Raw genomic sequence first — 135,047 nt, 5'->3', positions numbered from 1 at the left:
CACTTTTTTAATGTCTGATGCCGATACCGATATCATAAATTTGGATATCTGCCGATACTGATATGAATCCGATATAGTGTGTTTTTTAATCAATAAAACAGTTTTTTAATATCTTGCAGCATTTTGTATAAGTTCATACTCAAGTTTAAATAAACAACAACACTAAAGCTATTCTGTTATACCTGTGTGTAAAAAGTACACTGCACCCAAAATACTTCATAGTTCAGCAATACTGATCAATCTAATAAACTTAAACCTACACCATCCTTCCTATTCTGGTATTTTAAAAAGTACTTAGCAGAAATATTAAGCAACCTAACTAATAGGGTTGCAAACTCCCAGCAAAGAAAAATAGGGAACCACCCCCCACCCTCCACCTCATGATGCTTAATCGACATAGTCAACTTTAATTTGATGCAGTGTGGGAAAAAAATGCACAGAATTAAATTATTTTTCAAGAATAATTTAATAGATTCAACATCTTTCTTCAACAGAATTGCAGACTGCACAGATGGTACCTTCCCAAAGGAAAAAGTACTATAGCTTATTAGGGTATATTAGACTTAACCCTTTAAGACCTACCATAGAACCGTCCGCCAGAGCTTACTTTATATTTTTACATGCTGTAGTGCCATTTTTGGGAGCATTTCAAGTTGCTATACATCAATACAACTGTTATAGCCCATATTTTAATAATATGTATACATTAAGTCCATTGTAAATACATTAATTGCAAAACAGTGCAATAAACTACAAAAAAAAAATCGTTTTTGTTTTTTTTTGCATATATTTCTACTTGGAGAAATTTAAGAGGTTTATCCCTCAAAACTTAAAATACAAAAAAGTTGCAAAAAATAGTTTACAACAACAGGAAATTTATTTTGAGTGTCTTCATAGTTTTATTTTTGAGATACACCAATTTTTTATATACTGCAGGAAAAACAAAAAACAATCCTATGATTGAAAACAGCATGTGCATCAAAATAAACCATTTTAAGCAGTGCAATTTGAGTTCTAAGCATCCCAGCAACTATTCAGAAAAACATAAAGTCAAACATATAACTTATAAAAACACCAGTATAGGCTTTTAAGGCCTACAAATAAAAAACTACATTTTCCGCGAAAATGACGTCACTTCCGGTTTCGGGCAGGAAATGGCGGACATGCTATCGTTCATGCTGATGTCTGTTTCAATGTGAGAAGTGTTACGAACAGTTGATCGGATCGGCAAAGCCTGTTTCTGGAATATTATGTTTTTGTTCCTGCAAGCGCTTTTTATGCAATTTTTGCAAAGCTTTATATGGAAGGAAACCGTGACATAGGACAAGCTGATGGCATAAGATGTAAGTACAACTCCTCCGGTTTCATATGCAAAAAAAAATATTGCGCTAGCTTATGTGGTTCCGGTTCTACAGGGATTTAAAAATAGTTACGCAAAACAGAGCGTGCCCAGTCTGACCGGCTTTAAAGGGTTAACAGTTACTATATACAGTAATGGACTTCTATACATTTTACATCAGATTAAAACTTTGTAAGATTCAGATAATTATTTATTAAAAGCTAGACATTTTAAATGAGAATAAGAAAGAAAAGTATGTCTTTGTGCCCCCTTTGCCCTATCTAATTAATTAATTAAGTTAATGCCCTGGCTAAACTTTGCTAGATCCGCCCCTGCACAGTTACCAGCCGTCAGCTACGTAGAAAAAGATCCTGGTGTAGAGAGTAATATTAATATAAATTCTAACAACAGCTTATCAAGCTTAAACGTGCTGCTGTTATTCAGCAGTTGGTTTCCTCTTTCTGAGGTGCTTTTTTGATATTTAATGGATCGGATTACATGTTTTATTTCTCTCCGATATCCGATCCAGTAATTTACGTCAGTATCAGACCGATACCAATACGTAATATCGGATCGGTCCATTTCTACTTTGGACACTGGAATAGGCACACATCTCTTTCTCTAGGTAGAGGCTGGACTCCTTCTGCATGTTGTAGTCAGAAAGGGTTCAGGAATGCAAAGATGATGCTGTGCTGGTCAGGATCTTAGCCTTCAAGTTCTCAACATTCCAGGGTGACTGTTTTGCCAGTCTTTACAAAGATCTGCATCTTTTTCACTGATAACACTCAAACTTTCTCTCAGTCTGTCCTTTCTACACTGATTATTTTACATTTTATCAAAATCACTTTAACCAAAACCATTAAAACCACAAAACTGCAATTTTGAGTGCATTTACACGGTTTGCAGTTTTTAATGCAGTTTTGGAAAAAGAAATACAGTTTCGTGAAAGTAGTTTAGTCGGTGAGGAAACTGCCAGACAGTTTTCAGGAAAGATTAAAAAAAATATTATCAAGAATGTAGTCAATGATGAAACCGAAATCTGCATTATTAATTTGAAATGCAAGCTTGTCTTGACCCGTAAAAAACAAATACACATTTCTACTCAGAAATTATTTTACTAGCATTTTATAATGTGACTGCAAGAGGCCCTGCAAAAAGTAAGACCTGCATTAACTTCAGTCACATTGCCTACCTGCCTTGCATTATTTGGTAAAGTGGTTTAGTAGAAGTTAAGGGCATGACTAAAGTAATGTTCAATTACTGTATATTTGAACATTAGATGGGTTTAGCTCTGGTGAATAAAAAGTTTTGCTGTTTACTCTTGCAGGGTCATGTCCTATGTTCCCAGCCGTCTTTAGCGGCACATATAGTCATTTTTTTTATTCATTTTCAACAAGTTAGGTAGAAATCGACCTGATTTGTTACCATGTTCAAAATATTGCAAGCAGGTCTTTGTAATAAGAATTGAAGATTTTTTATTAATAATTTCATTTATTTCTAGTTTTGCTTTACATATTTTGTTCAGCATTTTCTGTTCCAGGGAGGACACATTCATCTAAAGATTTGATTGATTGATTGATTTCTTCTAACTCCTGAATATATTTATTTTCTCTTTTGTTTTTATGTGATGAGAATTAATTTTTTTTTTTACCTCTTATCACAGCTTTCCCTGCTTCTCAAAGAACAGATGCTAATGTTCCAGACAGGTCATTGTAGTCTAAATATAAAACTCACTCTTTTTTAAATTTTTAATAAATATCTTTAAGCAATGGTGTATTAAATCTCCAATTTTTACTTGGCAGAATGTTCTTCTTACATATTAGAATTAAAGATACAGGAGCATGATCGCTGACAGCTGTAGGGTGTATCTCAGTGTATAAAATATCTCTCAACAGTGAGCTGCTGACTAGGAAATAATCCAGATGAGAGTAAGAGTGATGCACATGTGAGTAGAAAGTATATTCCCTACGAATGGGGTGAAGAGAGCGCCATGCATTGCAAAGTCCGAAATGGCTCATGTACTGTTTAACTATATTTGTGTACTGCCAATTGCGCTGTACTAAGCCTGTCTATTTCTTCATTTATTCCAAAGAGTGTAGGTCACCCCCAGGAACAAGTGAGCAATGTAGGTGTTAACAGAGTGCAGTAACAAAAAAAAAGTGTGGAACATTGAGGGGTTATGTTTTTGATAACAATTTATGGGTGCTGAAATATGAAAACTCTGCTACACAAGTAGGTATTTGTAATTTAAATTCACTGAGATAAAATTTCTTGTGTGTTATGGATTATAGCTGTTGATATTCCAGACACCTATTGCTGTTGATTCCATATTTTTGATATGAGTTCCTGAAATGAAATAAAGTTTCCATCTTGAATAACATTTTCATGATTTTTTCATTCCCTTTTGTTGCCATGATGGAAAATATAGTAATTGTTTTTTTCTTGGCAGATATCTGGATTGTTCCAAATATGCATTAGTTTACACTGAGCAAATTGAGATTTAGTTATTTGAGTCTCCCACAAGACTGTCAGGAAAGTATTTATGTTAAGGTTTTTAAAGCAGTTATGATGCTGAACATTGAAGCTTATGAAAGGCAGATTCAAGATTTTTACTTTATCACAGAATGCTTGGTCTACCCTTGGGCTCTATAGTGAGCTTGGTTTGATGCATTTTGAAACATATAGCAATCTATTGGAGAAGAAATAATAATAACATTTTGGTAGTTCTAGACCACCATTGTGTTCATGATGATTTGTTTTTCCATAAAAAAAATTCAAGATGCATGAGACTTTTTAGTTTATTTTAGATGGAAACATCATTTTAATTGTGGTGACTCAACCCTTGAGTGATACAGGTAAAGTATTCCAATGTGTGAGATCATCTTCTACCATTGATAGTAGAGGAATATGATTGAATTGAGCCAAGTCTGAGAGCTTGGTGGAAAAATGTATACCCTAAGCTATCTAGCTAATGCTACCAGACTGCAGTGGAGTGGTGGAAGTTTTTTGAAATTTACAATTCAGGGCCAGAGCTGTTGATTTACTCCAGTTCGCAGAGTAGTTCGGATGGATGAGAACTTATCTATATATCTACGTAAGAGAGGTTTATGTGTTCCAAAAGAAAAGTAATACATTGTCAGCATATAGTCTTATCTTACAACCTTTTGTCGGAATTCTGTTGCTAGTGGCTCAATAAAAATAACAAAAAGCAAAAGGGAAAGCAGGTAGCCGTGTCTGGTTCCCTCTTTAGATTTAAGCCTTGGGGAGTAAGGTCATTTGTCCTAAGACATGTATTTGGAAAGATGTATAGTGTTTTGATCCAATTTATGAGGAATACCCCAAATCCAATTTTGTGCAGAACTGCTAATAAGAATTTCCAGTTTACCAGGTCAAATGCTTTTTCTGTATCTAAAGAGACAACTGTGGTTTCAAAATTTTTGATGGAGCAATAATATATTACATTAATTAGTCTGCACATTTTATTATTTGAGTGTCTGCCTTTGATAAAACCTGTCTGATCAGGATGTATCTTGAATGAGTGATTTTTTTTTCTAAACTTCTGGTAAGGGCTTTGCAGGTCTACGTTTAAGAGTGTGATTGGGTAGTAAGTGGATTGGAGTGTGGGATCTTTGGCTGGTATAAGAAGTAGGTTAATGATAGCAGAGTTCATGTTTGGAGGTAAGGACATAATGAATTAATAGTTAGCAAACTCCCCCGAGTTATTAGTCATGCCCTGACTCAGTGTTTATGCATTTTGTTCCCTACAGGAGGGACACTTTTTATTTTAGGTTACTCTTCATTACTACTCAGCTATTAGGGAATATAGCACCTTTTGAAAGACTACTGACTAACTACATATGATTAGGCTCTGGGAGAAGGGTACATTGTATTACATGCACAATGGCTTCTAATTACATTCTGATTTCAGACAATCACTAACACAAGATTTTGTCTCAAGTTCATCTTGTCATGCAGGCCGGCAGGATGAGGACCCAAACGCAAGCTCGCAGAGGCAGGATTGAACTCAAAACACAGCTTTATTGCTGGACAGAAAAACCATACAAACTAAACTGGAAACTATAACATATTGCACGGAGAAACACACAGCCATGAATGAGGGAGAACGCGACACAGAACTGAGGGAGACGCAGACATAAATACACAGAGAGTTAATGAGGGAAGTGGGAGCACACGGGGAACACATGTGACACTGATAATCATGACAAGACACGGCAGGAGTAACACAACACTGACGAGAGACTGTCAAAGTAAAACAGGAAGTACACAGAGGTTCAGACAGGAGGAGAGAGCGCACGGAGAGAACACAGACATAACGGACTGGGGAAAACATGGAATAAAACACAAGGAGGGGAAACGAGGGCTCACAGATACACAGAGGGTAATCAAATAAGGAACATCTTAACAGAACCTAGGAACCACGGCATAATTAAAGAACAAAATACAAAACACACGAAAACTAAGAATACTGGGCCAACATGGCCCAGGACCATGACACATCTACTGCCTCGAGCTCAGGATTTGTGAAAATAAGCTGCCAAAGAAAAAAACCTAATTGCGAGCTTTAAGTTGAGCCCTAAAGAGTCACATTTTGTATTCATATTATACACAACAACAGATACACATCGAAAACTTCATGGTAAATGGACAGGCTCTTATATAGCTCTTTTCTACTCTATCTGAGCACTCAAAGCGCTTTATACAACTAATTCATTCACCCAATCACACAAGCACATTTTTTTTCTTACTATCTAACATTCATACACATTCACACTCCGATGGATGCATCGGAGAGCAACATGGGTTTAGTATCGTGCCCAAGGATATTTGGATCGAACCACCAACATTCCGGTTAGTAGCTGACCTGCTTTACTACCTGAGCTACAGCCACCCCATTCATAAGAGTAGTTAAACAATGGGACTACATGGGAGACAGGGGGTCATTTGGAAATGACCCTCTGCATTTGGAACCTTCTTATCTAGAGCTTCAGTTTGACATAACTGTTTTCTAACTGCTTGCTTATTGGAAAGTCAAGCAAACAGTAACAAAACAGTGACTAAAAAATGGATGGAACACAACCACATAAATGAATGTAACACCAAGCATGTGGCAAAATTACTCCAAAGACATTTAAATAGGATTGTAAAGAGAATAAAAAGAAATGCTACTAGATTTAATATGGTGCAGAGAGAAACAACACTAATGGTAATCAAAAGAGATGCAAATTATTCAGTTCAATTTTATTTATTTATTTATTTTTTCCCTTCTTTCACCCCCAACCAGTTTCCTCCCTGGTTCTTCCAGAGGTTTCTTTCTGTTAAAAGGGAAGCTTTTTTCTAACTGTCACCAAGCGTTTGATCAAAGAGATTTGTTTGATTATTGGGGTTTTTTATATACTATTGTAGGGTCTACCCTACAATATAAAGCACCTTGGGGCAACTGTTTGAGTTATATAAATGAAACTGAATTGGATTAAACTGAATTAGATTTCTATAGTCAGTTCACAACAACAGCTGACTTTCACCACTTCTTCCAGTTGGTCAGGAAGGGCTGGTCATCTGCCATAACCAGGTTGGTGAGGAGGGGGAAGAGGAACATAGAAAGACCAAAAATAACAAGCAGGACAAAAAACTAACTATAGAAAAAGGTTAAGGACTTGCAATTCTCACATATAAACACACATATATTTAAATGTATCTCAAGTATTCTATATATTTGATGGAATTCACAAGTTTTACTTGAACACAGTGTTTGTTCCATTTTCTGCCTCGGTGAACTGACCCATGCTGTTAGCTGGTTGTAATAATAATCATTTCATTCTATTACTGGTCTCATTATGAGTTTCTCTGCATAATGAGGCCAACTAAATCCCTTAAAATTGCACATTAAAGTAATTTACTTCACTCTCTGTGAATGTCTTTTGCATCATTAAACTTGTGTTCCTAGCACTTGGTTTATTCAGAGCATCTGCAGTTGTCAAGCATCTGGTTAAAACCTTCTCATCAGTAGAATTACACTCAGCAGGAAGGCCTGTGGAAATTGTTATTATGCCAAGAATTATCCTCTTATTTTACCATTCATAGATAAAATCGATGAAATAATTGAGACATAAAACTGTGTTGGAGGCTGGGAAAATGTTGCAAGGCAGGATTTGTCTCCAACCCTTTGGTGTATATTTGCAGGACAACAGCTATCTGTTCAAAGAAATGTTCCTTGTCAAATAGAAAGCTAGTCAAAACTGTATGGAGTAGGGGAAGTGAGTTTATATCTCACTTTCCCACCAGGTTATAACATCCACCAGGTTACTACTGTGTGTTAGCAGATGTGTAAGAGTTAGGTTCACGTCCACACTTTTTATGGATTTGTTTTCTGTTTCTGACACCCAAATAGAAATCTTAGAAGAACTGTGATGCCAACATGCATGTAATGAGATTGCATTTTCATTTCATTCTTCTGAAGCTATTTTTTTAAGCAAATCTGACCTAACCCTCATCATACTTCTCAGAAGTGACCTGTTACATGCAAATGGTTAAGTTCGCAAGGTTAGAATTTCGCTTTGCTCTAAAACAGTCTGTGTCTTTGGGAATTTCGTTCCAAATTCAGTTCAGTTCAGTTCAGCTGTATTTATATAGCACCAATTCACAACAACAGTTGCCTCAAGGTTAACCTTAAAAGAGATGGCTGTCTCCCAAATTCAAACTGGAAGCTGGTTCCACAGAAGAGGGGTTTGAAAGCTGAAGGTGTCGTGAGCGGTGCAAGAATAGACCCAAAAGCAGACACAAAAGTCAAATTTTCAAAGTCCTTAACTGATTTTTTTGTCAGACAGGCAAAACCAGACACTAGGAGAGTTTGCCAGGGGAAGGTTATTCTGTAACGGAAGAGAACAGAGATAGTCGCTGTACTTATCTTATGATAAGGTATGTGTATTCGTAGATAGAGGTTTGTGTTACTTGAGTTCCAGGTGTGTGAAGCAGTGGAGGTGAGGGAAAGCTCTGTGGGAGTCGGTGGGCAGGCAGTCAGCGGAGAGGAGTAATCTGGTGAGTCTTCCAGAGGTGCAGCAGACAGCAGCAGTCAACTGGAGGGCAGGCAGGTGAGTTCCATTCTTTTCCTTAGAAAGAGTCACGGGTGTGAAGTCCAAGAGTTAGGGCAGCAGCACATGAAAAGGGGCCGGTAACAGAGATGGTCCAGGTAGGTATGGAGATGGAGTGAAGAGTGACCCAAAGGTGCTGATCACTGAATAGATGAGATTACAAGATTACACAAAGAAATCACTGGAGAAAATAAAGTTAGGAAGTTATGAAGCCAATTTACCGGGGTTGATCAGCAGACGATCTGGCGAAGAATGATGATCCGCTGCTGCACTTGATTAACAGATATAAACTTGCAGGCTGACAGAAGGCTCTGCCCCCCGTTCTACTTTCAAATGACCTAGGAACCACAAGTAACCCAACAGTCTGTGAGTGGTGTGCTCTACTGGGGTGATATGGTACTGTGAGGTCTGTAAAATAACATGGGTCTGAATATTCAAGAATTTGTATGGGTGGGAGAAGGACTTTGAATTCAAGGGTTCAATGAAGAGTAGTCATTAAAGTATGGACAAAATGCTCTCTCTTTCTAGTCCCTTTGAGTACTTTTGCTTCAGCCTTTTGGATGAACTGAAGGTTTTTCAGGGGGGTTTCAGAATATCCTGATATAATGAATTCTAGCAGTCCAGTCTAGAAGAGATAAATGCATGAACTAGTATTTCAGCATCACTGTGGGACAGGATATTTGTAATTTTAAGCTATTGCACAAATTGTAGAAATATCTTAAAATTACAAACAGCCAAGTGCAAAAACCTCAGCAGGAAATTAGAGGTCATTCGGTCCTGTAGTTAAACTACTTGGTGTGTGCTACCTGGCTTCATGGATAGATAAAGTTATCTATCCATGATATCATCTGCATAGCAATAAAATTGCCTGCTATGCCTTCATACTGCCTTGGTGAAACAAGACCATACAATAATACAAAGAAAACAGAGAAACCCCCAACAATCATATGACACACTCTGAGCAAGTACTTTGGTGAGAGTGAGAAGGAAAAACTTCCTTTTAACAGGAGGGTGTCTTTCTCAAGCTTAGAGCACGTGGTATTCCCAGGCAGTCTCCAATCCAAGTGCTAATCAGGCCAGTGTTGCCAACTCCTCAGTAAGGAAAATCGCTATTGGCTGTCCTAAAAGTCGCTAGAAGTCGCTAAATGACGTCATCGCCTAATTTGCATAATTGGTCATGCTAATCTAATTGTAACCTACGTTGTTGGAGAGAGAAATAACATCGTGGAAGAGACATAAAGTGAGTAAAAAACGTCCTAAATGCATGTAGAGTTCATTTAGAACTACAAATTAAATTTCTTTTAGCAATTATTGTTTTTTTTAATGTCACAATTCCAACCCTGCTCCTTTTGCTTGGACTGGCAAAAGTGACCCGAAATAAGCACTCTGGTGGAGTTACTTTGTGTGTGTGTTTATAAGTAGTTTTAAACCTTGTGATCCACAAAACAGCATAAGAGTAAAAGAAGAACTGACTGCGTTACAGCACCCGCTGCTTGTTGAGAGTAAAAGCGATACGCGCTTTCACGTCTTTTTTTAGCGACTTTTTTTAGGAAAAAAAGTCGCTAAGGGGTCTGAAAACTCGCTAAATATAGCGACAAAGTCGTTAAGTTGGCAACACTGAATCAGGCCGACGATGCTTAGCTTCCCCATTTTCATGAATAAATGAGAGTTTATTAGATAGACATGATGCAATCTATTGTAGCGCAGTACCTTTAAGACCTACAAGATGCTCTAGTCATTGTAATAAAATATTATGGTTAGCAGTATTGAATGCTGCTCTAAGGTCCAGCAAGACAAGCTGACAAGATGACAGTCCACCGTCAGACGCCATAAGAAGATCATTTTAAACCCTCACTGAAGGAGTTTCTGTACTGTGAACAGCTCTGAAACCTGACTGAAACTCTTCAAATAATAACAATTGCTTGTTACAATTGTTACAAAATAAATGAGAAGTAGGCTAATTAATGGAAAACTCTTGTGTGGTGTGTGTTTTATAATATATTAAGCATAATTTACCTACATTTAATTGAGGTTGTTAATGTTAATACACTTAGAGCAGGGTTAGGGAACTCCAGGCCTCGAGAGCCGGTGTCCTGCAGGTTTTAGATCTCACCCTGGATCAACACACCTGAATCAAATGATTAGTTCATTACCAGGCCTCTAGGGAACTTTAAATCAGAACCATATAAATCAGCTGTGTTGGATCAAGGACACCTCTAAAACCTGCAGGACACCGGCTCTCGAGGCCTGGAGTTCCTTACCCCTGACTTAGAGGTAGGTAGTCATACCTCACCTCTAATGGGTGCCCTGGGGGACACCCATTAGAGGTGGGACATCATAAGGTGTATACCGTATACCGCTGCTTCGTTTATGGGTGTCAGGCATATTTATGTGTTTTTGCGATGCACTCGCACAGTCCTCCTCAATGCTGTCTACTGTCTCACTCACTTACAGAGAGGACAGACGCACGCTCCACTTGACTGTCGCGTCTCTCACCCTCTCTGTTTTTTACATAATGATATTATCCTATATCCTCGCATGTGATTGACCACAATATGGAGCGATTGGAGCATAGCTGAGCCACTGTGTGAGAGCTGAGCAGCAAAAGGAAATTAAGTGAGGAGCCGGCTCTCGCTCAATGGGAGTCGACTCTTCTGATTCACTACAAAGCACTCTCTAAGCACGGCTCTTAGAGCTGATGCTTTTGCGCATGACACATCATCGAACGTTACGTTGTGTGTCATGGATACTGTTGACTCCAGAGGCGGAGCTAGACATTTTATACACCCAGGGCTTAGCCCTAAAGGGTAGTATGCATGTACTACCCAGGGGGGCTGAAAGATTTATTAGGCTGTGTTTTGAGTTTTGTAAAAAAAAAAAGAATGACTTCATATAGGAAAAAAATATATATCACATATGCAGAATACCTTAAACTAGTTTTTTAAGGCAGAACAAAATGAGGGCTGTATCAAGACACAGGGACTAAACCCCAATTCAACCAGACCCAGAACTGATCCAAAATTAAAACAGGACTACAACAGTTCAAAATCAGGACTACTTGGGATTTAACCAAGAGAGAACCAGAATCAGAACTAGATGATAGTAGCACTAAAAATCATCATAGACCTGCACTACACTTATTTTTTAATTCTACCAAAGTAGACTATTTAGATTCAGAAAAGTTTATATAATTATTTAGCCTTGTTGTGCAAACAAGCCTGCATAACTTAACAAATATAGAATTTGAAAAGTAACAAATGGTATCTAAAAAGATACACTAGGTACTAGATACATGTTCTGATGAGTTTTGGCAAACAACCATTTGACTAACATGTCTATCTCACCTGGCTCCTGTTCCATCTCTGTTCTGTCCTCATTCTCCATCTCCCTCTCTGTGCTGACAATCAATCCAAACACCAACATCATCATATATACAGTTGAAACCAGATATTTACATACTCTTCAGATAAAAACACTTTTTTAATTGTAACATCAAATCAGACTAAATGTTTATTTTTTTAGATTGCTAAATATTAAAAACGTATTTGTTAAATTTAAGAGTAAAGAGAGAAATTTTATGTATTTCTTAATTGCAAATGGCACCAAATTGTATTCAAAATTGAGCCACAATTATGGAGGTCCACAATTCTTTTCCTGGTGTTTTGGTTGATATCTCTTGATTTTCCCATTTCAAAGAAACAGGCTCTGTGTTTTGCCTTATATGCATCCACAGCTGTGCCACCAGTTTACTCAAATGGACTCTACTAACCTATCAGAAGCTTCTTCAGCTGGAATGGAATCGTCTGGAGTTTCTTATTAATTAACAGTAAACTTAGTGTATATGTACTCCTAAATTTGATGAAAGTGATAAAAAAATAGACAGCTCTGTCTCTCTTTATTCTGACATTTAACTAATTCAAAAGATATTTGAATATTTATTTATCTAAAACAAAAAAAAAATTACTCTAAATTGATGTTTAACAGTAAAAAAATATTTTTTTTATGTTTTTTCCCTAAAGTGTATGTAAATATCTGGTTTCAACTGTACTGCTGTGTATTGAAATTCCTGTTGTTTTGCATAGAAATATACTGAACAACATACAAAGCATAATATATAAAATAACATCTACCTGAGTTATTTCTTTGAAAGAAGCCCCTTATGTCCATTGTTGTGTTCATCACTACATAACTGAAACTGATTTAGAGTGCTTTATTTAGCCGTGGAGGGTAACAACTGAAAATATGAAATAAACACACATGTAAGTCCGTCGACACCAAGACAAGACCAAGATCACGTAAAAGTGGCCTCGAGAAGACCGGTCTCGAGACATCCAACTCTAAAAGAGGCTAGAACACCATTCCCACAGAAACAGCTGCCAGGGAAGCAGAAGAACATCACATCAAGAAGGCCCTAAGTGAATATGGTTATCCAAGCCGGACATTTGTCAAACCTGCACCTAAAGAATGCCCCAGACAATCCAGGAGAGAAGAAGGACAACTGCTGCCTAAGCAAAAACCCTCAGTGATCCCTTATGTGTCAGGATTATTGGAACAGCTGAGATACATTTTCTCCCAAAATGGTAAATGGACTGGTTCTTGTATAGCACTTTTCTACTCTGAGCATTCAAAGGGCTTCACACAACTTGTGCATTCACAAAGCATTTTTTAATGCTGTTTCTAAGTGCTTCCTATCTAACATTCACACTCTGATGGATGCATCAGAGAGTAACATGGGGTTAGTATCTTGCCCAAGGATACTTGACATGCAGACTGGAGCACACTGAGACCGCACCACCAACCTTCCGGGTTAGTAGGTGACCTGCGGTACCACCTGAGCAACAGCCAGCCGACTGTGTCTCTGTGGCTTTCAAGCTCTAAAATACACTGCGCCAAAAATTGGTCCACTCCAAGGATCCATTCCCTGGCACAAACAGAGTAAGAGTCAATACTTATACAATGAGAGTCAATACGTATGTGTTGATTTACAGTATACCTCTTAAATGTCCCCCCTAACTGGCACAAACTGAGTAATGGTAAATGGTCTGTATTTGTATAGCGCTTTACTTGGTCGTAAGGACCCTAAAGCGCTTTACACTATACACAATCATCCACACATTCACACACTGGTGATGGCAAGCTACATTGTAGCCACAGCCGCCCTGGGGCGCACTGACAGAGGCGAGGCTGCCTGACACTGGCGCCACTGGGCCCTCTGACCACCACCAGTAGGCAACGGGTGAAGTGTCTTGCCCAAGGACACAACGACTGAGACTGTCGGAGCCGGGGCTTGAACCGGCAACCTTCCGATTACAAGAGGAATGCCCAACTCTTGAGCCACGATTGCCCACACTAATGTGGTGTATGCTGTTAAGTGCCAGGAGGATAGCCATGATTTATACATCAGGAAAACCAAGCAACCTCCGGCTAAGTGGATAGCACAAAAGAGCTAACTCGTCAGGCCAGGACTCCGCAGTCTATTCACACCTACAGGCCAGTAACCACTCTTTCAATGATAAGGAAGTCACATCCTGTACAAGGAGGGACGCTGACTTATGAAGTAACTTGGATGAGTGATGAAATGTTTCTTCCACTGAAATCGCTACGTCCAGATGAACAAAATCAACTTTTTGGGAGTATCAGATGTCTTGTCTGGCTAGACATTGGATTAAAAAAAAAGGTGTAATCATTTTTCCATTGGTTTCCTTTAGCAAAATAAGACAAAACAAAATACCTCAGTGTTTGAAAAGAATCCTTTGAAGTTTTTAAGGTTTTACCATTTATTTAGGGAAACTGTTAACATTTGTATTCTCATAATGAAAATGTACATTTATCCATCCGCATAAAACATCACATGTACAGTACATCAAAATAAATACATCATCTGGTTGGTTTGCTGAGCTTGTACCAGAAGACCAATAAGTTAACTACAGCTACACTATTTACGCTGCTAGTCCAGACCCAGCAATACTGAGGCCAGTCTGTTACAGTCCATCAATTGAACTACATGTGAGAGAAATATAACAACAGTACTGCAAATCCTGTGTCAGACTGGGTAACAAATAAAAGAAAGCACTGACCTTTACTTTTTTCTAAATATTGATTTCCAGTTTACGAAAAGACAGGACTTTTCATGACTCATGAATGTGAATATGAAATGGATATGTGAAATAAACCCACCTTTAGCATTCTATATGACATTTTAGAAGTTGTAATCCTTAAGATTTCAGTCCTGGGTAAGAACACTTGTGTTTACCATAGTAATAACAAATGGCGCTTTTACCAGACCATAGATGTATTAAGTAAGATCAGTGTTGCCATAAAATAATTTTTAATGCTAGTGAGCATCCTTAGCATGTTGTTTTCCTAAAGTGTATATGTACAACACAAAGACACAAATATCAGCTAACTAGCGTTAAGTAATAGACTGATTATATAGTATAACCTTACTGAAAATATCCACACTTATCAGATGAGCTGTACCATACAGCTCCATTGGGCACTGGGCACCAACATCTGAGGTACATCTGAAACAGGTTGTCACTATAAATTCTGTTTGAAAATGTTCATATTATTGTTTCTTATTCTGCAGAAGTTCTGTATCCATTAAGCTGGTGTGCTAGCATGATGTGATAAAAATGGATGCTAAAGTAAAGTGAAATTTTACCGTACTGTTAGCATACTTTTGGAGACCACTGTATACGAAGTCCTGAATCATAAACATACAAAGATGAAAAGAAAAAAGCAGAGAGACTTTATGGAAATAACATAAAAAATGCTTCTTGGAGTTTCTGCAGAATTCAGTCAAAGGCTGAATTTAACAGGAACTTACTAGAAAGCTAGCTTACAACTACACAACAGGTAAAAAAAAAAAAATTTTTGAAATGCTGTTTTTATCCAGTTTCTGAAACGGCCCGTGTCTATACAAACAAACCTGCATATCACAATGACCATTCATGTACACTGATCATACGTGCGCTGAGGTAAATTTTTACTGAAAATAGCACACAAGTGCTAATCAGTCAAAGTTGCTTAAACACAGATAGGAATTAATCGTAAAGTAAATGCAATGGTAATGTTAGAATTATCCATATCCTGAGGAAGCATGGCAATGGGAAAAGAGTACCAACAGAAGAAGAATGAAAGACATACTTGTGTGATTTCAAATATATAAGTAGTCTCTAGGTGGCAGCCATATGTGCTTCATTGTTTCAGTCACAAGTCTCAGTTTTTAAAACTGGAGTCTTCAAACTGAAACTAGCTCAACAGTGTTTCAGAGTATAAACATTAAGCTTAATCTGGTACAGAAAAGGAACTTATAAATACATTAGAGATGTTTTTCACATTAACTGTTCTTCTGCAGTGAGAGGAACACAGAACAAAACTGCTAACCTCTATAAACCAGCTCTTTATATTTACATAACAAGGTGGATCCTTTGCAGATTTTCTGGAAATTTCTCAACATTTAAGTGGATATTTGATTAATGATACAGCACTCTGCTGTGCATACTTGTGAATCTTGATTTCTGTGAATATCTTCTTTGTGTAAAGACAATTTGAGTGCTGCCTGGAACTGGTAATTAATTTATAGAGATTACAGAATTTGAGACTATTCAAAGACTACTGCAGAAAAGAAAATCATGATAAATAGTTTCAAAAATCTGTTAAATCTTAAGGATTATAACTTCACCTCTTAAGACTTTTACAGTCAAGAAAAATATACTAAAAAGTGCTTTGATACCCACATTTCTCTCATTTCCTATCCCTCCCTCCTTCATTTCCCACAATAGCCATTTTCTCACATGAACGTCAGACAATTTCACAAGAACCTAACTGGAATATTTTCCATATTTTCCTTATATGTAATACACAACAAGAAATACTTCAGAGGAATTTGTTTTTCTGGAAAATGATTCATGTGTTTTAGGTGAGAAAGTTGCTTGTATAGAGTGTGCATTAGGCAGCACATATGACACACACTCATGCAATTACTTGCACTAGTGGGTGCACTAGCCCTGCTATCACACAGACTAGGCAGCTGGCAAGTTAATGGCTGCCTAATGTTCAATCCAATTCTCGGACCTCAGTTAGATATTATCTAGAAAAGTTAGGAACTGCAGTACATGTGTGAAAATGACCCATGTTTGATGTTCTCAGATGTTATTTGGGCCTTTTCCCCATTTCCTCTATCATTCAACCTCTCCCAGACTGGTAGACTGGTCAGTTGCTGACTATCAATTGTCTTTCTTCTTTTTGTTTCAAGTAACCTCTCATAATTCCCATAATGTCTACAAAAGCTGTCACATCAGAGAAGGAGAGAACAGGATCCATCAATGCAGAAGGGGCTGGACATCATTATTTGTATTTACATCGCCTCCTCCTGGGTGGAGAAGCGAGAGAGGAGAGTGTGAAGAGTTAGGTCAGGGCGGTCAGTCTTGTCACGCTTCACAAATATCTTTTGAGAAGATTCTCATATCGATACTTCATACTCTCGAGTGTCCTGCTGTAATTGAAATGAGAATTATTAAATCAAAGGAATGGACACATTGAATGTACTCCTGCAGCTTTTACCCCACACTTGAGGTATTTGTTGTTGCAATTTTGGCAGTATCTAAATAAAATTCAATTCAATTCATTTGAACTTAACTGAATAGAACTTACTCCTCCTGTTTCATAGAGCGGGTTGTCAAACTCTGTCTCCACAGTGATTTGTCGGTAAGGGTGAGGGTAGATAAGAGGCAGCCTTAAGTTGGAGTTATATCTGCACCTAATATACATAATGAGGAAAAAACAGACACAAAAAAACACAAATTCAGAGTTTTAGTACCTGTTCCTTCACAATGGCTCAGCGCCAGTGTGCGACTGCCAAAGACTTTGCTTCTAGTTTTCTAAGAAACAAATATGTTGCATTACTTTTGAGGTCTAGATTATGTGAAAGACCCCTAACTTTTTGCTACAGTTATAGCAGTAAGTGAGTTAAAAGGTGACACCAATGGGGTTCTGACCAAGAGCCTGCATAGTATGAGCTGTGGCCCAGACTGTGCTAATCAAACAAATGTTATCAAGACAATAACAGTCAGAAACAATTAAGGTCTCACCCTTGTATATAAATCTCATGGTCTAGGATCTTACCGAGTGACATAGACGTACACTCCTCCCAGCAGCACAGACAGCAACAGAATGAGGATGAAAATGGCCAGTGCTATGTTTCCTCCATCCAAAGGGGAACCTGCAGTCGCTTCTGCAACTGACAGACAAAACATGAATAAAACAAGGTTTATTTAACCGCAGATCATTATCCAGAGAATACATAAATCTTCTAAAGGTTTCATTAGAGGTGGTTTAGCAAACATAGGTGGATGCTCTGTGAAATCACATGGATAAACACAGCTGGAGGTAGAAACAAAACATGGGAATGAAGTTGATGCAAATGCAGGGAGAGCACACAGCCTGTGAGGTGGTTTGTTTTAGGGTTTTTTTTGTAATTCTATAAAACAGACTGTGTAGGGTTTTAGCCCACAGCACATACTGTACACAGACACTCACCTTCCAAAGCATGGTTGCCAAAGCAGTCTTGGTTGGCTGCAAGACATCATTCTGTCAGTCAGTGCATATGAAAATTGACATAACTTTTTATGTTGAATTTGTTTACATAACGTTCTCTTGAATTGTATGTTTGCTAATGCCCACTCTTCCTATTGTTAAAATCGGTCAAGCTTTCTTTTCTTATGTATTCCAATTCAACCCTGTCTCACAGCAATTTGTGAAATAGGAGACTATGTAATATTTAATTGATCAGTTTTATTTAATCCATCAAAATTAATTCCATGGGATTATTTTTGTTTCAGTTTAGCAAAAGATTGAGGTTTGGGTTAAACAGAGCTATTAAGCAAGTAAGAGATGCTTGTTGTTTTTTTTTTCAGAAAAGGTGACTCATGGAGCCTCAGTAATTTCCAGAATTTAGCAATACGCCCCAGCCAAACCATAATGCTGGTCCATTGTGAATATGGTATAACAAAATGATACTTGCACAATATTCAGTGACACAGCCAGCTATTTTTGTCATAAATGTCTATAAATAAAAATTCACAGAGCATATTAAAGATTTGTTTTTAGGCTTTGCAATTTTATGGAATGTTACCATTTATATTATGTGGCAGCTCAGGTGATGGTAAAAGCAGAGGGAAGGTGAAAGACCCAAAAGACGTTTTAAATATGCCTCCAGCTTTGAAAAATTGACCATATACAGTAAAAGAATCAAAAATAAATTATGAATTAAACTAAATATCACACTAATCAAATTAATCACTGTATTAGTACATATTAACTGCACAAATTCATAGTGACTAGTGACACTTTGTTTAACATGGACAACTAATTCATTACTCTAAAATAATCTGGGTAATAAAAAAAACACACACACACATTATCTCCTGCATTTACCTGTCCAAGCCTTTTTCTCTCTCCTAACTCTCTCTCTGAGCTTGGGAACCTTCAGGAGGATTCAGCCTGAAAATTCCCTGCAGTGAGACAGCACCCTGACCCTGACACTCATCTCCTTGAGTTTTCAGCACAACAGCAAAAACTATACAAGGATAACAGCATGGAAAAGACACGCAAAAACTTTGACATGGCCTTCATTTTCCTAGATTATTGGAGATTTACATAATGAATTAATAATAGTATATAGGCTATACACATAGATACCCTAAGAGTCTTCATCAAGAACGGGGATGGGAATGTGGGGTACAACACTAGATGCCAACTTCAAGCCCATAGCACAAGTCACCATCAAGTGCAGGATCTACCAAGGACATACTGGCCCCACTGCTGTTCTGCATAGGCCTGAACCCCCTCAGTGAGATCTTTAACAAGACTGGCTATGAATACTGACTACAGAATGGAGCAATTGTCAGCCGCCTCCTCCACATGGATGACATCAAGCTGTATGCCAAGAGTGAAGAAGACATAAATTCACTGATCCATACCACCAGGAAATAAAGCAATGACATCGGAATGACGTCCGGACTGGAGAAGTGTAGTCGGATGATAACAAAGAGAAGGAAGGTAGTCAGAACTGAGGGGATCGAACTACCAGAAGGCAACATTGCAGACATAGAGGACAGCTACAAGTACCTTGGGATCCCACAGGCAAATGGGAACCATGAAGAGGCCGCTAGGAAAGCTGCAACCACCAAGTACCTGCAGAGGATCAGGGAAGTCCTGAGGAGTCAGCTGAAAGGTAAGAACAAGATCTGGGCTATCAACACCTACGCCCTGCCCATGATCAGGTACTCTGTTGGGATAATAAGCTGGCCAGAGGAGGAGATAGAAGCCACTGACATCAAGACCAGGAAGCTCCTGACCATGGATTGAGGGTTTCACCCCAAGTCCAGCACCCTTAACCTGTATGCTAAGCGGAAGGAAGGAGCCAGGGGAAATCAGGAATACATCAGGAAGATAGCCCCAATCGACCACGTGCTGAGTGAATACCTCAGGCAGCAATAAACCCGAGGAAGTGGAGGAACCATCATGGCAGGACAGGCCCCTGTATGGTATGTACCACCAGCAGATAGAGGAGGTAGCTGACAGAAATCCTACCAGTGGCTGAACAAAGCCGGACTGAAAGACAGCACAGAGGCACTACTCATGGTAGCACAGGAACAAGCTTTGAGTACAAGATCCATAGAGGCTGCAGTCTATCATACCAGACAACACCCCATGTGCAGGCTGTGTAAAGATGCCCTTGAGACAATCCAGATCATAACAGTAGGCTGCAAGATGCTAGCTGGCAGGGCATACGTGGAATGCTATGCAGGACAACACCATAACCAAGTGGCCAGCATAATATACAGAAACAGGTTCCGACGTTAAAATAGGAGACTTCCAGAAACAGACGGATAAAATGGTGATGGCTAACCAACCAGACATACTGGTGGTAGACAAGCAGAGAAAGATGGCCGCAGTGATAGATGTAGCGATTCTGAATGACATGAGAAGCTGGAGAAGTACCAAGGGCTCAGAGAAGAGCTCAAGAAGATGTGGAGGGTGAAGGTGAAGGTGGTCCCAGTGGTAATCGGAACACTAGGTGTGGTGACTCCCAAGCTAGGCGAGTGGCTCCATCAGAACCCAGGAACAACATCAGAGATCTCGGTCCAGAAGAGCGCAGTCCTTGGAACAGCTAAGATACTGCGCAGGACCCTCAAGCTCCCAGGCCTCTGGTAAAGGACCCGAACTTGAAGGATAGACCGCCCACAGGGGCGAGAGGGGAATTATTTATTATATATATCCAGAGTGGATGTGTATATACATATATATATATATATATTTATTTTATTTTATTTAAGCTTGTATGTATACTTCTGACTTCTGACAGTTCAAAGACATCATTAGAAACCCCATATTTCCATTACATTCATGTGCATGATGGGTGGATATAAACGTCTGATTGCAACTTTACAGGAGTTAGTGTTCTTGTGAATCAGAATAATCCAAAGCCTCTAAAAAATTTCTATAATAACGTATATTAAAATAAAATGTCCTTCAAAAATCTCACCCCTGCAGAGTGGAAGTGGGCCGCTCCAAAAAGAAGGATTTCCAAGGATGCATTTAATTGCAACCTCTCCTATGAGCTCGTAACCTTGGTAACAGACAAAGGTTAGGGACTCGCCAGGCAGGTAAAGTCTCTTGGACAGGATCTGGTAGCCGTTGTCAGGGAGACCGGGGTTTTCACAGGAAACAGAATCCTCAGCTAGATAAAAAGAAGAAAGAAAAAGAAACTGCATGGAACTCATTGAGTTTCTCAGCACAAATCAGAGGTTTCTGCGTCATAGCTCGACTGACAGGTTTTGACAAACCCTGGCTGAGGTGACATGACTCACGGATAATCTCCGCCTCCACCTCCAGGTGGCTGAGGGTTGATTGCTATGGTGCATTAGCATCACATTTACATATCAAACACTTCACCCAAACATTAATAACCCTGAAAACACACACACACACACACACGCAAATATCATGACTGCTGAGATAAAATGTGAGTGATGAAGCATCGTCTCTGGCATGCAGAGACGCTGTGATCTTTGTCAGCAGAGAAAAGAGAGAGCCAGGCCTTTTTTGCAAGAAATCACACAAACCCACTCATTTTGGACCAAAAAAAAAAAAGGAAAAGAGCCTCTTATCTTCAGTTAAGTGTCATATGTGACTCCCTATCCAGATGATAGGCTTGTGAAATTCTGATGCTAACATACTACTAGTAAACTACGGGACCCTTCAGCTCACCAGTTTGCTAAAATACATATCAGCAATTGCCAGTTGAGAACTGACTAACCTCCCATGTCTTCTTTTATGTCTGGAAACATTCTTTCAAATACCCACAGACACAGTGAGGCAGATGAGACGTCCACACAGGCGTTCCTGGCTCACGTCCATAGCATGTGATAGTGGCGCCGCCCTGTAGGATGAAGCCTGTGTTGCAGCTATACTGAATGGTTGTCCCCACTAGGAGTTTCGGGTCAGACAGGGTTCTGGTAGCATGCTCAACATGGCCAGGATCTGAACAGTACATGACTGAGAAAAAAGACAGCAGAGACTGTGATGAATGATAAGAGATATAATTTTATAAAAACAATAATACATTTTGATAAAAAATAAAATAAGCCCAGAGATGGACACTATTATATGCCCAAGAGCAGGTACAATCTACATGAATGTACTTGCTTTTTTTAATTCAAGGTAACTTGTTTGAGATCCAAAATGCACAAATATAGTTCCAAGCAGTAAAAGTTACATATTTAAAGTGGGGTTTTATCACTCTTAGGGTGTATATGTTCAAGCCTGAATCAAAAACAAATTCGTAAAGAATGGAAAATATTAATTTTACTCTTAAAATCTCAGGTTTTGCTGAAAGGATGGCAAAAATTCTGATAAGTCTATCCGTCTTGTATATCAGCACAGCAATGCAGAGGTCACCATAGTTGCAGCACAACAAGAAGTGTGTGAAGCTTGTTCTTACTGTGTGAGCTACATAAAGCTTTGATGGTCAGTAAAATTAAAAAGGTCCTTTACAAATACCAGCTCATTTGTAAGATTAAGAATGAACTAAGGGTATCCAGTAAATGTCCCCCCCCCCCCCCCCCCCAAATTCCATACTGTGTCACTGAATTCCAAATTCCCCAAATTTTATACTGTTTAAAATGTCCTGTTAGAGCTAGAGCTCCTGGTATAGGCAAAAGCTGAAAAACAGAAGGGCCAGTGTCATAGATGTTTGACACTACTGGGCCCTTTATTTGTATGGTCAGTTGATTCAAACACAGGACGTTCTTGCTGTGAGGCAGCAGTGCCAAGAAACGCATCACATTGTGCTAGTGCATCAGGTCCTGTGTCGCAATTGCAGAGCCTTCCACTATAGATGTTGCGGAGAGGGTGAATCATGTTGATTAAACCTTGGGTTCTTTGCAGAAATTAGTACTATAACAACTTCTGGTCCCATCCCACCACAAGACAATTTGACTTATAAAATCAGTCTGGCAAATTCCATCCATCCATCCATCTTCATCCGCTTTATCCGAGGCCGGGTCGCGGGGGCAGCAGCCTAAGCAAAGAGGCCCAGACCTCCCTCTCCCCAGCCACCTCCTCCAGCTTATCCGGGGGAATACCAAGGCGTTCCCAGGCCAGCCAAAAGATATAATCTCTCCAGCGTGTCCTGGGTCTGCCCCGGGGCCTCCTCCCGGTGGGACATGCCTGGAACACCTCACCCAGGAGGCGCCCAGGGGGCATCCTTGTCAGATGCCCGAACCACCACAGCTGGCTCCTTTCGATGTGGAGCAGCAGCTGCTCTACTCTGAGCCCCTCCCGGATGGCCGAACTTCTCACCCTATCTCTAAGGGAGAGGCCAGCCACCCTTCGGAGGAAGCTCATTTCTGCCGCTTGTATCCGCGATCTCGTTCTTTCGGTCACTACCCACAGCTCGTGGCCATAGGTGAGGGTAGGGACGTAGATCGACCGGTAAATTGAGAGCTTCGCTTTTACACTCAGCTCCCTCTTCACCACGACGGACCGGTGCAGCGTCCGCATTACTGCAGCTGCAGCCCCAATCCGTCTGTCGATCTCCGGCTCCCTTCTCCGATCACTCGCGAACAAGACCCCAAGATACTTGAACTCCTCCACTTGGGGCAGGAACTCATCCCCGACCCGGAGTGGGCACTCCACCCTTTTCCGGCTGAGAACCATGGCCTCAGATTTGGAGGTGCTGATCCTCATTCCCGCTGCTTCACACTCGGCTGCGAACCGTTCCAGTGCGAGCTGGAGGCCCGTCTGGCAAATTATAGTACAAATTTATTTGTACTATAATACACACTATGTTACCAAATGTATTCACTCAGCCCTCCAAATCATTGAACACAGGTCTTCCAGTAACTTCCATTGCCACAGGTGTATAAAATGAGGCATCTAGACAAACAGACTGCTTCGACAAACATTTGTGAAAGACTGGGTCCCTCTCATGAGCTCAGTGAATTCCAGTGTGGTACCATGACAGGATTTCAGCTGTGAAATGAGTGCGGTCGTGAAATTTAATGCTACTAAATATTCCACAGTCAATTGTACCCATTCACAGAAGCACTTTTTCTAACTGTTAAGTGCTTACTGTCTAACATTCAAGCACATTCACACTCCGATGGATGCAACAGAGAGCAACAAGGTTAGTTAGTAGCTGACCTGCTCTACCACCTGAGCTACAGCCACCCCAATGGTGTTGGCGGTATTATAGCAAAGTGTAAGCAGTTAGGAATTACAACAACTCAACCATGAAGTGGTAGGTCACATAAAATTACAGTGCGGTAAGTGGATGCTGAAGTGCATAGTGTGCAGAGGTAACCAATTTTCTGCAGATTCAACATCTACAGACCTCCAAACTTCATGTGGTCTTCAGATAAGGTCAAGAACAGTGCTCAGAGAGCTTCACTGAATGGTCATGGTCAAGCAGCTGCATCCAAGCCTTACATCAAGTGGATTCAAGATTCAAGATTCTTTATTTGTCACATGCATAGTCATATGAGTACAACACACAGTGAAATGTGTCCTGAACTCCTCATTTGACTGTGCAAGACATTATAGACAATAAGTAAATTAAATAAATAAAAATATCTGGAAATTTTAAATTAAAAATCTTAAAATGTACATGCAACGGAATGTGCATGTACAAAGTGTTTTGCGCCATATTAGCACAGCAATGTATTGATAGCACGTAGAGTAAACAAGTGGCCGAAGTAATATAAACAGAGTAATTCAACAGAGTGACGAGCATGATCAGTGTAGAAGCCTGTGATGTAATAATGAATCAGATGTGATATGAAATATGACCGTGAAAATTCTGGCATGGGACAAGAACATGATGTATGGTCCTGTTTCATTCACTTAGGGATGCCATAAGGGTAGTGGGGGCATGTTCAGATTTAGGACTTGGACGACCTGAGGATAGAAGCTCCTCTTGAGTCTCTCTGTTGCCCCGATTGTGCGGAAACTTCTGCCTGATTGCAGAAGTTGAAACAGTTTGTTACTGGGATGGGACGAGTCCTTTAATATCTGCTGCTCTGGACCAACATCTCCTGGTGTAAATGTCCTGTAGGGAGGGAGAATAGACCTGCAGCAGTGTTCTGCTGCACCAATCACTCTCTGAAGAGCTTTTCAGTCCTGAACACAGCTATTCCTATACCAGGATGTGATGTTCTATGTGACGATGCTCTCCACAGTGCCTGAATAGAAAGTCCTGAGGATCACTGGAGAGACCCCGACTTCCTCAGTTGTTGGAAATGGTACAGGCGCTGCCTAGCCTTTTTGGACTGGACCTTAACGTGAGCAGACCATGTCGGGTCTGAGGAGATGTGGACATTGAGATACTTGAAGGACAACACCCTCTCCACTAGAGCACCGTTAATGATAAGGGGCCTGTAGACTCGGTGTTTACTCCTTCCTAAGTCCACCACCAGCTCCTTGGTTTGCAAGACAAAAATGTGGCTGTCCTGACACCACAATGCCAGGTTCGTCACCTTGTCCATGTAGGCCACCTCATCGTTGTTGGAGATGAGGCACAACACCACTGCGTCATCAGCGAACTTCACAATGGTATTGGAGCCATGAGTGGCCACACAGTCAGAAGTATAGAGGGAATACAGCAGCGGCGAGATGGTGGTGATGCTGTCAGAGACACACCTACCCTGTCTCACCGCATGAGATCTGATTGAGGAAGTCCAACACCCATGCAGATAGACGATTGTTGAGTTCTACATGCAAATGGAATGCAAAGTGTCAGTTGCAGTGGTGTAAGGCACACCGCTACTGGACCCTAGAGCAGTGGAAAGGCCTTCTCTGGAGCAACAACTTACACTTCTTCATCTGGCAATCTGATGGATGAGTATGGGTTTGGCAGTTGCCGGGAGAGGGGTACTTCTCTGGCTACACTGTGCAAAGTGTATAGTTTGGTAGAGGGGGACCATAGTGTGGAGTTGTTTTTAAGTAGTTGGGCTCAGCCCTTTAGTTCCAGCTTACCAAGACATTTTGGACAATTTCATGCGCATGCACATGATAATATTGATGAATCACACTGATAAATGAGGCCCATGGCAGTAGATGAATGGCCAATTTGTCAACAACTATATTAAAAATTCCTCCTGTAGGGACCAAGGAAATACCTAAAATTAATTAATTCCATGAAGAACAGATAAAGGTTATTGTACAAACAAATAAAACAAGCAGAACTCACTTTTTTCACAGAATGGGGGTTGTGAGCTCCAGGAAAGATCCAGAAGACAGGTGAGAGTCTCTCGCCCCACCAGGTCATAACCAGGATCGCACTGGTAGGTTATACAAGCCCCTCGCACAAGTGCAACATGGGATGTTGTCTTCCAGCCATTATGGATCTCAGGCAGATCTGGACAAGAGTCGTTTCGAGACACCTCTGACAAGAGTATGAAAGAAAAGACATTCTGATTAATGGCTTCATTATTACGATGCCAATATATATTGTTCAGGCTTAGTTCAGGTAGCTGCAAGTCAAAAAAAACAAGTCAAGACAACAGCACAGCTGATTTCCATGTAAATAGTGAATATTTTTGTATTACTATCTAAAATAACACACATTCGTACTCTGATTCGTACACCAGCACACCGCAGACCACGGCCTCTCTGTGTGAGGATCTAAACGTATTCTACGCTAGATTCGACACAGCGAACACCATGAGACCGGACAGTGTGCGCACCGCGGATGACGTCAGTGCGCACACTGTGTCTGAGGAGGATGTGCGGAAGTGCTTCAGGAAGGTGAACGCACGCAAAGCTACTGGTCCGGACGGGATTCCCGGCCGCGTCCTCAGGTCATGCGCGGCTCAGCTGGCTGGAGTGTTCACGCACATCTTCAACCTTTCCCTCTCTCTGTCTGTACTCCCAGCCTGCTTCAAAATGGCCACCATCGTCCCTGTACCCAAATCCTCCACCATCTCCTCATTGAACGACTGGCGACCTGTAGCCCTGACCCCCATCGTAAGCAAATGCTTCGAGAAGCTGGTCAGGGACTTCATCTGCTCTGCACTACCCGACTCACTGGACCCTCTACAGTTTGCATACCGCCACAACAGGTCCACTGATGATGCCATAGCCCTGACACTACACACTGCCCTGTCACACCTGGAGAAGAGAGACACGTATGTGAGGATGCTGTTTGTAGATTACAGCTCAGCATTCAATACCATCGTTCCCTCGAAGCTGGACAGGAAACTGCAGGATCTAGGACTGAGCAGCTCCCTCTGCAGCTGGATCCTTAGCTTCCTGTCTGACAGACGCCAGGTGGTCAGACTGGGCAGCATCACCTCATCCCCCATCACACTGAACACTGGTGCTCCACAGGGGTGTGTACTGAGCCCTCTCCTGTACTCACTCTACACCTACGACTGCACAGCCACTAACAGCTCCAACATCATTGTGAAGTTTGCGGACGACACTACAGTGGTGGGTCTTATCACCAACGGTGATGAGACGGCTTACAGGGAGGAGGTCAGCGCCCTGACCCACTGGTGTCAAGACAACCATCTCACCCTCAACGTCGCAAAGACAAAGGAGTTGATAGTGGACTTCCGGAGGTGCAGAGAAGTACACACCCCCATCACCATCAACGGCGCTGCTGTGGAGAGAGTGAGCAGCTTCCGGTTCCTTGGTGTACATCTGGCTGAGGATCTTACATGGTCAGTACACACAAACAAAACAGTGAAGAAGGCGCAGCAGCGCCTCTTCTTTCTCAGGAGACTGAAAAGATTCGGCATGAGCCCCCGCATCCTCAGGACCTTCTATCACTGTGCCATTGAGAGCATCCTCACTGGATGCATCACCACCTGGTATGGCAACAGCACCGCCTACAACTGCAAAGCTCTCCAGCGAGTAGTGCGGTGCTCTGAACGGATAATTGGAGGTGAGCTTCCCTCCCTCCAAGACATCTACAGGAAGCGGTGCCTGAGGAAAGCGGGGAGGATCATCAAGGACTCCAGTCACCCCAGCCATAAACTGTTCAGACTACTTCCATCAGGAAGGAGGTTCTGCAGCATCCGGTCCCGTACCAGCAGACTGAGAGACAGCTTTTTCCATCAGGCCATCAGACTGCTGAACACGTCATAGACACCTCAGCTTCACTACTGGGACTTCAACATTATGCACTCCACACTGTATATAAATGCCACTTGTTTTGCACATATTCAACTCTGTATATTTTATATATTTTATTATTATTATTATTATTATTATTTTATTTTATTTTTTTACTATTTAATTTGTAAAAATGTGTATACACACACACACACACACACACACACACACACACACACGTAGGAAAATATTTAGTATACACATCCAGAAATGCATACACTATTATATATTGTACATATATTTATTAGTTTCAGGTTGGCCATTCTTGTATTTTGCTCGTTTGTGTTGTTGTGTTTGCACATCTCTGTTGCTTGTGGGGCTCGCACACAAGAATTTCACTCGCATGTGCTGTGCCAGTGTGCCTGCACATGTGATGTGACAATAAAAAGTGATTTGATTTGATTTGATTTGATTTGATTTGATGGATGCATTGGAGAGCGACTAATATCTTGCCCAAGGATATTTGGCATGCAGACTAGAGGGAGCCAGAGATCAAACCACCAACCTTCCGATCAGTAGATGATCTGCTCTACCTCCTGAGCTACAGCCACCCCAATATGATAGAATGTGATGGAAGTATGGATTTCCTCAGTGATGGACTGTCTTCAAATATCAACTCTCCAGTACATTCACTCTGGCACAGACACCTTGCTACTAAAGCTGCTGATGAAAAGACAGAGTTTAAATTCAGATTTCCACTGAAGGGGTCCTCAACAAAATTATTAAAAGCTCTCAGGTAATTGTCTTGGCTGTGTTGATGTACCATCAGTCATAATTTTGGGGGGCTGCTTCAAAGTAACAGAATGCATTTAAATTAACACATTCTCATGTGAATCTCTGCTGCTGGCTTACTCCAGCAGATTCTGGACACTTAAAGTCATACCTTTGAGTTAAAACAATACAAATGGCTGACTTTCTCAGAGCTCAGCACAGCACAGAAACAGCTTTAGTGAAGGTTACAAATGATCTTCTTATGGCCTCTGACAGTGGACTCATCTCTGTGCTTGTCCTGCTAGACCTCAGTGCAGCGTTCGATACTGTTGATCATAATATCCTATTAGAGCGATTAGAACATGCTGTAGGTATTACAAGTACTGCGCTGCAGTGGTTTGTATCATATCTATCTAATAGACTCCAATTCGTGCATGTAAATGGAGAGTCCTCTTCACACACTGAGGTTAATTATGGAGTTCCACAGGGTTCAGTGCTAGGACCAATTCTGTTTACATTATACATGCTTCCCTTAGGCAGTATCATTAGAAGACATAGCATACATTTTCACTGCTATGCAGATGACACCCAGCTCTATCTGTCCATGAAGCCAGATAACACACACCAATTAGTTAAACTGCAGGAATGTCTTAAAGACATAAAGACCTGGATGGCCGCTAACTTTCTGCTTCTTAATTCAGATAAAACTGAGGTTATTGTACTCGGCCCTGAAAATCTTAGAAATATGGTATCTAATCAGATTCTTACTCTGGATGGCATTACCTTGGCCTCCAGTAACGCGGTGAGGAACCTTGGAGTCATTTTTGACCAGGACATGTCCTTCAACGCACATATTAAACAAATATGTAAGACTGCTTTCTTCCATTTGCGCAACATCTCTAAAATTAGAAATATCCTGTCTCAGAGTGACGCTGAAAAACTAGTTCATGCATTTATTACTTCCAGGCTGGACTACTGTAATTCATTATTATCAGGATGTCCAAAAAACTCACTGAAAAGCCTTCAGCTAATCCAAAATGCTGCAGCAAGAGTCCTGACAGGGACTAGAAAGAGAGAGCATATTTCTCCTGTTTTGGCTTCCCTTCATTGGCTTCCTGTTAAATCCAGAATTGAATTCAAAATCCTGCTCCTCACATACAAGGTCTTAAATAATCAGGCCCCATCTTATCTTAATGACCTTGTAGTACCATATCACCCTATTAGAGCGCTCCGCTCTCGCTCTGCAGGCCTACTTGTTGTTCCTAGAGTATTTAAAAGTAGAATGGGAGGGAGAGCCTTCAGTTTTCAGGCCCCTCTTCTGTGGAACCAGCTTCCAGTTTGGATTCGGGAGACAGACACTATCTCTACTTTTAAGATTAGGCTTAAAACTTTCCTTTTTTCTAAAGCATATAGTTAGGGCTGGACCAGGTGACCCTGAATCCTTCCTTTGTTATGCTGCAATAGATGTAGGCTGCCGGGGGATTCCCATGATGCATTGAGTTTTTCCTTTCCAGTCACCTTTCTCACTCACTATGTATTAATAGACCTCTCTGCATTGAATCATATCTGTTATTAACCTCTGTCTCTCTTCCACAGCATGTCTTTATCCTGTCTTCCTTCTCTCACCCCAACCGGTCGCAGCAGATGGCCGCCCCTCCCTGAGCCTGGTTCTGCCGGAGGTTTCTTCCTGTTAAAAGGGAGTTTTTCCTTCCCACTGTCGCCAAAGTGCTTGCTCATAGGGGGTCATATGATTGTTGGGTTTTTCTCTGTATCTATGAAGCGCCTTGAGGCGACTTTTGTTGTGATTTGGCGCTATATAAATAAAATTGAATTGAATTGAATTGAACTTTGTGCTCCCTCAAAGAGCTCTAATGAAACAAAAAACAAATACAACACTGTGCATAAAAGACGAACATAGCCAGCTTAGACAACACATCGTGAAGCCTCAATGTTAGCACTTTGCATTAGCATCCGCGCTTACTCGCTAATGGAGATTTGCTGCATTAATGCAGCTATTGTGTTAACATCATTTTAACGAGATTAACACTGACAGCACAAAGTTTAAGTAAAGTTTATTCCCGGACCACTTTGCCTGCCCCCCCCAAAAAAAAAGCTGTTCAAACTATTTTGCAATGACTCTCACTTTTGTTTTTTTTGGTGAAGAAGCAAACACATTTAGGGTATTTAGGTATTTGTTATGTTGTTATCTGATGCTAGCAAGATTGATTACCAAGTTGCGTTCAAAAACAGTGCAGATACAACATATCATCAAAGTAATAAAATGCAAGAACTTCTATCAATTGGCACTTCTCATTGATGTTGTTTTTTTGGTCTCAGGGTATGCCACTGTTTTGCTGTCTCACAATATTTCACTGCTTTCAAATTCATACATTACAGTAACTAATTTTCTCCTAATATTTTTACTTTCCTATATAAGATTTTTACTTTAATCAATCAAAAAATACTAAAATTCTTAACAAAATTGTTAATAATTAAATACTATCACACTATGTTAAGAAAATCCAAACATATGTGTTACGTATAGACATCTAATGAAGTTACTCAGGTGGGCCTTCACCCTTTTTTTCCACCTGAAGGTAGGGTAATGAGCCAAAGTAGTACTTAGTCTTCCCTCATTGAAGGACATGAAGAAGAAGAAGAAGAAGAAGAAGAAGAAGAAGAAGAAGAAGAAGAAAAATCCATAGAAATATCATATTTTTGATTTATTAGGTCAGTGAGCTTGTGACAGCGGTGTTAAAGGATAGTTGCTGACCAAGTGCAAACCATGAAGCCCTTGGGAAGTATTGAGTGTGTGTAGGATTAACACTAGAACAAGGGTTTAGTTTTAGCCTAGCACCTCTTCCTGCTTATAAAAATTAAATTCCTTTATTATAATAATAATGATAATAATGGATTGGATTTATATAGCGCTTTTCAAGGCACCCAAAGCACTTTACAATGCCGCTATTCATTCACTCTCGCATTCACACACATATTATCACTATATTAGGCATTGTACAGCGAAATTGGAGCAGAGCTAGCATGCATACATTCTTACATGCTTTCACTCAGCATTCCACAGAATAAAATAACAATATAATAAAATTGAGAGTATAATAAAATAAAATAGTAAATGTAAAAGTATAAATACACACAAATACAGTTCTACGAAACACAATGAAAGGATATTGCACTTGTCAAAGAAGGATATTGCACTTATGTCTTTTTACGCATTGCATGTTCCCTATGACAACACCACCAAACACTTTTTTTGAAGTACTTTTTCAACACTATACTGAAAATTAAATATATTTATTAATATCTGTTAATATAATCTTATATGTGGAAAAGAAATGAATATACCTTAAACTTGGATTATGTCTAGACTATGTCTATGACTGATTCTATAGAAGTCTATGATCTGACTGACGATCTGTGTTTTGTGAGTTCACGTTCTTAGCCGATGTTTCACATCATCCCATAAAGAATGTGATGTTCATTTAATAAATTTTACCTTCATTTGGAATAAGAAAGACAATACACTAGAACCTTTTCTAGGCATTTTTTTTAAATGTTTACAATTTTTTAAAATTATTTTAGTATTAGAGTATTTTCCAGGTCATTGCTGATTGTTGACAGTATATAGCACTGATACCAACTGTTACTCCTACTTATTACCACTTAATATACTATCATTGTTCTGGATCGTCATACCAGTATTTTGAGTTTCCTGTGTTTTGGTGATTGTTTTTATTTTGACGATGATATTCAAGTCTCACTAGTCAATCTTGAGTTTATTCTTTCCAAGTTCTTGAGTTCCCTTGTATTCACAGTTTAGTTTCTTGTTAGGTTACTCTTGTGTCTTGGTCTCTCCCCTGTGTTGCCTGTATGTGACTGTCAAGTCATTGGTGTTTAAATCTTTTTCCGTCCATGTCCCTCGCACTCCTCCATGTTTCTCGTTCCCTCCTTCTGTGTTTCTCTCTTTCCCTGAGTCCCTCGCCCTCTCAATCCATGCCTTAGTCGTGTCTGCTTTCATCTCCCTTACTTGTTCCATGTTCCCCTCCTCGTGGTTCATCCATTGTCTCTCCAGTGTGTCATATGTTTTCCTGTCTGTCTTTCCTCTGTTCTTTTGTCAACTGTAAGTGTCCTTGTCTGGATCTCAGTCTGTGTGCCAGTTCCTGTTTTATTTTGATGGTCACTTGTATCATGTCCTTTGTGCTCAGTTTGCTTTCCCTGTTTTGTTATTTTTAATTTGTTCCTGCTGTGCTCCCATTTTCCTTGTCACCACTCTTTGTATATATTGTCTCAGTCATCCCTTGCCCCATTTGCAAGTCTCTGCTCAACTCAATAAATCAAAAACAATCAATAAAACATAATTGATTTGAATTGTTTAAGTCATTTGAAAAACTGCTCATATAAAAAATAGTGATTAGTGTAGCTTTAAAGAGGCTGCATTGAAAATTTGGCTATGGCACATCTGTAACATGGTGAGAAGCCCTCAGACATCATGAATTAATTACACAGAATGAGATTCAGCAAGATCAATGCATTCATCATCATTGAGTATTTTTTTTTTTTTAAACAAATTGATTTGATCTTGGATTGGATCATCTGATCTTTCCAGCATTAAAGTGTGCAGTTCAAACCTTCCTGCTATGTTAAGTCTTGGGCAGATCTGCCTTAAGTAAAAAAAAAACAAGTAAAGATGAGAGGACAGAAAATAGAAGATGAAAAATAAAGTGGGCAGCTTGAGAATGGACAGAACGGAAATTAATTAGAAAAGTAAATTAAAGTTAAAAACTATTTAAATGATAATTCCAGTGTCTTTTTATTTTGTGTTCTGATTGTCAGTGATAACCAAAATTTAAAACAAGTATGCCTTAGCGCTTAATGCTTCTGACTTCCCTTCTGTGGGCTTAAGCTGACAACCCAGTGTTTTCTGCCACAACCTTTAAACTTTTAAAAGAATAACAGACAATAAATTATGCACAGTGTAAACTCTACAAATTCAATCCCTGCAGATCAGAAAACCAGTCCATATCAGCTGTTCCGTCAACTGATACCCTTCAGTGCACCTTGTTGACAGATATAATATCGGATACATGTTTGTTATCATTCATGCCTAGTTTATTCTCTGCCCAGAGCCATAATAACAAACCCTGACAAATAAAATTATCAATATCTTTATAATCTCCAAGCGGCAAATTGTTGGTGATTGATAGAGATATCTTGATGTATCCTCGATCATCCAGGTGAGGAAATCCAAAAAAGTTGATTCCATTCATCTGGACGTAGCATTTTCAGTGGGAGAAACGTTTCATCACTCATCCAAGTGACTTCTTCCGTCTCAGCTAACTGCAGGTTTCCCTGACCTTTTAAACAGTAAATTTGCACAATGACTGAAAGTAGCACTGCTGGCGAATAATGGGCTGTGAGGTCAGTTTCTTCATTAATATGCAAATTGTCATGAACAATGATCAACACCCAGTGATCAGAGATCATTGATCAATGACCATTGATCGGGCCTCTGGGCAGCAAAAATTCTCCAGAAGGCACAGAACCAGATCCTCAATGAATAGCTGAGACAAATACATTTTTACCATCGATGTGAAATCTAAAGAGAAGCAGATCTGATAGTGTCTTACAATGCTTCTAGAGAGTATTCTTCGAAAGGTGTTTAAATTAACTGAAAAGGCTCGTCTAGCACAGCATGAAAAGTCTAAGACCATGAAAAAAAACTGAGTTTGACTTATTTTTTGTGCGTCAGAAACCAAACAAAAACATGGAGAGTGCCCTCAGTAGCTAGAAGAAATGCCACTCCGAGGATGAGGACAAGTGGGTGTAAAATTTGTCTGACAGGCAATTCACCCAAACAGAGAAAAAGAAAAACATTATCATCCTTCCAGCAGACAAGGGTAGTTGTTTTGCTAAACCAGAAAGACTATCGTGAGACAATTTCACACAGCTCTGTGACAAAAATACTTAAAATGAAACCCAGGGGAAGCTACACCAAGTCTGTATGGTTTACCTAAGATACATAAACAGGGTGTACATTTAAGACCAATTGTCTGTATGATCAGCTCAGTCACCTATAATATCTCAAAGTTTCTGGCTTTGATCCTCAACCCATTGATAGGCAGCTCTGAACACCACATCCAGAACACCTTGGATTTTGTTGAGAAGGTGAGAGATGTCATTATGGAGGCAGATGAAAGTTCGTAAGAGATTGCAGGATGAACCCCAATCTCAGCAACACAACAAAACTTCCATACTTCCAAACTTCCATGTGTGTGTATATATACATATATACATATGTATATATATATAATTATATATATATATATATATATATATATATATATATATATAATTAGACTCTTGGGAATATACTTCCACCCCTCTTGTAAAGGGGGTATAATTTAGAATTTAAAATTAATATTAGCATTGTATTGTCTTGTTTATTTTTCTAACATGCTCACTATGACTAAGAGACCTCTGCACAAGAATTCCAATCTGCCTTGACTGCTGGTTTTATGGACAAATGGCAAATAAAGAACCTTGAACTCTCAGCACTGACCAAAGGTGTTTGCTCTTTAAACTGTTTTCATTCCCCATATTTCACATCCAAGAGTCAGTACTACAGGCAAAAACATAGGTGTGCCATGCGTTTCCCAGTTTTACCCATTGTGGCCAACTTGTACATGGAAGAAGTGGAAAAGAAGGCTCTGTTATCCTTGCCGTGGAACACCACCAAGTCATTGGCTCAGGTATGTGGATGACACATGGGTAAGAATCAACTCTCCGGACATACCACAATTCACTGATCACATTAACTGAGTGGACCAACACATCAAGTTCACCAGGGAGGATATGAAAAACGACAACACATATGAATCACTATTTAAGGTTTAACTCTCATCATCCAGTGGAACACAAACTGGGTGTCATCAGGACACTACAACAGAGAGCGAACACGATCCCCACAGATACAGCGGCCAGGGAAGCAGAAGAACATCATATTAAGAAGGCCCTGAGTAAATGTGGTTATTCAAACTGGGCATTAATCAAAGCTGAGAAGGTGCCTAAAGAAAGCTCCAGGCAATCCAGCAGAGAAGAAGGACAATTGCTACCTATGTGGTGAACTGTGTGGTAAGCTGTGTGGCAGGCTAAGTTAGGACCCAAACGCAGGACTCTCAGATGGAAAACTTAACTCAAAGCAGCAGCTTTATTTGCTAGGAAAAATTAACTAAAAAACAAAAAACATGAATACTAAAGAAAAAAAACAAACATAAACTAGAACTAAGACACTCCTGACTGGCCACTAATGACTGGACATACCACTAACGTGGAAAATGCGACAACAAATAGAGGTAGACTGAGGGATTAAATACACAGACAATGGGGAAGCAAAACTGAATACGTTTTACGCAGAACAAGGACCGTCAAAATAAAACTGGAAGCACGACAAATATGAAAAAGCAGACAAAGACACACAAGCTTAACTCCAAGAATGGGGTGTTGTGGAAGTTTTCCATTAAATAGAGCATGCAGACAAGTGGTGAGCGGTAGCTAACATTCTTTAATCACAAACAAAGAACAGAAAACCAAGCTTGGTGGAGAGCCTGCATGATCATGGGGCAGACGGTCAACAGAGTCTCACCCTGAGCCTAGCATGGCTCTCAGTTAAATATCTTCTTCAGGAACAAAAGGCAGTACACAGCTGTTTCACACCTTAAGGTTCACGCTCCCTTGCTACCTCCCAGAGTCCTCAAAGAGACAAAAGATTCTTCCTGTGGAGTTGTCTGCATCCCCCAACTTCCTTACCAGACCTCCACCATCTGTCTAACTGTATGAGTGTGAGACATGCTAAAATCCAGTGGCACCAAGGCATTATACAATAAAATAATGTCATTAATACATAAATAAAAGAAATTCCTATACAGGGGAGAGAAACAAACAGGGGGACATTCTAACTGGAGAGACGAGAGGGAACATGAAACACGGAGACACAGGGAAGACATCGAGACAGAACCCTAAAGACTATAAACTATAGATAAGCACAAAACCCATAAAGAGAACAAAAACCATGAATGACATTGAATATTAACAAAAACTCAAATACACATGAACTCTGGGTCACCAGACCCAGGACCATGACAGCCTAAGCGAAAACCCTTACTGATCCTGGTCCTCTGGTATTCATGGCCATTGATCATTGTCATTGATTAATGATATTTGAGTACTGGTTGTTGATCAGTGGCCATAACAATTTGCATATTAATGAAGGAACTGACCTCACAGCCCATTGTTCACCGGAAGTACTAGTTCAAGTCATTGTGCAAATGTACTGTTTTAAAGGTTGGAGAAACCTGCAGTCAGCTGAGACTGAACCCACATAGCAAAATTGGTATGGCCCAGATCTGGCCCACACAGTGTGCTTACACATGGCCCACATACCAGAAAGAATGACGGCCCCTTGGTGGCCCAGATCTGGTTTGCCAAAGGTGGCCCACACATTGGCCAGCACAAGGCCAGTTGCAGACACACTGGTGGTCCTTTGCTGGCCCATGTGTGGATTACCTCTGGCAAACCTGGTCTGGGCCATCAAAGGGCCGTCATTCTTTCCGGTATGTGGGCCATGTATAAGTCGTGTGCAGCCACGGGCCAGTTGCAGACACAATGCTGGCCCAGAACAGTTTCAGCTCTGGCCCCAGATGTCAGCCTAATGTGTACCTTAATTAAACCATGTAATAATAACATGTGCATAGTAGTACAAAAGGAACATGACCAAACTCTGTTCAGCCAGTGAATGGACTGATTCTTACTGTATATAGCGTTTTTCAACTCTCCCAGATTACTCAAAGTGCTTCATACCAGCGGTCCCCAACCTTTTTTGTGCCACGGACCGGTTTATGCCCGACAATATTTTCACGGACCGGCCTTTAAGGTGTTGCGGATAAATACAACAAAATAAAACTCGTACCGGTACCGAAAAAAGGAAGATGTATTCATAACGCACGTGAAAAGACACAGGAAAACAGAGTTAACGATCAAACTATAACAAAATAACACTGAAAACCAATAAAAACCATACATTTTACACCTGAACCTCAACTCGTGCGGCCCAGTACTGGTCCGAGGCCCGGGGGACCGCTGCTTTATACATCATGCCACATTCAACAAATCACACACTTTCTCTTAGCTGAGTGCTTCCTAACTACATTCATACACATTCTGCTCTACCGCCTGAGCTACAGCCACCCACTGGCAAAGGTGAGTAAACCCTCACTAGATTTGGATAAAGTGTACACTCACAAACCTGTCAAAATCTGCATTTGAAACGTTGGCTACCATAGCAGTATAGTATTGCAACATGGCATTTGGGTCTTCTAACTAAAATAGAAGACCCAAATGCAGAAGAGAATGGATGGATGGATGGATGGATGGATAAGTAGATTTTAAGATTCTTTTTCACAGCTTATACTCTTTTTTTAACACTTAAAGCAAAAATAGACCTTTAACGGTTATTGTCACCTATATAGTTGATAATAAAGCCTTCCCCCTTGCCGAAGACAAGCCCCGCCGGGTCAGAATGGAAGGTCACAGTCAGATCAGGGGTCGTTGAGGAAAGCTTGAAGGGGCTGCTGCCTCCAACATAGCGTCCCAGAATACGAGTTGTGACCTCATCTCCATCGGTGATCGTCAGCATGTCACTGTCACTGATGTTGAGTCTGAAGACAAGGAGGAAGGGAAAGAAATACTGCAGTACAGCTAATGATATCAGTTCAAGATGAGTTATAATGTTTCAGAACACATTTGTATAAACAGCTGACTGTGTGGGAGACAAAATGACATCAAAGTCTAAATGCTGCATTCATTCACAGGAGTATGTAAGCATGACTGCAATGTTTTTGCCCAAGACACGTTTGATTGATCACATCACAGTGGCTTTGAAAAGATGTAGTTTGCAAGATTTTGAATACTGAAATATCTGAAAATATTATATGGCATACCAAAACAAGTGTAGCTGGAACAAAGCTGCCAGAGAGTTTAATTAAACTTGTCCATTCCCTTTTTATATAATTGAAAATTGTATAATAACTTAATTTAAATAAAACAATAGTAAAGCCTTACTTAAGGTGAGTTATTTACTTTAAAATTAATTTCACAATAGTGCTTTTGGACTGTTGGTGAGTTACAGATATTCCTTTTATTCGAGCAGGTATCAACTCATTGTTAATATCAATACTTATATACAAATTAAAAGGAGTAGTTTCTGGTTTTTGAGTGGATGTTTTTTTGTCAACAGTTACATGACCAAACTGAAACCGCTCACATTTCTGTGTGTTAGAACATGAAGTGAAAACTAAACATTGATTATCTTAAGCTGCATCCACCCTGGAAACAGTTCACTCACTGCACAGCACTTTGATGTTGATGGCTGCTCACTTGCATCCAGGCTTTAGTTGCCTAGGTGATTCACTAGTGTATTTACTACCAGGTCATATGTCAATCAACATTATTCTTCCCTCTCATAGAGGGAATCTTCGAAGTTGAGAAAAGTTAGCTTGGGTCTCTCCCACCTCATGTTGCCAGCAGTTATTTTGCCTGTAGTCGCTTGAAATCACTGAATGCTACTTTGTGCGGCCTGTGGTTAACACATCGCTGCAAATCACTTCCAATGTGCACACAGTTTCACCTTACACTGTAAAATCATGTACAATATATACTTTTTTACTTGTTTTTCCCAAGTTATTGTTAGCTGTAGGAAAAATCTTAATTTGGCCAAGCTTGTGCACACAAACAACGAATTTGTTTTGGTTCACTTTGCTGACTTCATGAAAAAAAAAAGAAATGCTTTGTTGAATAGGCAGTATAAATAACAGTTTACTCTCTGTTTTAAGTGAAGTTAACTTAAAGCAATCAAGTAACAACAAAGAAAACATTTACATTAATTCACGAGTAGGAGGAAGCAGTACACTAAACTGTGATTGGTCTGCCAAAAAGAAGAGTTTCCACTTGGGTACAAGTATGCCCAGTAGCTCACTTCAAATCTAAACCACTGGCTTAACAGCATCAGAGAGCAGGATTATTACCATTTTGGAGGATCATGTTCTCTTTTGAAACAGTTAAAAAAAAACTTGTAATCAGTGTGTTTAAATTTGTTTCTCAGTGAAGCTGACAGCATTTAATGTTTGTTAAAGTTAACTTGCTGTTACTAAATTACTTAGTTAACAGTTGCTGCACAGTTAGACTGTTAACAGATTACTTTTCTGGGTAGATGTCATGGGGCTGGATTTGGCAGAAAAGACTAGCTGTTCTTACCACTGTCCATATTTGACCTATTTTTGCAGAAAATAGAAAGTCAGAAAGTTTAAAGCTTGCTTTCTGCTTCCCTGAAGTTGACAGAATTCGGTGTGGCAGAGGGTCTATACTACGAAGCAGGATTTTGGATTTAAAATGTTTTTTCTTTATTTTCATGACTAGTTACATTGTAGATTCTTACTGAAGGCATTGAAACTTTAATGAACATATGAAACTTTGTAGTGAACAAAAAACTGTGAAATAGTTCCGCCTCCCTGGGAAGTCTATGCCAGGGTGCTGGAAAAAAGAGTTCGTCCGCTAGCCGAACCTCGGATACAGGAGGAACAATGCGGTTTTCGTCCTGGTCGCGGAACACTGGACCAGCTCTTTATCCTCTCCAGGATACTTGAGGGTGCATGGGAGTTTGCCCAACCAGTCTACATGTGTTTTGTGGACTTGGAGAAGGCATTCGACCGTGTCCCTCGGGGTGTCCTGTGGGAGGTGCTGCGGGAGTATGGGGTGTCTGGCCCATTTCTACAGGCCATTCGATCCCTATACAACCGTTGCAAGAGCTTGGTTCGCATTGCGGGAATAAGTCGGACTCGTTCCCGGTGGGTGATGGGCTCCGCCAGGGCTGCCCTTTGCCACCGATTCTGTTCATAAGGGCTTTCACTTCAGTGGCCTCAGAATCTCATCTCTGATTTTTGCGGATGATGTGGTTCTGTTGGCTTCATCCAGCTCGCACTGGAACAGTTCGCAGCCGAGTGTGAAGCAGCGGGAATGAGGATCAGCACCTCCAAATCTGAGGCCATGGTTCTCAGCCGGAAAAGGGTGGAGTGCCCACTCCGGGTCGGGGATGAGTTCCTGCCCCAAGTGGAGGAGTTCAAGTACCTTGGGGTTTTGTTAGTGAGTGATGGGAGAAGGGAGCCGGAGATCGACAGACAGATTGGTGCTGCGGCCGCAGTGATGCGGACGCTGCACTGGTCCGTCGTGGTGAAGAGGGAGCTGAGTGTAAAAGCGAAGCTCTCAATTTACCGATCGATCTACGTCCCTACCCTCACCTATGGCCACGAGCTGTGGGTAGTGACCGAAAGAACGAGATCGCGGATACAAGCGGCAGAAATGAGCTTCCTCCGAAGGGTGGCTGGCCTCTCCCTTAGAGATAGGCTAAGGGCTCAGAGTAGAGCCGCTGCTCCTCCACATCGAAAGGAGCCAGCTGAGGTGGTTCGGGCATCTGACAAGGATGCCTCCTGGGCGCCTCCTGGGGTTGGTGTTCCAGGCATGTCCCACCGGGAGGAGGCCCCGGGGCAGACCCAGGACACGCTGGAGAGATTATATCTCTCGGCTGGCCTGGGAATGCCTTGGTGTTCCCCCGGATAAGCTGGTGGCTGGGGAGAGGGAGGCCTGGGCTTCTCTGCTTAGGCTGCTGCCCCCGCGACCAGGCCCCGGATAAAGCGGATGAAGATGGATGGATAATTCAAAACCTGTTTTATATTTTAGATTCTTCAAAATAGCCACCCTTTGCTTTGATTGCTGCTTTGTACACTCTTGGCATTCTCTCGATGGCCCGCATGAGGTATTCACCTGAAATCATTTTTCAAAAGTCAACAGTCTTGAAATAGTGCTGAGCACTTACTGGCCCCTTTGCCTTCACTCTGTGGTCCATCTCGTCCTAAACCATCTCGATTGGGTTTAGGTCAGGTGACTGTGGAGGCCAGGCCATCTGACGCAATCACTGTCCTTCTTGGTCAGTTAGCCCTTACACTGCCTGGAGGTGTATTTTGGGTCACTGTCTTGTTAAAATTAAATGACGTTCCAACTAAATGCAAACCAGATGGGATGGCATGTTGCTGCAGGATGCTGTGGTAGACATCCTGTTTCAGTGTGCCTTCAATTTTGAATAAATCCTTCTCCATGCTTCACAGTGGGAACCATGCACATAGAGACAATCCATTCACCTTTTCTGCACTGCACAAAGACATCACGGGTGGAACCAAAGATCTCAAATCTGGACTCATTAGACTCTTCTAATGTCCATTCTTTGTGTTTCTATGAGCACATATATCTCTTCTGCTTTTTGCTTTTCCTTAGTAGTAGTTTCTTAGCAGCTGTTTGACCAAAAAGGCTGTTTTACACAGTCTCCTCTGAACAGTTGATGTAGAGATCTGTCTGCTGCTGGAACTCCCTGTTGCATTTATCTGGGCTCTAATCTGAGGTGCTGTTAACTTGCCTTTTCTGGGGTGATGACGCAGATAAATTTATGCTCAGCAGCAGAGGTGACCTCTCTTCACCATACCGTACCTGGCTTCCCACTGTGACAATTTCCTACTGATGTATACAGCTGGACAGTTGACACCCCTTTACCTGCTGGGACAAAATGGCCCCCGGCCCTCTGTTCAAAGTGTCCGTCTGCAGAATAAAAGGTAGGGAGAAGTTAGGAGTGTAGAGCAGGGGTTCCCCACAGACAGCTTTCTTTACCTGCACCCTTTCAGGTGAGATCAGTCAAGGGTTGGTCAGGCCCGCCAAGCCTGGCATGAACTGGAGGTAGTAACCAGCCAGCCCCAAGGACCCCCTCACCCCTTTTATGGTCTTGGGACAGAAATCGACAGCTGCTGTTTCATCCATCTGTGGATGCACCTGCCTTCATCCAAAGAAAACCTCAAATACTGTACCTCCCTTTGTCCAACCACACACTTCTTCGTGTTGGCCATGAGCCCTGCCCTGGAATGTGGCTGGGAACAAGCCAAACAGAAGTGGTAAAAACCGTACAGAGTGGAGAAGGCCATTTTTTCTTTGAACTCTGCAGACAAGGGTATCTGCCAGAAGCCCTTGGTTAAACCTAGTGCTCACTCCACTGTTCATGGTCGAGGAGCTCATCGACCTGGGGCATTGGTTAGGCATCATCCTGTGACACCTCATTTACCTTTCAGTAGTCGGCACAGAACTGTACAGAGTAGTCCTGTATTGATTGTCTGTTATATGTAGCACCATGGTCTTGGAGGAACGCTGTCTTGTTTCACTGTGTACTGTACCACTGCACATGTTTAAAATGACAATAAAGCCACTTGACTTGACTTGAGAACCAATTTTTCTTCTCCACAAGAAGTAATTAACTTTGATATAGAAGAAGGGAGCAATACAAGTACTTTATCTCCTGGTGAAAGATGCCTGAGTTTGTCCCCTCTGTTGTACAGATGCTCCTAACATTCCTGGGCCTGGAGAAAATTTCCCCTGTATTTAATTTGCAACAGATATTCGTGGATGTCCCCATGCACACACCTAACCTCCACCCTCTCTGCCTCCAAAAAAGTTAAAGACAAAAGTTAGGTTTGGTTGCGTCAAACTTTGGAAGAGAGCAGAACTCCAAAAGTTGATTCTGTTCATCTGGACGTAGCGTTTTGTGGGAGTAACATTTCGTCACTCATCCAAGTGACTTCTTCAGTCTCAGCTGACTGCAGGTTTCCCCATCCTTATAAACAGTACATTTGCATTATTAAGATTAAGGAACTGACCTCCCAGCCCATTGTTCCTTCAGTGGGCTGGTTTCAGTCATTATGCACATGTACTGTATGCACAAAACGCTACGTCCAGATGAACAGAATCAACTTTTGGGGATTTACTTACCTGGATGATTGAGCATGTATCAAGACGAAGAGAGCAGAAGTTGTAATGTGCATGAGTGTGTATGTATGTGTGTTGGTGTTTTTCCTCACAGTTGTACATCAAGCAACACCCGCTTGTCCTCGCCAACATGTATCCTCCAGCTGCAGTCCTCTCCTTCTCCATACCATTCTGGCCAGTTTGGAGACAAAATTAACCCTCCTGGACCCGACAAATCACCTCCACACTGTGCTGCAGAGGATAGGTGGAGGACATATGGCAGAAGAAAATGTGAGAGTTCCTGTTTTGAGAACTAGAATTACTAAACAACTGTCTTTTCTGTCTATGTATTTTTTAGTCATATATAATTCACGTCCAGGAATGAACACACACACACACACACACACACACACACACACACACACACACACACACACACACAATTAAAATTGCTTAAAATCTAAAGATTACATTTTATAAGTTTTTCATGATCTGCTCCGAGACTAAGCTCATTATTTTAATGTTTTCTTTTGTAATTAGGTTCAGTGCAGTAAGTGGTCAAAGCAGATTTTGATTCAAGAATTGAAATCATATGTGGCAGAAAACAAAGTGTGTTAGCCTGGGTTACAAGTCAAATGGATAAAAAATACCACCTCTAGTTATTGTAATAATATCCGAATAACAAATTTATTATTTTTACACCTACTCATGAATAGGTGGATAAAACAGGTCGAAATAAGGTTATGTAGTTAAGGAATTCTGTTGAATCTGACGTGAAAGGTATTTTGACAGAACCCTCAAAAATAGAACATTTATGGTCTTATCCTAATCTGTCATGAAGCCTCCTCTCTTCACTTTCTGCCTTCATTTTTACCTTTGCACAGAGGCTCAGTGTCATTCCAGTATGGATCTCTGGCACTGATGCATTCAATCACAGGGGGACCTTGCTCTAAGGAGTGGCCTGGATCACAAGTAAACTGAACCACTGTTCCAACTCCATACAGAGGGTCGGAGGTGGTGAAGTTTCCATTCTGAAGATATGGCTCGTAACAGTGGCCGCGTTCAAAAGCTGAAAGAGAAAATAGAAAGCTCTGTAAAATGAATACCAAAATGTTTATGCTTTTTTGAATGTGATTTTTCCTAACACATCGCCTCCAATTTACAATAACTAAATGTCAAATGATGTATAGTTTTTGCATTTATTATCTGTTAAACCACACATTTATAATAAATTGTATAGAGATTATTCTTTGGTTGTTTTCTTCTCTTCATTGATACTGACAAACATTTTGAAGGGTATTTTTCCATCCTCTGGCTATTTGAGACTGCCAAAAACAACTAACATGCTGGCTAATATAATGATTAAGAACCTGCTTGCTTCCTGGCAATCTATTAAAAATCTGATTAACAGTCCATCTGCAAAAATAAACACTGGTCTTTTTACCAGTGGTCTTCTGTTTGCTTACATAATTATGCATTAATTACAAATATAATTGTTTGAACTGCTCTCCAAGAATGTAGTTCATGTTTAATTTTTGTGCCCAACTAGATCTACAGTGGCTTCTGCACCTTCATAGCGGATATTGAATCCTGTGTTGTGGTTGGGCTGATCCGTGATGAATTGGATTCTTACAGCTGGACCTTCGCTGATCACTCCTTCAAAGGGTATCTGACCCCCCCGACCTGAATCAAACAGCACCACAGAGCCAGCGTCCAGCCCACTCCACAACACCAACCTAAGGCGACACAGAGATGGTGTTAATGAATGGATTAGTGGTGTGTGATAATACAAAATTTAGTACCAATTGAATACAGTGCCAGTACTGCTGATATCAAGAACAGGTATCTGATCATTTTTATTGTTGTACATCTCTTTAAAGTAATTCCCTGTGTGTCTCTTTGTATCTTTTGTGGTAATTACTGATAATTACCAGCGGTAATTGTTTAGTTTGAGATCTTTCTGCAACTCTGTGCGGTCTTTTCTGGTTTTAGTCATTTTGCATCTGACCCTTAGGGCCTTTGGAGCTGTACCTGATATGCCTATTCAGATATTCATCCATACAATGTGGTTGCTTTTACCTGTCAGTTGGTCCCAAGGCCAGTCTCTCCAGGTGGAGATGCAGCCTCTGGTCTTTGGGTGCTTCAAGGGACCAGGAGCAGGAGCGATCCAAGGTGGCATTAGGGCCATGGTGGGGAGATGGGGAGAGCACTCGTCCCACTGTAGCATTCTTCACTGTTCCCCCACAAAGAGCTGAAGAGCAGAACACTCAATTTGAATTTGTTAGTGGAGTATCTTTCACAAAAAGTGAAATGAAGTATCCTTTTTGCTACAGAATTTTAAGAAAAACTGTAAAGAAACCGTTCTATACACACTCACCCCTGCACACAGGTTCCTTATCACTCCAAACTGGCAAGGAGGCATTAAGGCAGGTAAGCACTGGTTCCCCACGCAAGTGGTAACCCATGTGGCAGTGAAAGCGCGCATTCCCTCCAGGGAGCAGGTCCAGTACAGATACATCTCCGAAATGAGGTCTCTTTGGCAGGGAGCAACTCAGCCTGAAGACTACACAAGGATAGAGGAATGTGAAGTAAGTGAGTAATATTACAATAACATTAGGTTAGTTTAGACCAGTACACAGCAAAATCTCCAGTGTTAAATTAACACTAGAGTGTCTATATGGGTCCACTCCTCTGAGTGTTAAATACAACACTGTTGAGTGTTAAATTAACACTTTTGACAGTGTTATATGTTTAAAAGTAACCTAGTCAGTTTTGAAGATTAACAATGGCTAACACTGAGCAGTGCTGATTTTGTAACGCTGGAAAATAACTCAAAATGTTAGAAATATTCCAGTGTTAGAAAATCAGCACTGCTCAGTGTTAGTCTTTGTTAGCGAGTCACAGCTTGAGGGCAGCAAAAAATAATTTGTTTTGTACCTGCGGGCCGTGGGACATCATAAGTTATTAATTGAAGACACCAGGGACTACTGTTATCCATGAAAATCTCAGTTACAATACAGCTTCCCATCGCTTGATGGGAGTTGTTTAATCAGCCTAAATAAGCAAGCAGAAGAAGACCCCGTTTGCAGTTAGCAAAAGATATGGAGAAGCTCTTAAAATGCAAAAATGAAGATGAAAGTGGCAAGCCCACCTCCCAAAAGGCAAAATGTTTGTACAAGTATAACTCTGACTTCCTGAAGTATGGGTTTGTGAATGGAGGAAACGAGGCAGACCCAATGTGTGGAGTGTGGACTAATGCTATCCAACGAAGCACTGAAGCCTTTGAAATTAAAATGCCATCTCGAAACCAAACATCCCACACTCGCAAGAAATATTAAAAGGAGCTGCTAATGCAGAAACGGTGTGTTGTGTCACTGACTGGTAACTCTAATTGTGTTTTAAAAGCTACCTCGTATCCAGACTTGTGGCACAGAGTAAAAATTCTTTCACTATAACGGAGGAGTTGATTTTGCCTGCCGCTGTACATATGTGCCATGACATGATCAGAGAGGCTGCTGCAAAGAAGCTACTGACCCTCCTACTCTCAAACGACACTATGAGCCACCGTATCACAGACATAGACTTAGATACGGCATCAGCTTCTGGAAAGAATAAAAAGTAGTCCATTTTTCTCTTTGCAACTAGACGAGTCCACTGATGTCACGAATGGTGCATTGCTGCAGATTTTTGTTCGTTATCGCTGGGACAGCAGTTTGCATGAAGACATGCGGTTTTGTGGAGAGCTACCAGCACGAGCCATGGCTCAGGAATGTTTCCACTGCATTGACAACTATTTCACTGAGAACGACCTGGACTGGCAGAAATGTGTTGGGGTGTGCATTGATGGTGCAGCTTCAATGACTGGCAGGCATCATTAGGCAGATCTTTGATAGTGCACCAGAAGCTAAATGGACCCACTGTTTTCTCCACAGTGAAAGCCTTGCAGCAAAAAAGATGTCACCAGAGTTCCACGAGGTGATGGATGTAAGTCTAAAAACTATCGATTTCATTAAAAATAACTCCAGATGTTTTGCCAAGCTTTGTGAGGACATGGAAGCAGATCATGTCCATCTGCTGCTACCACAGTGAGGAGAGATGGCTTTCAAGAGGAAGTGTTTGTTTGAACTGAGGAATAAGGTCTCTTCTTTTCTCACGGGGAAAAAAATCTCCTCTTGCACATCATTAAGCTAAACTTGCTTATCTCTGTCACATTTTTTTCACTGCTGAACGAGTTGAACATCTCACTTGAAGAGAGAAACAGCAACATGTTTTTTGTTGCAGACAAAGTTGAAGCTTTACAAGAGGAAACAGGAAAAGAGAAGGACATGTTTCCACTTTTGTGACCCTGTCTGTCAGCACCTTTCACAACTGACAGAGATATTCGATGAATATTTCCCTGAGGATCCCAGAGAAGGACACATGTGGATTTTGGACCCATTTTCTGCGGATCCCGCTGAAAATGATGTTGCATTGCCCTCACATCTGCAGTCCCAGCTTCTGGAAGTTTCCACCGACAGCACTTTAAAGTTGGGGCAAACTGGACCTGGGCTTCTTCTGAATTGCTGTCTCAAAAGGAGTACCCATGTCTGGCACTGAGAGCTCTGAAACTCTTTCTCCCATTCACAACAACATATCTGTGTGAATCAGGATTTTCCATCGTGGCCTCAACCAAGACCATAGCCCGACTCTGAGAATGAGCCTTTCCCCCATTCCACCCAGACTGGACCTGGATTTGTGTCTCAGAGGCTCAAGTGTCTCATTAAGAGGTGAACATAAAAGGGGAGTTGCAGTTTACCAAAAAAATGTTGTGACTGTTGTTGTTCATTTGTCTCAAATATAAAGACTAACTTCTGGTTCTGCCAATGAAAAAAAGTTTACTGCTGAAGCAACTTTCATATTCACTCACAGATTATAAGGCTATATTTTCATTTGTAGTTTATTTAAATTTTATAAGCTTATTCATTTATTATTTAGAAAATATTTTGAGTATATTTATTTTATCACCACATTATTTATCCAATTTTTCCCTTTTTTCTTGTCTCTTTTGCTGTAGTAAAATTGAATTATTAATCATTTTTGTGTTATTAAGCCTGACTTGAGCCTTTCAATTTCTACTTGCAGTTTGATTTGTTCCATGAATAGTTAACCTTTTTGGCATTTTGTTGTATCTGCAGGTTCAGATTTGATTTAGTTATTAAATATAAATCAAACAAAAAGAAACTTTAATCTTTTCAATACATTGTTAATATCTGAATGGGCCCTGGGTTTTTTTTGTAGCGGAAAAGTTGGGCCCAGAGGTAAAAAAGGTTAAGAACCCCTGGACTACACTATGCAATCACTTAAACACTGGAATCCAAAGTATAATCAAATAAACATAATATAGATATATAAATAATATATAAATATCTTATTTGAATTATTAATGGAGAAAAAGCAAGAAACAGAGACTGGTGGGTGAGCTCCAATCACTCCTATCAGCAGAGAGAGAGCAGGTCACTGTGCTGTAAAATCATTTAAATATCTCAATAAAACACCACCTCTGCTTTCAAGGAGAAAATAAAACAAGCAGGAGTTTTCAGTTCTGACATCGTCTGTTTTTAAAAAAATTTTTTTTTACTTTCAACAGAGAATGTAATTTGCAGCATTTCGTGACTTAATCCTCAATTCAATCCATTACTCGCATACTGGGTTGCCATAAAGAATACATTAATACCATGAAAACACATTCATTAATCACAGGCAATCTATTTCTTAACAATTTTAATGACAGATGTATTTTTCCTTTCCTATTTTTATTCCCACTGACACTCCTCTTGTGAATATCTAAACAACAACAGGAGTTATGCAGGTTCACTATGACCACATCACCACAGTAAAACGCCATGCCAGTGTTACAAGATAAAAATTCAGGAAAGTTTTGCCATAGTTCAGAGGCTCCTCAGCAGAGGATGATTTAAAGATGTGCACGTCAGGTCATCTACTGATTGGAAGGTTAGTGGTTCAATTCCTGGCTCCCCTAGTCTGCATGCCAAGTATCCTTGGGCAAGATACTAACCCCAAGTTGCTCTCTGATGCAGCCACCAGAGTGTGAATGTTAACTAGGAAGCAGTGAAAAGCATAGAACAAAGTGCTTGTGTGAATAGCCACATGTGGCATGCTGTATAAAGCGCTTTGAGTGCTCTGGGGGAGTAGAAAAGTGTTATATAAGAATCTATTTAAATATATGTTTTTCAGTCAATTTAAAATCAAACCTAATACTATGCCAGCTTTTAGTATTTTCATGACATGAATGCCCAAAAAATTTAAAAGCCATCCAAACACATCCAGAGTTTCAAGGCTGCGAGCAAAAACAGCCAGAAAAACCCCAGCTGCAAATCAGTGTGGTTATTATAGTAAACCCTGCAATCTTTTCTTTGCATATATTTTACTTTAGAAATTGATTGATTGTGACCAACACAAATATTACCAGATGTAGAATTTTGTTGAAGCACACTCACTGATCACTACTGTCTTTTACAGTCTCATTATTTTTCTTTCCTTGTTTGTGAGAGGATTTCTTCAAAACATCTGCTGATTACAATTACTGACAGTCCGGTATAATAACTAGCTTTGTTTGGAACTGTGCATGGCTCTTCTGGATCATTGTTTCACAGAAGAGCATTATCAAGATGTGGTGATAGCCAAATTGGCCAGAAGATGTCACTGTGGAGATGGATGTTAGATTGTTTCGAAGCCTTGAAAAGAAAACATTGCTAGAGAGGAAACAATGACGACATTAAAGAGAACACAGGGAGACACAGATAAGATATACACAGGAGATTAGGGTTGCTTAGAAACACTTCGGTGACACAGCTGAACACAGTCTGACTGAGGAGACAGTGGAAGCAAAATCAAACATAATACACATAACACAGGAGCCTATCAAAATAAAACGCTTGACACTTGTACTGGGGAGAAACAGACATAGAGACATGACAGACAAGGAAGACAAAGGAGATAGGAGATGAACATAGGAACATGAAGGGAGAAAACACAGGGACAGGACTACAAGCACAGACAGCCATGAAGACGGAACACAGAGAGAAAAGACAGGCATGGGAGTGAACAAACGTAACAAAGCAAGAACCAGAAACTAGGACAAGGAAGCTCAGATGCACTAGAAAATACAAAACGTAAGACTAATGAATACAGAGAACAAATCCAGTATATGAAAATCTCTTAAATTCAAAAGACACAGCAAGCAAACTCGTTGACTAGCTTAAGTGAACATTACTGTTTGCTAAAGGTACGCAGCCCATGGCCACAGTATTTTTTCAGCCTCTCATACATCCCAGACTGATAACATCTCAATTTTTACCAGGAAAAAGTAAAACGAATAAAATTAAATAAATATTTTCTTCATACATGCTGTCCTACACGGCTACTATCATGGTTGCTAGGCTACAGAAGCAGCGCTACAGACTCCACCATCCAATTTACCAGGTCCTCACTTCCAGTCATCGCAGCCTTCGACGGTCAATGCAATCCCATCAAATCAGCTGACCTCAATGCCAGCTTGAATCAGCATATGATCGGCTGATATCCTTCTAAACATCACATTGTCAAATCTCATACAAGAAGTGCCATTTAGGTGCCTTTATGCTCCTCCCAGTAGCTGCACATCTACAAAATACTTTGAAACCCACCTGACCCACAGCTCCTCCTTTTATGATGTTTCTGACTTCATCTGAACCAATCTGTTGTCACTTGTTCTATGCTGGGGTCTTGCTGGTGGTTTCCACCTCTAGCTTTCAATGAATGAACCTTAAAGATTAGGAAGGTCACAGAAGCCGGCAGTCTATGCCATAGAGAACATAGAGAAAGGGGCCCGTCAGCTTGAACAGTGGGAGGGATCGCTGAAGTCCCAGTGGTAGAGTATAGTCCACTTCAAGGTGACCAGCCACTAATACACTACATGTAGACTGGGAGTCCCGCCTGAAGGCCCACCACCCAGAGGAGGCACCCTAGGGATCAGGTGTATTATGTTTCTTGTGGCATATTATGGTGATCCAGGGTACGGGCCCTGGCAGTCAAATCCCCGGCTACTGAGGCTGACTTATTAGGATATAGACATCGCCTCTGGTGTGGAAGGAGCCTGAGGTAGTGTGTGAGGTTGAAAGACACTGACTTGATAACTGGGGGAATAAACAGCTGTTCTCTATAATTGAGGGACTGGTGAAAACATTTAAAACAATTTCTAGATATTTGTTTCCTGTATTTGCAGAGGTATCTCCAACATATACTACAAAACAGCTGCATACAGGGAACCACTCACTGATGTTCTGCAGGACACGACCTAACGGGTAAAGGCAGAAAAATAAATGGAACCATGGACAACTTTAATAATGCAGCTTATTTAAATAAAAGGTTTGAGGAACTAAGAAAAGTTATATATTCATAACGTGTGTAAAGTATTTTATAAGGATGTCATGTTTCTGTATCATTTCTTTCCTGTTAGACTCACTTAACCTAACATCAGCCCGTTTAGTCCTCTGATATCTTCAACATGTTAAGTAAATTATACTGCACAGTTTTCTCATTCAATAAAGGAATATTTACTGCATCAGTAAAATTTTTCCATTTTATCTGAAACATCCATCCATCCATTCGCTTCCGCTTATCCTTTTCAGGGTCGCGGAGCAGACCACAGCTGGGATAGGCTCCAGCGGGGCGCTGGAGTCATAGGGCGAAAGGCGGGGTACACCCTGGACAGGTCGCCAGTCTGTCGCAGGGCTAACACACAGGGACAGACAATCATTCACACTCACATTCACACCTAGTGGCAATTTGGAATATCCAATTAACCTATCCCCACAAGCTGCATGTCTTTGGACGGTGGGAGGAAGCCGGAGTACCCGGAGAGAACCCACGCAAACACGGGGAGAACATGCAAACTCCACACAGAAAGACCCCGGCCTGATGGTGGAATTGAACTCAGGACCTTCTTGCTGTGAGGCAACAGTGCTAACCACCGTGCCACCGTGTTGGTGGAAAGCATATATAGTAAAATATCAACTATGTAAATCCTGCTACGTTTGTGCCATCAAAATGAAATGAGATTAGTCTCATGAGCTACAGTAGCAAATTAGCTAGCAAAACTTAGCATCATTGTTGGCTAAAGGGACTCATGGCTGTGGTGTTTTCACAAATACATTGCACCCAAATGAAACAACGCATTTTTCTCTGATAAAAGTTAAATAACATTAAATACAAATTTTCTGTATTTCTGTCAAACATGCTGTCAAATCATAGCCGTAGCTGCTCATGGTGTGATTGCTAGGCAACAGAAACCGCATGTCTTTAAGATACCAGCTGGCTAGCACCTCACGTAATACATGGGCTATATTTTCACTAGTGTGAAAATACAGTCTCTAGACTGAAGACTTTCAGTTCAAAGTCTTCGGTGAGGAAGTGCAATGTGAAACTCATATATGGTTCCATTGTACGACTTGACCATAGGTCTGTAGTGCTTGCGTAGTTTTCAGCTTGGCTCAGTTCAAACATGACGGTCTTGCGCCATGTTTCGTACATTTGTAGAATGGCGACATGGGAAAAGTAGTTTCGTGAGGGGATCTCCGGTCTGTCATGGTCCTGGGCCATGTGGGCCCAGTATTCTCAGTTCCTTGTATTTTTGTATTTCGTTCCTTATTTAGGTCATGTTTCCTGAGTTGTCCTGTTATGTTGTTCCTTATTTGACTTCCCCTTGTGACTCTTATCCCCTGTGTGCCCCTCTATGTATCTGTGAGCCCTCATCTCCCCTCGTGTTTCATTTCCATGTTTCCCCAGCCCACTATGCCCGTGCTCTCTCTCTCCTCCTGTTTGCACCTCTGTGTACTTCCTGTTTTACTTTGACAGTCTCCCGTCAGTGTTGTTTACTCCTGCCATGTCTTGTTATGTTTATCTGTGTCAGCTGTGTTCCCATGTGTGGCCACTTCCCCTGATCATCCCTCTTGTGTATTTAGTCTCTGTGTTTCATGTAGTCTGTGTCGCGTCGTCTGTGTTTCCACCCTCTATGTTTCCATGCCCGGTCTATTGCATTCTTAGTCATAGCTTTACCTTAGTTATTCCCAGTTTAGGTTTCTGTTTAGCCACGCTATCCCTGCTGTATTTGTATACCTTGTCATCAGCCACAATAAAAGGCTCGCTTTTGTTTAAAGTTCACTCCCGTCTGCTCACCTGTGTTCGCACCTGGGTCCACCATACACACCACCGCACGGTCTGTCACAGCGGACCGTGACACGGTCCACTTTATGTATCAAACTGGTGAAGCCCTCTCTGCTAACCGTATTTACAGGCATCATGTCTTTAGCCAAAAAATGTGTAATGGCCTCTGTTATTTCCTTGTACCGCTTCGACGTTTTCTCATAAGCAGTTCCACTTCAAAAACTCTGATACAGAGACAGCTATTGGACTGCTGTGCTCTTTGTCTTAACATTAGAAACCTTTGTTTGGCTAGCCCTATCTTTCTGAAACTCTTCAAACAGTTCTCTGTGGTTGTATTGAAGATGATGGTGGAGATTAGTCGTGTTTCCTCTGGTGGTTGCCACGAGTGTTCGGCAAGTTTTGCAGAGTACCTGTGTTTGGAGAACGTCGTCTTTATCAAATCCAAAGTACCTCCAAACAAGCGAGGTACTATTTTTTTTTTTTTTTTAGCCACAAGTTCATAGTAGCATTCTCGTCATGCGTCTCGCTCTCAGCCGTTACAACTCTGACTCGTTGCTGCAGCGTTGTTCGCTCACCACCTACGTAGGAGGCGGGCCTCTAATCCATTTGATTGGTTAATGCCGTGAAGGGCTCTATTCGACTGGTCAAACGTGTAAAGGGGTTTCTTTGATTGGTAAATTCTTTAAAGCGCGTGTGTAAACATTTTAAGGTACCCAATTATCGCAGTTTACACCATCTTTTGCGATGGGCCCATCGCACAGGCTGATATCGTGATGACAATAAATTTTAGGTCAGATCTTGTTCTAATGGTCTTGCCTTAATCATTCATAACTCTGGTTTTGCGCATTATAGTAACATGACTGTCTAACTGATACTTGAAAACTATTACTGAACATCACTAACAGTTGCTATTGCAGTCTTGCTGAGAGAAAATTTAATGTTTAAAGAATCAAAAGGTACACTGTATGATTACTTTGCATATGACTATTTCCACAGGCACTATTCACTTCAAGGATTTTCATGTTAATTCTGAGAATAATTTTTCCCCTCTGCTCCTGCCAAAGGAGGGTAATTGCACATGTCTAATTCATATAATTAAATTAGAAATGTGCATTAGACGATAGTTTCTGGTGTCTTTAGCTTCATGTCTCAGAACAGAATCACTAGTAACCAGAGTTTGATCCCTGGTGGGTGTGTTGCAGAGTGGGGAAAAACTGCACCGGTTACAGTGGGCTGGCAAGCTACGAGTATTTATGAATGCAAAGCCGGGTCTCCAATTTAGTGATCCTAGCCTCCAAAGCTGCCAATAGGCTACATTTATTACCAGTAACATTATTGCTAAAGAAGGCTGAGGATTAATTAAACATCTGACACAATGAGCAGGAAAGTTCAGGAGGGACAGGTGAAGAATCCATGCTGGTAGCAAGTCAGCTATAAGCTAAGCTAGCGAATCCCTAAAGACACAGTGACGGAATACTGTAAATATAATTAGAGAGCGAATCAACAGAGTGTGCTTTTGATGAAGCACATATACATTAGGTTATAAAATAAGAGGTTATATATACGTTTTTAATTAAAGTGGCTATACCGACAAGCTACACATAAAAACCACTGTGTGCTGGAACAGAAACAGGAAATAATACTCTACTGCAGCGACAGCAAACACCAAATAACAGCACCACCCATGAATCTCAGGTTGTAGTTTATAATATAACTCATATCCCAGTGTTTCTCTACTGAATGAAGAGAAGGATTCTGCTGATGCAGAAAAATATCAGTGAGCAACATGATCTGGACTATAAACAAGGTAACAAACAACCTCAAACCTTAAGGTAACAAACACAGTGTGTGACACACTGAAAGGAACAGCTCAGCTGCATCTGTAAAAAGCAGCTGCATCAGTCAACTGGAACTGAAAACATTTAACTATGTGGATCAAAATACACAGGACTTGGAATATTAAATAAATCCAGACAACATCCTCTTCTCGTCTATCAATAACAACTGCTGCTACTATACAAATGAAGAGTATAATCCGAGGATTAAAACTGAGAATAAATTAACAATTATCCACATTAACTGTAGAAGTCTATATGCTAATTTTAATCATATCAAAGAATATCTTAACCAGTTTGCCCATGTCATTGCCTGATCGGAAACTTGGATTAACATGGAAAACGGAAAAGACTTTGAACTGGAAGGTTATGAAGTCACATTTATAACTCTGTGAAACAAAGGTGGGGGAGAAGTGGCCTTGTATGTGGGAAAATCCTTGAAATTTAATGTGGTGGATTGTATAACAGTTGAAATTTTTAAAGAAAAAAGAAAAAATGTAATCATTAGCTGTATATACAGAGCTCCAGGTAGTAGTATTGAGACCTTTAAAGACTTGATAGAAGAAACATTTACCGAAATAGCTCACAATAAACTTTTCATTTGTGGAGATCTCAATATTGATTTGCTAAACCCAAATAAACAAAATCACAGAGGAATTTATTAACACGATGTCCTATATGAACCTATTCCCCAAAATTACTAGACCTACCAGGATCACATCACATTATGCAACTCTGATAGGAAACATTTTAACAAATGACATTGAAAATAAGACGGTGACCATCTTCCAATTTTTACAGTCCACGATAGGAATTACAAGATTCATAAAGTGGACAGATAAAAAGAGTACAGACGAGTAAGAACAGAAGAAAGAATAAATGCATTTAAAAAAGCTTTAATGAAACAGGGTTAAAATATAACAGAAACAAGACGTTAATGGTGCGTATGATGAATTCCTTAGAATATTTACATTATTGTATAATAATTGTTATTGTATAAAACTGTCCAATAAAGCAATATGGTAGGAAACATAAATTATATACTGTCCATGGATAACAAAAGGTCTGCAACATGCATGGAGAAAGAAGAATGCACTATACAGAGATTTCTTAAAAAAAGAGAAATGAAGATGCTGAAATTAGAAAGATAAGATAAAAGATATTAAAATAAGTTAATCAATATACTAAGATATAGTAAAAAGAAATACTATAAGAGGCAATTAGATGGATAATATTAAAAGATTATGGGAAATACTGAACAGTGTTATAAAATGTAGGGCTAGACTACAGTACATAGTGTAACTTATCAGTACAGATGTATGTAAATGGTGCATGACATTCACATATCTAGCTGCAGAGCCATAACAGATGGTGCCAAGAACCAGCTAATTAAAACATCCAAGGGTGCAACATAGTTTCTCATACTGAGAACCCAATGACTTAAGAAATCAAGTAGTCATGGGCATTTGAAAAATCCTAATTATAACAAGCCATGTAAGCTGTGTGAGACAATATTCCTTGTCTCTTTATGTTGTGTGTGTGTTTTTTTAACCTTGATAACACTTCAGCACTATTCTTCTGTCTAGCGGTAATATAAAAAGAGTAAATGGCTGTAATTAATGGAGAAAGTGGATCGTAGTACTTGGATGCTTCTTCCTTTGGAATAATTACCATATTTATTAATGGATGACACAGCACACATATACACACAGAAACATACACAACAAGGGGACTCTTTATACAAACTCCCATATCCCATATAGTGTCATAACGAGATGAGAGCCAATTAATCAGGGCTCTAATCAGCGAATTAACATGACAGATTCAATCACCATGCAAACTGATTAGGTGAGATGGTTTATGATTCTGTAATTAGCATGTGTATAAAGTGTAAACAGCCCCTTAGGCCCTAATGAAAGTACTATTTATTGAATTTCTATAACCTGTTAATATAAATGAATATTCATGTTTTAGTCATGGCATAAACTGAGTTTTGTACACTCTTTTCAGTAAGTGTGTAAATGAGTGGTGTGTAGACTTACTTTGATAGTGCAGCTGGAAGATACCCATGCTTCCCTCCAGTCCAGAGCAGTAGTAGACAGAGAGAGTGTTAGTGGGACTGCGGATCACCTGACCTTCAACAAGCAGTGTATGGTTGGCCAAGACCAGCAAAGAACCGTGTTCATCAACACCTGTGATAGACAGTTGTTCTCCATCTGAAAGGTTCACGCTCTTCACCTGGAAACAAACACATTAAAAAAATGCATGTTTAACACATCTTGTAGGAAAACTTGAATACATACAGTATTAATGTTTAGATTGCACTCCATCAGGAAGTACTTGGTCATCTGAAGTAAAACAGAGCTCCCTTCAAGTCTCTCACAGTCTGAGGAAACTGTTTTTTCTAACACCAGCAGTGAAGGAGTGCATCAAGATAGACAGCAGTCCCACAGCAAGAGAAAGAGGAATGTGTAATTAATGTGATAATAAAGAGAGATGGCGGGATGTTATTAGGAAGGGAGAGAATTAAGGATTCAAATGACTACTTGTATCTGACTACTTCTATCCTTCAAGCTCAGGTCCTCTACCAGAGGCCTGGGAGCTTGAGGAGAAGATACTGCACAGAGATGTCAGATGTTGTTCCTGCTGGAGCCACTTGCCTAGCTTGGGACTCACTGCACCAAGTGCACCACTGGGACCATCGTTACCTTCACCCTCCACATCTTCTCAAGGTCTTCTCTGAGCCCTTGGTACTTCTCTAGCTTCTCCTGTTCCTTCTTCTAGATGTTGCTGTGGTTCAGTATTGCTACGTCTACCACAGTCATCTTCCTCTGCTTGTCTACCACTACTATGTCCGGTTTGTTAGCCACCTCCATTTTGTCAGTCTGAATCTGGAAATCCCACAGGATCTTACCTCAGTCATTCTCGACCACCCTGGGGACATCTCCCATTTTGACCTTAGGACTTCCAGTCCATACTCAGCACAGATGTTTCTGTATACTATGCCAGACACTTTGTTGTAGCGTTCCATGTGTGCCTTGCCTGCTAGCATCTAGTCTTGCAGTCTGAGACAGAGCAGTCAGCCGAGTAGCTGGTGTTTTGCACCTCTGGTATTCTTGCCTATTCCGTTATGTGCCCTGCTCATGTATTGAGCCATGTGCCTGTTCATCTTGGCCACTATGATGGCTGAGAGGAGCTTCCATGTGGTACTGAGGCAGGTGTTTGGCCGGTAGTTGGATGGGACTGGTCCCTTATGGGGGTCCTTGGGGATTAGGACACTCCAGCCATTCTGGGTGTCTCTCATCAACTAGCAGCGGGTTTGTTTGTGCTGCCAGATGCTCGTGGAATACATTCAGCTTCTTCAGCCAGTAGGCATGAATCATGTCGGGGCCTGGTGCTCTCCAACTCTTCATACTGGAGACCCTTTCTTGGATGTCTCCCACTGCTATTTAAAATGGACCTGTTCAGGGAGGTTGCTGTGGTCTGTTCTTAGACCCAGCATTGCTGTTATGGATTGCGTCCTTCTGCCACACGCTCTTCCAGTATTGCTCCGTCTCCAACCTTGGTGGTGTTGTGCTCATATTGTTCCCCTGCCACTGAGAGTACACGTTTGCTGGTTCTTTGGAGAACAGCTGGCTTATTTCCTGCCTTTTATCTCTCTGGTGTATCTCTTCAAGCGGCTGTCCAAGGCTGTGAGTGTTTGCTTGGCAGTTTCCAAGACCTCAGGTATGGACAGCTTGTTATACTTCTTAGGCACCTTCATCACTGAACCTTTCTGTACTGATCACTGAGGGTACTTCACGTAGTCTTGGTATCCGGCTATATATCTTTCAGGTCAGTTCTTCTCGCACTCATCGACCCTTCTTTCATCACACTTGGGGCTTGGTAACCTATCTCAGGTGGGGGTGTTATATCTTCAACCAGGATGACAGGTCAGAGTGGTTGGATATGTGTTGTACCTCGTCAATCTCTACACATGAGTGGAATCCCTTCTTCCGAATGTTGAAACACTGAGCTACTAGTTGTTTAACTAACTTTGAACATAGCAATAAATTCGAAAATTCCTTGCTAACCACAGTTAAAACTAAATAAAGAAAAAACAACAATTTATTCTATAAAGGATTCAACTGGGAACATTATTCATGATCCACAACAAATAAATAAATCTTTTAAATACTTTTACAAAGCTTTATACTCGTCACAGATTAATCCATATTGAAGACATTGAAGAGTTGATCTAAATCTAAATGTATCTAAATCTAAATCTATCAAAACTAAAGGACAAACAGATTGTCTCTTGATTCATCTCTTTCAATATCTGAATTTCACAAAACCCTACAACATCTCTCAAACAATAAAGCCCTAGGGCTAGATGGTGGTCTATGCTAGCAACCACTTTTTTCAGAATGGTAACTCAAATCCAGAATGTTTACAGATCATCTCCAAACAATAACACTGCCATCATTAGTCCATTTCTTAAACCAAGGATCCCATACTCCCATCCAGATACCACCCAATCGCAGTCATAAATGTAGGGATTAGAAAAAAATCACCCTATTCATAATACATCCTGATCAAACAGGTTTAATCAAGAGTAGATGCATATACTTAGGCAAGATATTAACCCCATTCGCTCTCCGATGCATCCATCTGAGTATTAATGTGTTTGAATGTTAGTTAGGAAGCACTAAAAAGCTTAGCAGAAAGTTTTTGTGTGAATGGGTGTGATTGGGTGAATGTGGCATGTTGTATAGCGCACTTTGAGTAGTCCGGAAGAGTAGAAAAAGACTATATAAGAATCAGTCCATTTACCATTTAGACCACAGGTGTCGAACTCCAGGCCTCGAGGGCCGGTGTCCTGCAGGTTTTAGATGTGTCCTTGATCCAACACAGCTGATTTAAATGGTTAAAAACCTCCTCAACATTGTTTTGAAGTTCTCCAGAGGCCTGGTAATGAACTAATCATTTGATTCAGGTGTGTTGACCCAGGGTGATATCGAAAACCTGAAGGACACTGGCCCTTGAGGCCTGGAGTTCAACACCCCTGATTTAACCTTTGTTCCTACGGTCTACCATGATTTGGCAAAAATTTTTAGCAAGGATTTAGCTCTCTTTATCCCACCTCATCATCCTTACAACTGCGGGATAGATTTGCTCCCAGGTGTTCCACTTCCCACTAGTCCGTTATACAGTCTCTCTCCAGCCTTCAGCCTTTGGTTCAGCCTAATCTCTCAAAGTCTTTCATGGTAGGAGTGGATGCTTTGGATTCAGGGGTTGGGGCTGTTATTCCAGACCTCTGAGGGTAAGCTTCGTCCCTGTGCATTCTTTTCTCAGTGCCTCTTTCAGATTGAAAGAAACTCTGAGTGACCGTGAACTGCTAGTCAACAAACGCATTACACTGGCTGGATGGAACATCCATTGGTCGTTTGGACCGACCACAAGAACCTGACGTACCTGCACGCAGCCAAGAGCCTAAACTCTTGCGAGGTCAGGTGGGTTCTGTTTTTCATACGATTTAATCCGACTATCACATAAAAGCCCGGGTCCTGAAAAGTGACTCCATTAACTCTAGCTCACCAGGTGAATCCGTCTTTGTCAGTCATTGTATACGATAAGTGTACTTACCTTTGTGTCATGTTTTGTTAGGAAACCCAAGAGAGCTGAGCTCTTTTTGTAAATTGAACTGAGATGAGTTTGTGTTTGTTGCCACCGACCACAGGAAGGATTCAGTACATGGGAACTGGGAGGTCATCACGGAAGAAATCACACACTATGGATTGTTTGCAATACATGGTTTTTATTTGTTTATTTGTTTTGTAAATGTAAATAAACACACTGTCGCCAACTCTAAAGTTCCTGTGTTTGGGTCCTGCTTTCTGAAACCCAACATTTTACTTCCTACAAACCATCAATGTGTCTTTTAGACCCCATCCCTATAAGACTCCTCAAAGAAGTCAACGTTAAATATGATCAACCAATCTCTAATAATTGGCTGCGTATCTGACTTCAACCTGGCAGTAGTTAAACTGTTACTTACCATCTCTTGCCCAATTGTCCTAGCTAATTATAGGCCAATCTCCAACCTTCCTTTCATCTCAAAAAAAGTTGAAAGCATTGTCAAACAGCTAACCGATTATCTGCAGAGGAAGGGCTTATTTGAAGAGTATCAGTCAGGTTTTAGAGTTCATCACAGTACAGAAGCAGCTTTGGTGAAGGTTACAAATGATCTTATGGCCTCTGACATTAGACCAGCGGTCGGCAACCCTGGGCACTCGTGCCAGCTGTGGCATGTGAAGGGTTAACTGATGGCACGCCCATAGCTGGACTGGCTATGGTTGTCCAGCTATGGTGATTTTTTGTTTTTACCGGCCAATGGTTTTTGTTGCTGTTGTTGTTGTTTTTGTAATGGTATAAACAATGAGAGGTGGTGGATTGGCCAGATGCTGGCCGATGTGTAAAAATAACTCAGTTGTTTGGTGGTGGCTATTGCGGAGCTTCCACAGAGGCCAGCAGGTGGATGAGGCGTACTAGCTAGCATGACGGAGTTTCTAAACAGCTGGGTGGGTGCTATGATGTTACTGATAATGAACTTTATTTTATTCATAAGGTTAGTTAGTAAGCTTAGTTGCCAACCGTCCCGTAAAAAACGTAATCGTCTCGTATTCAGAGAAAATATTACGCGTTTCATATTAATAATAATAATGATAATGGATTGCATTTATATAGCGCTTTTCGAGACCCTCAAAGAGCTTTACAATTCCACTATTCATTCACTCTCACATTTACACACTGGTGGAGGCAAGCTACAGTTGTAGCCACAGCTGTCCTGGGGCAGACTGATAGCAGACTGATATTGAGCTGAAAAGGAACGCAGTTTGTCCCGGACTTCATCTACAATGGAAAAAGACACAAGCTGGATTTATTCTGTGTCTTTACGCTGTCAGCTGCCTCTTCTCTCATTCTCTCTCCCGCTCCCTCTCCTGTTGCTACTTTAATCATGAAACTGATCAATGATCAGCTGATCGGCTTTTCTCTCTTGCTTGTTTATTGCTCACTTTCCGCCAGAAAGAGGAAACCAGTGGATGTCACGCTAAACAACAGCAATATATTTAAGACTGATCAGCTGTTGTTAGAATTTATTTAATATTAAGTTCTAGTATCAGCTGATGTTTGCTGGAGCCACAGTCGTAAAAGCTGCTGGTCATGATATCGGTTTGGTTATGTGATGAGAGGGAAACATGAAGATGAGACCAGGAGATGTCCTTACTGAATCATCAGAGCTGAACAGGTGATGGAGAAACAGGTTTACCTTTTAGGTGACATGAATGAGTTGAAGGGAAGTTATGAACTGTTTCTGAGAGACAAATAACACCAGGATCCTTTGTAGCTGACAGCTGGTAACTGTGCAGGGGCGGGTCTGGCAAAGTTTTGCCAGGGGGCCAGGTAGGGCATTAACAGGGAAAGGGGGACACAAAGATATACTTTTCTTTCTTATTCTCATTTAAAATGTCTAGCTTTTAATAAATATCTGAATCGTACAACCAAAGTTTTCATCTGATGTAAAATGTATAGAAATCATACATATACCAACAAGACAGTGTACATCACTGTCACAACAGCGTTTGTTTTCATTGTTGTGAGGAGACCATAAATAGCATTTGCATTTTTGTTGTACAGTTCATTTGCTGTTATGGATAAAAAGTGTCTTTTTTTGTTTCAAAATAGCTGATAACTATTCGCTGATAGCTGCCAACATCTGCGAACAAATATAATTCTGTAAAGTTCTTCTATATAGTGTGTAACTGTTCATATAGAGCGTTATTAAATTTATTGCTAATGCAATCATATGGCACATTGACTTCTGAGGAAATTTTAGACGGCACTCATCATCAAAAAGGTTGCCGACCCCTGCATTAGACTCATCTCTGTGCTTGTCCTGCGAGACGTCAGTGCAGAGTTCAATACTGTTGGCCATAATATTCTATTAGAGCAATTACAGCATGCTGTAGGTATTACAGGTACTGCACTGCAGTGCTTTGAATCATATCTATCTAATAGACTCATGTAAATGCAGAGTCCTCTTCACACACTAAGGTTAATTATGGAGTTCTACAGGGTTCCATGTTTGGACCAGTTATGTTTACATTATACTTGCTTCCGTTAGGCAGTCTCAACAGAAGGCATAGCATACATTTTCAGTGTTATGCAGATGACACCCAACTTTATCCATCCTTGAAGATAAAGTTGGAAAAGTGTCAGAGTGACACTGAAAAACTAGTTCATGCATTTATTACTTTTAGGCTGGACTACTGTAATTCGATATTATCAGGATGTCCTAAAAACTCCTGAAAAGGCGTTTCCCTAAAAACCGTGTGACAAATAGCCAGCCAGTCCAAAATGCTGCAGCAAGAGTACTGACATAGACTATAAAGAGAACATATTTCTTCTATATTGGGTTTCCTTCATTGGCTCCCCGTTAAATCCAAAATTGAATTCAAAATCCTGCTCCTCACATACAAGGTCTTGAACAATCAGGCCCCATCTTATATTAAGATGAGAGGCTGGATCCAGGGGTGGATTTGGGAGACAGATCTCTACAGGTATCTACTTTTAACTTTAGGCTTAAAACTGTCCTTCTTGCAAAGCATATAGTTAGCAGTGAATCCTCCCTTAGTTATGTTGCAATAGGTCTAGGCTGCTGGGGGATTCCCATGATGTACTTCTTCTTCAGTCACCTTTCTCACTCAGTATGTGTTTTTACACCTCTCTGCCTTGAATCATTATTTATTATTAATCTGTGACTCTCTCCCACAGCATGTCTTTTGTCCTGTCTTCCTCCCCTCACCACATTGGGATATCTGGTTTGAGCCTCTGGGGCTTTCCAAGCTCCCCTCACCCCAGCCCCAACCCCCTCAGCGCCTGGTCTTTCTGGAGTGCCTGAGTGGGCATTTTTTGTGTGCTTGCTGGCCTGCTCTCTTGGGAGTTGCGGTCTGGGCTGGCTTGGGCTTCTACATCATGTCGTGGGGGTTCCGCCAGGGTACGGGTGGTTCTCAGGGTCTGTGGTCTGTCACCGGCAGGGTCGGTTGGCCACTGCCTCTGGTCCCTCGACTCCCCCACCATTGGCTGTTGGAGCTCCGTCCAGGGCCTCCCTCGTCCCCCAGGGCATGGTTGCCATTGGGACATATGGCCTCAGATTTTCAGCTCTTTTGGATGCAGTGTTTGGTTGGGGTCCCCTGGGTCTTTGCCTATCTGCCTCTGACACTAACTTTTGTGCATACTAACATAAAGCATCTTTGAGTTCTGGACTAAAGAAGTGACATAATATATAAAGAAAACATTTAACACATTTAAAAGCATAAAAATATTTGAGGATCATACAGAAATGAACAGCATTACCATTAGCTGTTACAAGGAGGCAGAGTTTAACTTGGGTTAAGCCACAACTACAAAACACAGCAGCATGCCTTTACAAAATACTGTTCAGTAAGATAACCAGCAACCCAGCAAAGAGTCATTATGCTATAAATGCAGTTGGGCTGTGTGTGATGTCATTGACATGTTGCTGATGTGTACCTGCAGCTCGACTCCATAGCCAGTGTACACAGTCACAGTGTAGGTACAGCGTAGGAAGGTACCGTCTGGAAGAGGAGGGTCATCAGAGGAGTCAATGTATCCTTCTGGATCAGTAAAAATCACCATGCAGCTGGATGCAGCTGGAGGGAAAACACAGGAATTTATATTGCATTGGCCTTTATTTATTTTTTGTTCTATCCTGCCCTGTAATCCGTTTATTGTGAGCCTGATTGGAAAGTCACTGGAAGCCCTACTGCATATAATTAATGATGGAAGTTACAAGGATCTAAACTGCTACACTGAAGAAAAAGTGGGCAGTGAAGACTCTTAAGCTGTGACTTGATATAAATAATCATGTTCTCTATTCCTCTAAAGATTTTAAAAGGCCTGTGGTGTTACTGATTAAATATCCTGGTTTAAAAGGCATAATGTGACTAATTAACTGATTAACTACAATTTTGTTATTTTGCAGAATAATATTTACAGAAAAACATCGACAGTTATTAAAATACCAACAATATAAATTGTATGAAGCTGAATTAACATCAAAATAAAAGCTTATAATAGTCTTTGTACATTCACTTTAGAAACAAGCGCATATGCGCAGAAATCTCAGTTGAGTTTATCAGTACCCTGCTACTTGTTAGCAGGGTACGGAAGCTGATTGGAATACAAATGGTGATTTTTTTCACAAACTCATTTTTTAAATTTCACAGGTGAATTAATTCTGATCTGATGACAGGCCCAATTCAGAAGTTGTTATATTTCATCGCATGAAAAATATGAATGGTTATGAAAAGGTAGTTTTAGCAAAACATTCTTGAGGTATTAAAATACAAGTTCTTTATTTAAAATTTTGATATGGCAGCTATAATTAAAAGAAATGAAACTGGTTAAACCAACAATATGTGAGGTAGAAATTTTTTGCAGAGTGGAGATGAACAGTAGCTGCTGACAGACTAAAGCGTGTTGTTCCTAGAGTATTTAAAAGTAGAATGGGAGACAGAGCCTTCAGCTTCAAGCCCCTCTTCTGTATAACCAGCTTCTAATTTGGATTCGCCAGACAGATACTGTCTCTACTTTAAAGTTTAGGCTTAAAACTTTCCTTCTTGCTAAAGCATATAGTTAGTGCTGGATCAGGTGAGCTTGAAGTTATTGATTTTGAAGCAGGAGCTTCATTCCTGGTCATCACACTCTTAGTGTGTGGCAATTTAAAACTCATTTCACTCTCTACATTGACATTGGTATTCCAGCAGTTTCCAGTTCATGGCAGGCTTGAGCCTTGGTGGTTCCTGGGTTGTTCCTTAATATCCTAACCAGTTTCTTCCAGACCTTGGCAAAAGGGGTAATAGTCCTGGCTTTGTCAAGGTGAAATACATTTTAGACCCCAACTCAATGATTTAAGTCAATGTATTTATATATTTGAACCTGTATGTATAAACTTTTGACCCTGTGTAGATTAGAGAAAATAAAAACTAAATTCAAACTTGTGTAGCGGAATCTTGTTTTTTAAGTAATTTAATGTGTATGTTGAACAATTATTCTGGTATAGAGAAAGAATCTTTCAAACAACTTATTAAATGCCCCAAATTATCATGGTATTCATGATATGATTAGTAGATATAAACCTCTGACCATTGCTGTATGCTGCTTTTTGAGCTAATACTAGGCTGGATTAGTCCAAAGTAGAGAACCACGAAAAGATACTTCCTGGGGGAACATAAAAAAAAAGAAATTTTACATGAAAACATTTGATTGCTATTTGTTTGACTTAATTATGGCAGCATACTAAAGCCTTTGATAAAGTTGTCATGTACACTGTGTTGCAGGCAGAGGTAGGACCCAAATGCAGGACTCAGACATGAAACGGATAAACTAAGGTAGGCAGCTTTATTAGCTGTAACAAAAATACGCAAAAAAACAAGAATGCAGAATCTAGAAACTGGGAACTGGGAACTAAGTTACAAACAACTAGGAATTAACCAGGAAGTTATGGGAAATTAGGGAAACATGGCACACAAGGAAATACTCATCAAATCGGAACAACATGACAACGAGCAGTGAAAGACTGAGTACTTAAATACACACACAGGATAACAAGAGGATGGGCAACAGTTGGGAACACAGGAGAAACAGATCAGACAGGAGAAGCAAAACTGAACACAGAATGAGAGAATGTCAAAATTAAACAGGAAGTACGAAAACCAAGGAGACCAAGACTAAGACACATGGGCTTGATACTGAGACTGGGAAGAAGCAGACATGGGAACATAACTGACTGGGGAGACAAAAAGGGAACACTGAACACGGAGACAAGAGTTAAACAAATATGAAGACAAGGCTGAAAAACATGGAACGTGGAACATAGGGGAGGGGATCTTAGTACTGACTTTTAAAGCTTTGAATCATGACGCTCCTGCCTATATTTCTGATCTCTTAGAACGTCACACTCCCTCTTGCAGCCTGAGATCGTCTAATCAAAGGCTGTTGGTAGCTCCCCGAACACGTTTTAAAACCAGAGGTGATAGATCTTTTAGAGAGGTGGCCCACAGGTAGTGGGATTCTCTCCCTCCATCTCTACATTGCCTGGATTTTATTTATTCATTTAAACATCATCTTAAGACTCATTTATTTAGACTAGCTTTTAATTAGATTTGTGCTGTATGTTTGATTGTACTGTTTTATGTTTATCTGTTTTATGTTATTGTGAAGCACTTTGTGGTTTTTATCATGTGAAGAGTGCTATATAAATCAAGTAAAGTAAAGTAAAGTAAGGGAGGCATGGAAACAGAACTGAAAGACAAGAAATTATATAACACAAAGCAGAAAACAACGAAAAGAACCAGAACAAATAGTGAATTATATAGTGCTTTTCTACTCTATCTGAGCACTCTAAGTGCTTTAGACAACTTGCCTAATTCACCCATTTGCACAAGCACTTTATTTCTGTGCTCTTTCTCTCTAACATTCACACGCAACATGGGGTTATTATCTTGTCCAAAGGGTACTTGGCATGCAGACTGAAGCAGAAGGGGATTGAATAACCAACCTTCCAATTATTTTGTGACCTGTTTTCCCAGCTGAGCCACAGCCACCCCAATCTTACAGCACCTGGTATTCTCAGGCGATCTCCCATCCAAGTACTATCCATGCCCGATTTTGCTTAGCTTTCAAGATCAGACGAGATCGGACATGCTCAGGGTGGTATGGCCGTAAGCTGTGTCTAATAAACACTAAATCTTAGAATATTACTTAAACCAGAATCAAAATGTACAAATAAACACTGGGTTACAGACCCAGGACCATGACAAAAAGTACTTTCCTGTAACTGATTTGCTCATGCATTAGAGGTGCTTTTGGAATTTCCAGGATACAGCGGGAAGAATAACTACAGCAAAGTAAATCTGGTGTCTCGCTGTCTTTTTTTATTGAAAAAAAAAAACTAGCCTAACAAATATTTCGTTTAGTTAAACAAAGTTGTAACTATTTTTAAATACCTGCTGAAGTTGATTCTATCTCTGCGTCAAGGTCTGGCCTCATGCTCACAGTGGTGATCTCAGCCTCCTGCTCAGGGGTGTGCCTCTCTGTGTGAGGCATCCGAGAATGTGCGTCTGTAGGAATTGGCTGAGTTGGACTGCTGCCTTGCCCTGATGCTGCAGTTGATGCGGGGGACTTTACCCGCCTCGGTAATCCTCTGCTTTGATGCTCCGGGGTATGATTGATGGAAAGTCCTCTGCCCAAAAGAGGGAGCAGGTTCTGTGGCAGAGCAGAAGGGAGGATGCCCCCTTTCTGGGAAACCAGTTGTCCTTTTTGAGCCAGCACTGATTGTTGCAAACCACCAGTCACGGCACTAGAGTTTTTTTCTTTGGGGCTGCCTTGCTTTGTGCTCCTTGATGGCAATACTGGAGACCTGGCAGACGGCATTATTGTGGAGACTTCTTTATCTGAAAAGCATGGAAAATAGGGGATTAATCATTTGAACTGGCAAAGCAGTTGAGAAAATTTTTTTATAAAGTGTTGGGAGTATGGTTCTTGGTGGTTCTGTCACTGTTCTGCTGGTCTTATCAGGAGTGGAGTTATCTGGTCGGCACAGCTAGTCCCAGTTAAGCTGTTGCATTCACAACATAATGAGCATGCACACATACACACATGTACACTCTCTCTCTCTCTCTCTCTCATTTTCACATCTCAGTGATGACATCAAATTCACATAAGGCTTTTCTTAGCCACTTATCCTAATCCCAACCATTAGAAATTAATGCCTCATCCTAACCCTTACCCCTAATCTAACCACAACCATATTTTGAGCCTAGAGTAGTATAGAGGCATGTCAATTTTGGGTCCTCACAAAGATGTTTAAACAAGTACACACACATGTATACATTGTAGTAGACAAGGCAGTTAAGCATGACAGGAGAGAAGGATTAAAATACCATCTCCAGCAGCTTAGTTCAAAAACAGCAAACACCAGCATTTACACCTACATCCTCCAGCTCCTGCCACTAACACTCTGCAGTCACCCTCAATAAGCAGCCATACAGTCCGGCCTAAAAAGTGCTCATGATGCAGCCTCAACATGATTTAATAATTTATAGTCATTTACATACTCCTCAAGCAGGAGAAGAACTAAGAGAGCACAGCTGCTCTCATTTTTATCACAAGGAAATAAATCAGTGAAAATATCCTCTCTGTGTTGTCAACACTCTGAGAGCTTTCTTCTCATTTTGCCATTTTCCATCTTGAGACAGAAAATAAATAGTCTTTTTGTAAGAGAAAATTTTTTTTCTAGATGTACCTGCATTATGCTCAACTTGTCACACCATCATCAAGAAATTCATTTAAACTTTCACAGCTTGTGATTACTTAGGCAGCTACACAGCAGTAGTTGTCAATACAAGCACTCATACACACACACACAACCTCGTATTCATATCTTACTGAGGACATCTTACTGATTTAATGCTTTCTCTAGCCGTCATCAAAAATGAATGCCTTTATCCTAAACCTCACCATAACCTAATTGTAACCCTGACACTAAAACCACATTTTTAGCCTCAAAAATGCCTTGAAATTTGCGGGGACGGGCATTTTGTACCCATAGGTGACTGTTAATCCCCACAAGTATAGTAGCATGCCAATTTTCTGTCCTCACAAAGATGTGTAAACATGTACACAGACATTTAGCTGAATTCTTTGCAGGCAACATTAGTTTTCTAAAGATGCTGAAAACTTTTGCTCCTGATACAGATCTGCTGTATTAGTGTGCTTTTGTTTTGTTTTTTTCAAGTTCTTTAAGTGATATTTTTAGACAAAATTATGCTTATTATACTGATCCAGAAGCCAAACATATACAAAAATAGTATCACTTCGTTCTGGATTAAGTCATATTAGACTGCTGTATATACCTGGATCTGGGTCACCTGGGTTGTCAAAAATTAGTGGAAATTACCTGTTACCCCCTAAATTTTAACCTATCCCTTCTTAGGTTTTCTGCATCCTTTCACAATCTTATAGTTAGTTAGTGACAAAGTATTGTCACTTTATAATCTCAGAATTTATAATCAATATCATCATTATGTCCAGAGATGCATCTTTTCACCAACTGCAGGATCCCTGTAGGAAGAATATAGACATATTTATTAGATATAATTTTGAACCACCACAGGAGCTCAACCTGTCAAGTCCCATCAGAAGCTGTAATTCACTTAATGATGCAGTGACAAAAAATAACAAGCTTCATCCAGCAGTTTTTAAACACCACAAACCCATAGAAATAGGTTCAATCTTTTCCTATTAATTGGGGAGGAGGAGGCGCCGTTGGGGACGGGTGCAGTGTGTGCTGGGCGGCTGCCAGGGGTGGAGAGCCTGGTGGCCCAATCCCCGGCTACCAACACTAGTGACTAGTGATGGGATTTCCGGCTCTTTTTAGAGATCCGGCTCTTTCGGTTCGACTCACTAAAAAGAGCCGGCTCTTTCGGCTCCGAACCGGCGCTTTAGGTTGTTTTGTTGCTTTAATTAATTTATTATTAACAATAATGTAAAATTATGCACAAAAGGAATTACTAACGTAAAAAAAGTGGTTTTATTTGTATATGTTTATATATAAATATATGCGGTGGCCCCTAGAGACAAAACACGTACAAACTCCAAAACACATTTCTAGCATGAACTGAACTTCCAAAGCAGAGCTACTAGATCACTTAAATTACACAATTGAAAGCATGTGTGTATTCTTTGTGTATTTATACACAGGCACTCATATATATTCAAATAATTTTAAAAAAAAGTTCATTTACCTGTTACTACCACACACCAAATCTGGTTGTTGGTACTTGCTGGCTTGTGTAGCCACAAGATAACAAAGGCTCAACACTGCGCCCAGCATCCTGGAGCACTTCTGTTGTCTTTTGTACGTGTTTTGGAGTTTTTACGTGTTTTGGAGTTTGTACGTGTTTTTACGTGTTTTGGAGTTTGTACATGCTTCAGAGTTCGTACGTGATTTGAAGTTTGTATGTGCTTTGTCTGTAGGGGCCACTGTAAATATACTTTTATTTTTTCACTCCACATAAAATGTAATAAATAAATCATATAATACAAAAATCAACTATTCACATTTCAACTTTTAACTATTTAAATTTTCATCTGTTTCCTTTTACAAATTTAAAGTGAAAACAACACAAAACACTGCAAACCACAACACAATTAAATATAAATTATAATATGAAAACAAAAAGAAGATGCACATTCTCTGTCATATGGACCCGCATGAATAAACTTTCTGAATCCTTTATCATCTGCAACCGAAAATAGTTGTGGATGATTACTATACCTTTCTAATGTGACGCTGTTGTCCCTGGCTCTCTCTCTCTCCCTCTGGCTCTGTTCCTGTGCTACTGAGTGTAACTACCGCCCCTCCCCCCTCTGCCCAGCGTAAAGCACAAGGCTCAGGTGCGAAGTGAAGCAGAAAAAAAGTGCGAGAGAGAGTGAGAGAAAAAAAACCCCAAAAAAACCCAAAACACGTGACGGCTCGCGATAAGGAGCCGGCTCGCGTCGTTCACGTCAAAGAGTCGGCTCTAAGAGCCATTTCGTTCGCGAACGACCCATCACTACTAGTGACTGGGACATGGAACGTCACCTCTCTGGTGGGGAAGGAGCCTGAGGTAGTGCATGAGGTCAAGAGGTACCAGCTAGATACAGTTGGGCGGCTTGGGTTCTGGAACTAGTTTCCTGGAGAGGGGCTGGGCTCTGTCTAAGTCTGGTGACTGCCCTCAGTGACAGACGGCAGGTTGAAGTGGGTATTTTAGTATCCCCTCAGATTGCTGTCTGTGCATTGGGGTTTTCCTCGGTGGACGAGAGGGTTTTCCCCTGTGCCTTTGGGTCAGAGAACAGGTCCTGACTGTTGTCTGCGCCTAAGTGCCAAACATCAGTTCAGAGTACCTAGTCTTCTCGGGGTGCTTAAAGGGGCTCCACCTGGGGACTCTGTCATCTTATAGGTCCAAATGGAACATGTTCAGCACTTCCGCTGCAGTTTTCATGCTGCACTGAACTGGGGCAGAGAGATGGTTGATGCCTGTCGTGGTGGTAACCCCCGAACTAGATGGTAGATCCCAGAGGTGAAGGTTAAGTTAGAACCATTAGGTTAAAGATGGTCTCCTGTTGGGCTTGATTAGCCTGCGGGACTCCAGAGGTAGCTGATAGGTAATGACAGGCCAAAGGGAATGCGGCTGGGGCAGTGGCTAATGCAAAAACTCAGGTGTGGTAGGAGTTCGGAGAGGCCGTGGAAAAAGACTTTAGGACTGCCTCGAAGAGATTCTGGCAAACCATCATGTGAGTCAGGAGGGGAAAGCGGTGCTCTACATGCACTGTGTATAGTGTGAGTGGAGTGCTACTGACTTCAACTGAACAAATACTTTGAGGACCTCCTTAATCCCACCCACTGACACATGTTCTATAGAGGAAGCAGAGTCTGGGGACTGGGGTCTATACCTGGGGGTGAGGCAGTGAAACAATTCCTTGGTGGCAGGGCCCCTGGGGTGGATGAGGTTCACCCTGAGTTTCTGAAGGCTCTGGATGTTTTAGGACTGTCTTGGTTGACATGCCTCTGCAATGTTGAGTGGCGATCAGGGGCAATACCTCATTGATTGGCACACTGGAGTGGAGACTGCAGGGTGTGCTCCAACTATAGAGGGATCACACTCCTCAGCCTCCTCATTTCGTCCAAGTGGGAGGAATTTACTGCCTCAAGTGGAGGAATTTAAGTATCTCTTGGTCTCATTCACGAGTGAAGGGAGAGGGAGATAGGCAGACAGATTGGTGTTGTTGCTGGAGTAATGTGGACCCTGCACCAGCCCGTTTTGGTGAAGGGAGCTGAGTGTAAAAGCAAAGCTCTCGATTTACCAGTTGATCTATGTCCTCAATAGGGATGAGAATCCCAGTAGTCCAATACCTTGGAATCGTTAGTCTGCCTGCCTATCGATCTCACTTACTGGTTCTTACCCTCTCGCTATGATCAACTGATTTCAGTTTGTGTGTCAGAGGAGGAAAATAGTGGTGTGTAGTCCAGCACTGTAATAAAGTAAGCCATCATTTGTGGTGAAGCCACCCGCTGCTCCAGCTCAACAGGTAACAAACTGATGAACAGTCAGGTTGCAGCCTCCGTTTCTACCTGTTCATATTTCTAAAGTAGAATCGTTTTGGTGATCACTTTAAAGTCTCTTTGTGCTGGTTTTCATCTTTGATTTGTGTTTTCAGCTTCGTGTTCAGACCCAAATACTAAGAGAAAGATCACTTGTGTCCTCACTAGGATAGGGATTTGTGTTGGTGTGTAGGGCTGTAGCCTGTAGGTTTATATTGTTAATTGGTAATTATGAGGCAGTGTGTATCAGATAATCAGTAACATGCAAATAACGTAATGAGTAGTATAATAATTGTCTTTCTCCTGGGTGTAATTAAGTAATGTACTGCATTAATTTTAAGAATTTTTTTGTGTAATATGTGTAATAACTTTTTTACTTTAGTTTTTTGGAGTTATGACACTGATCATAACAAAGAGGGGAAATACCTCCAACATGCACAAACATTTGACCACTAAGCATGTAATTATTTTGCATGAATGTAATATGTTTGATATGCTGTTTAGAGATGACTCTCAAAGTGGAGCCATTGAGAATCAATAAGGGAATCAATAAGGAATCGAATATGTAAGTTATATCAATAATGGAATTGGAATCTCACTAGATTACAGCAGCAGATCTGAATTCTCTGATTGATATTTTACTTGCACCTGATTGTTCATCACTACACACTTTCTTTTGGTTCTATCATTTGGACATGACTGCCATTTCGGCAGCTCATTTTGACCTTCCTGCTGGGTCTATCATGCACTAGATTTCTGGTGGTTCTACTCCAGTTTAGTGGATGGTCTGCAGGGTGTGTTTACTGTGCAGGAAGTAATTATTTGATCTTCCACTGCATTTGTAAGTTTGCTCATTACAGAGAAATTAATAGTCTCTAATTTTATGATAATTTTATTTTAATGGAGAGAGATCAAAGATACAGAAAAAATGATAGATTAAGATACATATTTGATCTACTTCAACACAGCCAAAATTGTGGTTCCCACAGATTGGCGGTGTGCCCATGTGGCACACATATTATAGCCAATTAATACATTTCAGATACTCCTGAATTCAACTGATTATGTGCATAAAGGACACCTGTCCATAGAAAAATTTTTCCATTCCATGTTTTCTATCACCATGGATAAGACCAAAGGGGAGATCAAAGGTCAAAGATGTCAAAGGACATTGGAGACAAGAGACAGCACAAGACTAGAATGGGTTATAAGACCATCAGTAATAAGCATGGTGAAAAGGTGACAACTGTTGGCGGAATCATTTGGAAATAGAAGAAATGTAAAATGAACATCAACTGTTCTTGGTCCAGAGCTCCATGCAAGATTTTTCGTGATATGGTGTAACTGGTCATGAAGACATCGGTATATCAAAATAAAACTACATGGGAGGAACCTGTTAATGACCTGAAGGCAGATGGGACCACAGCCACAAGGCAAGGCAAGGCAAATTTATTTGTATAGCACAATTCAACAACAAGGTGATTCAAAGTGCTTTACAGAGACATTAGAAACAAAAACAAATAAAAAGCATGATTTAAAATTGATTAAAACAAGCAAACAAACTAACTAACTAAACACACACATTTCACACCTGTTCGCGCGATCTGAACCCTTATCGTAAGGGGAGCTACCAGTCCTCTTACGATAAGGGAATACAATTGGTAACACACTGTCTATAAAGTCCCCTGCTCAAGAAGACAAATGTACAGGTAGGGATGGGTACCGGTATCCGGTGCCACGATGGCACCGGTTCTGACATAAACAGTAGTAACCAGGCCGAAAAGCAGCGCACATTTCAGTGCTTTATTTCGGTGCTTTTTTTTTCCTGAGCTGTGATACACTTTAGATTCTAGCCAATCATTTTACGTTTCCGAGGATAGTAGGCGGGTCCAGGTACGTACGTTCTTTTAGAGCAGAGCTACAGATTTAAAATGCCCAAGGCGAAGCAGTCAAAAGTCTGGCTGTACTTCACAGCAAAAGATGCAAACTCAGCAGCAACAAGTGCTTTAAGCTGATACTGTGATATTGTCAAAGGAGGTAACACCTCAAATCCGATGAAACACCTGGCGACGCATAGCGTTTTTTTTTTTAAAGCCGAGAAATGCGCCGTATTTGATAGCTTGCTGCGATACCTCACACCGTGCACATCTACTGCGGGTGGGTTGCCAATTATCGGACCCGGAGCAACATCCCCCAAAAACCCAAAGAATAGAGTCCTGGCCCCTAGCCCTGCCAGTGTAGCAGAAATGATGACGGATGATGATGGCAGCAGCCGCCGTTATTCTCTGCGTGAGTAGCTTAATGTTGTTCGTGTGTAATTCACGTTGAGTAGGCTAACCACGTTATTACATTAATGCATGTAAGGTGAACTAGCAAACACCGTCGTAGCTACATGCGGCTGTCTTCTTGTTTGATGGCAGATACTCCCTTCACCCTGGCCAAAAAGGCTAAAATGACCAAAGAAAAAGTGGAAAACAGTTAAACATGAGAGGTTTTTGGACAAAGTTTGTGTTTTTTCCATTGTTTAAGCACTGCTTCCAGCCAAGAGTGATACCATATATGCCCCATAGCTGCAGAAAAGGCTAACATTGTTTTCCTTTTACAAAAAAACAGCTGAACATGAGAGGTTTTTGGACCAATTTTGTGTTCTCCATTCTTTAAGCACCGGTTTGAGCACCGTTTAAGCACCGGCACCGTTTCAAAAGTACCGGTTTGGCACCGGTATCGGATAAAACCTAAACGATACCCATCCCTATGTACAGGCCCATCTCAAGTTTGCCAGTGAATATCTAAATGATTCTGTGCTGTGGTCAGACGAAACCAAAATTGAGCTCTTTGGCATCAACTTGATCTGCTAAGTTGTTTATGAAGAGAGTGCATTTCATAAAACAAAACTTCAGTAATTCTCTCTCAGCTATCATTAACTTTAGGGGCCACACACTCACACATGAACAATAATGGCTGAAAGAATTGTTTCAAGGTACTTTTTAGTTTACCATTCAATAAATATAAAAAAAATATATTAAAGATTTATCTACTATATCTGTCACAAAAATGTAGCTAATAATTAATTTTTAAACATGGGAAGAAACACTTTTGTTTATTGTGCCATGGTTCTGTGTCATTTGAACCAGCTTTAAGTTTATTGTCTTTTTGTAAATCTCTCTCTCATGCTTCCTCCTCTTTCTCTCTCTCGTGCTTCCTCCCTCTCGTTCTCCCTTGCTCCCTCTCTCTGTCTCTCATATCTGCTTTCCCTCGACCCTTCTGTCAAGCTTGCGTGTCCCATCTTACGTCCCTCTACGTTTCCTGTTTTATTTTGACAGTCTTGTGTTCAATGTTCAGTGTGATTAGTTTTGCTTCCTGAGCGGCATCATGTTCATTTGTGTCAGCTGTGTTCCCCATGTGTTTCTACTTCCCTCATTACCCTTCTGTATATTTAAGTCCTCTTTCTCCCTTTATTCATTGTCGGGTCGTCTGTCTTCCTCGCATCATGTTCCTGGAATCAATGTTTTCTCAAGTCTTGGTTTTCTCGGGTTCATGTTAATGTTCACGTTTATATTTAGAGGTTTACTATGTCTGGAAAGAAAGAAGAAACTGCCAGGCTGAATAAATAATACTAATAAAACTGTATGACTTGGCCCGTCAGTAGCGGTGGGGTTACTGATGGGTGCGACGGGAGATGTGTTACCCCACCTCAGCTGCCCCGCCAAACTTATCTTTCAGTCCATAACTCATTCCTGCAATGCACTAGTGGATTTAGGCGCGGAACAAAGCTTTATGGATGAGACTTTAGCCAGGAGATTGGGGGTCCCGCTTGTTTCCCTGCATATTCCTTTACATGTTGGCCTTGGAAGAATGGCGCCACTGGCTGGAGGGGAGTGTGCATCCGGTGCTGGTCTGGACGGACAATAAGAATCTGTCGTACCTGCAGACAGCCAAACGCCTCAACGCCCAGCAATACAGGTGGGCCTTGTTTTTTACTCGTTTTGATCTTGTCATCACTTACAGGCCAGGGTCGCGTAACACCAAGCCAGATGCCCTCTCGCGCCAGTTTGCTCCCATTGGGGAGGGGGAGGAGGAGGAGGTGAGGACTATCATCCCGGCCAGCTGTGTGGTGGGTGCGGTGACGTAGGAGATTGAGAAGTTGATCAGGGAGGAAACTGGAACCTGGTCCCAGTTCGGGCCCAGTGGGCCGACAGTATGTTCCCACAGCTGTCCGTGGCAAGGTCACTCATTGGGTACACACAGCTAAGTTCTCCTGCCACCCAGATAAGAACCGTACCATCAAGTTCTTACGATGCTTGTTCTGGTGGCCTGCTCTGGTGAAAGACGTCCAAGAGTATGTCACTGCGTGTACCATCTGCGCTCAGAACAAAGTTCATAGCTCTCCACTCTCGGGTCAGTTACGGCCAGTTGCTGTCGCCAGCCGTCCATGGTCTCTACCGGTGGACTTTGTCACCGGGTTTCCACCATCTTCAGGTAATACTGTTATACTTACCATTGTTGACTGCTTTTCCAAGGCAGCCCATTTTGTGGCCCTGGCTAAACTCCCATCTGCCTTGGAAACTACTAAACTCCTCGCCCAGCATGTTTTCCGTTTACATGGCATTCCCCAGGACATTGTGTCGGACCGAGGGCCCCAGTTCACTTCCTGGGTATGGAAGGAGTTTTGTGCTGTACTGGGGGCCCGGGTCAGTTTGTCTTCTGGCTTTCATCATCAGACGAATGGCCAAGCAGAGAGGGCGAATCAAGAACTGGAGGCCATGCCTGTGTCGTCTCATCTAACCAGTCCACTTGGAGCGAGCAGTTGGCCTGGATTGAATATGCCCACAACGCCAGTACGTCGACTGCAACGGGTGTGTCACCTTTTGAAGCCTCCCTAGGTTACCTACCTCCGCTCCTGTCCATCATGGAGGGTGAGCTTGCCATACCATCTGTCCAACATCATATTCGTCGATGTCGGCGCGCCTGGAAGGCAACTAGGGCGGCCTTGCTTAGGACGGCGGAACGGAACAAGAGCTTGGCAGACCGTCGCCGCACCCCAGCGCCCGCTTACCGGGTTGGCCAGAAGGTATGGCTCTCAACCAGGTACATTCCCCTTCGGACTGAGTCCAAAAAGCTGGGCCCCCACTTCATTGGGCCTTTCCCTGTTCATTCGGTCCTCAATCCAGTGATGTTGAAGTTGTCTCTGCCCCGCAATATGCGGATTCATAATGTGTTTCGTGTTTCTCAGGTGAAACCAGTCCAGACCAGCCCGTTGTGCCCACCTGCTGGGTCCCCACCACCTGCCCGGATTATTGACGGCGCACCTGCATATTCCATAACACTGATTATGGACCCTAGGCGACGCGGTAGGGACTTCCAATATTTGGTGGACTGGGAGGGGTATGGTCTGGAAGAGCGTTGCTGGGTGCCGCGATCCGCTATTCTTGATGACAATATGGTGAATTCCGCAGGCAGCACCCAGACAAGTTTGGTCGGTCGCCGGGAGGCTCCCGTTAAAGGGAGGGTACTGTCATGGTCCGACAGCCCTCGCCAGGCTGCCTGCCCGTGTGTTATTGTGTGCGTGTTGCTCCCTCCCCCTCTCTTCCACTCTCTCTCTCGTAAAGGGATTGTTTACCTCCGAGCGGTGACGAGCATTCCCGAGAGTGTTCCCACACTGAGGCTGGCCGCACCTGTTGCAGATCGGAGCCGGCCAGCTGTAGCCAATTATCCGCAATCTCCAGCGCTGCCTTCTTAACAGGGCGATCAAGCTTCAGTCAGCACTGGATCATTGTGTGAAGCACGGTAGAGCAGCGCAGACGTTTTTTTGTGGCAGTTTACGTTGAGCTGAGGATTGTTTAATTACTCTGCGTGTGTTTGCCACTAGCAGGGAAACGGAGAGAGATCACAGGAGCTGGACAGCCACTTGGGATTACTGTTTTGGAAGGAGTCACTACGTGTGTTTTCACTTCACGGTCACGAGCACTGCTAAGAGGAGAAGGAGGAGACCACACCTGGGCACCCATCACTTTATATACATATATATTGAACTGTTGCACCTTTACCGCACTGTAAATAAATCCACTGCCTTCTCCAAAAGGAGCCGTGCTGTTTTCCACACCTACCCTGACAGAATATTTCACAGCTTCACCTCCATGTACGTCTTATCCTGAAAAACAAGCTTCAAGGACAACTAACCTCTCTCTAATGACAAAATACAGTTCCAGAGCAAGTTGATGTTGTGTTACATTTTGTTCATGTTGAATATCAGCTTCCACTTAACTATAAATCTTAACTACAAGTCAATTTTTTGTTTGTTTTTTTTACTTTAGACTATTGTTCCATTGTATTAACAATACAATAATGTAAAATGATATTGAAAGCTGAGGTTATTCTGAAAAAAACAGGCAAAAACATTCACTTAATTTCTGGCCCTTTTACAGACAAAATTACCAAATAGGTCCAGGCGGCCTGTATGATACTTAGTCAATAAAGGGTTGGGAGACCAGCAGCATATACAAACACCATCATGGATGGTGACATGCTCTCCCAATCACAAGATGGGAATTGGAAGGTTCACCCGCAATATCACTGTGTGTGAATGGAGCTGGAATTTTAGATTTGCCACACATGGAGTAAAAGTTTCAATGGAAGGAACTGAGAAAAACAAGACAAAGTTGAAGAAAAACTGCCCACATGACTGCTGATAATGCACACAACTATGAACTGCTGCAGGATGTGGGAGAGACAGACAGCAGTGGTGGGAAGGAGGAACAATATAACAAGGAGGGAGAAGAGAACATGGAGGATCAATGAAACTGTTTTTAGTGTGGGGACGCATGAAAATCGGGTTAAGGAAAAACGAAAACCTGAGGCCGACTGACTTGAAGCGGAGGTTGAGAAAGGTACCTAAGCATCGCAACAAAAGTGAAAAAAGATGAAAATAAAACAGAATGCATTACCCGCCTACTAACACACACACACACACAATGAAGACCAGCTTACACTCACAAACATGCCCACATCTCTCATTACTGTTAAAACTGGAAAACTTGACACTGGCTACAAAATTCTGAGTTCATCCACTGCTGACAGACACCAGTTAACCTGTTGTCCTGCAGCCTGGAGAATTAGCTTTTTAATAGAGTGGTGCTATACCAACCAATGATCAGTTAATAAATTTAGTGGTAATATATTAAAATCGTAAGATGACTGAACTGAACAACACAGTCTGACAAATGATTGAACAACACAACAGTTCAGTCTGATCCTTCATACTTCATACAATATGAAGGCACAAATGAGATGGTTTCACCTCTCTTCGCTCTCAACTCGCGAGTTTGTTTGTTGTTCAAGAGAACAGTGTCCAGTATGTTGGCTGTTATACTTTTTTGCATTTGAAAATAAAAGTTGGGCTGATTTTAACATCATTACAAAAAGTGTTGTTAATTATTTTTTATCATATTCATTGTTGTGATATTTTGATACCATGGTAGCATTTACAGGATATTGTTTTATAGTGATATTATACAGGAAAACTGTTACTCAATAAGGCCCATTTACTAGTTGTTTTTCTCTTTCTCTGTGACCCAAGAATTAATGTGTAAGAATCACAGGCTGGTACCAAGGTCGAAAATACCACAGAGATCACTTCCTTACTCCCATCCTCCCGTCTTTATCTCCTAGAAAAGAGCTTGTTAAAGGCCAGGTGGTTTGTTTCAGAATTCACTAATGAAAGAACTCTGTATTCTATGTCTAGGAGTGTATTTTGCTGGGATAATCATAAATTGTAGCTGAACTGATAAACTACACAAAGGATACTTCTTTGCTCAGAGGGCAGGAAGACGCTTCCTTATTTGGTCTGTACCGGTTTGAACTGAGAATCTGCTGACACACGAACCTTTTTCCTCTATATAAACTGTTGTATGATGAATAAACCTTTGAGTTGATTTTGGGAAAGCAACCTGAAGCAGTCTGTGTTTCCTTGTTCTCCCAAGCTACTCCCGGCGCTGTAACTAACCTGCTGAACGGCATACCTGAGTGTTACTTTGAATAATTTTGAATCTTATAGGGTAAAGACAAAACTCTGCTTATAGGTGCCCACCCCTCGGAGGAAACCCGATCCACGGAGAAACCCGGGACGGAGATTTCTTTCATTCATGGTACCACAAATTGTTTTTTCATTTAGTTGAACTTGAAATGTTTGTCAGTAGGTAAACAATTAGTATTGTACAGTCAGAAATATCAAGTTATTCTTAATACTGCAGACTTGCAATGAACAAGTTGTCCTAACAGTCATCTTAAGTAAGCTTTACTTACTTACTTTGCTTTTTTGAGGCAACGAGTTTCCTTAGTTTTTTTGAGTTCTAGGAACTAATGAGGTTGTACGGTGTACTCGAAATTAATAAGTTGCCCTAACTTGGTCATCTTAAGTAAACTTGATCCAATTTTTTTGAGTTCTGGGAGCAAATGGGCTTGTACAGAGTACTCAAAATAAATAAGTTGTCCTAATTTAGTCATTTTTAGCTAAGCTTTACTCAATTTTTTTGAGGCAATGAGTTTCCTTCGTTTTTTTGAGTTCTGGGAACTAATTAGATTTTACAGTATACTTCTTCAGAAACCTATTGAATGAAAGGAGAAACACCTTCAAAAAAGTTAAGTCCAGCCCTTCTTTCCTTCTTAAACAAACGTGAACACTCCATTTGGTTTGTTCTTCAAACAAAGACCTTAAAAAAGAAGGCATGAATTCATAGAACATCTTTGATATGCGCTTGACCCTGCAAAATATGAAACAACACACTAGAATCAATGGGAAATGTTACAGCATAGAATAAATGAGTCTCTAAGTGGGGAAAGTAAGAATTACTGGATGTATATTTTGAGTGAAGAGACTGTGTACCTTCTGTCTGACTTGTCTTCACAGCTTGAGATGAAAAACAGATTAAATACCACACTGAGACAAATAAAGGAAACAAGCCTAACAACAGATCTTTTTGGTGTGACTGGGCTGCATGGCAAAATAAGAGCTGCCATACAATCACAATGGAAATGCACTATAATGGTCTGTGAGAGTGTGTTTCTAAATCACATTTATGATATGATTAAAAGAAAATAAAAGCAGAAAACAGAATTGTGGTAAAATATCAGTAAAGCAATTTGTTACCTGAACACCATGTGTTGTTAAGTTAGCTTTATAGTGTGGATAGACTTTTCTAGGAAGTGTTTGGGCCATGGATGACTGTTGCTTTGTCCTTAACTGTCCTCCAGTGAATGCTTCAAACCTTTATTTTGTTGTTCTACTCATTCCAGTTACCCTCTTTCTGGGAAGAGTGGCATCATCTGACTTTGAACTATGTAAGCAATGATTTCTAATGAGAAAGACATGTTCCTTTACCAGTGTTGGGGAATAACGAAATACATGTACCGCCGTTACGTATTTAAAATACAAAATATGAGTAACTGTATTCCGTTACGGTTACCGTTTAAAAAGGTGGTATTCAGAATACAGTTACTTTGTTGAAATGAATGGATTACACAGTGGTATTTTCCTGTTCCATTAGGCTATGCTCTCTCTATTTTTGGTGGAAACCCAAACAAAACACGCATTAAGAGGCTCTAATGTATGTGTCTCAATCTCGCGGCCCATGTCACCTCTACTTAATGACGTGAAGAAATATTTTTTAAAAATTATTCAAAAAAATTTATTGATATGAAGGCAATAGGCAGAGTGTTACAGGCATAGCCCTAAAGAATGTAGCCTCATGGGCAGTGTAGTCCGTGCTGCAGGGAGAATGGACTGCCATTCCCGTTATGTGTCTGTAAGCGAGGGAGGGAGAAAAAAGGAGGGAGTCACAAAGTACGAGTTGTCACCGAGAAGAAACGGGAGCTGGAAGCATGTAAATATAATAATAACCTCTGCAACCAAAAAGAGTGCCTGACAAGCCCAGTTGTAAGTAAGCTATTAAGACTCGACTGTACACTGTGTTTGTGTTTTCCTCCGAAACAATAAGTTCAGTTGGAGCAGCCTTTCAATGCCTCTCTCTGTCTCTCACCTCTCTCTGTCTCTAGCTAGCAAAGTTGACCCAGAGAACAAAGTAAAGCTAGTTTTCTGCTACAAGCCCGACACAGAACCTGATGTTTTAGCCAGAGGTCACTTTACGGTTATGTCTTTACGGTTCTGAGCCGCAGACCTGTTTCATATACCCGCGGAATAGTTTTGTATACAAGATCGCTGCTAAAAGTGCAGCCTTACCTAATGTCCACCCTACTGTTACTCATTTTATATTAAGATTTAAAAATCTAGTTGGTATTGGTATGGCGAATAACCTTCAGTAAAAGTAATAAATCACACAGCAATAGTACATTCATGTAGTTATAAAAAGTATGATAATATAAGTAATCCAAAGTATTCAGAATACGTTACTCTCATTGACTAACGTAACGGAATACGTTACAAAATACATTTTGGGGCATGTATTCTGTAATCTGTAGTGGGATACACTTTAAGAGTAACCTTCCCAACACTGTCCTTTACAGACAGAGCAAATGGAAACGCTCCTAAACAGAATCATGAGAAGCTCAACATGTATCCTTGAGTTTGGTTTAAAACTCAAAGTCTGCTGAAGATATAATATAATTAATTTCCTGTCATATTCTCAGGTAATGTGCCGACAGCTTCCATAGCTACTCTGCAACTTAATTCATTTCATTCGGTCACTGGGCAAATAACAAAAACCAGACCTGACCATTAAAGCACAGGTTGTGTTACTGTTGTTACCCAGTAAACATGATGATGGCTGGCAGACTTGTAGCATTTTTTGAGGTTTGTTTGAGGGAAATGTGCTGTGACATTTACTATTTGACAGCTATTATTTGATGGGGCTGTCTTGAGCTGTCTGAAGAGATTGTCAGCCAAGAGACTTCTTACTCACTGCACAGACTAAAACTCACTGATTTAATCGAAATAAGGTCTTATTTTAAGACCTTTACATTTCATTTAAATCGTTATCAAATGCGTTTGCAAATTTTTATCCCACTCCAAGCAACTAGAGCAGCACATTTCAGTGATCAGCACCTTCAGTCAAAATGCAGGAAATAATTACCCTGCTTGCTTTCCACCAAAACTGCTGGAACTGCAGTATCAATACTATCTTTAGAAAAGCAACAACAAATAGTAACAGCAACTGAGCAGCAGTGCATTACCCTCTGAACACTGAGCAGAAAAGGTTAGAGGACATTGCTGGGGCAAGAAAATAACCACTCAGCAGATTAAACACTTTAAACCTAGTAAGGTGGGATTGCCGCCATGGCTGGGATGGCAAAGTTCCTGCCAGAATCTCTGCTCTTCACACATTCACAAGTTAGTTAAAGACAATAGCTGGTATTTGATTCTGGCTTTACTAATATCTCCTAGTTTACCAATATTTACCACTAATGAAATCAGAGTGGGTGGTGTCCTCTCAAGAAATAAAGTAAATTGTGCTAAAATACTTTGGAATCAATATTATACCTGGCCGCACCTATGACTGTGCATTCAAAACACCAACTGACCCGCCATCACCTTTTATGTTCTTATGGTTGATGAATCCAAGTCAATTTCTTTAGCTCTCTGTGCAAATAATATAAACATAATCAAATGAATGGCATGAGTGTGCTCATCACATCATTAGAATAGTTTACCCAACACTGAAGGGTTTCTAGTTTTCTTTTAAATTAAAAGAGGGATTAGTATTGTCATAACCAATGTGCAGGCCAGACTTGAACGCAAGACTTAGAAGATCAGATTCAGTGAGTATGTTTACAGTGATCAAGGGAAGATCCACAATCTCTATTTACACAAAGGTCAACAAAGCAAGTTTGTCTGATCGTGAAAATCCAATGTGTCTGATCACTCTTGGCGCAGGAACAGTCTCTTCTCCATAAATCTCTTGCACACAATTTCCTCTCCTCCAGAGATACATGCTGGGGCTTCTGTGCAGACTAGAAGACAGGCAAGTAATCAGAGAAACAACAGGGAAGCAGACTTACAGATCAGAAGAAGTTTCACTACCACAGTTTGTTCAATGCTCAGTTGAAGACTGAAGGTTTGCTCTCACTATAAATAGAAGTCAGATGATTAACAGATCATGAAAAGGTTGGCTTGATTGTTTCACGTGTGCGCTGGAGGAGGACAGATCCAAGAAGGAGCCTCCTGGCGCTCACTGGGCTTATTAGGATGTTTGCAACTGAAGTCTGAGCATAATTTTGTTCATAACCACCGTATGTCTCAAGTGGATGACTCAGGACTGTTACCTGGGTAGGTTTCGTCCCGCTGGGCATTTCGGACCAATGACTCGATTTCTCAGGACAGAACCAATGATGCAGGACGGTGGCAGAATGGTAATCTCCTCCACAGTAGTGTCAGCAGTTGAAAATTGTCAGGATAAGGCATCTGGTTTGACATTCCAGGAGCCAGGTTGGTAAGTGTTTACAAAATTCAAACAAGCAAAGAAGAGGGCCCACCTGGCTCGTCTTGAATTCAGTCACTTGGCCGCTTCAGGTATGCAAGGTTTTTGTGGTCAGTCCAAATTAATTAATGGATCCACTCAGCTCAAGCCAGCAGCATCACTCCTCTAAGTCCATCTTGACTGCCAGCACTTCTGCTCACCACATCATAGTTGTATTACGTAATAAGAGAAAAGGCACAAGGGTGCATTTTGCCTTCTTTGCAGAGGAATAAGATGTCTTCAAACCGCGAAATCAGAAGCGTCTACTTCCATGATTAACTGTTGGGTGGTAACGAGCTGGATGAGGATGGGTGCAGAAATGATGAGATCCTCGAAAGGAGAAAGGGCCTTTTCTGCCACCTTGATCTTCACTGGGTCAGCTCTGATCAACCCCTTCTCTACAATGTAGCCTAGGTAGGAAACTGAGTCAATGTGAAACTCACATTTTTCACCCTTGACGATCAGCTTGTTTTCCAGCTGGTGTTACAGCACCAGAAAAACATCAATTCATCTCTTCATCTGAGGATTGTTTTACGCTCAGGCGAAAACTGAAGGTTTGCTGTCAGTATAAGTAGAAGCCAGCTGATTAGCCGATGACAAACAAGTGGGCTTGATTGCGTTAGGTGTACGCTGGAGGACGGCAGAGATCCCAGAAGGATCCCTCCCCTGCAAAATAAGGCATGGTTAGACACAAACACACCACACATTCATGATGAGAGGGAGAGAGAGAGAAAACCAAAATGAAGAAAGGAAAAGAGAAATGACAGAGATGCACAGGAGGACAGAAGGACCATGACAAGTACACTCATAAATAACAGTATCCTAGTCATTCTCTTAGAGTTAAATGTGTTTTTTCATATTAGCATTATGTCCAATGTATTATGAAGGAGTCTGTGAAGGTTCTCAGTCATGCAGGTCATCGTAGTCAAAGGAGCTTGCAAAGAAAAGCGTCTGGACTTCTTTAAGTTGCTTGAAGACATTTCACCTCTCATCCGAGAAGCTTCTTCAGTTCTTCTTCAGCTTTTCTTTGCAAGCTCCTTTGACTATTATGCAGGAGATAAGAGCTAGGATGTCCATCAAATAAAAGCTCAGATCTGTTATATTAGTAAACTTAAAGTTTCATGGATATTGATATTAGTAATTTTATTGTTAATATTAATAATTAACTACCTAACCCTACCTAACACCACCTATACTGTTGTTACTTGCAGCAAAAGTGGTAAACTGACTCTTAACCTGGTGGTTAGCAATCATTTTTCCTTACAACTGATTAACTGGCTCGAATGTATCTGCTGTGAAAGGTCACATGTGCAATAGCATGAAAGGTCATGAGGCAGCATGCGTGTGCCTTTTGTCTGGGAAAGCTTTGATGTTTCAAAGGCTATAGCTGTAGCATAAGTTGTTTTGGGAGCTCGCCAGGGTACAGTGATACCTGGGTGACCTCTCGATCACAATGATCAGATGAAAAGGACCTCTTGCTGGTCCTTGACAAAGGTTTAGTTGAAAATGAGAACACTGACTATAGCTCAGAGTGATCAGGATAGCTGCATCTATTTCAAGAGACAGTTTTATTGATTTTGAGTCTTTGAGTAGCCTGATCCATTATGGCCATCACAACAACAAATGTTTGTGTCATGGTCCCCGTGCCTGCCCAGCCGGCCTCACAAGGCTACACTTGTGTTTTTTTTTCTCTTTCTCCCCCTATCTCTCTGCCTGGGCGGAGCTCACAGCTGGCTCCCGCCCTTGGCTCTCACAGCTGTTGGCGATCAGCTGATCATCCGTCTTCTATTTGAGGCTGGGTCACAGATCCTCTCATCGCGGGATGATTGCGCTACTGACATTAGTCTACCTTTCCAGCTCCCGTGGTCTTACACCTTTATGCCTTCGTGATTTGTGAGTGATATCTCCCTTTCCCTGTTCCAGCTTATCTTCCCGGACCTGTGACCTCCCCGCGGTACGAACGTGTGTGAGGACGTGAGCGAGCGTGAGAGAGAGAGAGCCTTCCCCTAATCCCCTGGAACCCTGAATTTCCCGTCACTGTATATATTATTGCACGGGTGTGTAAATAAATTGTGTTTTGAGACATCAACCTGCTCTGCGCTTGAGTCCCTGCTTTCAGCCCGTGACAGAATCATCCCGCCAGGAAATGGACTCAGCAGACTCGGCGGCCTCCACTCCCACTCTCGCCACCCTGGCCGCAATGCTGGAGCGACACGAACAGATGTTTGTTCATCTCCGTGGCGAGCTCGCTGCTCTCACGCAGGCTGTGGCCCAACGAACACCCCTGCCGGCAGTTCCACCTGCCGCCGCTCCTCTCCAGGAAGCCTCGGCCTCAGCAGTAAGTGCCACACCTCCTGCTTCTTCACTTTCCCAAGCTAACAGATTTCTACCCACACCGAAAGCTTTCTCCGGAGAAATTGATAAATGTGCTGGCTTCCTCACTCAATGTGCCCTTCAGTTTCGTCAGCAACCGCAAGCTTTTGCTAACGATGGTGCTAAGATTGCATATATAGTTCAACTACTCCAGGATCGGGCTCTGATTTGGGCTCAAGCTGTGCTCCACGCCAACCCTGACATAACGTATTCTGACTTTTTGGATAAGTTCAAAGGCGTCTTCGATAGAAAATCCACCACGCTCACAGCCGGCCAGCGCCTGCTCGCGCTCAAACAAGGCAAGCGGAGTTTGGCTGATTTCTCTATTGACTTCTTCACCTTAGCTGAACAGACAGAGTGGGGGGAGGAGGCTTTAAAAAGTACTTTGCTTTCTAATGTTAACGAAGACATAAAGAAAGAACTGATGCTTCGTGAACTGCCTTCTTCCCTAGACGCGCTTATGACCCTGTGCGTTCGGCTGGATGACAGAGTACGTGCACACCGGAGCGCGCACACACGGACGGGACAGGAATCACTGGATTATCACGGGGCCTCTCCAGCCGGCCGCGGGCCGCGCGACTCTGACGCCGGTGATGAGGAGGAGCCCATGCAGCTTGGACACTCGCGGCTAACGCCTGCAGAGCGCCAGCGCCGTCTGGCCGCCGGTGAGTGCGTCTATTGTGGCCGTAAGGGTCACTCTGTCTCCTCGTGCCCGACGCTGGCAAAAGGGCGCGCTCGCCAGTGATTGAGAGGGTGCTGGTGGGCGATCTGTCTAGTAAAAACCCTCTCCCCAGACTTCTCTTACCGGCCAAACTTCAAGTACAATCTGTTTTTCACTCGCTTTCAGTACTCATTGACTCTGGGGCTGAGCAGAACTTTATTGACACCTCGCTCGCCGCCAAGCTGAACATCGCTTTGGAGCCCTTGTCACGCCCTCTCCGCGTGCACGCGCTCTCTGGTCACTGCCTGCCCGATATCACTCATGTCTCGGAATTCCTTTCGTTGTCTCTCTCGGGCAATCACACGGAGAGGATTTGTTTTTTTGCATTCACGGCTCCACTCACTCCGCTGGTTCTCGGTCACCCCTGGCTTGTGCTCCATAACCCGCACATTGACTGGGAGAAGGGTGACGTCCTGGGTTGGAGTGTTAATTGTCACATGTCCTGCCTTCGGGCGGCCACGGCGCCCATTCCGCTTCTGCCCTCTGGTTCGCCGTCCGACCCCCCAGATCTTTCGGCGGTTCCGCGGGTCTATCATGACTTGCGTGGCGTGTTCTGCAAGGATCGGGCGCGGTCCCTTCCCCCCCACCGCCCGTATGACTGCGCTATCGATCTCCTTCCGGGGGCTCCGTTGCCGTCTAGCCGCCTGTACAGCCTCTCCCAGCCGGAGCGGGTCGCTATGGAGCGTTACATCTCTGAGTCGCTCGCTACGGGCTTGATCCGTCCCTCCTCCTCCCCGGTTGCGGCTGGGTTCTTCTTCGTGGACAAGAAGGACGGTTCGTTGCGCCCGTGTATCGACTTTCGCGGCCTTAACCTGATCACTGTCAAGAACAAGTATCCTTTGCCGCTGCTTTCCTCTGCTTTTGAGCTGCTCCAGGGCATGACTGTTTTTACTAAGCTGGACCTGCGCAACGCCTACCACCTGGTTCGCATCCGGGAGGGGGATGAGTGGAAGACGGCCTTCAATACTCACCAGGGGCACTTTGAGTACCTTGTTATGCCCTTCGGCCTCACCAACGCTCCCGCTGTTTTTCAGACCATGGTGAACGAGGTGCTTCGTGACTTTGTTAATCGCTGTGTCTTTGTGTACTTGGATGATATTCTCATTTTTTCTAAGTCACTCGCGGAGCATCAGGTGCATGTGAGACAGGTCCTGCAACGCCTCTTGGAGAACCGGCTGTTTGTGAAGGGGGAGAAGTGTGTGTTCCACGCGCCTGCGGTGGCTTTCCTGGGCTATATAGTTGAGAACGGAAATCTACGTACCGACCCTGGGAAGGTGCGTGCGGTGGTTGAATGGCCAGTCCCTCCTAATCGCCGCCAACTGCAACGTTTTCTGGGATTCGCTAATTTCTACAGGAGATTCATTCGCGATTTCAGTAAGATCTCTCTCCCTCTCACTAGACTCACCTCTCCGAAGGTTCCTTTTCTGTGGGACCCTGCCGCTCAGCGAGCCTTCGTCCAGCTCAAGGAGAGGTTTTCCTCAGCGCCCATCCTCCGGCAGCCGGACCTCACAAGGCAGTTCGTGGTGGAGGTCGACGCTTCTGACTCCGGGGTGGGGGCGGTTCTCTCACAACAGGAGGACGGTAAGCTTCACCCATGTGCTTTCTTCTCTCGCCGTCTCTCACCCGCAGAAAGCAATTACAACGTCGGGGATCGGGAACTCTTGGCCATAAAACTCGCCTTGGAGGAATGGAGACATTGGCTGGAGGGGGCTGCTCACCCATTCATTGTTTGGACGGATCACAAGAACCTGGAGTACATCCGTTCGGCCAGACGCCTCAGTTCTCGGCAAGCCAGGTGGGCATTGTTCTTCGCTCGCTTTGATTTCACCATCACCTACAGGCCCGGATCTCGCAACGTGAAACCGGATGCCCTGTCCCGGCAGTTTTCCACCACGGAGGAGGAGTCGGTACCCGAACCAGTTCTGCCGGCGGCCTGGGTGGTTGGAGCAGTTTCCTGGGAGATTGAATCCCTCATTCAGGAGGCACAAGAGACTGAACCGGATCCTGGGACCGGCCCAACGGGCCGCCTCTTCGTCCCCTCGGCGGTCCGCTCCCAGGTACTCCAGTGGGCTCACACTGCCCGTTTCTCATGCCACCCCGGGGTCTTCCGTACCCTGTCCTTCCTTCGACGCTACTTCTGGTGGCCCACCATGGCGAGGGACGCCAGGGAGTTTGTGACCGCCTGCCCCGCCTGCGCCCAGAACAAGCGGTCAAACCAACCTCCGTCGGGCCATCTTCTACCTCTCCCTACGCCGGCTCGACCATGGTCACACATCGCGCTGGACTGCCTCCTTCTGCAGGTTACACCGCCATACTAACTATCATCGACCGTTTCTCTAAGGCTGCACACTTTGTCGCCCTTCCTAAACTCCCTACGGCTCTGGAGACGGCTCGGCTCCTCGCCTCACATGTGTTCAGGCTCCACGGGATCCCCGAGGACATTGTCTCGGACAGGGGACCACAGTTCACTTCCCGAGTATGGAAGGAGTTTTGCACCGCATTGGGGGCCAAGGTCAGCCTCTCTTCTGGTTTCCACCCACAGAGCAACGGACAGTCCGAACGGGCTAACCAGGAGTTGGAAGCTGCCCTCCGGTGTGTTGCCTCCCACAATCAATCGACCTGGAGTGAACAGCTGCCATGGATCGAGTACGCCCACAACAGCCACTCCTCCGCCGCCACGGGCAGGTCACCCTTTGAGGCATCCCTGGGCTACCAACCACCCCTGCTCCCAGCTGTCGAAGGTGCGCACTCTGTCCCCTCTGTTCAGGCTCACCTCCGCGGGTGCCGCCGGGCCTGGCGTGCTACTCGGGCCGCTCTACTCCGCACTAAGGAGCGCAACAAAGCCCTCGCTGACCGTCACCGGACACCGGCCCCTGAATACTCCATCGGTCAACAGGTATGGCTGTCTACCCGTTTTGTGCCGTTGCGGACGGAGTCTAAGAAGCTGTCACCTCAGTTCATTGGCCCCTTTCCCATAGACTCCATTGTCAACCCTGTGTCCGTTCGCCTCAAGCTGCCTCGTACCATGCGGATTCACAATGTTTTCCATGTGTCCCAGGTCAAGCCGGTGCTCTCCAGCCCGCTGTGTCCTCCTGCCAGGCCCCCGCCGCCCCCCCGGCTTGTGGGTGGTCAGCTGGTCTATGACATCTCCCGCATCATGGACTCCCGGCGCCGCGGCAGGGGTTTTCAGTACCTGGTGGATTGGGAGGGCTACGGGCTAGAGGAACGTTCCTGGGTGCCTCGGGCGGCTATTCTGGACAGGAATATGCTTCGGGACTTCCATCGCAGGCATCCAGGTAAGCCTGGTGGGTCGCCGGGAGGCTCCCGTTGAGGGGGGGGTACTGTCATGGTCCCCGTGCCTGCCCAGCCGGCCTCACAAGGCTACACTTGTGTTTTTTTTTCTCTTTCTCCCCCTATCTCTCTGCCTGGGCGGAGCTCACAGCTGGCTCCCGCCCTTGGCTCTCACAGCTGTTGGCGATCAGCTGATCATCCGTCTTCTATTTGAGGCTGGGTCACAGATCCTCTCATCGCGGGATGATTGCGCTACTGACATTAGTCTACCTTTCCAGCTCCCGTGGTCTTACACCTTTATGCCTTCGTGATTTGTGAGTGATATCTCCCTTTCCCTGTTCCAGCTTATCTTCCCGGACCTGTGACCTCCCCGCGGTACGAACGTGTGTGAGGACGTGAGCGAGCGTGAGAGAGAGAGAGCCTTCCCCTAATCCCCTGGAACCCTGAATTTCCCGTCACTGTATATATTATTGCACGGGTGTGTAAATAAATTGTGTTTTGAGACATCAACCTGCTCTGCGCTTGAGTCCCTGCTTTCAGCCCGTGACAGTTTGTGCTTTCCTGTCTAGACTGAAGATGGGAGTGTTTAGCTCAGTGTTACAGTGAGTACTTTCTGTTTTAAATGTAATGTTGTTAATTTTTAACTGAGAGGCAACACGGTTCCCACTGTTGCCTCACAGCAAGAAGGTCCTGAGTTCAATTCCACCAGCAGGCCAGGATCTTTCTTTGTGGAGTTTGCATGTTCTCCCCATGTTTGGGTGGGTTCTCTCAGGGTACGGGATTTTTTTTAAATGTTTAGAACAATATTAGAACAGGTCATGCACATCCTAGGTGTATTCTATGGCTTTATCAGTATATATTTACATGAAAAATACTAGATTCAGATCGACCTTTATCTGAAACAGGCTCTCTCTCTAGCTCTGTAATATTTTGTTCTACAGCCTCAAGCTTTACAGTTTCAATTTATTCTTTAGATTTATCTAGTAAGCACAAAGCCACTGTAAATAAATAAAAATGTTTTTTTGGTTAATGTTGCCAATGTTGATCAATATGTTCACCATATTCAATTCAGTTTTATTTACACAGTGCCAAATCACAACAACAGTTACCTCAAGGCACTTTATATTGTAAGGTAGACCCTACAATAACACATACAGAGAAAAACCCAACAATCATATGACCCCCTAATGAGCAGCACTTTGGTGAGAGTGGGAAAGAAAAACTCCCTTTTAACAGGAAGAAACCTCCAGCAGAGGTGAGAGAATGAAGGCAACACAAAAGACATGCTGTGGAAGAGAGCCACGGATTAATAACAAGTATGATTTAATGCAGAGAGGTCTCAGCTTCATATAAGTTTATTCATCATGTATATGACACAGTCATTTTTCTCTGTTTAGCTTCTTTTTTTTTTTTTTGCCTGTCCCGTTTGGCTCTTTTGCCATCAGAATTGTTGTCTAAAGGCGAAGAAAGATGCCCAACGGATTTACTTTACCAAATTGACCATCCCAGCCTTGCCGTAATGGTCCATTTGAGTCACCTTTTATTGTTTATTTATTTATTTTTTTTTTTTTTCACTTGCTAGATACGGGGACAGACTTGAATGAGGAAAAGAAAAGGGAGAAAGGAAGAGGGGGAAAAACAGCGGAGAAGAGGGATGGAGATAAAGGGCAAAAAAACAAAAACCAACTAAATAAGCAGACAAAAAAAAAATACATATATCAATCACCTGGATCACCTGTTGAGAAAGAAAAAAGAAAGCAAGCAGAAGAAAACGAGAGCAATACAATACACAACATCACAATGATCTATGGGAATATAACAGTAAATAATAAATATTAAACATTATTGTGCAGCACGTAAGATCGACAGCGCACAGTGTGCTTTGAGGTAGGAGCCAAAAAGGGTGTAGTTTGTGTGTGTGAGCACCCGTGTGTACACTTGTGAGCATGGACGCGCTTGTTTTTAAAAGGTTCCTTCATGTAATGATCTGCTAGAGGGTGTGGGGGAGCCACAGTCCCGTCCACCAGGGCATGAAGCAGGTATGGAAGAGATCAAAACTCCAGACATCCAGAGGCCCCCAGAATACAAGAGACCAAGGAAGACCAACAGAGGGGCAGCCGCGCCACTGTCCCAGAAAGAGCTGAGGAGAGTCCCAGATGAGGGCTCACTCAGCAGCCGCGGAGCAGAAGCCAGAGCTCCGCCGGCAGCCAGCTGCGCCAGAGTGACCGAAGGTGTTACCCTTTTCCCTGCGGTGGGGAGAAGCAGACCGCCCCGACTCCGCAGCAGCAGGGAGGCCCCACACTCCAGACCCCAGTCGGACGGCCAACTCCTCCTCCTGGCCCCCCGCTCCAGCAGGCCGCAGAGAACGGGGGTGAGAGAAGACTCCAAAACCTCCCTCCGCCCACTCATATGTAGTGTTTATGCATGTGTGTTCTAAGGTGCATTTAAAACCCAGGAGGGCGTGGAGCTACCTGCCAGAGAGCAGCAGCAGCACAGCCCCTCCTGATACCCCTCAGTGTCTACGTGTATTTAAAATTGAGAGGTGGGCAACAACGCCAGAGGTGAGGTGTACACCCTGATGGTCTTTTGGAGTCCGTGTAGCGTGCCCACCCCCAAGATCCTATATGTATGCAGGTGGTCTCCTCTCTACAGGAGCTCACTCTGCATGTGGGGGAGAGATATAGGAGAGGTAGAGAATGAACTCAACCTGGGTGTCTATTGTCTTGTGTAGTTTGGGAGATGATTGGATGATGTGGTGGGTGCAGTTTTCTCTGGGGTGGAGTCGGGTGGGCTGCCCCGGACTCTGTGGGGCTGGGCAGTGCTGCTGCTGCGGGGCCCCCTTGCCCTGGTGGGTTCCAGAGTGTGGGGGTGCCTACTGGGGGTCAGCGGGGGAGCTGGCCCCAGGGAGGGGCCGCTTGCCCTTCCCTTTCTTCCCTCCCCATCCTCAGCTGCCTCCCTATTCCCGCTCTACCACAACCACCCACACACGCAGGGCTTGGGGTGCAGGTATGTCACCAGGGTGCAGGGGAGGCACTCCCCCTCTGTCCCTTTCTGGCCGCCTGTGCCTCAATTTTATTCTGCAACCTAGACATCCACATTACTCACACTCTCACATAACACATACATATAGGGCCTTGGGGGTGGGCACGTTTTACAGCATCCAGAGGATGGTCGGTGTATTCCAACCCACCTCTGGCGCTGGTGCCCTACCCTCAATTTTAAATGCATATAGACACTGGGGGTTTTCGGGAGGAGCCATGCGCTCTCTGATAGGAAGCAGGAACCATGCTCTCCTGAGTTTTAAATGCACTTTAGAACAGCACACAGCAACACTACATATGAGCGGGCGGAGGGATGTTTGGGGTCTTCACTCACCTCGGTTCTGTTAGCCGTCAGGGCTGGGGGGCTGGGAGGAGGTGCTGGTCGTCAGATTGGGGTCTGGGATGCGGGGCCTCCCTGCTACTGCAGATAAGGAGGTGGTCCGCTTGCCTCCACCCCAGAGAGAAGGGTTACATCTCCAGGGTCTAGGTGCAGCTTGCCCCTCTGGGGGCGGGGGTACCTGGACCTGGGATATAGAGTATGTTTGGGGAGTGCGACTGTGTTTGAAGTGTCTATTTGTGTCTGTCTACACGTTGGGTGAGTGCCAAGTATTTGGTTGTGTATATGGGGGTGGGAATGCACGTTTGTGTCCGCGTGCGCCTGTTCGTCTGTGTCTATATGTCATGCCCTGGTGGACGGGGCTATGGCTCCCTACACTCCCTAGCAGATCGTTACATGGAGAAACCTTTGGAATACAAGCATGCTGATCCACACAGGTATGCACACAGGTGTACACACGGGTGTTCACAGACGCGGACTACACCTTTCTTGGCTGCTGCCTCAAAGCACATTGTGAGCTGTCTATCTTGCGTGCTGCACAATAGCGTTTAATATTTAGTATCTACTGTTATCTACTGCTAGCTAGTTTATTGTGATGGTGCTGCTTTTATTATGTTGCTCTTTTTTGTTTGTTTTCTCTTCTGGTTTTTTTCCTCCATACAGGTGATCCAGGTGTTTTGTTTGTTTTTCTTTCTTTCTTCCCCCCTTTCTCACCGTCTCTTCTCCCCTCTGTTTTTCTTTCTCTCCCTCTCTTTCTTTCATTCTTTCTTCCTGTCCTATCCCCCAGTAATGTCTGTCCCGTTTGTAGCAATCAAAAATAAAATAAAATAAATACATAATTATAATAAAGGTCAATCAAATGGACCAATATGGCAAGGCCATGATGATCCACTTGGTAAAATAAATCCGCTTGGCATCTTTCTTGGCCTCATGACAACAATTCTGATGGCTAAAGATCCAAACGGGACAAAAAAAAAAAATGCAGGTCGAGTTATAATATCAGACAAAAAATATGTTTTCTAAGTACACGGTGTGTGTCAAGTGCATAAATCAAACTAAGGATATTTCCAGGTAATCCTGGAGGTGTAATCACATTCAATTTTCCGTAGTGTTATAATATAAAAGTGTTATAAGATAAAATTATGCTGATACGTGCATTACAAAGGTTCTTCAGTTATGTACACATCAAGTGAATATAATGAAAAAAAAAATTTAATTTCAATTTCAAAAAAACTTTTTTTTCTGTGCAATTTCAGTTTGTGTGGAGAAGGGGTTAAATGATGGAGCGCTACAGAGATGGACGTAACTTTTATTTTTATTGCACAAAGTGTCAAGAGTGCAATGGTAAAGTGGAAAATGCCTCTAGGACAATAACAGCAGCATTATACTGCTAACAGAACTTCATCTCTTTGCAAAAAGTCTGCAAAGAAAGAAAGCTATTGAAGACTTGAGAATGACGATAAAACTGAGTGCATGCCAACCCTAGCCCAGCAGCCCAGAGCCTGGTCTTCAACACCTAACAAACTGATCAACAGTCAGGCTACAGTCTGTGTTTCTACTGGTTCATGTTTCTACAGTAGACTCACTGTGATGATCGCTTTAAAGTCTCTTTGACCTGGTTTTCATCTTTGCTTTGTGCTGTTAGTTTTGTGTTCATTTATAAAAACTAAAAGATCATATGTGTGTCTTCATTTGGATAGGCATTTTTCATAGTGTTTGGGGCATTGTGTTTCAGATCATTTTAGGGAGTACAGAGAAAGCAATGTAAAGAGTAGCCTAGTGTAAAGGCCATTTCAGACAGAATGCGGCAGATGCTGCGCTGCACTATAAACCCATTTTTTTCTATTGCTTGCAGTAGAAAAGAATGTTTCTCATTGTACTGTCAAAAGCGCAGTGCAAGCGCACTGGCATACTGTCCTCGTGCATATTGCAGGTGGAACTTTGACTGCGGTGTGCTGTAACATATTTCGGCATGACCAATAGGAACAAAACCTACAGCTGTGCTAAGGTAAACAACACCGTTGACGAAAACATGGAAAAAAACAGTTAATTCTGTTTGTATCCGAAACTTTATGACAACTTTATGAAAGCAGTGTTGTGAAAACAACACATTCTTCACTAACAGGTATAGTGCCAAATAATTCTTCTTTAAGGATGAGAGATACATGTTTTGAAACGGCAGGAAGCAGTTAATCTAGTATATGTAGAGCAGGTGCAAAGAAATTATGAACAGGCAGAGCACCATGGACAACCTAACATAAATTTTGCGCTAGTCACTCCAGCTAGCGTATGCCCAGTATATGCCACATCCTATGTAAAACCATGAAAAACTTACTTTCTCCAGCAAGTAATTAAATTACATTCAAAATTACTTTTAAGGAAATTCATGAGTAATGTGAAATACATTATTTTTCCTGAGTAATAACCCCAAAACTAGTACTTACACATCATTAGAGTTGATGCTGACAAAGTCTTTTACACTAAATATGCCAGGAGTGCTGGCATATTTAGTGCTTTTTATAGCTTCACTGTGACTGAAGCTACAAGAACATCATAATAACAGCTGAATGACATCAAGGACCATGTCAACAGCCTGTAAGAAAAAATACAAAATTAAATTTAACAAATATTTTTATTTTTAAAGTGCAACCACTTAAAAATAAAAACATTGTCTGTTAATATAGCTGAGTGTGTGAAAACGACTGCTTGAAGTTCATCTTTTGTATGTCTTTGTAAGATTATGTGGTACTAGTTAGTAAATTACAGTACCTCACAAGCTAGAACTGAAAAGACCCTAACTTTCTCTACATTCTGTAGTGATTAAGTATACTGTGTTACAAGTACATTTGCATAATGACTGACACTAACACCATTGACGATAAACATTGGGCTGTGAGGTCAGTTTCTTTATCGTTAATATGCAAACTGTCATGACCATTGATCAACAGCCACTGATCAAAGACCATTGATCAATGACAACTGATCAATGGCCATGAGTACCACTCACAGAGTTGGGGAATGCCTGCATGCACAGCATTGTAAGATGGTGAAAGATGTACCCTTAGGCCTCCTCCCCGATTCAGACATGGTCTCTTCCTTTTCACATAAATGGCCTCCTTGACTCCAAGCACAAACCAGTGATCCTCCCTGTATAGGATGTTTACATTGTCATTATTGAAGGAGTGGCAACTGGCCTGAAAGTGTCCATAGACTGCGGGGTCCTGCCCTGATGAGTTAGCTCTTCTGTGTTGTGCCATCCGCTTAGCCAGAGGTTGTTTGGTTTCTCCGATGTATAAATCATGGCAATCCTCCTGGCCCTTAACAGCGTACACTATGTCACTCTGTTTGTTCTGGGGGGACTGGATTCTTGGGGTGGACAATTTTTTGGTGCAGCATGTTTTGGGGTTTGAAAATCACAGTGACACGCTGTTTAGAGAAGCGTCAGCTATTTTGATGCTCGTGATACATAAGGCATCACGCAGCAATTATCCTTCTCTCCTGGATCGCCTGGAGCATTCTTTAGGTGTCTTCCCAGCTTTGGCAAATGTCCAGCTGGGATAACCACATTTACTCGGGGCCTTCTTGATATGATGTTCTTCTGCTTCCCTGGCCGCTGAGTCTGTCTGGACAGAGTTCAATCTGTGTTGCAGCGTCCTGATGACACTAAGTTTGTGTTACAAAGGATGATGAGAGTCAAGCCTTAAATATTGATTCGTATGCATTGGTTTATGGTACACATCAATTTTTGAATGTCCCCCATTACTGATGGGAATTCGCAGTCTAAGAGGGTGTAATGATAGTTGCATTTAAAGAAGCTACCCACAGGGGGCACCCAGGAATGGATACGGCAAGAGAAAAAGACAGGGAGGTCTAGAAATAAACAGCTAGCTGAAGCTAGCACAAGGAACAATTCTTGATGTTTTATTCTTAGATGAATAAAAACATTACATGGCACCAAGAGTGGGGTCAAGAGTAAAAAACAACACAACAAGATGGATGCAATAAAACCACCAAGTCAGTTGAAACTGACTGGAAACGTAGGATTTTCAAACAGCAGTTCAAGCTGTATATTGGGGCTGTCGGAGTGGATCGACAACCAGATAAAAGAAAAATAGCCATGCCACTGTGCCACTGCCGGCGCAGAAGCAATAGAGGTCTTCAATACTTTTGTGTTTGCCCACCTCGAGGGCAAAGACAAGTTTGATGAAGTCATGAAGAAATTTGACAAGCACTGTCTGCCAAAGAAAAATGAAACATACGAGAGATATGTATTTCACTCATACTTACAGCACCAAGGCAAGTCATTTGATACTTTTCTCACAGACCTCAAGATTAAAGCTCAGTCTTGTAATTTTGGTGATCTCAGAGACTCCATGATAAGAGATCAAATAGTGTTTGGAACTAATGAGAAAAAACTCTGGGAGAAACTGTTTAGGGAAACAGAAATGACGTTGGAAAGTCAAGCCAGTGAGCTAGCATGACAACCTGTACTGACTTTTACAGGGCCTGCTCAACGACCAGCGCATTAAGAAAATGAGACAGTGAATGCTGTGTTAATTAAAAGAAAGCCATGGAGTAAATTCAAAAACAATGACAACAAAAACAAAACGTATGATAAAGAAATGTTCACTTGCAAAAGATGTGGTGAGAAACACAGACCAAGACATATGGAAAAAATGTAAGGACAAAACCATTATGCAAAAATGTGTCTCTCCAAGAAGAAAGGACAAGAAGTACACACTGTGCAGGAAGATACAGATGACAGCAATAAACTAAGTGAAACCTTTATTCATTAAGATGGTGTCACATGGCAAAGATGTCAGTGCACAGTCTTCAAGAATTAACACTGGTCAAATTGTTAGTTCAGTCACAGATGATAAATGGACTGCTCCACTGCTAGTAAATGGGACAACTGTAACATTTAAAATTGACACAGGGGCCAAAGCTAACTTGATCACTGAGAAGGATTTCAAGGCACTGACTGAGAAGCCTAAAAGATTTATCGAAAAAGTCCCATCTCTGAGGGCTTACAATAACCAGCGAATACAAACAAAAGGTGGATGCAGACTTAAATTGGCTTCATAAGGCAAACAGCATAACGTTTTGTTCACCATTGTGCCTAATGGACAAAGTAAATTTTAGAAGATTAAACATCTGAGGACCTAGGACTAGTAAAGAGGATCTATCAGAGTAATACTGACAACACGAAAGTTGTCAAACAAGGCAAAACACTGGAACACCAACAGTATGAAAGAAGTTCAGACATTATCAATAAATTTCCTTCACTCTTCAAAGGACATGGAACATTGCCTTACACCTACAAAATCCAGCTCAAGGATGATGCCGTGCCTGTGCTGCATGCTGTTGGATATGAACAAAATCTCATATCCTGATATAAGACATTTATCATCCCGACAACAATATAAATCACAAAAATTGTACATTTTCTCTAAATTCTGTGAATCTCGGGTAACTCAACTTGCGTGAATTGTTTTCAGCTGGGCGTCGTGTACCTGGAGTTGAGAGTTACATAAGTTGAAACGAGTATTTATTACAGGGCGTGTTGTGGGGAAAAGCCTGTTCCAAGGTTTATTTTTTAGCGCCTGTCGGCTCTTTTTTTGCTTCTCGTCCGTAAACACTCTGCATACTCTTTCACGTGATTCCGTTTATTTTGAAAAATCTCAACAGGATCTTCAGCTTTATTGTGAAAGGTTTATGTGGAAAACAAACAGCGGCCAGCAGAGCCACGGGATGGTTTTACCGTCGTTGTTGCTAACGACAATGCATAAAAACAGTCACTTGTTCGTCCGTAGTGTGGTTATATTAATAGAAGGGCTGGAAGGCACCAGAGTCTACATAGATGACCTCATCGTCTGAGGAAATACAAGACAACAACACGATGAAAGGCTGAAGAAACTTTAACGGAGAGTTAAAAAGAACGGACTAAAACTGAATAGAGACAAGTGCCTCTTTGGTGTTACAGAGATGACCTTTTTTGGCAGACAAGGTCACAAGTGATGCTGGACCTGACAGATCATCATGTGACAGTCATCCAGAATTTCTAGAAAAAGAGAAACCAGTGTGCTGTAGAAGAAACATAAATTAATCTTTAATCTTGAAAACCCAGATAGCCAGATTTTTGCTTCTTGTGGTTTCTGCTATGATGCAGTCTTGGCGTTTTTAAAAGTTCATGGCAGTTTGTACATAGCGCACTGTGTCACAGCTCACAGGTGGACATCAATGAGAAAGAGAAGACTATCAAGGACTTCTATGATGGCTGAGCCTCACATTTCACATCAGCGATTACATTTTATAAATATGTTTTTCATAGCATGGGCATTAGAAGCACTAGTGCCGAGAATCCCTTGATAAATAATCTAGTCAATGAGGTGGAGGTGGAGTGCTACAGTATGTGAAAAATGAAGTAGCTGCAGTAAAATGAACATGCTGAAAAGTCAAAACATTTTAAAGTAGTGTGTTCTTTGCTGCCACAGTTTTGGAACTCTACACGTCTTCCTATTTAATCCCCACAAGGATTAAATGTCCTCAAAAAGAAAGGAGGAAGAAGAAAATATTCCAGTCAGAAAATTTTTACTTCTTTTCAGGGCTGCTGCAGAGTAAGATTTGGGTTTAGAAGCTTAGATTAGGATAGGATTAAATGGAAATGTCACAGGGGGAATGGGAATGAATACAGTCAATGAAGTTTCTAACAAGTATGCAACAGCAATACAAATCTGTGTGTGCGTGCTAAAGACTACATGTTTGTTAGCTACTCAACTAAGCAGAAACATTGGAATGAGAGTGCACTTGCAGACATCAAGTCATTGAAACTCTCCTCACACTCCTGCCTGCCTCCATTTAGCAGTAGGGAGGGCTGGAGGGGAAAGGAAGGGAAAGAGAGGGATGTAAGAGAGTGATGCCAAAGAAAAGAGACAGCTCCAACTCTCCTCGGACTAAAAATCTTGATACACTTTGACTGCTTTAGACAATCATGACCATTAATGACTTCCCATGTTCTTAGTTGTTTTTGCAAGTTATGCTGTTCACTCTAGTGTGCGTGCATGTTTTAGCCCAGTCTATACATATCTGTGTTTTCATGTTACCAGCTATGTTAAAAAATGTCCAGAGACCAGAAATGCCCCATTAGTCTCTCATGTTCCATTACAACCTGGTCTGTTTCATGCATGCACAGCACCACAAATAGTTGCATGCACACTCACAGTCATTCACTAAGATGTGGATAGTACGGAAACTGTAACCGAAGACACAAACTAAAACATCAAAGCCTTTGTTGAAAAAACCTGATCAGACACTTAAATCACGTACACCCAGCTGAACAAGGACAAGAAACAAATGCAAACTGGCTTAAGGTAACGCTATTCGCACAGCAGCCTTGGTATAAGCAAAGAATCAAAGCAGTTATGAGCAAAGTTATGAAGACAAGGAAAAAGAGAAAAGGGTTGTGTCCCGTTTCCTGTTAAATTATAAACATAGTAGGAAATTATGTAAGTAACGTTTGCTATATAAATCTGTTGAACTTGATGCAAAGACACCATCTCCTTGTCATTTGAACCAATTGTAGAAAGGTCTGTGTTAGGGTGGACTACATTACCCAGATGCCTTAGTGCAGTCATGGGATTAGCTCCTGACCTGGACAGCCTGACTTAGTTTCTGGGCTGAGGATGTAGGATAGAGCTGCTGGGAACCAAAGCAACTAGCCCATTCTGTGTTTGTTATGAATAAACATGAGTTCAATGCTTCACCCTACTACTTTTGTGCATATTGGTTCTAACTATCTTTGGCATATATGCTAATTAGCAAAAGCTGTGTGGCCCAGTAATTTGATAGTTTCTGGCCTTGTTCCAGCTTTATTTGTTCCTTTTACCAATTCATGTGACTTTGAATGCCGTAATATGGGTGTATTATGTAGTGGCTAACTAGATGGGTTGACTCCTGACCACCTGCCTCAATATAAATAGTTCATCCCTTGTGTTGAAGTTACAGCTTGTGGCCTATTTGAATAGTGCTTAACTAAATGTGAACGCTCCTAAGGAGCGGTATTAGATCGATCCATTTCCTTAGCATATTTGTTGTGGTGGAATTCGTGGGCAGCTGTATTACCCTTTAATCCTTATTCAAGTTCTAATGTATTTCATGTTCTTGATCGCAGAAACCATGCAACATGGCCAACATGACACATCCTCCTACACTATGCCATACGTCCTTGTACCATCCATCTGCATGTAAATAAACTCCACCTCATACAATCTACTCCCTGGATGTCAGCCTCTCCTTCTGACCAAGATAACTGTCATAGCACAACCCAGCACTGAACTGACGTACACCATTCTGGTCAAAGTAGTCCCTCGAACCAGATGTGCTGCACCTACATGACATGGCTACATCCAGAGATCGGGATGATGCACTAAGTCCCCGTCCTAGCAGGATCCATAGAATCCCTGAACATCTGCAGGACTATGAGTTCTCCTATCATACCCGGGAACCAAGGCTTCTTCTTTCTAATATTTATTCATGTTCTAATGTATTTCCTGCTCTTGATTACAAAAACCACACCACATCACCCCGCACCCTGAAAACGTACATGTATGTTTGCACCAGGCACATCAGTCGTGAGGGGGACAGGGAGCAGAGCTGAAGAGCCAGAGAAGAAGAGACAAATGCTTCAAGCTTGAACTTTGAGTGGCCATGACCCAGATGTCAACATGGAGAGCATTTAGTAATAAATAATGAAATGAAAAGAAAGCAATACATGTGATGTCTTCTTTATTTCTCTGTTGTTTTTCAGAAATATAAAACAACAGCAGCAATTCATTTTTTTTTTCTTCATTCGTTTCATTCATTGCACTTCTAAGCTGCTAAAAAAACTGCAAACTAGGAGCACCACTAAGATCTTTGACAGTATAGAACTGTAAATGCGAACTAACTGGAGAGGATTAGAAAAAGCTGAATCTCTGTCTCAAGTGTCTAGTATAGCTTATTTTATATGAGGGGGTTCTAGTGAGGAGCTGTACATCAAAACATCTAAATTGAGTATAAATTTTAGAACAGCAGATTGGTTTTGAGCAGCAACATGATAGGACGATTCAGTATCCAATCACAGATGTCTTACCACAAGCAGGTTTTAAAATAAACCCCAGTGGCATGGCTCTAAAATTCTGGGTCCTTTCAATTCATTTTCTTTTATATTTTACAGCAACAGTTGTGTCAAGCTAAGTGTGTCTCCATAAGGTTTTCTTTGTGCATTTCTACAGTAGGTACTGTAAGACTTTGCAGGGTATACATTAAGAAAATTAACAGTGGCTCTAAAAATATCAACAGCTGGTTTTTATAAGTGGAGCTGCATCGAGGCCTGTCTTGAGAACTATACCTAAATGACCCAGTGACATCAAAATTACATGTACATTGTCACAAAGCCATCAGTTGAATCCAATAAAAACTGTTTGGCAACCTGCATTTACAATGAATTTAAAAGAAAAACGCAGCCCTTGGGTTTGCATCTGGCACGAAACTGAAAACAAAGGAATCAGCCAACAGGAGTTTAGCTCTGCCTGATTTTTGGTAAGTACATTCGTTTATCTAAGACAAGAGGCTATTGACTTTTGGTAAAACCATCCCTCTCCTCAACTGCATTACCATCTAGTTACAATGTGTCATTGTAACTGTAAAAATTTTGAAAAATACAGTGATTGGATTAGCTATTACAACTAAATCTCAAGGCTCTGGAAGCTGATTTGTGTTGTACACAGAAAATAATGGAAAGCAATGATTGCCTCGAGGGTGGGAAATTAATTTAAATATATATGAAGCTAAATAAAAAATTTAAACCCATAAAGCTTCCAAAATAATCCTTTCAAACTGTACTTTCTGTCTTTCTAAGTTGAACCACCCAGAAATGTTTTTAGAATGAAAACGCTGCAGCAAGCAGCAGCATTTCACACATTTTCATTTTTTTTAGACTTTTGTTAAGACTTCTTTGTGATTCTGCTCAACAAAAACAACTGTCCTGCATGGGCAGTCATCATCTTGCAGGAAGCTCAGTTCTGCTTAGACCAGGCTGAAGGCTTAGCGCGTCTCTCTCAGCCTTTAAATACATTCTTAACTTTTTGGAGACTAAATCTCTCAAAAGCTCAGACAAGGGTTTGCTGGTCTGTAAGTCTCTGCACCACATGACATGAATAAATCAATCAATCAGTCCTTTGAGGGGCAACAGAACAGAGAAGAGCTGATGCATTGAACCTTACAGCCCACATGGGAGTATATCATGGATTAATAAAAAACAAACAGCAATAACATACATACTCTCAATCACAAAATACTTAGCCAGCTCTTTCCAAGCTATTCGAGTGGAGACAAACACATCGACTCGACAGCATGACAGGCGCAGTTATCAGCAGAATGGATTATAACACATAGGCTAGGTTTGCCGATTGCATCAAAAGACCTTCTTCAGTGGGATTCCCGTATCAAAGGCACATAGATAAGGGAGCAGAGCGGTGACATGGGTTATTAGCTTTGAGGCAAATAGGAATGGGAATATTAACTTTTTAAAGGCTTGGTTGCAAACACACTTGATTTTGCCAGTCTGCTCGGAGTGACTTTGACAGGGCAAAGTGTCAGGGTGCGTTTGTGTGGGTGTAACTCACTCAGACTGAAACTCCAAAATGTCACTTTAATCCCAGACAACCATATCAAATCTCTTTCTGGATCATAATTCATCATTTGCTGTGGAGCAAAAATGAACAACATTTTCAATGCCTTTTCTGACTGCGACTGTGGGTAGCAGGCGTTAAATATAGATTTTGTGAGGGGAGGAAACAGTTTTCTTCCTTCCAAGAATTCTGTCATTTGCCTTTTCTATCTTGAAGCTCAAAGGTTCTGAACAAATTCAGCAACCATATCCAACCAGGAGCTCTGAGTATGCGTAGCCTTCTGCTTAAAAGGGACAGCATGACATTTTTGGGAAGCAGGCTTACTTCCTTTCGTGGTTTCTTTTTTTGAGTTTTAGGAGACAGGTTTGCACCACTTGCCTTTCTTTTTATGTTATAGCCATTCAGTCTTCCACTGCTTCTATGGTCAGTGTACCCTATATGTCCTATATATTAAAGGTCTACTGCTGAAAAAAAACCTTTTTTTGTCTTTTCTTGATGTAAATATCTATCTGTCGAAATTGACCTGTAACACCATAGATGTCATTTTAGTTATTAATATTAAAATGAAAAAATCAATAAAACAGATTTATTTAAGAGATGTGTCCCATACCCCTCAATAATAGTCAGGTAACACAAAAACCTTTTATTTATTAACATGATTCTCTTGAGGTTAATTTTACTATTTTTATTTATTTTTTATTTTTTTGTTGAAATCGACTAACCAAAAAGTATTAAAACCAACATTTGCATGTGTGAGGAAGCCTAACAAGGTAACCAAGAGATGAGAAACAAATTGGATGATAACTTATTATTTTTTGTGTATTTTTAGGTTCACCGCATGGATTGTGGTGGTGATGTACCCTGGTAAGATGTGATCCAACTTTGTAGTTCAAAAAACAGTTACCTGTTTACCTGGTTAATACAAAATCCTGCTTTGTAGTGTAGGCCTCTGGTTTTCCCCAGCCTAACTTTCCAGGGTTGTTTTCTCTCTTGGGCAAATTTCCTCAGTTTAGTTTTTGCTCTTGTTCCTGGCAGCCTTAAGCTGTTGATTCTGTTCTTACTTCTTGCCAGTAATTCATTTTTGCATCCAGAGCCCACAATCTTAAATGTGCCTTTCTCACAGCATTACTTAACACTAACACTTTTTGTTTTGTCATCTGAAGCACTTTTAACTGCAGGTTCATGTGAAAGGTGTCAGATTCCCGCTCCAATCTCCTGAATGGAAGTGTATTTATGACAACACCATCCTTCCAATGTGGATGTGCTTTATTGGAGAACTTGTTGATTCAAGTAATGGACACAGCAATTTGTATTTGACCAGAAAGAAAAAAGAAATTCTGAGCTTTTTCTGCCTGCCTGTCTGTGTGCGTGCGTAGTGTATTCTCTGTGCTTGGGTTGAGTTAAGCAACAATGAATCATGCTATCCTCTTAGTGCTCTGCAGCTAATGATGAATGAAAACAGGGGAAATGCAGAACACGGTGTAAGGTACAGTAACAACATTAAAATGCAGGAACGCATAAACGAGAGTTATGCCTTATCCTAGATCTTAAAGTATCAAACAGCAACTGACTCTACATTAAAGGCTTAAAAATATTACTTTTTATAACTGTGACAGAACTTCAGTTAATTCTATTGCTACGATTAGTGTTTCCACAAAGTATTCAACGTTTATGAACTTTTAAGTGCCCATTTGAACAAGTGACACTGGCCATCTTGAGAGTACTGACCTTTGAGAGGAAACTATCAAACTGAAATAACCTGACCACAGTTACATTTCCTTAAAAAATGCTAATCTATAACTTCATTATGTTTACATTTGTGTGCCTTTCAACCATTCATAAATAGTTTAATACACATTTTTGTAAAGAAGAGGGAAAAGGAGAAGGGAGAGGGAGAGAAGGAAGAGGGGGGTCCTTTTCCATCGGGTAGAGAGCAGCGAAAAAAATAAAAGGAAGTGATAGCCAAGGAGAAAAAACTCAAGTGTAGCAGTTAACAATTTATTTACAATAAAACAAACCAAGGGCATTAAAAAAAACTAAGACAAAACCAAGCTAGAAGTCCATCCTATACATATATGTACAGGTGCAACAGTCTTGAAATAGATGCTCTAGCACCAACCATCACAGAAATCACTCTTTTCACCGGTTATGTCTTGCTTGGAAAGGCCTTCCTACTGGGTCCAACTCCTCCATCATATTCAACCACAGTTCCACAAACAGTTTCAAGGCCAATCTTCTTGGCATCATTCTGCCTATTCATCCTGCTGCTGCTCAAGCTGAAGTGCTGCTGCCTTCATGCATGTGCCACTTTTGTACTGTGAATGCTCCCTGTCTGCCCTAATTTCCCATCTTTCATGCAGAGTGAGCAGGTGTGGATATTTTCTTTGATTAAGATTAAAAACTTCAAAATAAAAGCATGCAAACTGTACACAGACATGCGTAAAACCACAACTTCAAACCAAACCATTAAAACACACAGAATACAACATTAAAACTACTTCCACCCCATAACAGTTTTAAAGAGGAAAGCTCTAAAAAGAAGAAGCCTCAAGCAGAACCAACCCAAAACAGTTTCAACTGCAAACACAGCATGGATTACAACAGATGCACACAAAGTTAAGCTTCGCTTAATTGCTTCTATTGTAGGGATGTGTCAGCAGCATCTGTGCAATCCTGAAGCCATCCTAGAGAGGATAATCATGGATGCTGAGACAGAATAAATCACACTGAACAGCAAACACACACACTTTCAGACCCCTTCATAAAAGTTGTGTCATAAAGATCTTAGAAGATGTGCCAAGCTGAAGAGATGACTGCAGCTAAGACCTGGTACTTCTTTGGGCATCTTCCTTACATGTGAACACTGCCTGGGTTAGAAGCAGAAGGGCAGCACAGGAGGTACATAACGTCCCCCCAAATCTTAATAATTCACTAAGATGTTGTTATAAGATGTTGTAAGTTTGCGCAGAAGCCCAGACTATATTTTAGAGACTTTGGGACTAATGAGCAAATGGACTCACTGAAAAGACAGTTTGTGAGGGATTTATACTCCAGATGCAGCAAACACCAACAGGGATATAGATACACTCCCAACTGAAAAGATAATACTTAAAATACAACATTTTCTCTACAGGGGTTGCCACAGGATATGTACTGTTAATTCCCATAAAATGAAACTATTATAAAATGATTGGTTAGTTAATACTAATATCAATGTGTTAACCTATTTTATTTGTACAGTGGTCCCTTGCTATAACGCGGTTCACCTTTCGCAGCCTCGCTGTTTCGCTGATTTTCTTTTTTGTGCAATTTTGCATGTTTTTTTTCTTTTTTTACAGAACAGAACACGTTCAGCTTGAAAAATTTACATAAATCTTCGATCGCTGGCAGTGTGACTCTAAAGTGCTTTACTGTATGTTTGTAAGTTTTCTCCCCAACAAGCACAACAATGTTGATGAAATGTTTTGCATCGTCAGAGGCTCCTGCGGTAGCACCCAGAGGCAGGGGAAGGTGCTAACCATTGCACAAAAAGTTGGACTTCTGCACATGCTAAAGGAAGGTAGAAGTTACCGTATTTTTTGAATTATTAGGCACATTAAGCGAACTTTACTCAACTCATTCTTCTTGCTTCCTCTACTTCCGTACCATTGATTCATTAATGTTGAATTCTCTCACAGCTGCTCTGTGACCATGTTCTGGACCTGAAAACAGGGTTTGATCTTTGGTTTCATTCTATAATACTGGACTTGTTTTTCTACAAAGGTTTGAACTTTGAGGGTGTTTAAACAAGAGAGGGAATTGTGAAAATGTTCATGCCTGTCTGAGAAATGTGTATAAAGTATGTAGTGAGGGGTTTTTACAGACTTAAAACATCTACAATAATTGTAAAAAATAAAGCTGGCTACTTCGCGGATTTCATCTATCGTGGGTTATTTAGAATGAAACTCCCACGATAAACGAGTGACCACTGTACTTTAAAAGAACTTAACCTTTTTTGGCTTTGTCCCAAAAAGGGTGGACAACCACAGACCTCTGCAGCTATGTAGTTCATAAGAAAACACAGCATCAGCACAATGATCTGTATAATCATGGGAATCAGAGACTCATATTCTGAGGAGCTCTTCTAGAAATGAAAGGCCAAACCCCTTAAGCCCACCTGTGCTCTGCCTGTTCTGCAGTTGTTTCCTGCCTGTCTCTGTCTTAAAAGAACCTCCTTTTTCTTACCTGCTGTGTGTATGGCGACTTTTTTATGATGGGCACACACATGCAAAGACTGACTAGGATCATAGCATTATGCGAAAAAAGAAAGGGGGACAGAAGTTTCAAAGACAGCAAGTGTAGTGGTACACGCCAGGTACACACAGAGACGGGAGATGGATTTAAATGCAAGGATGTCAGGGAAAAGTAAAAAAAACAAGAGAAAATATGAAATGAGCAGCATCTGGCTGCATTTCAATTATTTTGGAGACTACAAAGCTGAGTGCAGAATTTATAAAATTGGGAGCTGACTAAAGTGATACCCACTTTTATTTTCAGCAATTTCCACTGTGGAGGACAAAAACTTTTAAACTTGTCCAGGCCTTAAACCTCGTGTGTGTTGTTACCAGTAGTAGTAAATGCATGAAAAAAAGGCTTTTATGAAAACACTGATTGCAAAATTGCGGCACGGTGGTTAGCACTGTTGCCGCACAGCAAGAAGGCTTAAAAAGGTTCAATTCCACCATCAGGCTGGTGTCTTTCTGTGTGGAGTTTGCATTTTCTCCCTGTGTTTGCGTGTGTTCCCTCCGGGTACTCCGGCTTCCTCCCACCGTCCAAAGACATGCAGTTTGTGGGGATAGGTTAATTGATTAATCCAAATTGCCCATAGGTGTGAGTGTAAGCGTGAATGGTTTTCTGTCTCCATGTGTTAGCCCTTCGACAGACTGGCGACAGACAAAATTGCACCCTTGAAAAAGACTGCTTTAACAGTTGAGTAATGCATATTACACAAAGTAAACTATACATAAAATGCCATGGTAATTTGGGGCTTTTAATTATTAAATTACATTGTACAGCATACAGTTTTATTGACTTTAAAAACAAGAATTGGGTGCACAAGTTTTGAATCAAAAATACAGTTTTGAATAATATATTTAAATAATATATTTAAATCTATTAATACGTGGTGCTAAAGGCTCTACAATGTCTTATAATTTGACAAGTCCACAGCCTGATAACTTCTTGTTATTGATTATGATTGACTTGGTAGTTTCTCTTTGCAACATAAAGTTAAGATTGCAAGATTTATAGATAAACTACACAGTCTATCTTTTAAGTATACAAACACAAAAACACACACAAACAAACTGAGAGTGTGAACATTTTCTGTAAAGCTGCTTTTCCCACCACTAATGCTGTAATTCTTCTCTGAATCAAATACAGCACAAAAACGCTTGAAATGAGCTCTGCTAAAATTAGTAAAGCTCAATATTTACAGCCAACATCAAACTCTGCAACTATGAAAGTGTTTCACACTGCAACAATATAAACAGTGACTGATGTTCCACAGGTATCATCACAAAAGCTTTACTGGCGTAACACTGTCACCAAATCTGAATTACATTACTGTTATGTTACATATTATGTTACATTATTGTTACATGATCTTAATTTCATGCCACTTTGATAACAGAGTCTCAAAAACAGCTTTTATTATATTTTTTGATTAAAGATAAAAAGAAAAAAAACATTTCTCTTGAAAATCCTCATATTATACATGAAAGGTTTCCAAAGTCATTATCCCCCTTACTGGCACGTTCTCCTTTTCAGTTTTTACACTTCAGAGTGTTTGATAGCATTTGCTCCACTCTGAATCCAGCTGCTGATTATTTTACTCTTTAGTCCAGGTTTTTTCAGGTATTTAGATGAAAAAATATTGAAAAATATTTTTGTTTCACTCATACCATAACCAAACTACTCAAAATCCTGAATTCTAACCTAATTCTAATCTAATCAGTTTTATAACATTAATGTTTTCAGTTTTTTGGTCTAAACTGATGTGAGATCTTTTCTTCTTTTTTCAGCTGCCGCATTTAGGAGTCACCACAGTGGATCTCCTGCTTCTATCTCACCCTGTCCCTGTCCCTCCTCTGTCCCACCAACTAATTTCACTCATGTTTAGTGGTATAAAAATTTGTAATTAAAGTACAGCTTATAGGATCAATGTGATGTTAGGTTACGCAGGTGTGTGTAAGTGTGTAAAATAACCATTTTAATGTCTGTAAGTATACATGTGGTGTGGACATATACAGAAATCGAGATATTACTTTTCTACTAGTTAATATTCTCTGCTGCTCTTATTTCTCAACTTGGTTCATTACTCTTTAGCCTTACTTCCTCTCATTTGGTTTCTTTTTGTGATGCTAACTTGGCACAATATTTTCTAAAGTTTGGTGCCTGAGGATCTTGTTGCATAATAAGCCTGGGTGTATTCAACCAGAAGAAACAATTTCCTCTGTCTGCCTCCTGGTTCCATTTTTTTTCTTCTTCACTCAAGTAATGGGAAAAGAAAAAAGAAGAGAAAGAAGCCAAGTGAACGAAGACTGGGGAAAGGAAGTTGGAGAGGCGCTGTGATGAGAGTAGAGGAGAAAAGCGGCTTACAAGATGGATGCTCTTTTGAGGAGAGAAGATCTATATTTTTTAAATGAAGCGGGTATGCCTCATTGATATTTTTACAAGAAAAACACTGTCAGTGTGGGTCAATAAAAATCTCTGTTTTCCACTCTGGATTCAAGCTGCAATTGGTTTTGCTTCCCAGCTGGAGCTCTGGAATCTCTACTCAGTTGTCAAGCTTTCTTTCTAGCAGATTATCACTCTTACCCTGAGAAATGAGACCACGCAATGATCCAGTCTATCTTCATTTGCAGGCACAATCCGCATTAAAAAACACTAGTACGTACACTAACACATAACCGCACAATCACGAGCCGGCTCTGTAACACTACATCTCTGCTGGGGAAGCTCATTAAACACATACACCAACAGTGAGAAAAACCAATGATGCAGTGCATGATACGTGTGTGTGTGTGTGTGTGTGTGTGTGTGTGTGTGTGTGTGTGTGTGTGTGTGTGTGTGTGTGTGTGTGTCGGGGTGGTGGGGCACGCTCACAAATTGAACAAATGTACAAGAATACAGGGGAAGAAAAGACAGACAAGGATTAGCAAGATGATTGAAGCGTGCTGAGAAATCACTGAAGAAGTCAAAACCATCTGCCTGCAGGTTTTTATAAGGGATCCAGTCTCTACAACTCCAATGGATGGTTGCTGAGTTTAGGGCTAAAAGCAACATTGCTTCTATCCTCCTCTGCATGCAAGAAGAAAGACTCTAATGTTAATGTTTGTGAATTCAAGAACTGCACCACAGACGGTATATAAAAGATGGGTGTTGCTATTTGTGTGAGAATTCGACATTAGCTTAGGGGCTGACTAGGGCTGGGCGATATGGCCTAAAATTCATATCACGATATAATTTAAAGCATGTGCGGTAACGATATATATTGCGATATATTCTTTTCTTCTGTATAACGTATTTTCCACACTATAAGGCACACTTAAAATCCTTTAATTTTCTCAAAAATCGAGAGTGTGCCTTATGTATGAATTTTGGTTGTCCTTACTGACCCCGAACCGATTTTGGCGTGCAGAAATCTGTTAAAAAATGTTTTAGTACAACTTTGGTAAGCTGCACTGCTTGATGGATTGTCAGAGCATTACGGCTGCCGTAGTGAGGAGCTTCGCAGAGTAATCTGGGTCCAAAACTCCATCCCCAAAGTCAAACGAACACTGAGAGTTAAAGACGGTCTAAATTCTTTAATATTTAATAAAATCATCAGCGTTGCTGCTTTACCAGGTGTAACAATTAAGTTTAACATCCAGGCATCCATAAAAACAGAAGTTATTAAATTTAACGGAGTTAGAAGTTAACAGGAAGTTAGCTCGCTAGTTTCCACCTAAACATCACATACCATGTTCTGACTGAGATTTTTGAAACTAATTAAAACGTACAGCTCTGCTACCACTTCCAAAATAATGAAGACAGAAAACTAAACAGCAGTGGCATTTGCAGGGTCACTGAAGTTGGACTACCTGGTATATAATGTTGTATTACGTGATTGCTAGCTACACAGCTATGTTAGCATAACATTAGCACAGTGAAGCTGGAGGATGAACAACAACTTTTTTTCCCACTCAATAAAAGTTAACGTGAGGGTTTCTGGTGGTCAGGGACAAATGCAATCGCATAGCAGGATGCTATACACGGGCCAAACTTCAGTCAGGAGAACAACTGAGATCATTCGTCCACAATACAAGGTTAGTTATTAATATACTGCAACATAGAGCAGCTGTGAGAGAATTCAACATTAATGAATCAATGTTACGGAAGTGGAGGAACCGCAGTTTTTGGCTTTCCCCATATTTCAAAAGTGCTTCATCTCTTTGCTATGACTCTCAGCATAATTTGCAGATGATAATTGTTGTAGCCAATGCGATGCTTTCGACCAAAACAGGCGCAGCTTGATGACATCATCAACATGCGCTATCGCGATGGAGCGGTATAGTCAAAATCTCTATCGTTGGCCAATTTTATATAGTTTCTATCGTATATCGTTTATATCGCCCACCCCTAGGGCTGACCCAATCTAGACTCTAAAGAAGTGATCTATTTAGAGCACAGGGTGGAACACTGAACGGTTCAAATAATAAAGGTTGGCAAGCTACCTCCAAACACATGTATAAGCTAACTCAAGACTAAGACTAATAAAATAGCAACGTTTCGCTCATTTAAGCTGAAGCACAAAGCTCTTGGGTGGTCTCTACCACACAGCCAGTGATATGATTTTCAGATCATTGAAATACTCCAAAATCAGCGACAGTCAAACGCTCCATATGGGAGACACAAATTAGCAAAGCTGAAGCTTCTACTGTCTGGTCAGCTATCAACACCGCTATTAAGCCTGAACGACTTGAACTCAATTCCACTCACACCTGTCATCACTAAGCACCTGGAACATTTCATTCAAAGCCATTCCACCATGAATAACCTTCCCTATGGAGACCCCCACCAGTTTGCCTATACAGCAAATAGGTCAAGTGAGGACAAAATAGCTACAGCTCAACCTTTAACACAATCATCCCCAACATCCTGGTGAGGAAACTGTCTGACCTGTCCCGGCTCTCACTTACTCCTTGATCCTCAACTTCCTCACCAACTGCCCACAGACTGTCAAACTCGTTCCTCACCTCTCCTTTACTTGAACACTCAAAACTGGCTCCCCACAAGTGTGTGTTTTGAGCTCACTGTTCTACACTACCCTAACCCTAATCTGCATACAGGGATTCAATTCAATTCGATTTTATGTATACAGCGCCAAATGTCAACAACAGTCGCCTCAAGGGACTTTATATTGTAAGGTAGACCCTACAATAGTACATACAGAGAAAAACCCAACAATCATATGACCCCCTATGAGCAAGCCATTTGGCGACAGTGGGAAGGAAAAAACTCCCTTTTAACAGGAAGAAATGTTTGGCAGAACGAGGCTCAGGGAGGGGCGGCCATCTGCTGCGACTGGTTGGGGTGAGAGAAGGAAGCAGGATAAAAGACATGTTGTGAAAGAGAGCAAGGGATTAATAACAAGTATGATTCAGTGCAGAGAGGTCTATTAACACACAGTGAGTGAGAAAGGAGACTGAAGAAAAAATACTGAGTGCATCATAGGATGGGAATCCCTCAGCAGCCTACACCTATTGGAGCATAACTAAGGGGGCATTCAGGGTCACGTGATCCAGCCCTAACTACATGCTTTAGCAAAAAGGAAAGTTTTAAGCCTAATCTTAAAAGTAGAGATGATGTCTGTCTCCCGAATCCAAACTGGAAGCTGGTTCCATAGAAGAGGGGCCTGAAAACTGAAGGCTCTCCCTCCAATTCTACTTTTAAATACTCTAGGAACAACAAGTAAGCCCGCAGTTCGAGAGCAAAGTGCTCTAATGGAGTGATATGGTACTACAAGGTCATTAAGATAAGATGGGCCCTGATTAGTCAAGACCTTGCATGTGAGGAGCAGGATTTTGATTCAATTCTGCATTTAACAGGAAGCCGATGAAGGGAAGCCAAGATTAGAGAAATATGCTCTCTCTTTCTAGTCCCTGTCAGGACTCTTGCTGCAGCATTTTGGTTTAACTGAAGGCTTTTCAGGGAGTTTTTAAGACATCCTGATAATAATGAATTACAATAGTCCAGCCTGGAAGTAATAAAGGTATGAACTAGTTTTTCAGCGTCACTCTGAGACAGGATATTTCTAACTTTAGAGATGTTGCACAAATGGAAGAAAGCAGTCATATTTGTTTAATATGAGCATTGAAGGACATATCCTGATCAGAATTACTCCAAGGTTCCTCACAGTATTACTGGAGGCCAAGGTAATGCCATCCAGAGTAGGAATCTAGAGTAACAATCAGGATGGCAGAGTATATTTCTAAAATTTTCAGGGCCAAGTACAATAACGTCAGTTTGATCTGAATTTAGAAGCAGAAAATTAGATGTCATTCAGTTCTTCATGTCTTTATAAAGACCTGGATGCAGTTAAACCAATTGCTGTGTGTTATTTGGCTTCATGATAGATAAAGTTGTGTGTCATCTGCATAGCAGAGACTGTGATGGGCTCTGAAACCCCATCACAGTACAGGATATGAGGTGCTGAATATGTCTGTGTGGTGTTCAGTAAACAATCTGGCTGTAAACAACACAAGGCCAAAGGAGATGATCCTGGACTGTAGGAGGCACAGAGTAGACCTGCCTCCACGCTACATAAGCTGACCTCTCCTGGAATGCAAACACCTCCACCATCATCAGGAAGTCACAGCAGCATCTGCACTATGGTAAATGGTAAATGGCCTGTATTTATATAGCGCTTTACTAGTCCCTAAAGACCCCAAAGCGCACTACCCGAGAGTGCTCAGAAGGAACAACATCTGTGAGAAGCTGCTGACCTTCTACCACTCGCTATAGTGTATCACAGTGTGGTTCACACATTGCACCCAGGCTGAGCGGAAGACGCTCCAGAGAGTAGTCAATACTGCACAGAAGATCATCGGCTACGCCCTCCCCTCTGTTGCAGACATCTACACATCCCACTGCCTGAACAGAGCTGAGAGACTCCACCCATCCTACATCTTGCATCCCACCTGTTCGACCTGTAGGCCTTTAGGAGATTCTACAGGTTAATCCAAACCAGGACCATGAACACACGCCCCACTTAAAGTCACACATCAGTACCTCTCACACATACAACACACACACACATATGCACACATACAGTAACACACACTCACACATAAACATACACATCACTACCACACAAGACAAGTGCAATACTTGAGACCAACCTTGCACATTTGTATATACCTTGTACATTTGCACAGTTTTATAGCTGGTATTTTTAGATTTGTTTTTGTTAGCTATTTCTTTGTTTTTATTATTTTTTTATTCTAAATGCTGCTACCAGGTAGCTGCTTCTATATTTCGTTGAACGTCTGATGTTTAATGACAGTTAAAGGATTATCATTCTGATTTTATTTGAACCCAGTGCAGGAATAACAGACTCCACCACTTGCAACAGAGGGCAAAATAAAGAGAGATAAATGCTGAATCTGAATACATTTAAAAGCTACCGTTTTAACCCGAATGACCACATACACAGAAAAATGAAAGGAAAATGCAACATAAACATGTTCAAACACGTTAGACAACCACATGCTGTCACAACAGCTTCAGTGCCCTTTGCAATTGATGAGGCTGCAACAAATGCTGTTTAACACAAAATCTCCTTTAGGTGTTCAGCAAGTAAAGATGAAATGACTGTAAAGCAAATAGCACAGGTTTCTCACTTTTTTGTCCTCTAAATGTTCAGTAAGCTCTCCTTCTCTACAGATCAGGTTATTGTCATCACTGTAGAAAACAGTCTCATCTGAAGATGATCATTCACAACAATTTGATTTACAGTGACCCTTTCCCAAAGGGACAAATGTTCTGGATCATTTCACTGAAGGAGTGGAATGATTCAGGTAATTCCTATTCATTTAAGAATTTTCTTTTTCCTTGCAACCCACCTATTGTTACCTTCGTCCATAAAGATTTCACTGAATGTCACCTAAATTAGAAGCAGGAAACATGGCATGAGCATTTTCCATGCTGTTGGTTTTAGGAACAACAACATCTTTAGGCCAGGATAAGAGGTTTAGCTAAACATGGGGCTTTCACCGATGGTGCCACCATTTCAATGGTCTGAAATGATGGTAGTTAAAAGGTCAAAATGGGAAGCTATGAGCTGCCAGCTAGTTTCAACCAAGGCAAACCATCCATTCACCACCATTTTCTTTTCTTTGAGTATTTTTTTTTCTTCATAAGGTCACCACTATGGTGAAAAATAAGAAGTGGCCTACACAGAAGACTTATTTCTAAGTGAAAGAAGGGTCCCAAAAAATATCAGGGATTAGAACGCTAACTTTTCGATAGATAGATAGATAGATAGATAGATAGATAGATAGATAGATAGATAGATAGATAGATAGATAGATAGATAGATAGATAGATAGATAGATAGATAGATAGTGTTTGAGACATCAACTTTGTTCCTCACTTAGTGTCAGCCTGCTTTCTAATTTGCATGCTGATGCTCAGACTCGAGGAATCCCGTCTCCCAATTAACTGCGGAGCTGGCTGACTGGTGATTTCTCTATTTTTCTTTGTCTCTGCATCCACTCGTGCCTGATCGTGGCTCCCACGCACACGAATGGACTCGTGTCCACACGGAGGATTTGAGGCTGCATGTGCAGCCCGTACTGTTGTGCCAAAGTGGTTGGAGCTGCTGGCGCAGTAAACAGCGAGACGCTGCTTCAGACTCGCTCCTCTCCCTGCCCTACTGCGAGTCGCGCGAGAGGAGGTGTCTGAGAGGAGCAGAGGGATGCCCGGAGACGAGGTGTTTTTGCGGTGCATAAAAACTCAACTGGCGCCTCTGTCATTCCACTTGGATGCGAACCAAGACGCAGAAGGACAGAGAGCGCAGAAACGCGCAGAATCAGACATCACTCTGGTTTCGCACGAGAAATCAAACGCATACCTGCTGTTGAGACGCTGCTCCACAGCAGCCCGATCCACAGCACCGCGGGCAACATGCAGCGGAGTCGGTAATCGACCGAGCAGGCGGCCGGCGGCATGGCAACAAACCCAGTGCAGAGAAGAGAGACTCAAGAGAAGAAAAGAGTGTCAGCTGGTTTATCTGTGGTCAGGCGGGCACGTAGAAGCGTAGTGTCGCGGTCAAGATCGTTGGGGGTCCGCATGTCAGAGCAGCATCTTTCTGACTGGCTGCAAGCAGCGCCTCCTGCTTTCTGCCTGAGATCTGCCTCTCCACCCTCCCGGCCGCTTCTCCACGGACTCCTCAGTCCTCTCTCTCTCCCTCTCATCCGCCCACCTCCTCCACACACGCAGCCCGACCTTAATGATAATGAAACTTTTGCTCAGAGAGTGACGGTCTGTATTTGTGTCAAGCTGACAGTAGGCTGCAGCAAGATAAGGGCACACTTACATAACGGAGAGAGAGAGAGAGAGAGGCAAAATAACGTTGTTCCAGGTAGCGCAAATTTTCTGGCTGAATTGGAAAATTGGTGGGGTGAATGGAGGAGTCATGGAGGTGGAAGGCCCACTGAGGATTCATTTCACCTCAGGTTGGCACTATTGTTGTAGCCACTGCAATCCAACGCTTTAGAGGGAGCTCTAGGACAGAAGGAAGGCTGGAAAATAATATTGATTTTATATACTCCCAGGTTGGGTCCTTCAGGGTATTATATGCATCAAATATTATAATATATTCTGAGCACATTGGCTCTGAAATAAAATACAGAAAGTTTCAAGTCGTAAAAGCAAGAAAGCATAGAAATCCACAATACCAAGAGCCATCAGGGGAAAAAGTAACGTGTGAGACCTAGAACAGGAAAGTGGACCTGGTACAGAAAACAGATTTAACAAACTCTGAGTTGAGATTGGAAAGTTAGTTCAATCGACCTGGAGTAATAAGAGTAATGCCTGGTAATGGAAAAAATGAATGATATAACATCTGATAATTAGCTGTGACCTGAAAGACAGGAAACTCGGACAGCTGAAGATAAATAATATGGATCAAACTAATGGTGATTAGAGGGTTTAATTAGGAACGTGTGATATTAGTCAGACCCAGAAAGACTGAGTTTGGTGATTTGCAATGAAAAAGATGTAAAGGTTAAATATTTACATTTTAAACATGTATTACACATTTCAAAATGTTGCCTCCCTTTTAACACTCATCATCCTTTAGATATTTAGATCATCTTCAACACGACATGAAATACATTTTTGTCGATCTGTGCAACTGATAAATGATTGTTTACTGATAAGTGTGTTTTATGTCTAAAGTGACGTACAGATTAATTTAATTTCAACTGTTTTTGCTACTGTAATGTACCATAAATATTTCAGTGAAGATGAACTAGTTAACAATTTGCAGCTCCCTTACTTTCCACAGGGGGACTGTTATAAAGGCTCAGCTGTACATTTTGTTATAAACTGATAATAACTCTACAATATCAAGGTATACAGCATTCTGGTATGTGTTTTGTTATCAAATGTATGAATGGGGAAATTAAACAGATAATCAGACAGACAGCAGTCAGCTTGTTGAAGAAAAGCTCCCAGTGAATAGGTTAAATTCAAAGAGTCTTTTTAGAGTCTTTACACAACAAGTCCCCAAAACACTGAGAACAGGCAGACTAAAGACAATCAACACTTAACAGGAAGAAGAACAAAGTAAAGAAAAAATAAGACAGCCAATGAGGACCAAAGTTTCAAATTAACAGAGGAACGAACTGAACAGATTCGCACAGATAGTAAGACGCAGTCAGAGAAAACACAGGAGGAAAATATGGAAAATACATGGAAACTTCTCCTTTTAGCTTCATTTTTCCATATGTTGGCTATGGAGACCGCTCAATGTTTTCCAAGCCAATCATCTGCCTCTTTCACTCCAGCTCAGCCTCCTGTCTTTTCATCAGTGCCACTGTTTCTAAACCTTATGTAGCCGGATGGGCTACTCGCCTTTCTCCTTTTCTCTCTCCCTCGCTCGCTCTACCGCCCTCGCTCTCTCCTGCGCTCGCTCTGGGCTACGCAACTAGGTTAATTGTGAATCCACCTGCGTATCCATTTGCCACTTAACTTTGCCCATCAGAATATGTTTGTAGCTCATAATTGTAAAGCCAGGACGGTTTGCCACTTCATTTTACCCGTTAGAGTATTTTTCTGGCTAATATTCACAAAGGCAGTACGGTTCGCCACTTGATCTCGTGTTGTGCGCATGCGCAGAAACAACGGGTAGTATGGTTTGTCAGGTAGGATGGATTCCCAGAACACCGTTTCTGTTTCACTCCAGCGTTGCGGAGAGAGGTGCCCGAGTTCTCTGGTAGTGCAGGATAGCGCCTCCGGTCCTGGGTTAAGCTGCTCAAACTATAAGCATTCACAATTACAGGAGGCTAAAGTTACATTTATCCTTTGTTTTAGGGTTTGATTGCTGCCTTGACCTCTCCGTGGCGAACCGCCCGACCTTAATTGGAAGCTGCTGTTGTGAGGGCTCCTCCTCGGTGGAGCTGCTGTCTTGTCTGGTGTCGTCTTTTATTTTCGTGGAACTGTTTTTATTAAGTGGGCTTACTTTTTCTTTTCTTTTTTTGGTTCGCCTGATTTTATTAAATTTTATTCTGACCTGCTGCTTGCACCCACCCCTCTGTGATCGGGCTAGAGCGATCCTCTGCCCGAGTGTCGTGCTGAGAACTTTAATCCACCTCAGTTGCCGATTCCAGTCTGTGGGGAGCCAGACCGGCCTGTGATCGAGGCTTGGACAATTACAACCAGCACACGCTGTGGCTTGACTCGTGGGGTGTAAGCCTACCAGTTGGGGTGTGTGTGTGCGCGCGCGCGTTTATATTAGGCTATTAAAGATTGAAGTTTTAGTTTTAGGACGTGCCAGTGGCCCTGGGACCTTAGGTGGTGGTTTCACACTTTGTACAGCACTGGGTGCCGGCTGTAGTGATTTTCTTTTCGTGCGGTTTTCGTTTGGGTCCACGGCTGCTGTCAAGTCCCGGTTCCATGGTTGTTTTATTGTACTTTTAGGACACTGTCAACTACGACGCTACATTCAGTATTTTCTTAATGTTTTATTTTTATCAGCATAAATAAAACTGTATTAATATTGGAGCCAACCTGCCTCGGTGTGCATCCTTGAATCTGTGTGGCCTTTTATTTGTTTTTATCTATTTTTCTTAAATGTATATTTCCACTAGTTGACATTGTTGTTTTTATCTAACCCCACCGACCACTTGGTCACACTTGCATCATAGCAGATCTCACTACCATCTTGTAAACCTTTTTCGCCCTTGCTGCTACCCTTCTGTCACAAATACACTCTTCTCCATCCACTGCACCTGGCCTGCATTCTCTTCTTCACCTTTCTTGTGCATTGTCTGTGGGTGGTTATCCCAAAGTATTTAAACTTGTCCATCTTCACCATCTCTACTTGCATCTTTATGGAAAAACAAAATGTATCAATTGTCAGGACCAATCAGTCTGGCCGGACTCAAATGCAAGCCTTGGAGGGCTAATTCTGTGGTTTCATTTACAATGCAGGTAAAAGTAGTACTATTTTAAAGAGTCTTCAAGCAGAGCTTGATACAAAGTCTCTGTAAAATCCAAGGAAAGGTAAGTCCAACAATGTCTCCAGAGCTTTAGACCACAAGTGACTGTCTTGCATGGAAAAGCCAGAACATCTGAACCAAGGAGAAGATGAGTTACTAATCTTTCATGGCATAACAGGAAGCAGATTTCCACATTGGAGCAGGAATCACTAATTTGGTTTAAATAATGCTCAGGCAAATATCCCAGCTTAAAAGGCAGGCAACATGCGTCAATAAAGGAGACCGGACTCCTCAGGCAGTCTTCTAGGTGACCCACTATTATGGAAGAGTATCACTCAGGAGCAGGCAGAGCAGGACCCTCGGGCTCCACCTGTTGCCTGCCTCCTGAGCAGTTCCATCCTCAATTTTCAGCTTCAGCCCTCAAGTTTAGCTCATAGGCTTGGTCAACATCGGTGTATTGTCTAGTTTTGCTTCTCCCTGTCTTGTTAGTCTTATTTCATTCAGCTGCATTCCCTGGTGTTTCCCAGCTTCCTAAATACCTGGTGTGTATATATTGTCTGCATGTCCCTTTGTTTAAGGATGTGTTGTTCACTCACGCCGTGTTCCTGCATTTCTTGTGAGTCCTGTCTTTCGTGTGTTCCTAGTCTTTCCTTTAGTTTTCTAGTTTCCAAGATTTGCAGTTCCCTAGTTCATAGCTTTTCTTTTAGTTTTCTAAGTTACAGCAACAAAGCTGCCTCTTTTTTTTGCTCTTGTTTCAAAGTCCTGGAGCTGGGCCTCCCTTGCCTGCTACACAGCTGGACAGACAGTCTGCTGGGGGGGGGGGGGGGGGACACAATAACTAACTATAGATAATTACAGACTGAGGCCAAAATCTTCTCTCAGTCCCTCTTTCACATTGTCATGCATGAGAAAATGTGAGTAATAATTTGGTGATAAAAACTTTTAAAATGATCCCTTCAAACAGACAGGTGTGTCCATCTGAGTTTCAGGGTTGGTTTCTAGTATCATGGAAGATTTAACAGAAGCACCTAATGATTTTTTTGCTTGTTACTTTGAGCTTCTGACACTTCAAGATGCAGTTACCACAAAGTCAAAAGTTAATTGATGTTTTCTGTGGTGCCTCCTTCCTGTGAACAGGAAGAAACAAACCTGCACTTTTGCAGCAGTCTACAGTACTTGGGCTCTTGAAACGTCCTCATGCTGTCAGCTTTGCACAGATCCACAAATGTAGCCTGCATTCAAGTGCTAGGGAAAGTGCAAGATACCGTGCTTCCTTGCACTCACATTCCCACCTATTGAATAATAATTGATTCATAATTGATCAATAAACTGATTTACTTTGCTTTACAGAAACCTAGTTACATCAGGATAAATATGTTAGTTTAAATTAATCAAAAGCCCCAGTCACACTAATTCTCAGAATTCTCGAAGCACAGGCCGAGAAGGGGGAGCGACAGCAATATCCCATTCCAGCTCCAACCAAAGACCCAGACAGAGTTTTAATTCATTTGAAAGCTTGATGCTTATCTTGTTTTCCCTAGCAGGAGAACTTGGAAATTCAAAACCTAGTTTTATTTGTTGTTATCTGTTGTCTACTTGGGCCTTACTTAGACTTTCTATCTAATCTCTCAGACTTTTTATCTGATTTAGTACTCAGCTCAAAAAAAGTAACTTTTATTTGACTGAAGGACAAGAGGTGGTTGTCACGGCAACAGGAGTGTTGCCTGCAAAAGGGTCATCTCTAAATAATATTGGGAAATATTTGAAAATTCAAAGTATTTTTTAGAGAAAATGGTTGAAATGCTGGGTTAAGAGCCCTGTGAGTGTTTAAAAGGAACAGGATCTGATGAACTGTACCCTGTATTTGAAATCATGCGGGAAATTTTGAGGACGTAAGAATAATAAGTACTCATTGTAATGAAACTGTCTTAATCAAAGAAGACTGTACAAAACAACATAGTGACAATTCTGTGGTACCACATGTGTTTTAATGTTGTTTAGGATATCATACTTTTTATAAAGCAGCAAAGTGGGATAAATGTATGTCTTTTGTTAATCGTTGATCTTTGTTCTGTTTGTCTAAAGAAACCACACAACCTCCGGTAAATTTAAAATAAGTGGTAGCGTGCTGAAGACAAGAGAAGAAGGGTCTATTCCACCGTGTGTGCAAAAGAGAGGTATTATAACCATCGCGTTTCGGTGTCGAACATGACCATACCACCTGTCTATGTGCCAAAGGAGGGTAATTGCACATGTCTAATTCATAAAATGCCACAGAGGTAGATGACGTGCAGCCCACATGGTAACAAAATAATAAACATTATAAACTGGTATAAAACCTCTAGGACTGAGTCATCTCCAAGGAGATGCCCAGAAAGTTGCAGAAGAAGAAACATGAGATCAGACCTAAGGCCACCCTAAACTGTTTCGATTGATGTTAATATTATGTTTCTGCAACATGTCCAAAATTACACTGAATTACAGGGTACTTACACCTTAGTCGCAAGTCTTACAGTCTAATTATTTCATTGTTTCCTGTAAAAACCTGACTTGTAATTATGGGGTACTTACACCTTGCGGGTCTTACATGGTAATTATTTCATTACGCATCTCACAACTGTGTTGCTGAGAAGATATCTCCATGATAGTTCATGTGTTATTGATAGTGAACTATTTGTACAACCCAGCTCCAGTGAGATGATTACTTGAGCAATACTTGTGAGAGTACTTGCACATACTTGCTTTTCAATAAAAGCAAGCTTCATGAAACTCCCCACCTGATTATTATGTGTCACAGTTCTGAGTTGTCACAACAATTCTGCATCAGGTCTTCAGGGGCAGGTTTAAGATGAAAACAGTGTCCACAATGTCTGGTAAAACGATGTACTGCTTGAAATTGGAATGATTGTTACATACGTGCTGTTATATACCTGCTGTTAATCAAATGCACTTGGTTAACTGGCCATCAGCAAACATGAAAACCTCTATAAAAGCTGAAGTTTTTGCAGTTTGGAGGACCGAAACAATCAGGTGTGTGTTAGCATAATGCCACAATCTTCCAGGGGATGAATATTCCAGCAAAGTAACCCCTAAGTCATGTTGTACAACACAGAAAAAAACCAACAGCTACATCTGAGACTCTACAGGCTTCGGTTAGCGTGCTATAGCTGGATCTTTAGCCTTTAACTTACAATTGCATGCCTTGAAGTCGATAAGCTGTAAGCGTTGCAAAATGGCATTGCAAAAATGAGAGCTAGTCATATCCAAAAGTTGATTCTGTTCATCTGGACGTAGCATTTTCAGTGGGAGAAACGTTTCATCACTCATCCAAGTGACTTTTTCAGTCTTAGCTGACTGCAGGTTTCCCCGATCTTATAAACAGTACATTTGCATAATGACTGAAACCAGCCCACTGAAGGAAGAAAGGGCTGTGAGGTCAGTTCCTTAATCATAATTATGCAAATTCTCATGACCATTGATCAACAACCACTGATCAAGGCCCACAGATCAATGGCCATGAGTACCATTCACAGAGAGTTGGGGAATGTCTGCAATCACAGCATTGTAAGATGGTGAAAGATGGACCCTTAGGCCCCCTCCTCGATTCAGAGATGGTCTTTCTCTTTTCACGTAAATGGCCTCCTTGACTCCGCGCTCAAACCACCGTTCCTCCCTGTCCAGGATGTGTACATCCTCATCATTGAACAAGTGTCCACAGGCCTGTAGGTGTAAATAGACTGCGGAGTCCTGGCCTGGCAAGGTAGCTCTTCTGTGTTGTGCCATCTGCTTAGCCAGAGGTTGTTTGGTTTCCCCGATGTATAAATCCTGGCAATCCTCCTGGCACTTAACAGCGTACACTATGTTACTCTGTTTGTGTTGGGGGACCCGATTCTTGGGGTGGACCAATTTTTGGTGCAGCGTGTTTTGAGGTTTGAAAGCCACAGAGACACGGTGAAAAAAATGCGTCTCAACTGTTCCAATACTCCTGACACGTATGGGTGTCAGGGGTTGCTGAGTGGATGTGGAGAAAAGGACTCAAACGCAGGACTCACGGTGAAGATGCAGGGTGAGGGACGAATGACGAAAACAGGAGATGGCTGGCTGACTGACTGAATAACTGAATGAACAGCTGACTGATCTGAACTTGGGAGGCAAACATGGGGCATAGACAGCAGTGACAACATTAATGACGCGATGCTGACCAGGAGAGAACTGAGGACTTAAATACACTGGCTGAACAATGACTGATAGGTGACAGGTGAGTGAGCAGCTGAACACAATTGAACTAACGATGCATGGAATAAGAACGAGAACATAATGCACACAGAGTAACGTAACACAAAACAGGAAGTGGAACGTACAGAGGATAAACAGTGAACATGAACTGAAAATGACATCTCTCACCTTCTCAACAAAATCCAACATGTTCTGGATGTGGTGTTCAGAGCTGCCTACCAGCGGGTTGAGGATCGAAGCCAGAACTTTGAGATGTTATAGGTGACTGAGTTGATTATACAGACAATCGGTCTTAAAGATGCACCCTGTTTATGTATCTTCAGTAAACCATACAGACTTGGTGTAGAATCACCTGGGTATAGCCTACGGTTCTGGTCAATAGCCTTGTCTTGTTCTAACTGCTTCAGACAATCTATCTATCCTCTTCCTGTAGATGGTAAATGGACTGATTCTTATATCTATATCTATCTTATATCTATAGCTTTTCTAATCTCCTGGAGTACTCAAAGCGCTCTATACTGCATTCACCCATACACATTCACACAAGCACTGTATGCCTTGTCAGTGATTTTAACTAACATACACTCATACTCATATATTCATACATAGAGCAAGTGGGGGCTAGGGGCTTTGCATTGCTGAGACAGGCCGAAACTTTCGTCTGTAGTTGCTCTGCTTCCACTTCTGCAATATTGTTGTATTTCAAATTGCTGTTTCTGTGGCTGTGATCAGTTCCACTAGTGGGGTTTGTCTCGGTGTGACAGCAATATCCAACCCTTTAGCAAGGATGTTTTTCTCTGTTTGGCTGAGCTGTCTGTCAGACAAATTCTTCAACCACTTGTCCACATCCTCGGTGTCGCATCCTTCTCTCTTCTGGCCACTTAGGACACTCTCCGTATTTTGCTGTGGTTTCCAACGTACAACAAGTAAGTCAAACGTCTTTTGTTGTCTTGTCTAAGACTTCTTGTGCCGTGCTAGATGTGCCTTCTCAGTGAAGTCAAACACCTTTTTAAGAGAATTCTCATCTAGAAGCATCGTAAGTCTCTGTTGGATCCGCTCCTCTTGAGATTTTAGCATGTCGATGGTAAAATTTGTTTGCCTCACCCAATCATTAAGCAGCTGGTGCTGTGCCTTCTGGAGGATTTTTGTTGCCTGGAAGCCTTTAACTGAAGAGCTCATTTGCAGACTTTTAGGAGTAATCCTGTTTTGTCGGCATCTGAGGCCGAATCTCAGGTGGTTCCTGTAATCCGCCATCTTACGTGCTGTTTGCTCATACTGATGTACGTGCTTTAGGCAGTTCTTTCCAAAGTGGGTTAAAACATCTTGATGCATGCTCAATCATCCAGGTAAGTAAATCTCCAAAAGTTGATTATGTTCATCGGGACGTAACGTTTTCAGTGGGACAAACATTTCGTCACTCATCCAAGTGACTTCTTCAGTCACTAGTCACCACTGATTGAGGAAAACAGAAAAAACAGAAATCAATCTATCTATCTATCTATCTATCTATCTATCTATCTATCTATCTATCTATCTATCTATCTATCTATCTATCTAAATGGCTACACCAAGCTACAAAAAAGATATAGGAATATATGTTGCAATAGCTGTGCAAGTATTAGTTTAGCCCCCTAACCACAATACAATAAATAGCTGTGGAGCAGTGAAGTAAGTAAATGTAGTTCAGTGACAATCTAACCACCACACCTTTAAGACCATCAAAAAACAGTCCTTGGAGTGTGTATGGGCAAAGTTGTGAAGGTTCATAGTTATACACATCAGTTCTCCTTACCCTGCGTCTAAGTGTTGCAGAACAAATGACTTCCTTAGCCTGTCCAAAGAGCATGTCAGTGACAAGAGTCTGCCACTGAACTGGGTTGCAGTGGGTGTTGGTCATTGTCCATGTTGGATAGCAGTTTGCTCAGGGTCCCTTTTCTCTGCATGCAGTGGATCAGATGTGGTAGGTCCAAATCTTTTACAACAGGGTGTACTAGCAGGCCACAGAGTCAGGCTCAGTTACGGTCTGGCACATCAGGTTAATTCCTTTTACCCTCCTACACATGTAATTGTCTTTCTTGTGTAGGCTATGCTATTTAAGCTGCTGTAGCCAGCCCAAAGTTCCTGTGCATTTGCAAACCTGTTTTCAATCCTCATCCACCAGTACCTCCATTCCTGTTGTATCTGACTTAACGTCTTGATGTTTTTATTGTTACAGTAAATCCAACTTTTACTGTAATGTTGCTTGAAGTTCCTCTCCACAGAATGTGCTCAGAAACCCATCACCATAATGTCAGTATGTAGTGTTAACCCTTGGATAATGTTCTGTCATGTTTATTATCCCAAGTCTCTCAATAGGACAAGTGTCCACAATATTAAACTCCTGGATCTTTTGCTTTTGTGTGCTGAAGCAGGTAGGGCTGTGTGCAAGCATGGTAGAGCACTGTCTGCTCCATCTCTGATAAGCAAACAATAAATGATTAGACAACAAACTCTAAAGAAGAAGAGATAACATTATTTCTGTGAAAGCTAGTCCCCCCCCCCCCCCCCCCCCCCGACAGCCTGCTTGCTGTGTCATCCGTTCTCATCCCATCTCTCTCTGTCTATAATCCCTGCTTCCTTTTCCATTTTAGCCCCAATCTCATCTCTTTTATCTCTCTTCGTTCCTGAGATCCCTTCTGCTTCTCATGCTGCTGTTATGTGTTTTCTTCACAGATAAATTTGAAGGGATTGGGTTGAAGGGTTGGTGTGCTGGGGGGTAAGCCTCTGCAGTGACAATCTGCTCTGTGCTTCCAAAGTAGGAGGAGACAGGATTTGCAGGCAATGATCAACAATGGGAAATAACCATCAATGACAAAGAAAAGACCAATATGTTTTTTGTTTGGAAGCAAACTTGTCTGAAATTCTGAAAATACTACAAAGAGGAATGTGACACAATTCAGCATATTTGCCATCAACCAAAGAACAATCATGAAGATCACTGTCAAAGATTATTAAACTTTTTGTTTAATGTTTAATTTACATTCTTATTCATCACGTTACCAGGAGGAACAAAGAATGCAAAGACTTCTGTTTTGTAAGGGGCCTTGGATTCATTATTTAAGCTACATGTTAGACGCCCATTTTAAAGAAGGAAAAATATTGTTAGATTTAGTTTTTACAGGTTTCAATTATCCTGTAGCAAAATACCTTTTATGTGCATGAGTCCTCTTATGTGTCTGCCAGTTTGATTCAAGACATGAAATAACTGCAACACAGATGCAATTTCTAGCAGAAATCTCCAGATAGCATCACCTTCATCCATCACAAGCATCTGCTTCTTATACATAGAGGTTTCTGATGTGATGTAACTGGATCTTTCAAGATGCCTCTAGTTACTGTCTTTAAATGGTTGCCATTAAGAGTCGGTGTCCTGTTGCAACTCCTTAATCCAATTAGTCAGTATGTATTGGTGGCTTGGTAGCTAGAAATTGCTAACTATGTAAGAAAAAAACAAAAGGACAGTAAAGAAATGCTTTCTAACATTTCAGTTAGTACAGCGCAAAGGTCTTGAGCCACCTATTATTTCTTCATATTTTGTTTCCAAGCCAGACTTTTAAAGTAATTCAACAATAGTTCTTTCTGAAAAGCTTTCTGAAGGTCTTTTAATTTTTTTTATTTGGCTGCTTGTTCACTCATTGTCAGTCCAGTTCTTGTACCTAATCATGTTCACATAAATGATTTTTGTTTGTTTGCTTTTTGTTAAGCTCTTTAACTCCGACTTACTCCTGAAAGCTCCTGTTTGAATAATGTTTAATGAACCCTACACTGGAGCTGTTCGCCAAAATTACTAGTGAATTTTAAAGTTGAAATTATTTCTGAGCACTTGTGAGCCCATATGGGTATCAACAGAGAGGTACAAGCTCTACCAACACATAACTGATTCCAATATCTTTGCTGTATAACCCTAATTTCTTGGGTGACTTTGGTCCTGAAGAAGCAGTGCATATCTGACAAGCACAAGCAGAATAACTGCTGAGAAGCACAAAAACACAACAAGACCCAACAACAAAAGGAAAAGATAAACAACCTCATGCTCCCATTATTTGTGGAGCTCATACTTCATACATCACTCAGACTACAGTATGTGCTGTCCACAAAATCAATCTTTTAGGTCACTGAGCAGGACAAGTTACACACTGAGCACTGCGCTTCCACTCCAAGGCTTTGCAGCAAACATAATGAGCCCTCATATTTGCTCCACAACACCCAAAACATTCCCTTACCATATATATATAGATATATCTATATATCTATATATATATATATATATATATATATATATATATATATATATATATATATATATATATATATATATATATATATATATATAGATGGGGGCGGAAACACCACAGCAGTGATCAGTGAGATGCTTGGCTACAAGTTGAACAGCCACAAGGGGCAGTACCCTCCATGGAGAAGGAGGCTAGAGGGCAAGATCAAAGTAGCACGGAGGGAGGTTAGCCAACTAACGGAGTTGCAGAAAGGTGCGACAAAGAAGGTGCATAAGAAATACAGCAAGCTGTCCATACCTGAGGCCTTGGAAACTGCCAAGCAAAGACTCACAGCCTTGGCCAGCCGCTTGAGGAGGTACACCAGAGAGAAAGAAGGCAGGAGAATAAACCAGCTGTTCTCCACAGAACCAGCAAAGGTGTACTCTCAGTGGCAAGGGAACAATAATAAGAGAACAGCACCACCAAGGCTGGAGACGGAGCAATACTGGAAGAGCATATGGGAGAAGGACGCAACCCATAACGGCAATGCTCAGTGGCTAGTGGATCTGAGGGCAGACCACAGCGACCTCCCTGAACAGGGTCCAGTAACCATCACAGTGGCAGATATCCAAGAAAGGGTCTCCAGTATGAAGAGTTGGACAGCACCAGGGCCCGACATGGTTCACGCCTACTGGCTAAAGAAGCTGACTGCACTCCACGAGCATCTGGCAGCACAAATGAATCAGCTGCTAGTTAACGAGAGACACCCGGAATGGCTAACCGAAGGTCGGACGGTCCTGATCCCCAAGGACCCCAAGAAGGGACCGGTCCCCTCCAACTACCGACCAATAACCTGCCTCAGTACTACATGGAAGCTCCTGTCAGGCATCATATCGGCTAAGATGAACAGGCACATGGGTCAATACATGAGTGGGACACAGAAAGGAATTGGCAAGAATACCAGAGGCGCAAAACACCAGCTACTGGTAGACAGAACAGTCAGCCGAGACTGCAAGACCAGACTGACCAACCTGTGCACTGCCTGGATTGATTACAAGAAGGCCTATGACTCAATGCCCCACGGCTGGATACTGGAATGCCTAGAATTGTACAAGATCAATGGGACCCTAAGAGCCTTCATCAGGAACTCAATGGGGATGTGGCGTACAACACTAGAGGCCAACTCCAAGCCCATAGCACAAGTCACCATCAAGTGCGGGATCTACCAAGGAGATGCTCTGTCCCCACTGCTGTTCTGCATAGGCCTGAACCCCCTCAGTGAGATCATTAACAAGGCTGGCTACGGATACCGACTACGGAACGGAGCAGTTGTCAGCCACCTCCTGTACATGGATGACATCAAGCTGTATGCCAAGAGTGAACGAGACATCGATTCACTGATCCACACTACCAGGCTATACAGCAATGAAATTGGAATGTCGTTCGGACTGGAGAAGTGTAGTCGGATGGTAACAAAGAGAGGGAAGGTAGTCAGAACTGAGGGGATTGAACTACCAGAAGGCAACATTGCAGACATAGAGGACAGTTACAAGTACCTGGGGATCCCGCAGGCAAATGGGAACCATGAAGAGGCCGCTAGAAAGGCTGCAACCACCAAGTACCTGCAGAGGGTCAGGCAAGTCCTGAGGAGTCAGCTGAATGGTAAGAACAAGATCCGGGCCATCAACACGTACGCCCTGCCCGTGATCAGGTACCCTGCTGGGGTAATAGGCTGGCCAAAGGAGGAGATAGAAGCCACTGACATAAAGACAAGAAAGCTCCTTACCATGCATGGAGGGTTTCACCCCAAGTCCAGCACCCTGAGGCTGTACGCTAAGCGGAAGGAAGGGGGCCGGGGACTGGTGAGTGTCAGCACCACAGTCCAGGATGAGACAACGAACATCCAAGAATACATTGGGAAGATGGCCCCAACTGACCGAGTGCTCAGTGAATACCTCAGGCAGCAGAAACCCAAGAAAGAGGAGGGAGACGAGGAACCATCATGGAAGGACAGGCCCCTGCACGGTATGTACCACCGGCAGATAGAGGAGGTGGCTGATATCCAGAAATCCTACCAGTGGCTGGACAAAGCTGGACTGAAAGACAGCACAGAGGCACTAATCATGGCAGCACAAGAACAAGCTCTGAGTACAAGATCCATAGAGGCTGGGGTCTATCACACCAGGCAAGACCCCAGGTGCAGGCTGTGTAAAGATGCCCCAGAGACAATCCAGCACATAACAGCAGGGTGCAAGATGCTAGCAGGCAAGGCATACATGGAACGCCATAACCAAGTGGCCGGCATAGTGTACAGGAACATCTGTGCCGAGTATAACCTGGAAGTCCCGAGGTCAAAATGGGAGATGCCCCCAAGGGTGGTGGAGAATGACCGAGCTAAGATCCTGTGGGACTTCCAGATACAGACGGACAAAATGGTGGTGGCTAACCAACCGGACATAGTGGTGGTAGACAAACAGAAGAAGACGGCCGTAGTGATCGATGTAGCGGTTCCGAATGACAGCAATATCAGGAAGAAGGAACACGAGAAGCTGGAGAAATACCAAGGGCTCAGAGAAGAGCTCGAGAGGATGTGGAGGGTGAAGGTAATGGTGGTCCCCGTGGTAATCAGAGCACTAGGTGCGGTGACTCCCAAGCTAGGCGAGTGGCTCCAGCATATCCCGGGAATAACATCGGAGATCTCTGTCCAGAAGAGCGCAGTCCTGGGAACAGCTAAGATACTGCGCAGGACCCTCAAGCTCCCAGGCCTCTGGTAGAGGACCCGAGCTTGAAGGATAAACCGCCCGCAGGGGCGTGCTGGGTGTTTTATATATATATATATATATATATGGGAAATAATAATATGGGAAATAAGGGAATATACTCAGGTGTGTTCTTCATTTTCTAATTTCCTAGCA

At 41.8% G+C, this 135,047-nt stretch overlaps 1 protein-coding gene across 4 annotated transcripts; it reads right to left on the bottom strand.

Moving 5' to 3' along the window:
* Positions 1 to 14,199: 14,199 nt before the first annotated feature.
* Positions 14,200 to 120,459, bottom strand: sez6l (seizure related 6 homolog (mouse)-like). Of its 4 annotated transcripts, none has more exons than XM_085464680.1 (17): positions 120,052 to 120,428; positions 68,858 to 69,304; positions 65,361 to 65,500; positions 57,830 to 58,025; positions 46,127 to 46,312; positions 45,829 to 46,000; positions 45,319 to 45,485; positions 44,624 to 44,818; positions 43,863 to 44,001; positions 38,380 to 38,576; positions 26,207 to 26,401; positions 21,823 to 22,014; positions 21,002 to 21,196; positions 17,992 to 18,027; positions 17,578 to 17,692; positions 17,107 to 17,212; positions 14,200 to 16,825 (listed from the first exon to the last, which is right to left on the bottom strand). In XM_085464680.1, exons 1-17 carry the CDS (start codon positions 120,146 to 120,148, stop codon positions 16,811 to 16,813), a joined length of 2,790 nt encoding a protein of 929 aa, XP_085320806.1. In that variant the 5' UTR covers positions 120,149 to 120,428; the 3' UTR covers positions 14,200 to 16,810. The 4 variants fall into 4 exon arrangements, with proteins under 4 accessions (XP_085320806.1, XP_085320805.1, XP_085320807.1 ...); XM_085464679.1 differs by having other exon boundaries at positions 14,200 to 16,948; positions 120,052 to 120,426; XM_085464681.1 differs by lacking the exon at positions 120,052 to 120,428 and adding an exon at positions 72,190 to 72,265 and having other exon boundaries at positions 14,200 to 16,948.
* Positions 120,460 to 135,047: the final 14,588 nt, after the last annotated feature.

Source organism: Copadichromis virginalis, linkage group LG7 (genome assembly GCF_057382275.1).
Source record: "Copadichromis virginalis isolate Kocher_CV1m ecotype Utaka linkage group LG7, C_Virginalis_male_GT1.1, whole genome shotgun sequence".
Taxonomy (NCBI): domain Eukaryota; kingdom Metazoa; phylum Chordata; class Actinopteri; order Cichliformes; family Cichlidae; genus Copadichromis; species Copadichromis virginalis.
This window is presented reverse-complemented; position numbering and strand designations above follow the sequence as displayed.

Excerpts from the sequence above, each read along its gene's own strand:
- sez6l (XM_085464679.1), bottom strand. The coding sequence starts at position 120,148 with ATGCCGCCGGCCGCCTGCTCGGTCGATTACCGACTCCGCTGCATGTTG. Across the intron at positions 65,501-68,857 it reads GATAGAATCAACTTCAGCAG|CTGCATCCAGCTGCATGGTG; the intron begins GTATTTAAAAAT and ends TTTTCCCTCCAG. Across the intron at positions 45,486-45,828 it reads GCCTTGGGACCAACTGACAG|GTTGGTGTTGTGGAGTGGGC; the intron begins GTAAAAGCAACC and ends GTGTCGCCTTAG.